General features: G+C 44.5%; 2 protein-coding genes across 6 annotated transcripts in view; both read right to left on the minus strand.

The window, feature by feature from the left end:
- Positions 1–414: 414 nt before the first annotated feature.
- Positions 415–88,996, minus strand: PRTFDC1 (phosphoribosyl transferase domain containing 1). 3 transcript variants are annotated; one of them, XM_084781941.1, is made up of 9 exons: positions 87,563–88,216; positions 77,291–77,397; positions 71,787–71,970; positions 17,304–17,369; positions 8,346–8,363; positions 6,766–6,848; positions 6,354–6,400; positions 2,578–2,654; positions 415–1,304 (listed from the first exon to the last, which is right to left on the minus strand). In XM_084781941.1, exons 1-9 carry the CDS (start codon positions 87,923–87,925, stop codon positions 1,257–1,259), a joined length of 993 nt encoding a protein of 330 aa, XP_084638067.1. In that variant the 5' UTR covers positions 87,926–88,216; the 3' UTR covers positions 415–1,256. The 3 variants fall into 3 exon arrangements, with proteins under 3 accessions (XP_084638067.1, XP_084638066.1, XP_084638068.1); XM_084781940.1 differs by lacking the exons at positions 415–1,304; positions 2,578–2,654 and adding an exon at positions 2,665–3,393 and having other exon boundaries at positions 87,563–88,996; XM_084781942.1 differs by lacking the exons at positions 415–1,304; positions 2,578–2,654; positions 87,563–88,216 and adding exons at positions 2,665–3,393; positions 86,795–87,123.
- A 29,604-nt stretch (positions 88,997–118,600) lies between these two features.
- Positions 118,601–124,602, minus strand: part of ENKUR (enkurin, TRPC channel interacting protein) — a 24,619-nt gene continuing 18,617 nt past the window's right edge. For all 3 annotated transcript variants that reach the window (XM_084781625.1, XM_084781626.1, XM_084781627.1), the window contains exon 5: positions 118,601–119,075. In XM_084781625.1, coding sequence (XP_084637751.1) covers positions 118,902–119,075 — 174 coding nt within the window. In that variant the 3' untranslated portion in view covers positions 118,601–118,901. The remainder of the gene's footprint in view (positions 119,076–124,602) is intronic.

Below are 124,602 nucleotides of genomic sequence, written 5' to 3' on the forward strand. Positions count from 1 at the left end.
TCTTGAGCTTATTTTTAATTAAAACCTCTACAAATTAGGAAATGCCACACATAGTGGTGATAGTGTATATGTGTGTTATGTACAAAAACTTCCTTATGCGTGCTTCCTATGTCACCCTGGATTGTGTGAAGTCATATAAGGACACTTAGCTAAGTAATTCAACCTCTGTTCATGTTTAGGACAATATCTAACTGTTTTATCCTTCCATGCAAATAGGAGGAAAAATTTACACTTGCTTAGTACTGATTTTCGAACCCCCCCTTCCCTGACACCCCACCTCTCCAGCCCACCATTTGCCCACCAATGTCCCACATGAATAAACAAACTCAGCTCAGGAGGGCAGCCTTGCTGCCATTGTGTGTGTGTGTGTGTGTGGTTTTTTTTTCTAATTAAAATGCAGAGTATTATACACAGTTGAGTACATCCATGCACACGTGATATGCTGTCATCACACACAGGAAGCGAAGCACAAGAGCACGCGGTGAAGGCTCATTTCATAACATCATTAAGATTCATCATACCCGCACTTTTCAAAGGCTTTGTCAAAGCAGATAATAATGTCCTGTCAGAACTGGGCAAACAGACGCTCACGTGAAGCCGTCCTTTTGCTCCTGTTTTAGCAAGGGAGCCGAGCTGCATCCTTATTGTACAGGCTCAGGGTGGATGCTAAGGGGCTGCCGGTTCTTATTACCCTGTATTGTTACTTAAAAAACATAGCACTAAAAGAGTTAGATGAACAGTATGTGAGTCACCAGGTGGGTGTATTCCTGTCACGAGTGTAAGACTGTACTACATCTGCAGGCGTAGTCAGGGGCATGACAGTAGGTGGAATTGAGAGGATCAGAAGTTTAATTTGTAATGAGTCAAGGGAAAGCACAGTCTTCTTTTCCTGAAGACCCTTTGGAATTAACATTCTAATCTCTGGAAAAAGAGAGCTCATTTCTTTTGGGGGGGGGCAGAGCAGGGAACGGGGTTTTGAGACAGGGTTTCTCTGTGTAGTCCTGGCTGTCCTGGACTCGCTTTGTAGACCAGGCTGGCCTCGAACTCACAGTGATCCACCTGCCTCTGCCTCCCCCAATGCTGGGATTACAGGTGTGCACCACCCCACCCGGCCAAAAGCTCATTTCTTAAGTAGTTAGTCTCTTATACCCTGTTGAGTAAAGATGGCTATGGAGACAGACTTCACACTCCAGCTTCCTGAGTAGAGCAGAAGAACCGTGTTATCTGGGAAAGAGACGTTGGCGACTCTGGCTTCCTTATATTCGATATTTTTCTTTACCATGTTCATTGATCACACATATGTGCTGAAACAATAGAGGGTTAAAAAGGTATCAGGTTTCTCCTTTTAGTTTAAAAATCCACATAAAATACATTAGGTGCTTTGGTGACATTTTCAAGAAGTGTGTTTTGTGGTACCCCTCTCTCCATCACCATCAGCTGGACAACAAGACACAAGGCACAGAAAGCGTGATGGGGTAAGAGCAGCCTGACTTGTGACTGGTTACTGTTCACTTAAACACTTGTGTGCTTATCCGGCTGTACGCAAACTACAGTCCCATTCAATGCCTGACAAACGTTCTCTGGTGATTCAGCTTTGAGTCCTGGTTAGGATCTGGTTCCCAGGCCTCCCAAAAGTAGAAATGTCTGTCTCTGGTGGACAAAGTTTTCCACAAGTGAGATGACAACTGTTTCACTGAAAGGAGAATAAAAAATACTGGGAAATACAATCTCTACTCTGAACCTGATTTTAGATAGCAAGAAATGTGTTCGGACCATGAAAGACCTGAGCAGGGAAGCAATCTCTCTCCCTCTGTCTCTCTCTGTGTCTCTCTCTGTGTCTCTGTCTGTCTCTGTCTCTGTCTCTGTCTCTGTCTCTCTCTCTCTCTGTCTCTCTCTGTCTCTCTCTCTCTCTCTCTCTCTCTCTCTCTCTCTCTCTCTCTCTCTCAGACAGGGTTTCTACATGTAGCCCTGGCTGTCCTGGAACTTACTCTGTAGGCCACATTGGCCTCAAACTCACAGAGATCCTCCAGCTTCTGCCTTCTGAGTGCTAGGATTACAGGCATGCACCCCCCACCCCCACTCCAGGTTTTCTAATATCTAATAGTGAGACATTGGTTAAACACTTTGGGTAAGATGTTTTCCTCCAGATCACTTAGGGTCGATCAGGGCCACATCATTGGGTACCATGCTGAAGGTCTGTTTCTGTGTGCTGAGACAGCTCCCCCAAATTAACTCTCCAGTGTCACTGGAGTCCCAAGCACCTAGGTATCAGATACAGACATGAACCGGCTTATGGAACATTGGCTGCTTATGGTATTGGCTGGGCATCGCCAATGACGATGGAGAAAAATGAGTGTAGGTCATTGTTCTGCTTCCTGATTCTCCGAACAAAATGCTGGCAAGCACCACACGTCTCCATCACGCTGCGACCCACCTTGTAGGATACAGAGTGTCCACCATACCCCCATCACAAAGAACACCTAGTCATTTCACTACTGTTTTTAGTCATTTGTTAGATTGATGCCAGTACAACTATTTTCATACCAAGAGGATTAGGGTTTTATATGCAACACTTACATTCAGGTCTCGAAAGTATTCATTGTAGTCTAATGCGTAGCCCACCACAAAGACATCTGGGATTTCAAATCCAGCATCTTAGCGGAAAGAGACAAGGAAGAATGTTTAGAGCACGCAAGCATGCTATCGCCGTGTGCTGCTGTGGCACTTTAAGTGGTGAGGCAGAAGTGAGGGTAGTGTGTAAGACAAGCACAGAGGGTGCCTGGGCCGGAAGGATGACTTGGGAACAAGCAGCAAACAAGCAAGCATGCATGAGGAAACCGACCTCTAGCATACAGAGCTGAGGAAGGGTTCAGGAGGCCCTGTGGATGATGAGACGTGTGTAGATGCTAACTAGCCACCATGCCTTGTTCAAAGCGAGCAGCGCGTAATGTCATAATGCCTAAGGAGATACACTTCAAAGCACAGGGGAGCATTCAAACAGAAAGCACCATGGCGTGGCACGGCCATACATAACCCGGAAGCAGTTCTCCCGCCGCGTCACTGTCCTCAGCTGGGAGACAAGGTGAAAGGGAAGGGGCATGATGCTCAGCTTGACGGAGAGCACGCAGAAGGTTGTCTCCATGCTGACCTCTGCATCACCGATGCGGGGATCCTAACTAGCTCTTTATCTCCAGCGAGGGTAGAATGAGAGGAGATGGCTGTAAATGCAGCACAAGGTCCTTGGCTCACAGAGGGCGGCTACTGAGACGAAGAAGATGTTTACTAAGAAAGAGATACTGGTTCTCTTCCAGAGCTCTTCAGGCAGAATAAATGTGTGTGGCCCCGTGGTTTTCAAACTTGCTTCAGTATGCTGGACTCTTGTAAGTTCAATTACTATAATACAATAGAAGAGACATGTACGTCTAGTTATATGAAACTGTCCTTGGTACAGCCTGTGGGCTAGGAGCATGGACAATGTTCTTCATGGTCACTACCATTTTGTTTGTTTGTTTCCTGTTTGTTTGTTTGTTTGTTTGTTTCCAAGATAGTGTTTCTCTACATAGTCCTTGGCTATCCAGGAACTCCCTCTGTAGACCAGGCTGGCCTTGAACTTGGAGATCTGCCTGCCTCTGTCTCCGGAGTGCTGGGATTAAAGTCTTGCACAACCACTGCCCTGCCCATCATCTTGATCTCTATGACCCAATATGCTTTCCCATGGAGGAGCCAAGGTCCAAATTATAGAAAGTGCTAGAAGTAAAGGATCAGTTTTCTAGGGGCCTGTATTATGGGGTCACTAGGTAGGTAGCCTGATTGATTCCTAAAACTTGCTGTTTCTTGGAAAAATAATCGAAGAGGAACTAAGGACAGTGGCATGTGTCTGTAGTCTCAGTCCTCGGGAAACTGAGGCAGGAGACTTTTAAGATGAGTGCTAGCCTGGGCTACACAGAGAGACCCTGTTTAAACAAAGAGAAACAAGTTCAAAAAGGAGAAGCAAGGGCAGAAGAAAAGACCTTCGCTCTTGAGCACATAACAAGGAGTCAAAGACACAAACGCACTCCGAAAAGAAAGGAGAAGTGGATTCTGAGCCAGCTAACAGAAGAGGATTAAATTCCGGGAAGTGCTATTTTACCAGTAACAGGTATGGTAGTTCAGACTGTGAAAACTGAAGTCCAGGGCTGTGTAGAATATTGGCTGAATATTGTGACACTAGGGCATGAGAAGATGGCAAGGAGTCAGCGGGGCTGTCAGGAATCAGACAGAGGAGCCGTTGGCGCACTGACGAGGGCGGCTCCTGCAGCGTCTGTAAATGCTGTGACCGGAAGCAGCCTGCCTGGGCTCATTACTGACCCTCTTCATTCGAGTATGTGACCCTGGCATTTTTAAGAAGTTTATTTGAGCTTCTTGGGTTCCATTTCCTCATCCGTTAAATGGGCGTGACAATAGCAGCTGCCTCTAGAGAGCTGTTGTGAAGACTAAATTCAATAACCCCTATTTGCCTGTAGGAACCTGGCCTGGCACATCATAACCACTTACAATGTTGGTTGCTAGTACCCAAAAGTGTGCGTGTGTGTTTGTGTGTGTTTCTATCTCAAAAGTGTATGCTTGCATGTGTGTGTGTGTGTGTATGTGCATGTACACACTGTTCTACTACTGAGTCACATCCCCAGCCCCAGCTGTTCTTATTTTATGTTGTTGTTGTTAAAAAAATGACACAAAAGATTCATAACTAGTTGAATTTGGTTTTGTTATGTCTTCTTGAGATGAGGTCTCAGTATGTAGTAGCCCAGGCTGGCCTTGAACTCATCGTCTTTTTGTAGCCTCCTGAATGGGATTACAGGCATACGGCATCAGGCCTGCCCTTAACTGGATATGTTTTATTTTTTAAGATGTTATGTTTATCATATTCTCTCTCTCTCTCTCTCTCTCTCTCTGTGTGTGTGTGTGTGTGTGTGCGTGTGTGTGTGCGTGCGCGCGCAAGTGGCTGTGGAGGCCAGACATATCACACCCTGGAAAATGGACTGAGAGGTGGCTGTGAGCTGCTCACGTAGATGTTGGAAGCAGAACCTGGATCCTCTGAAGGGCAGTATGTTTTTAACTGCTGGGCCATCTCTCCAGCCCTATGTCTTCAATGTCGTTTAATACAATTTCCTCACAGAAGTTCTGCTTAATAACCTCATATAATGACAGTGACATACAGACCAGATCCCAAGGCCAGTAACTGACAGGAACAGGCCATAGCGCTCTCTCTCTCTCTCTCTCTCTCTCTCTCTCTCTCTCTCTCTCTCTCTCTCTCTCTGCCCTGAAGTGCGATTAGGGACCTAGCAGAGGAGACCTGGGTTTAGAGTGACGAGGCCCTGGCTCATAACCCCTTCATACTATTCTCCTCTGCTAATGTTTTTTCAGCTTGCTGATGAGAACCAGAGCCAACTTATTCTATGGGCTTTAGAGCAAATGTAAGTAGAGAATTTTAGCTGAAGTCTGCCTTATGCAAATAAAAAAAATCACCTGTTGTTAAGAATAATAAATAATTCAGTGGCTTATTTATCCCTCCTGGCAACAGAGTGGAAGAAAGAAAAGTGCCTTGGACAAGGGAAGTCCCCCAGAGCACATGCCTGAAGTCAAGTATGAGCATGGTACCCAGAAGGGCCTGCTTGCTTGTGTTCTGTGTCCCTGAATTTTTGTTGGTGGTAGCAGGGAGATGCCTCTCTAAATGTGCGGGGTGTGGGAGGGATGGGGAGAATTCTTCTAAAGCTTTGTAGTACCTCTTTGGTGAAAATAATTGGTCTAGGGGAGGAAGTCTACTCTACCCCAAAACTGATCAACTGCATAAAATGTAACAATAGAAGTGTCCAGTGCACCAGGGCGTGGTGCATGCCTGTAATCCCAGAACTCAGAAAGCTGAGAGGGGAGAAGCCTGTTTGGGGCCAGCCCGGGCTACATAGCTGAGTTGTATAGTAGCCTGGACTGGATCACGTACCAGTGAGGTTTCTTAAAATACAACAAAACAAAACAAAACAAAAATCCTATATCTAGAATGGGGTTGTTATGAAAGATGCTAAACAAAAAAGTGGGCCCTCAGCCGGGCGCGGTGGTGCACACCGGCAATCCCAGCACTCAGGGATGCAGAGGCAGGTGGAGCTCTGTGAGTTTGAGGCCAGCCTGGTCTACCAAGTGAGTCCAGGACAGCCAAAGCTATACAGAGAAACCCTGTCTCGAGGGAAAAGAAAAATGGGCCTTCAAAGAGCCCTTCACAAGGAGATGGAGACAAAGGATTCATAGCATTATCAGTCTCACATGAAATGCCAAAATAAAACACCAGGGGCAGAAAACCACCCAAACTCTGCAGCACTTACAGTCAGGTCGAAAACTGTCACTTCGGGCTGTTCTTTTCACCAACAAGCTGCCATTAAAGAAAGGAAATTACTTCAGTCACTCCAATAGATTAAGAGAATTAACCACCATTGGGCTATGTACTCCTCTCAAGCCTGTGGGGCATCACCATGGCCTGCTCACTCCCGCCTCTGCTGCTGCAGCTTGGCATCGCTGTGCTGGCTAAAAGGAAGAGTGCTGAGCATGCGGAGAAGGGCTTCTGCCAAAGGCCTTCCTCTAGCCCTTCTCTCTAAGGCTTGCAATCTGAGCTATTTGTCAGGGTGGTTGAACTGCAGCATCCCAGGTACGGGGCCAATGGCAGAGCAGCACTCGGTAAGAGGAGCCCTCTTAGTCCCATGTTAAAGGACAGCGTGTGTGCTATGGTGTCCGACTCACCTGGCTACCTTAACCATGTTGGGCTTGTACTTCTCGATGTTGCTGAGCAGTGCCTTCATGGTCCTCCCGGTTCCAACAACATCCTTTGCAAAAAGCAGACAAGGTCAACAAAGCAGTGCGCACAGCATAATGCACTTTATAGTTGCAGAGCGATTCCTTATTAATAAAATGCACGTTAATTTCAAATGCCAGATGACAGGAGTCGACACAGGAAGCAAAATCAGTTATGTTTTCATGGGCACTTCCTTTTGGAAGCTAGAGACTATGCTGGCAAATCTTCTGCCCCTGCCTCCTTCAGCTGTGAGGAAGGATTCTGTTCAGCCTCTGGAGAGCCTCATTGAGTGCACCTAGACTTCTGCATGCGCAGTCAGGGACTAAATTTGGCCCGGAGGATACATTTCACAATGGAAGAGGCACATGAATTTTCATGGACATGGGCTGTACATCTGAATACATTGAAAGGATAAACACCTCCTCGGCCTCCCTACTCCTTAGGGGATACTATGGCTGGGCAACTAAATGTGTCTGGGAGGCAGCTGGTGACAGCCAGGAGGTCCGAGCTCCTCAGCTGCGGTGAGTGAGCACGGGGTCTCCATTGCTGAGCCATGGATGCACAGTTACACCGCATTAGCTGCTGTGATTTATCGTCCTCCTGACAGAACTCAGCTGTCAGGGGCTGAGGATGAACACCACAGGACGGAGTCTAGACAGGGTCCAGCCACTCATCTGGCTGGAGGGTCTGCTTGTGAGATGTGTGAAGCCAGAACTGCACACACAGAAGGCCACACTGGCAAATGTCAAACAAAAGCCCAAGGACAAAAAGACCCTTTGAATTTCTGGCGACGGATAAGTAGGGTGTGCTCTGGAGGGAGCATGGCCATTTACTATGGGAGTCTACTGTGGTCACAAGACAGCCTTTCTGTTTCTTTCTTAACAGAACAACAACAAAACAAAAGACCTACCATTACCCAAACCCCATAGGTTTCCCTTGGGTAGCTATATCAATTGATTGAACTTAAGATTTCTTTTTTCACCAGAGACAGGGTTTCTCTGGGTAGCCTTGGCTGTCCTAAACTCACTTTGTAGATCAGGCTGGCCTCGAACTCACAGCGATCTACCTGTCTCTGCTTCCCAAGTGCTGGGATTAAAGGCATGCGCCACCACAGAATGTAAGATTTTTGAGGCTTGAGAATGGATTAAAAGCATTAGAGGTCATTAGGTGAGGAGGGTTATAGCCTTGGTTCACCTGTTAAATAAATAACAGTAAATGTATTGACTGGTTCTACAAGCCAGTTTACTCTCTTTACAACTGTCTGGCTCATAAATCCATGTAAGAATGGGTTGAGACGTATGTGAGATTTGATATAAGACAGTACCACCTACCAACTAGTCAGTGTAAAGTGTTGATTCGGAGTCATCTGAAGCCAGAGCCTATCGTTGGCTTCTGTTCAATACATTTGAAGAGTCACACAGAGTGGGGACTCAGTATGTGGCCAGTTTGATAACCGAGGCCAGTATTTTAAAACTCACCATTAGAGTCTTGGAACTTCCAAATACAGAAAAGGAAAAGGCCGGCTTACCTCAACAATGAGGACATTCTGGAGGGAAATAAAAAACCAAAACAACATTTCAGAATACGACTTAAAAAAAAAAAAGCGTCTGGGTCACAGTACAAATGCAAGTTTTGCTTTCAGTTAGCATTTCAGTGTGCTGAATAGGCCTCCCCATCCTACAAGTCCGAACAATTAGTGTAGTGGCTCTCAACGTGTGGGTCGCAACCCCGTTTGTCCTTTTTACAGACCACCTGTATATCAGATGTTTACATTACGATCCATAACAGTAGCGAAATTACAGTTATGGAGTAGCAATGTCTGAGATTCATTTTAGCAGTCCCATGGAATCACGTGGTATTGCAATTTTATCGTCTATATTCAGGTTAGTTAGCAGCAGGCTCATGTCAGATCTTGTTGCCGATTTGAAGTGAGTATCCATAAAATTATGACATCTGAACAGTACCCCATCCCTCTGTCTCCTATCTTTGGGATTACAAGGCCACCAGGAAAGCCAGCCTACACAAACTACATCATTATACTAGAGTGACAGCCCTATTCTCAAGTGACTCTGAGAATTCCCAGTGAATCTACCCTGGGATTTTCAACCCTGAGGAAACAGGGAGCTGTGAGGGCCCTGCTGCAGCTCTTTTTTTCTTTTTCTTTTTAACAGATGTGAGATCCCTTGCTAAATGTTCACAAAGTATCCATCTACTTTGGCCTATGAACACAAATTACATCCAATTTCACCAGGCATGGTGGCGCACGCCTTTAATCCAAGCATTTGGGAGGCAGAGGCAAGTGGATCACTGTGAGTTCAAGGACAGCCTGGTCTACAAAGTGAGTCCAGGACAGCCAAGGCTACACAGAAAAATGCTGTCTTGAAGAACAAACAAACCAAAACAAAACAAAACAAAAAAATTACATCCAGTTTCTTGTTAGATAGCTTCTTCACCCACTAGACTCTAAACTTCACACAGCAGGGGATTGTATTTGTCTTATGCACTGCTGTGTTCCTCCTGTCCTACTGTACTGGCTGCTTGCAGAAGCAACAATTGTCTTTTAAAAGAAGAAGGACTAAAAAAAAAAAAGAGAGAGAGAGAGAGAGACAGAAAAAAAAAAAGAATAACGACTATTAAGCTTATTAACAAATTAAAATCAACCAATTAATTGAATGAGTAATAATATGCCCATGCTATCCTATCAAATTATGGGTATGTTAATACACCATTCCACTAGCTGGGGAGAATATTCCTTGAAAGTAATGCGGTTTCATTTTATGCTTTTAAACTTTTTAAAATTAATTAATTAATTTTATGCAGGCACACGTGCACATTCGAAGGCCAGAAGACAATTAAGAGTGGATTATCTTCTCAGATCATGTGTGTTCTGGGCACTGAACTCAGGCTTGGGGACAAGTGCTTTAACCCGTGGGGCCTCTTGCCATCTCTCTCATCTTTTCATCCATCCTCAGTTAAGCAACACTGTAATGTCAGACCGAACTATAGATTCCTTATTTATATCTGACACAAAAGAGAGTTAAAGAATAAAAGTGCTAACAGGAAATCCACCTATACAAGAACCATGGCAAGGTTGTTATTTCCATGTCAAACATGTAGGCAAGCTTTTCCAGAACAGCTTTTCTCCTAAGGATGGCATTCTTTTTAAACCCATTCATTAAGAATATTAGTTTTATAATCAAGATGAAAGGCTATACTGTCTACACTCCATGCCACTGCATGTTAACATCATATGTGAATGTCAGCCCATTGTGTCCCTTAAGACTCACACTGACAGGAGTCCCTTTAGCATTTTCAACATGGTTCCTTCTGGCCTTTGCCCTCAATCCACAGCACTTAACCTGCCTGTGTACTTTCAGTTTGACTGAGGCTGGACTAAACTTACGAGCTACCCAGGATGCTCGGGGAAGGCTGTGGTTAGTTGGATTTCCTTGTTCACAATCCGTTTTTGGTTCAGTTATGTAAACAAAAATTTCTTTCCAAAATATGTTGGTATGCATTCTTGCCTAATTAAGTAGGAAGCCCTGGAAGAATTCCCCCCCCCCCCTCTCTCTCTCTCTCTTTCTCTCTCTCTCTCTCTCTTTCCATCTCCCTGCTCTCCAAAGTCATCTTTGAAAAGATTAGCCACAGTTCTCAGACTGTAGGCAGGAAGTGGGACTTGGATATGTATTGATCCTGAGATATATTGTTAAAGTTATTTCAACATATTTTAAGCTTGAAAAGTTGTAAGGAAAAATGCCGCCTCTCCCTACATGTGGCTTTAAGAGAGCAGTCACTTTGAACTCTGCCCTGTCTTCCTGGCTGGTAAGACTGTGGTTCTCATATGTACAGGTACTATGTAGTTCTAAAACTGCATATATTAAAAAAAAAACCACCTCATTTTTTGTTTGTTTTGTTTTGTTTTTTGCAAGGCTGAGATTGAATGCTGGATCTCCTGCATGCTAGGCAAGTGTTCTGGCCTCAGCCTCCTATATTTACTAACATGTTTTATATAGCTAATTTCCTTTTTAAATGTATTCAAAATATATTAAATATATATTTTATGTAGTACTTTACAAAAGGGTTAAATTTACCATAACATTCTCTACTTTATTTAACCAAAAATCTTAGATCTATCAAAAATGGTAAATTGTTAGTATCACATAAAGCCAACCACACATTTAATATTTCCCAACTGTCCTTTAAAAGGCCTTTTAAAATTTGTCTGGTCAATCTAAGACCACACACTGGGCTCTGCTGTGCTTTGAATGTATTCTCTGGCATTTCTGCACTAGAAAGTTCTTCACTAGTAAATACTAAGACAGGGCCTAATAAAAGGTGACCCAACCATGTGTTCTGCCCTCACTAACAGAATGCTACCATCACTGCAAAAATGACTTAGTTGCCTTAACAGCAGATTGTCCTAAAAGTGAGGCAGGCCCCTTTCAGGCTCTCATAGCTCCTCCTTGTCTTTCCACTTTCCACCATGGGGTGAGTCAGTGTGAAGGACCAAGGTATAGAAGATGTAATTGTAGAGTTTGCATTAGTATTGAAGGTAACCAAGCCTAGTGTTTCCATACTCCAACTTAAGATTCAAGGAGTAAGAGACGAACAGTAAGCTCATCATCAGACGGTCTGCACAGAATGCAAGAAAAGGAGGTCCAGCTATCGCGGTGCGCACGTAGGCATAGCGCCCAAGCAGCAGAGGCAGGAAGATCCGGAGTTCCAGCTTAGCCTGGGTTATATAGCAAGACTCTGAAAGGCAGGCAGGCAGGCAGGCAGGCAAGAAGGAAGGAAGGAAGGAAGGAAGGAAGGAAGAAAGGAAGGAAGGAAGGAAGGAAGGAAGGAAGGAAGGAAGGAGATGGGGAAGAAAAAAAAAAGGAAGAGCTTTGTGTGACAAATGAATAATTTTGGCCCATTTCTTTCACTTTCTGTAGCTCATTTTCCTTAGGAGACATCATCACCCCCCACCTGTCTTTGATGGTCCGCAGCTCTTCCCTACTCAACCTTTAGTTGTCATGTACTGCTTTTAATTTGCACAGAGCAGCGGTCTACGAAGGTTACCACTTTCCGAGTGGGCAACGCTGGGGATTCTTTTGAGAACACTCTGTGCCTCCAGGACGCGTCCCATCTGATAACCGCCATCGCTGAATCTGAGACGTTTGCCAATTACTGTCTTAGTAATCCTATCACACCTAGCTCACTTCCTCAGAGGGAGCCAGTAAAAGCCTGCGGGGGCTGCAGGCAAACATTCTGCAAAAGACTCCAGCGGGTTGTTTCGCTGCCATCCTGAGGATCGAGCAAAGCCTACCACACTGAGTTTTCCTAATGAAGAGGGAAGCAAGAACGCCGAGAGGAATCACACAACGAACGGACCGATTTCCTCCTCCTCGAGTTGGCTAGTCCCACTTTTAACCTTTGAGGGCACAGCACGATCAGCGCACCCCGCTGTCTCAACAGCAGCAACAGGGGTTTGTGGGTGTGGTCACCCTCAGAGGGATTGGCACGGCAGGAAGACGGACTGGATGGTAGCTGCTGACTGTGAGGAGGAGTGCGAATACAAATCCCACAGAGAAAGGAATGTCGCTCAGCATTTCATTTTATGTGATAACTCACAAAACTGCCGGAGTCATCCATCAGTGGGCAGTTTCACTATTGTTTTCAGCCTAGTCAGGGGCAATAAAAAGGAATGATTTAAGCAGTTAAGGAGGGGATTGGGGGGAGGGTCGGTGGATTTTGGCAAAATTCATAGCTTCATTCTGGTATTTGATTAGAAACTTATTTGGGGGTGGGGCGCCTGTCCCCCGAAACCCTGCACCATCCCTGCACAGCTGTGTGCCTGCAGTGCCAGATCTGGGCCCGCTCGCTTCCCTGCCTTTGGTTTTATTTCTCTTGAACATGAACTCAATCTTACTGCTTTAACAGAGCCATACAAATTTCTGAAGTGCCAGGATTAAATCAACCTGGGAAGAGAATCACAGAGGGAGAGAGTGTGGTGCGCAGACAGCTTAAACACACTGGACAAATGCTTTTAAGTATGAGAGCTGATTGAACAGGACCGGTGAGGGCTCATTGTATTCAGCAGCACTGGCCTATTTAGAGCCATGACTCAGACCGCCCCCTCCCCCACCCTCTAAAGAGAGAGAAGGCAGTGGAAAAGATACAGAGGGAGAGAGAAAGATGAAATGCGTTCTCTTATTTGAATTCCAACATCTTTAGAGGACCCCAGAGGTTCCAGAGCTGTTGGTGACACACATGGCGCAGCTGATGGGGGAAAGCTCTTTCAGAAACAAACTTAAGAACCATTTCTATGCCTCTTTCTTGATTTTTGCCGCATTCCTTGTCCTGCAGCTTTGCATCACTAGGCCCTGGCAGTCCTGTCCCCTGCACTTCCTTCTACTATGTGTCAGGTTCACTCTTTTTAAAAAAAAATTCATATTAAGTAAATATGTTAGTTAAGTTCATAACTAGTTGATTGGTAGAACTTTCTATGATATACCACGAGTATATTATTTTCCACTTAGAGAGCTCCATGATGTCACCTCAGGCCAAATCCAGCAAGTTCACCTCTTTATTGCAACAACCAGTCTACGCCATTAAACCCAACCCGTCTCCATTTTCCCCTCTTTTATCGTTTCCTTGTTCTGACCCTGACTTGTTTCTTTAGTCACGCAGGTCCAGCCCCGCCCAGCTTTCCAGCTTTTCCTGTCCCTCCCAGTTGAAGTCTGATTCTCTTTTCTCTTTCTTCTTCTGTTACTTCCGCACCCCACCTTCTCCCTAAGATCATAGTAGCTCCAAGACTCTTTTCTTTATCTTCTTCTCCTTTTGCTTTTTCTTTCCCTCCATTCTTTTCTTTCTTTCTTTTTGTCCAAAGAAAGAGGATTTGTGGAAAGTCTCCGGAAGCTATTCTTGAGGTGCTCAGCCCTGAGTGAGAGGAGCCATGTTCACATTCCTGATAGGGTGATAACATGATAAATGTATTGACTGGACTGAGGGGATGGATATGCACGGTGAGGAAACGAGGAAGAGGAAATTAGTGGTGACCTGTGACAACCCTACTTCCTGATGCAGATATTTATGCCAGTTTTGGACTCTTCTGCAACCACTAAAACAAGGACCCATTAAGTGTTGAGTGCTTAATCCCTTCAGTTTGTTCCAGCCTAAACTAAATCAGCTAGTTTGATATGTCCTTTCTTTGCTACCCTCGTTAACTTTTGTTGCCCTCCAACCACTCTCTGTGAGTCATCCAGGGCAGCCTTAAAAATCCAGTTTGGATCTCATCATGTGACACCAGAAACCTTGCCAAATTGGCTTAGATATAACATTTCTCTCTGCCATGTCCTCACACGAAAGTAACTGAAACTGTCTTTCTGACTTCTCCGTAAGAAGAGGCACTCACTGACCATCCCATGTTTATTCTAACCTGTGATGGACCAGGGCTGTGTCCGATGCTAGAGATGCAGCGGTGAACATAGTGGTCCCTGCCCACTTTACATTGACTTCCTGGTAGGGAAAGGCAAAAACAAACAAACAAACAAACAAACAAACAAAACCAGGCTTCTAAGTAAGTGCTAAATTGTAAATTGTAGAAAGGGCTCTAAGGGAATTGGGCTTGCATAGATGCATACTGGGGCTGGGGGCTGGTAGCAGAGCAGACCAGGCCCTCTTTCCTGACAGCTATGCAGGGAAGCCACACTGTGTGGAGCTGACACTGGGAATGAGTCCTAAAGGAGAGGAAAGCGGGTCCCAGGAAGAAGGCACGGCTTGTACAAGGGGTTGGCAAGAAAAGCTGAGTGGTGAGGGTCCTGTGCCACAGGCCAATGAAGAATGACAATGTGGTCGGGAATGCGAGCCAGATCAAGGAACTGTGGCCAGGGATTTGCATCGTGTGTATAGAGCATTAGGGGGAGGCTTGCTAGGTAAAGCACGCACACCTACTTATATTTTAAGGCCAGGTAATCAATGAATAATTTTTTAGGGTAAGTATGTCTGAAATATCATGCAAGACTCAGTTATAGTAAATATACTGACTATTTATGTCTACTGAACAGCTATTCAATATTTGAAGTTCAAAATTGAGTGGGCTACGGGGTTTTTGTTTTAAGTCTGGCAACTGCTCCTTAAGAGGCCACTGAAAGGTTTCGGCTGGCAAGTGGCATAACCCGATGAGTATTTTAAGAAGATCCCCTTGGGTAGCTTTGTGGAGAAAGGTTTGAGGGCGAGCAAGAGTCAACCAAAGGCTGAAGTTCAGAGAAGAAAGTTGGGCTCAGAAGACAGTTCAGTGGTGTGTGTGTGTGTGTGTGTGTGTGTGTATGTGTGTGTGCGCACGCGCGCGCGCGCGCGCGCGTGTGTCCAGGGAAGCAAGGAGAGACCATCTAGGAGGTTGCAAAGGTGGCCTCTAACTCAGGATCTCTGCTGTGGCCCCTGAGACTCTGCATTTCTAATAAGGACCTGGGTTAATAAACCTTGGCCCCAGGCCACATCAAGCCTCATCCACCCCACCCCCCCTTTTTGTTGTTGTTGTAACATCCATTTGCTTTAGCCTCACATCTGGTTGCTCTCAGGCTACATAGAGTTGAATGGCTGCCACAGTGACTGTCAGTCCACCCTGTCTATAAAATATTTACACTTGACTCTGTAGAATAACTCGCCTGCCTGGATTATGCTTTGAGCAACAAGGGTCAAGACGTGGAAGACAGGCAGGGAGGGAAACGTGGCTAAATATCCAGACTAGCTGAAGGGACATGGGGGCTGGGAGATGGTCTGCCTGGCTCGCCTAGCCTCCCTGTCTGCTAGGAGCTAGGCACCTGAACATCAGTCTTCAAAATCAAGTCGGTTTGTCAGTGTCCAAGTGGCTACTCATTGTTGATTCGTTGTCGAAGTTCTTCGCTCAAGGGGTCCTACTTGGCATCAGTTTAAATCTATAGAAATGTGTCTCCACAAACAGCAGGGTATAGGCATGACTAGACAGCACAGGGCATCCTGAATGAAACTGTCTTACCAGCAGGAAGTGAATGCTAGTCATCCACCTTGTCCCCTGCGTGCACACCCACTGGCTCTCTCAGTCATTTACAGCAGGAGTCATCAAAGCTACGACCTGCCATGCCGTCTGCTGACTCCAACACTGGGAAGAAGCCACACATCCCTCCCCTGCCCGCCAGAAGCCAGGGCACACCTGTGCTTGCCTATGAGGGACGTACTTTGGAACAAAATGGGGGAGTCAGAGAGAGGGAGCCCAAATCTTTTAAGACTTGTCATTTTGACAGTCTTCTCAGCAAAAGTACAAACAAGATCTAGCCCTTACGTAGTAGTAACTATATGGAAAGAACTAAGCTAAAATGACTTAAAAACAAACAAACAAACAAATAAACAAACAAGAAACCAAAACCCTTCCAGGGTGTTAAAAGCTATGGATTTCAGGAAATTGCTTCGGGTATTTTAGCTTTTCTAGGCTATTTCCTGCTGTAGTGCAGTAACGTCAAATGATGCTAGCAATGTGTTAACGTTAATAAGGTCACTGCAGTTGTCATAGAACAAAATTTATGACTCCTGGAACCCACTGCTCTGTCTTTAGCAGCAGAAGAAACTGGTTTCTAGTCAGAGTCCATGCAGCTCAGTAGAGTTCCAAATATTATGCTACGTATTTTTATTAAATGTGGCTGCTGTTCTGTTTTTCCCCATCTGAGGATTGTGTAACGATAACAGCTGCCAAGGATGAGAGATTGAGCATGTGTAATAGAGGCTGACCCACTCTACTTAGAAAGCTGAGGTTGTTCGGGGGGTAAGGGGACAGGGCAATGATCAGGCTAGGTGAACGGGAACAATGTCTGCAGTTGCTTGCTGCTTTCACCAGTCCCAACAAATCTGCATGGCAAGTCCCACTCCACCAGGGTCATCCCTGGGAATCCCAGACCTGATGTTACGGCCAAACAGTCTTTTCACCTCATAATTAGTCCAGGGCAAGTTTAGAACTCCAAATTAAAAATAGGGTATTTCTCCCTGAAATCTAGTAGGCTTCATTCGTGTGTGTGTGGTGTTAGCCCTTAAGCAAAGAGCTAAAAATATGTGCTCTCAAGAAGTACCCCCGACACCACATTGTACATTTTAATAAACCTGTTTAAATGTCTTGCCACAGTGCCTGCTGCAACGCAACAGACACAGAAGAGCAGACAAAAGAGAAAGCTTGTTTTGGGGTGGGGGTGCCTCCGAGGCAAATAGAAAAGAAGCCCAGCAAGGGCCCCCGGGGTTTTGTTGTCTGAAATAATACTGGAGTTGTAAGCTGTGAGGATTTGGTCTGCAGCACATCCTAGCCGCTTTCTAGACATGATGCTTTGGACAGGAGAAACCATTAAAGGGGCTTTGCACATTTATTTGCATGAATTAGCAACCCGGGAACGCTTCTGAAATGCATTTGGAGCTCTGACCTGACACGAAGGTCACAGAGATGTCCCCAGAAGTGTATGCCCACCGAGAAGTTACATTAACAAACCTTTCCAGCCAAGGTTGAAAGATCCTCGCTTCCGATGATCTGCATTTCACCCATGGACTGATCATTCTACAGAAGGGGGGGGGGCGGTGAGGGGGAGAAAAAGAAAACAACAATTTTAGTGCACATGAAAACCTTCAAAGCACATTTTCCTATCTCCTTGGTTAATGGCTAGACTATGCCTTGCAAATACAGTGTGCATAGCTAGCAAGGGCTCATGGTTGCCCATGGTTACCAAGAGCCACTTTCCTGCAAGCTCTTGAGACAAAGCCAGCTAATGACTGGCTGGCGGGGGAAAGGCTGTGGAGGGGGATGGACATCTGGAGAGAGAATAGACAGACTTAATATACCATAGATGGTACCTGTCCCGAGGCAGACAAATAGGGAAAGACAATCATTCCTGGACTTCCCTGAAGTGAGGGGGCTGGGGAGCCCCAGCAGTGACTTCCAATAAGCCCTAGCCATAGGTTGCGCTGAACAATCAAATTCCCCTAGAACTAGAGCCCTAATCTTTTTTTTTTTTTCTGGTCTCTGTAAACTGGGCCCTTCACTAATGGCAAGACCAATCCAATAGGCCATAGGTCAAGGAAGATTTGGTCTTCTGAATGCGTGACTAAACCTTAGAACCCTTCTGTTGTTTCAAGAATATGAGAACCAGGGAGGTTTGTTTGTTTGTTTGTTTGTTTGTTTATCTAAATCTTCTAAGAGTGAGTTTATCATTCATTTTTTTTTCAGTGTTTAAGTATCAAACATTACAGTTTCTTTTCTTTTTTTTTTTTTTGGTGGGTTTTCAAGACTGGGTTTCTCTGTTACATAGATCCCTGGATGTCCTGGACTCACTTCTTAGACCGGGCTGGCCCGGAACTCAGAGATTTGCCTGTCTCTGCCTCCCCAGTGCTGGGATTAAAGGCGTGGTCCACCACCACTGCTCAGCTTCCATTCCAGTTTCTTAAGAGAACCTGTCAAAGCAAGCAAGCAAGCAAGCAAGCAAGCAAACTGGCAGATACTTGTTCTCAAAGTGTACAAGAATCACTTGAGGGGAAAAATGGAAATGGATCTTGTCCTCTGCCTCTGCCTCACGACAAGCATACATCAGGGGAGCTCAAGCACACAGACTCAGCCAGCCTGCTTCGTGACCAGAGCAGGAGTCTGGTGATGCTGCAACACCTTGATCCAGATAAACCAGAGAAGACAACTGGGTGTGGGGTCCTGGAGCAGGAGAGGTCCTCAGTCACCAAGGCCTAGCCTAGCCTAGCAGATCCTTGTCTTGAAAAGGTCTGCCCTCTTCCAGGAAGAGCTCATCCCACAGGGTCAGGCAGGCCCAGGCCTTAGCAGTGTAGAGAAAGCAGCTATGCTGGAGGTGACTTCCAGCCCTGGAGTTTCCAGTCACTCAAGCTAGTTCCTGGAAGAATCTCCTTGAGCTGGGTTGAGTTAGACTTTGGGGCCCACGGGTTGGAATCGCTATTAGGTTACAGAAGTACTTTGTCAGGGGATTGCTTGTCCTCGGAAGGGGAAAATAGCCTAAACACCAACATGACAGTTCTGCCAGTGAAGTATCCTTTTTTTTTTTTTTAATTTTATTTTTTTAGTGAAGTACCTTTGACCAAAAATGAATGAGGGAATGACTGAATAACTGAATAAATAAATAAATAAATAAATAAGCATCAAAAGTGGAGAGAATAAAAACCCTTAAAAGTGTTCCCTTCAGCAAGGCGTGGTAGCACATGCCTGTAATCCCAGAATTTGGGAGGCAGAGGCAATCGGATTGCTGTGAGTTTGAGGCCAGCCCGGTCTACAAAGCGAGTCCAGGACAGCCAAGGCTACACAGAGAGATCCTGTCTCAAAAATCTAAAAAAAAAAAAAAAAAAAAAAAAAGTGTTCCCTTCTACAGGGTGGTGGCACACACCTTTAATCCCAGCACTTAGGAGGTAGAGGAAGGTGGACCTCTGTGAGTTTGAGGCCAGCCTGGTCTACATAGTAAGTTCCAGAACAGTCAGAGCTACCTAGAAAGACCCTGTCTTGAAAAACCAAAATAATAAATAAATAAATAAATAAATAAATAAATAAATAAACAAACAAACGGTCATTTCTACTTGCTAAAGCATTTCTTCTTAGTGTAGCATTGAAGGGAATGTCTGAAAGGGGGTCATTAAATTAGATGACATCAGTAGTCTGATCCTTGAAAGGGAAGAATCACCAGAGATCCAGAATTCTAGGCTTTTTTTTTTAAACTGGTAAATATAGTCACATTCACAAGCAATTATGGTAGTATCTAAGAACTTTGAAGAAAAAAATGTCAGAGGAGGGCTGAGGAGGCAACTCAGTGGTTAATCACTTTTGGTACCTAAGTTCTGTTCCCAGATCACACATCCAGAAGCTCCCATTAGCAGTTCCAGGGGATCCGATGCCCTCTTGTGGCCTCCAGGGGCACTTGCACTCATGTGGCATACACACAAACACACATACATAAGTCAAACTTTTAAACAATCTTTACGTGTCAAGAGAGAATGCTTTCTTATTATCCCTAAGGTCACTGAGATTCAGGATTCAGCATTGGAAGATCTGTTTGTCAGAGTCAGCTATGCTGTAACCAGCTTCAGGAAAATCACAATTTCAGGACAGGGATATGCATAGCTAAATGCAACTGCCAAACCACAAAGCACCATATAACAAGTGAGATGGATAGATCAGAGTACATTTTGAAATAATTCAGTTATTACACATACAAACACACACACACACACACACACACACACACACACACACACACACATACACACTGTTGTTTATCTCTATCCTGCTGATTTTATATTTGTTTGTTAAAAGCAAACAAACAACAACAAAGCGTAAGCCACCAGAAAACTAAACACTGTGCTCAAAGTCACCCAGCGTGCTGCCAAGAGAGTCTCATTTACAAAAGCCTTTCTTAGGCCAAGTTCCCAAACATGTTTTTAATATTAGATTTGTCCTTAACCCATCTGGAAGTTGTTTCTTCCAAGTGTGTATATAGCCAATTATCTTAACACCCTTTACTGAATTGTTTCTTTTCCCCCTATGGACTAGAGATACCAATTTTTAAAAATCATATTCTTTATCTTCATATAGAAAGATCATTTTCTACATTTTTCTAATCTAACATGCCTATTCTAGTATTAATAGTATTATTAATTCTAGTAATAATAGTAAAATTAATTAATTTTATTTTTATAATTTTCACAGTTCTTAATATCTAGTAGAGTTTTTTTTTTCTTTCTGATTTATGTCTTGGTTGTTTTGTTTTTTCTCTTTCTCCTTCCAGCGGGTGGTTTTAAAGATCAAATGAATAGGTTGATGTGGAACACTGGGAACAGAGAATGGCATGTGGCCAGCCTTTGGCCCATCAGACACTTAAAGTTACTGCTTGGATGGCAAGCATCCCAACAGTGCCATCATGTTGACAGTTTGGCCTCCACCTTGGCAGCACTGGGAGATAGAACCTTCAAGGGGTGGGGCTTAGCAGAAGGACAACCTGTCCCTGTGGCTTGTCCTTGACAGTGCTGCTGGTACTCTGACTCTTTGCCCTACTCCCTGTCTCTCCTTTCCTGGTCCCAGGCCCAGTGGCTTTGCCCCCATGCTCCCTCCATAATGTGCCGCCTCTCCACAGGTCCAAAGGCAATGGAGCCAACAGTCATGGATTGAAGCCTCCAGAAAAACACAGCCCCCTTTCTCTTTATGAGTTGGTCTTCTTGGGTATTTGTTACAACAGTGGGAAGCTAGTGAAAATGTAAACTTCCATTGTCACTCTTTCCTTTTTCATCCACTAGGAAATGGCCTTTTCCCAGGCATAGCAGGGTCTACAGCTCCCCTGGTTTAGTGACTATAAAAATAAGTGGCTTTCGCCTTTTTTTTTTTTTTTTTGGTTTCCTTCTGAGACAGAAAAGAGAACTGAGAGATTCAAGTTCTCCATCTGTAGGCTGTGACCAACCTTGCTGTGCTCATTCCATTTGGCTCTTACTCCAGCTTTTAAGAAGGTGGTGACAGACTGCTGAGCCTTTGGTGGGGGGGGGGAATGGAGGGAAAGGGGAAGAGGTGGCGAGAAACACTGTGGCACCTCAGCTCCTCACCTGCCGCTGACATTTCTCTCCATAGACCACTTTCTCTGTCCTGCAGCGTCAGTGAGCTTTATCAAGCTGTCCACTTTCTGAAGCTTAAATGCTGACCTCCGCTGACCTCGGAGGAACGTCTCTTTCCTTCAGTCCTCGCAGACATACGTTCTATTCCTCTGAGCTCATTCTGTTAGTGTAGAAAAGAATCTCCTGGTCAAAAGACTCTCTGGCCTGAGTGGAGACCTAACATTCCAATCAGCTGGGTCACTTGCTTGGCAAAGGGACCACACCTAGGAAAGTGAGTGCACTGGGCAGAATAATTAGTCCTTTAATGAGATGTTGTATTTTTCCTTCCTATCAGCTGTATCCCCTACTGCAACAACTCACAAGATCCCAGTCTTTCCTTCTCTTCCCTGAGCATGCTTTCCTGAATGCTTTGAGTTTCTCCGCCATTTTGGGCTTCCTTTTTCTTTTCCTAAAGTTTTCTATTCCTCCCTGTGGCCGCTTGTCAGCCATGGGTCAGACCTTCTAGCATAAACTACCTGGCCTTTTTTCTCCTACTTGTCTCCATTCTCTTCTTCCAGGCATCATCATCATCATCATCATCATCATCATCATCATCATCATCATCATATCATCATCATCACCATCACCATCATCGTCACCACCACCACCATCAGCAGCAGCAGCAGCAGCAACAACAGTTTATAGATGACCTGCCTTGGCTTTCTTTTAAATTCTAACAGAATTGTCCCTAGACTTCTGCTTGAGTCTGCTCTTATATTCTTTTACTGATGAGACTGCAAACCCAAAGAAGGGGTCATGATTTCCTCTCTACCAATTCTACCAAAGCTTCATGACGGGATAAAGTTAAAATTTGTACATGTCCAGTCCACCGTCTTCAACCACGACCTAAATCTAATGGCTCCCAACTATCACATTCAAACTGTCATACGGAATGAGGAGAGGTGTTTGTTGTAAGCATTGCTTCATCTGACTGGGCTGGGGTGGCTTGTTGCTCGGTCTTTAAGGCAGAGTTGGGCTAGCCTCATAAGCTAAGCTGGGTGTTCCCCTCCCCCCAAACATTTTGAATGAATAGGTTTATCTGACTCACTAAGGTGCTGTGGAGCTCCACCTCCCGTCTGTCTAGCACTAGCAGACCTGGCCTACCCCTCCCTAGCATTCTTAGAAGCCAGAAGCACATAGTGAGTTTGAGAGCCACTTGGGAAAGGAGTGAAGTAAGATGTAACGGCTGAAATGGCCAAGAGAGATAACATCACGGTATAAATGCTGATGATGGAGGAAGTGTGGACAGACTAAAACACTAAAGGAGATCTCTGAAAACCATCTCGGCCACCCTTAGAAGAAATATTTGGAAAGTTAGAGTGACCTGCCTTCCAGGTACCACTACACACAGCAGGTCCAGACAGGCCAGCAGGTGATGTGATTCTGTGTACAGAACTGGACTGCTTACAGATCACTTAGTGGAAAACAAACTGAGGAAGAATAATGACTAAAAATATTCTGTCCTACCGAAGAACCGGAAGAGGAAAGCCAAGAACATAAATAAACGAAAGAGCTATTCTCTAAGCCGTTCATGTCCCAAGTCAGAGAGCAATTTGCTTTGAAACCTCTACGCCTCGAGCATCCCCAGCACCCTCCCCGCTGCAGACGCCTCCACGTGCTGCCTGCTCAGGTTAGCTGAGGATGCTCCAGGGAATGGACCACGATGCACAACAGAACATGAAAATTTAACCACCACAGCGGAAAACTTCTAGTTAAGATGTTGCACAGGGCTCACATCGAGTCCTTTCTTTTTAGGATATTTAATGCCAAGTCAGATAATGAGGATGAGTGAGGTGGTTCCAAGCATGGGCAGAGTGAGGTAGGACATGACTCTTAATTGGGTCCCTCAGTTCTTTAAGCTCCATGAGATGGCGCAGCACAGCAAGAACACAACACAGAGCCTCATGCATCGTCTGCTGCTATGCGTGCTTCCATATGCCCTCTCACTGGTGTCACTTACTGGATTCTAGAGAAGAGGTGGGGGACAAAGTGCTGCCACTAAACCCAAAAGGCTGAAAATGACAGTGCTAACATTACCCCCCACCAGGTCTCAGTCACAGCCCTCTCTTTTCTGAGTCAGAGTTTCTCTGTGTTGCCCTGTCTGCCCTGGACCTTGCTCTCTAGACCAGGCCGGGCTCTAACTCAGAGATCCACCTGCCTCTGGGATTAAAGGCGTGTGTCACCACCTCCTGGCCACAGGTTCCCTTTCAATACTATATGAACTTGAGATATAACGTGCAGTTTTCCTGTGCATAAAGAATGCATTCATGTTGTTTTAACCTCAAAGGCTTATCAGGAGGTGTAGACACATTTGTGTGCCCTGGGCACTGAGAAAAGTACCTGGCATGCTGCAGTCAACATCACTTGCAGGATGCACTCTCTTCTTGCTGTCTACCTGTGGTCTGAGGCAACAGGTGCACCTGGGTTTGTGATTTAAGTCTTTGTTCAAGCTACTCAATACAGTGAATACGTGTAAACTGCGTGCTAAGTGGTTGTGGCCTACTGCCGATGACTGACGGCAAGCCAGGGGCCATGTGCTTAAGAATGGTGTGCTTCCAGTGCCACTCTGTCCGGGTCATGGTCACCACTCTCTGAGACAAGTTCACCTGTGAGTTTCTCAGTGACTCTCCAGTGCCTAAGTCACAGTGCTGGGCTTTACGATGGCCCCCTTGGCAGGCTCTTTTTATCCCCTTTGCTGTTTCCATCAACAGAAGCACCGAGGGATCGTGCTTTGAGAATCGTGTTGGATTCTTGTTGGTTTTTCTGCCCAGCCTTGGATAGAGCAGTTGGTGTGGGGCTGACCTTAGAAGCACTCTGAAGATGGGGGATACAGAGTGGGGAGGGAGGAGTCCAGTGTCGGGGTTCATGTGAGATGTGCATGAGCCCCTGGGTTGGTCTCCAGCACATTGAAAACACGATGATAGGAAATCTAGGTGGGATCTAGGCCAGATGGCTAAGTTTCTGATTGTCCTACATTGGACTACATTATCACCTTGGGATCATGAAAGTTGTTTAGATAGCTTTGCCTACTTGTTAACAGAAGAACAGGACAATTCAGTATTCACAAATTCAACAAGTATTGAGTGCTCTGTGAGCTAATTCACCACCGCTGATGGATGCCACTGGCTGCAGCGGACCCTGAGTGTGTCAGCCATTCACCACAGCCTTTGTCCTCCAAGTCACGGCTCATGCTTGCTCATGCCACATCCTGCCATCTTTCTTCACACAGGTAATTATTATTATTTTTTGTTGCATGCACCTGTGTGTGGTACCTGCGTGGGTTCACATGTGTATGCCTATGTGTACACATGTGTGTTCACATGTCAGGTGTCTTTTTTGATAAAGACCTTGAGGCAAAGTCTTCACTTGATTCTAAAGCTAGGTGATTCAGTTAGTCTAGCTAGCCAGCCTGCCTTTTGAGTGCTGGAGTTACAGGCAAGCTGCCACGCCTGCCTGGCATTTACGTGGGTACTGAACTATCTCTTTAGACTGATCTGTCTTCGTTCATTTGTTCATTCATTTGTTCCTTCTTTCTTTCCTTCCTTTCTTTTTTCAAGACAAGGTTTCTTTGCATAGTCCTGGCTGTCCTAGAAATCGCTCTGTACACCAGGCTGGCCTTGAACTCAGAGATCCACCTGCCTCTGCCTCCCAAGTGCTAGGATTAGAGGTGTTGCTTGGTAATTCTTAATTCAACTGCCTGGATTTGACTTCTCTGTGTCCCAACAACGTTCTCCCAATATCTGGATGTTAGCAAACAAAGACAGCATACTACAGAGATTGACACTGTCAGGGAATAAAGTCTGCAGCCCAGCCCAGCCCATCTGTGCCACTGTGTCCGACTCTTGGCAGCATCCAGTGTTTGCTGAGGCACCAGAATCATGCAGGTGCAGACACTTCGCTTGTATTTTAATACTCCCCCACGCAGCTCATTTTAGACAAGAAGCATTTACAGGTAGCACCTGCCTGTTGCTCTCTCTCTCTCTCTCTCCCTCTCTCTGCCTCCCTACCGCTCTCCTTCTTTCTTTCTGGCTCTTTTCTTGCTCCTCCTCTAGATTCCTGAAGGAGCTCATTCTCAAAGGGAATAAGATTAAAAAAAAAAAAAAACAACAAACCAGACTGATAAACAAATGCATATGAAATGACTTGGCCTGGGACCCCATGGGTGGGGGTGGGGAGACTAGGAACACAGCCCCACCGTGTACATTTCCTTGTTCTTATTACTACTATTGACTCTCTCACCTCCCAGTCTCCTCAGTGTTCTTAAAAAGCTCAAATGCAAAACACCATGTGGATTCTGAGCATTGAAATGAAAGTTACTGCTTTTTATTGCCAACAGTTTACCTATTAAGTAGTAAAAGATCCATTAAAAGTGTTGAAGTAGTGCGGCACACGCCTATAATCTCAGCCCTCGGCGAGGCAGAGGCAGGCGGATCTTTGTGAGTACGAGGAAAACCTGGCCTACAAAGTGAGTCCAGGATAGCCAGACTACACAGAAAAACCCTGCATCAAAAAACAAACAATCAAACAAACAAATAAAATGCTAAAATAGTGATTGCAATCAGAAGTGTGTGTATGTGTGTGTGTGTGTGTGTGTTATATGCACAACTGAGTTCTCTTTGCATTCCCTGAATTGAACGTTCCTAACTCCATAAACACGGTGTGACTTTCTTCTACATCTGGGTGGTTTTCCGTTTAAGGACAATGATTCACTTTTCCTCTCTGATTGGTACTCTCTCTACCTCATCTACATGAGGTGTACTGCCTAGCTAAAAGCAATCTCCACTCAACAGAGCAAAAAATTTTTTTTAAAGGTTTATTTGTTTATAATGTATACAGTGTTCTGCCTGCATGTACACTTGCACGACAGAAGAGGACACCAGATTACAGATGGTTGTGAACTCAGGACCTTTGGAAGAACAGCCAGTGTGTGCTCTTAACCTCTGAGCCATCTCTCCAGCCCAAACAAAGTCCTTTTTGAGATATAAAGGAATGTTGGGTCAGAAAAAGTGACCACAATGGTGTGAAGAAACTACAGACCAATGGGAATAGTGAAGGGTCACTGAGAAAACAGAGAAGGATGAGAGCAGAAGTGGCCTCACTTCCACTGGTTCTAGAAGATTCCAGGAAAAAGGAAACTGAGTTTCCAAAGAGATCCAACCACGCTGTGTTTTCTGTGAACCTTGTCTCAAGCCTTGGTGCAGGGCAGGAAATCCTTCTGTTTTGAACCATAGTATGGACTTCTTGTTTTGATTTAGCTTATGCTTTAAAACCATGGAGCAGGACAAACAAGCTGAGCCTCTTGACATATCTGACCCCTCTACCCCCTCCTCCCCCCCTCCCCCAGACTGTGGTATAGTGTTTCTTAACACGTGCATGGCCACATCCCAGTGGTGACTAGCTCTTAAAACACAGTTTTCCTGAAGCTCACTTCCTGTGCTTTAAATAATCCAGGAAAGACTTATAACTATACCTTTACGAAACAGCTACATGACCCCGTCTGGGAGCTCACAGACTGCACGGTGAGCACAGCACTGTTATTTGGCTAACTGGCCACAGCATCAAACTGTCTTCTTGCTGTGGTTCCTGCCTGCTCCTCCTGCAGCTCCTGGCCCTCATCAGAGAAGGTTCCCTGGACAGTGCATGGTGAGTAATGCATCCACTCACCACAGGCCAACGTGTAGAGCAGAAGAGATTGTGGGGTGCTTAGTCACAAGTGGGACATCTACTTTACATCCCCTCCCCAGGGTCCAGGGACCGTGGCAGAATAGGGGTAGGGGTGGAGAGATTGGAAAAGCTTGAGGTTGGGAAGGGCCAGACCAAAGCAGTATTTTCTGGATGTGACAGGACCATCTCGCTCAAGAACTCATAGCAGCTGTGGTCACCTGCAAAGGTCCTGCACAGGATCAGTCAGCCAGCATCCTAGAGAGGGAGCAAGGAGGATCTTCAGAGGAGGGAGAGCGAGAGTCCCCTTTCTGTAAGGGAGTGGCCCTTGGTAGGTCGGCTATGCTCCAATAGATGTCCCACACGTAAGGGACAGCACACCTTGGAGTCTATGGACTATTAAATCATAGTTTTAAAGAGGATACAATGTTGGGGTATGGAGGAGGGGATACGTCTGGGAAGAGTTAAGGAGAGGCCCTAGGGGTGAATATGTATACAGCGATAACATGCTCAAAAAATGGGCAACATTAAAAAACATCCCATAAGAAGACCATCAAGGCTGGCAGACCTGGACCCAGGAGGGGCTGCACAAACACTTGTACCCAAAAGGACAATGCAAGCAGTAAACCTAGACCTGCTATTCAGATCTAGCCAATGGACAACTCATTCTCCATGGGTGTCTCTGATGTGAACTCGGGTGTCTCTGATGTGAACTCTGGTGCTCCCCATTTGACCTCTTTCCCTTGGTGGGGAGGCCTGGTGACATTCAGAGGAAGGGGAAGCAGGCTATCCGGATGAGACCTGATAGGCTGTGATCATATGGTGGGGGAGGGAGTCCCCTTCTGTCATAGGTCTAGGGGAGGGGAATAGGGCAAAAGAGGTAGGGGAGGGGGGAATGGGAAGATACAAGTGAGGGGATAACAATCGGGGTATAATCTGAATAAATTATTTAAAAAATAAAAATTTTAAAAAATAGGGGGAAAAAAAATGCCAGATGAACACTGTTCCAATCTTACAGCAGCTCATATGCTTGTGTTAGGATTGCTAGGCATGGCAGGGCTAAGAAAGGTTAAAGGAGAACGCTGGAGACAGATGCCTTGTTGGGAAGTGTCTAGAGCATTCAAGCTCCTCTGGCCATCAGACTGGATCTTTCTTCAACTCCCACGCGCTTCCTGTGGATTCGCAGCTGTGTCCCTGCTCATCTGAAGCTGTTTCTAGGATGCCACGCCTGCAGAGTGAAGTCCCGTTTTGCCTCACCTTGTCATACAGATGGTGACGCTACAGTGAGAGGATATCGTAAGAACCAGAACACAAAGACATTGGTTTTTATTCCTTTTGGTCTTCCAAGGTTTGTTTGTTTTTTGAGACAGAGTTTCTCTGTGTAGCCTTGGTCGTCTTGGAACTTGCTCTGTCGACCAGAGCTGCCCTGAACTCAGAAATCTGCCTGCTTCTGCCTCCCACGTGCTGGGATTAAAGGCTCACTCACGCCATCACTGCTTGGCTCCTCTGAAAGCTGTCGGAGTTGTGCAAGACGGACTTGATTGGAAATGAGCCTCTTCCCCTCCCTGCGGGGCTGTTTGCTTTGAGGGTGGGGATGGAGGAAGAGCTGTGCACCTGGAGGAATGAAATGGTCCTGTGTTTTCCAACTGGACAACCTAAATCACCAGGCCTGGCTGCCTGGGTAACAGTGTTCCTTCCTGCCTCTAGGCTCGGAGATAGCACCTGGGTTCCGGCAAGGACAGTCCCCACTCAGCAGACCCCATCTCCAGATGCTGCTGTACTATGTCCAGGGTCTTTGGGGCTTGCACCAGGTGATGAGCCTGGACTCTTTAGCCCAGCCCTGACAAAACTGCCTTATCTGTTTTTTTTTGGTATTTGGACCATCAGCTACCCTTGCCTAGGGCAAGCCTGATGGTCAGAACCCTTAGGTGAGAATTTCCCAAGTGTTAGCTGGATTGCTGAGCACCCAGCTGTCATGAATCCTGAGACCTATGTAATATGATCTAGCAATTATGGTATTTACCTACGTGAGTTAAAAAACATTTCTGCATAGAAGCCTGCACACAGCAGCTTTACTCACAACTGTTAAAAAAGCAGGGATGCCCAAGTGTAGGCAGTGGAAGAAATGCACATCTAGATAGTGGAGTTAGTAATCTGGTCCTAAGCAGAAGTGAGCTATAGAGACATGAAAATACATGAAAAAAATTTAAATGCACATTTTTCAGTGAAAGAAGTCACCCTGTATCACTCCAGATATATGATATTTCGGACAAGACAAACTATGGGCATAGTTTTCAGAAGTCTAGGAGAGAAAAAGCAAGTAGGCAGAGCTCAGGATTTTCAGGGCGGAAACCATTCTGTATTGGCACTTCAACGGTATCGATAGGTATAGGCCATTGTACAATTGGTCAAACCCATAGAATGTCAAATACAAAAGAATGAGCCCCAAGCCAGGCACGGTGGCGCACACCTTTAATTCCAGCACTTGGGAGGCAGAGGCAGAAGGATCTCTGTGAGTTCAAAGCCAGCCTGGTCTGCATCGCAAGTTCTAGGCCAGCCAGGGATATGCAGCGGCACCCTGTCTCATTAACTGTGAAGTGCGGAGGCTAGATGCTGCTGCTATGTGGTTGGGGCTCCCTGACTGTCATCAATGTCCTGCACTAGTGCGGGATGGTGAGTCACATGAGTGGCGGGCCGGGCTCCGCGCACCTTCTGAGCAACTTTGCAGGAACCTACAACTGCCCTAAAAGTAAGAGAAACAAGTGTAGACACAGACATGAAGGCATGGGCAGAGTCATAGACAGAGAATAGAAGATTTTTATGTGAAGGGTTTAAGTTTTCCCTCTCCGGCTTGCTCTGAAGCCTCTCCCTTGGGCTGACCACACTCTACCTGTCTGTGTGACCCTCATTCTCCACAGTTCCTTCCCAGCATGCACGTGTCACTTGCCAGAGCGGTGGTGGTGCATCTCTTCTCTCCTCCCCTTTCCTCGTCTTTCATCTCTATTTCTTACTCTCTCCACTTTTATCTCCTTCCCCCCCCCCACCTCCCCTACTCCCTTCCTCCTTGCCTTCCCACCACCTATTTCTTACTTACTTTTCTTTTTCCAAGACAAGAGTCTATGTAACCTCAGACAAGCTCCTTCTGTCTCACCTTCCAGATGCTGGGCTGCCTGGAGTGATGCCCCATGCCTGGCTAGTAGGCAGTGTTCCTAAGGAGCTTCCAGGGAAACAGAGATGCTACAGGATCCTAGGCCCGCCTCTGAGCAGCCATGGTGCATGTTCCACTTACGCCGACCTACTGGCTAAGCCGAGTGCACGCCCTGCGCTTTATTTGATGCCTGCTGGTGCACTCTCTGCACAGACTTTCTTGCTGCAACATCTCTGCCTGTTAAAACCACCACCAACCACCCAGCACTGAAGTCGGCTTCACTATGAACTGAGTTCACCTCTCCCATCAGCCCGCTTCCTTTCACTCAGCACCAGTTCAGGAAGCACCGTTGATTCCTTCTTGTGCCAGCTGCTCCTCAGTCAATGTAGCTGCACCTGTTCACCTCTGCTGCTTTGAAAGCAACCTGAGACATTATGCCCATGTTCCCTATAGGTTTCTTACCACCAAGAAAGCCTGGCTCACCTACCACTCACTACTATGCCCATCTTTTTCCCTTTTCTGGATAATAAAAGAAGAACATTCAATCCAGCAGATATACATCAAAGTATAGTAGGTAGAGTACTTTACATGCGACATTTAAATTTGACATTTAAATTAGACATCATGATGACACAAAAGGAGAGATGTTACCCCCACTTTATAGAGAGCTGATGTAAGGACCACAGAAAAGTCAGAGCCCATCTTCTACTCCTACACTATGTTGTCTTCTGCATACAAGAAACCAGTGTATCCCTACTTCCTGGGATACTCAAGGGTAATAAAGCATGTTTAGGGACACTGGAGAGATGGCTCAGAGGTTAAGAGCACCGAATGCACTTCCACAAGACCTGGGTTCGACTCCCAGCACCCACATGGCCACTCAACTATTCGTAACTCCTCTTCTAGGGGATCTGACACCCTCATACAGACACACAAGCAGGCAAAACACCAATGCACGTACAATAAAAAAATATATAAATCATGTTTAATATGCACTTATCATATTATAATCTCAATGGTATGTTTATAAAACTCAAGTCAATCAAATTTAAAATGAGATGATGATTTCTAGATACAATATGATGAGGTGAAAACAGTTCATGACAACTAGTGGTAATGACTGACAGCCTTTACCAAATCACTTGCTTTCTCCTGCGCTGTGACCTGCCCGCTGTGGTCTGAGTGTTCGAACTACCCCTCCACTGACTGGATGAAATAGAATCACGTATAGAGGAATACTGAGAAGTGGGGCCATGCAGCTGAAGAGGGAGTTCAGTGGTTAAGAGCACTTACTGCTCTTGCAGAGGACCAGGGTTCAATTCTCAGCATCCACATAGTGGCTCACAACCATCCTTAACTTTAGTTCCTGGGGGTCGAGTGCCTTTTCCAACCTCCACAGGCACTACATGGTAGACAGATACACACGCAGGCAAAAGCACTCATACACATAAAATCTTTTTAAAAAAAAAATTTAAAGAAGCCAGGCATAGTGGTGCATGCCTTTAATCCCAGTACTTGAGAGGCAGAGGTAGGTGGATCTCTGTGAGTTTGAGACCAGCCTGGTGTACAAAGCGAGTGCAGGACAGCCAGGACTACACAGAGAAACCCTGTCTCAAAACCAAAAACAAACAAACAAAACAAAACAAAACAAACAAACAAACATGTAAAGAAGATTTTTATCTTTTGGTCTTTTGAAAGTGGGTCTCTTTATGTAGCCCTGGCTGGTCTAGAATTTACTTTGTAGACCAGGCTGGCCTCAAACCCAAAGAGATTCTCCTGTCTCTGCTGCCCCAGAGATGGGATTAAAGGCACACCTCAAGTAGTCCTTCTGAAATAAATAGACTTGGTATTCTTATAAAAGTGATACTGACAGTGACCAGGTCCTTTCGGCCATGTGAGAGCACAGGTGTGTCATAACTGAACTGGGATGCAATCTTCCATTGTCTCCATCTGGGACCTCCCAGTCTGCAAAACTATGAGAAATAAACTTCCTTGTTCTTAAGCCTCTTGGCTTTCGGCGTTTTGTTATAGCAGCCTAAACAAATTGTGACAGGGCTTTAGCTGCTTCTCAAAGCTAATGTTAAGAAGCAAGTTACCAATGTATTTACACACTGAAAAAAAAAAACCTAACCAATTTTCCATGGGCAAAAATCTTTAGCAGTAACTTTATGCATAATACAGCATGAAGAAGGAAAGACAATTTATGTGAGATATTCGTAGAACAGGAGACTGGGGCAAAGCCAAATACCACGTGCTTCCTCTTCTGTTATTAGTTTTTTTAGATTTATGACCTTTGTTCAAACTTCTCCGAGTATCTAGTGAGACATGAACAACATACGAGAGGGTCACACAGCAGAATGCTTCTAAGAGACACTCATCATTAAAAAAAAAAAAAAAAAAAAGGAAAGTATAAGACAAGATGGCTTATTTGACGTGGGCGTGTTGATCGGCAGTGCAGGCTTGCGAATACTTTCAGCATTAAGTCATGTCTTCAGAACTGGGTGGGGCGTTGAGTTGTTGCATTTTCTCTTTTCCTCTGGAGGCTGGCGCTTGGAAAGCCGGACACGACATGTGAAATGAGTTGGGTGGTCTTGGGAAAATTCTGTGTAAACATCGTTGCTCCTCTGGAAGCAGCAGCAAACACAGTGCATGTGTCTCTCCATGTCATCCCAGGGAGAGCGGGACTCCAGTGATGTGCTGCAGGGATGCATTCCTCCCTAGTAACCACAGTGAGAAGACAGCTCCAGGGGGGCAAAGAAGAGGTTTCGGGGAGGGTGGAGGGGAGAATGAGGCGGGTTTCTCCGTGTGCAGGCAGGAACCTGGAAGGTGAGTCGTCAAGGAAGAGGACTTCTGCTGTGCCTGGATGAGAAGGGCTGAGCTTTCTGGAGAAACGGAGAAAGGAGGGTCTTGGGTAATCAGTTCCTAGAAAGAGGTCTTATCCTAAGTTGCCAAGGAGGAAGGCAAGGGGCCTGGAGAGGTCCATCTTTGCTTTTTCTGTCTGTGGTGTGGTCATCTCGATGGGTATTCATCAGGGTAGTGTCCAGGCTGAACCACCTCTGTGATCTGTAGGTCAGGTATGCCCAAGTGATGATGCAGCAGGAAAGAGTCGGCAGCCATGAAACAGAGATCTTGGGGCTCGGTGGTTTCCTCCCAAGTATTACTAGCAGTAAAACACCTAGTCTTTCCCTTCGCTTGCCATGTACTTACTGTCATTGGTTGGGGAACACAAGGCCCCTTGCTGCATGGGCAGGGGATGAGCCTGGGGTGGGGAGAAGTAATAACAGGAGGCTGAGCTCAACCCCGAAAATAATTCCATCGATGGATTGCTTTCAACATCTGTCACAAGAATACTGATGCAGGCCTAGGGATTCTGAAGTCAACAGAAGATGAGGTAGGAGGGATTCTGGGAATTAGGAAAATCAAACCATAAACACATCCTATGGTCTTGGGAGTAGAAAAAGGTGCCACGTAGTGGTCTTGATCCTTCTGTAGCCCTGCTGGGCCTCATGATGGCAGCGTCTTAGGCCTGGGCACCTTGCTTGGGCCTCATTATGGCTTAATTGATGTTTCCATGCACAGGCTGATGTCTTGAATACTTCTCCAGCTGGTGTGGGAGAAAGGACACTTTGGGAGTTGGGGCCTCCCTGGTAGAAATACACAGGAGGGGTGGGCATTTAAGGTGACACCTGACCCCTGTTTCCTTTCCTACTCTGATTCCTGACCCACTGTGATGTGAACTACACGTTACACGGCCCTGTCATCATGAACTAAGCTGCCTGTCAGGCTTTGGAGGGAGGCAGCCCAGGCTCAGGACTACACAGCACCGAGGCTAGAGATGTCACATGAGGGTGTCTACCCTAGCCATTAGGGCAGCAGCTCTGGCATGCCAGGACACACAGGTGGGTTTTCATCATTGCCACGGAAGAGACATGGAAGAGACATAGGAGGGACTGGTTCAGCATCTCTTGGCTGTGAATGGGCCCCTGTCTGTTCTGGTTGTGCTCAGCATCACGGGTAGGAAGAAACAGTACTGCATGATTCCATTTGCATAACTTCTTAAAGTAGATGAACTCATAGAAAGGAAAGCAGAATGGTGACCTCCAGAATCCAGGCTTGCTCAATAGATAAAGAGTTTCCATTTTGTAAGATCAGAAAGTTCTAGAGATGTGCCAAATGACAAAAGTGTGCATGTATATATATATATACATGCTACTACTGCACTATAGTCTGACAAATAGTTAAAACAGAAAATGTTATGTTACTTGGTCTTTTGTTTGCTTTGAGACAGGTTTCTCTGTCTAATAGCCTTGGCTGTCCTGGACTTGCTTTGTAGAGTAGGCTGGCCTTGAACTCACAAGGGTCCACTTGCTTTCACGCCGCCCCCCCCCCCCCAAGTGCTGGGATTAAAGGCGTGTGCCACCATGCCTGGCAATATACAGTCTTTTTAAAACTACAGTTCGACATGATTTTAAAATGCTATTCCACATTAAAGTACTTTATAATTTTTGACATCTGGTAAGAGATTACTAGGCACAGAGGCAAGAAAGGGTTGAGAATAATTCACTCATTAAGATCACCCAGGAACTGACCCAGACGTTAGAACTAGAAATCAAAGTAATTGCAGCAGTTATCAGATTGGGATTCTGTGTGTTCCAGCAGCCACGTTGTCTCCTACCGTGTCATGGAGAGTGCCATGTGGCAGGAATGGGGGTGGGATGGGGAGCAGCCCACAGCTGACAGCACGCAGGAAAGCATGGCTTCAGACAAAGAGCCTCAAGAAAACAAATTCTGCCAAGAACCCGAAGGGACTTGGAAGCAAACACTTTTGCTAATTGAGCGTATTTGGACGCAGCCTGGTACCTTGATTTCTGCCTCGCGAGATCCTGAGCAGAGGCCCCAGCATTGCCAGGCCAGACTCCTGACCATGGAAACTGTGAGATAAGAAGAGATTTCTGTTTTAAGATCTGAAAACTGTGGTAATTGGCTATGAAGTTAAAAAAAAAAAAACCTATACAACCGGACAGGACTGATTATAGACTAGATACTGCAGAAGAGCTGTATGGGAGCTAGATGTCAGAAATAGAAAGTGTGAAACTCGGTGTGGGGCACACACACGCCAGTAATCCTAGCACTAGGGAGCCTAAGTCGGGAGGACTTCAAGTTCAAGGCTGGTCTGGGCTACACAGTGAGACTCTGTCTTAAAAACAAAACAGAACAGAACACTATTGCCACCCACTTCTGGCTAAAAACAATGCCAGTGAAAAAGCAGTGGACTGACACACTCAAAGTACACACGGGAGACTGTCAACACAGAAGACACACCCAGCAAAAACAGAGGTCAAAACTGAAGGTGAGAGGAGGGAGGGGCCTTCCAGGTGAGAGGTGCAGTATGTTCTTCAGCAAGAGATCGTGACTGCGGAATGTGTCATAGGAACGGCTCAGGCAAAAGGAAAATGATTTTAGAGGGAAGCAGTTATGTGCAAAGAAAAGAACAACATCAGAAATGATAATTTTGCATACGATTCTCCAGTCATTGAAATCTACTAAAAAGCAACTATAAAAAAAAAAAATAGTTTTAGATTTAGAAAAGCTTCAAAGCTTTGACCGTGAATTCCTGTATAGTCACCACTCAATTTTCTGTGGCTTAAATGTCTTACAGAACTATGGTATATTTTTCCCACGAATATCGATGCATTTAGTGAGCCTATTCATCTCTAGTTAGACGTACTACTTTACAAAGACATCCACTGTATGATCAGAGTTTAAATGGATTGATTAACTATGTTCCCGAATCTAACATATTTAAGAAAGAAAAAAAAATCACTGAAAAATTAAAACACAATTGAGAAGGAAAGTTAAAGAAAAGAAAAAGGGCTCGTGGGCCCATCTTTGCATAATAGGTAACAATGCATGCTCACAAGGTATCAATGGATCCTTTCCATTCTCCTACAGGTTAAAAAAAAACCCTAAGCTCATTCACTTAAAACAGTAATCAATAATAATAGCTAAATTGGGGTGAGTTTTATTCATATAATCTCATTTTCTAGATGAGAAAACAAAATCCTTAACTTTTTTTATTTTATTGTTGTTGCTGTGTGTGTGTGCGTGCGCATGCGCCATGAAGCACATATGGAAGTCAGATAGCAACTTTGTGGGGTGGTCCTCTCCTCTCACCAGGACTCAGATCATTAAGCTTGTGTGGCAAATTCTTTTCCTTAGTGAGCCACCTCACCAATTCTAAAAATGGCGTGTTAGACAGCTAGCCCGGACCCATCCAATATCTGGCAGAAGCAGAACGCAGACTGACACTTGTCCCACAGTACAGCCCTCACGTTTGTCTCTGATGTGTACCTTGAAGTTAATAAAACAAATCACTGTGAATCAACTGGGCAATGCTGGTGGTGTTGATGCTCAAAAATGGGTTGTGAAGGGCCCCCGCCTTTTCATGTCTGTTTGGAAGTGTGACCAGGTAAAGCAGAGGCTGCATGGCACCTGGCAACATTATGCCCCTGTGGTCCTCAGAGGAAGACACCGCTGCTGTCTGACTGCCGACACTGACGCTCACACTATGAGTCACGGTCTAGTGTCTCTGTTTCTCATGTGGGGTCTGAGCATTTCATCATCAGGCAGACACTGGGCAGGAGACAAGGTAAGTGTTGCTCTGCAGTGGCTTTTCTTCAAGCACAGCTTGAGGCTCTAGAATAGCTGGAGGCAAACCTAGGCTTGTGGATGGGACATGTGGCTGACACTCAGGTTCCAACTTAACTATACCCAGTGATGCTCAATTTATCTATCTGTCTGTCTGTCTATCTATCTATCTATCTATCTATCTATCTATCTATCTGAGATGTTAGGAAATTTCAAAATTTCAGGGTTGAAATAGCTTGAAAACTGCCAGCCTACTAGGAGATGTCACAAGCTTGACATCTTGGGTTCAAATCCAGGCTGTGCAACTAATAGGTAGAGTTGCCTCTGACCAATTAACCCCTTTGAGCCCCTAACACCCTGGGCTTGGTGTAGGCCTCCAGGAAAGGGAGTGATCAGTGTTACAGTTGGGATCCATGAATGGGGGGCATGAGCCAGAGGGGCCAGGTTCAAATTCAGGGGCTGGGGGTAAAGGAGGCACAAGGGGCCAGGCGAGGAGGGATCCTACTCCTCAGATGGACTGGACATTAACCTGTGCCTCAACCTCCAACATCTCCTAAGGTTACAAAGCTGAGCGTCACCTTAGTGAAAGGACAGCCCTCCTGTTATTGTAAGTGTGAAAGGCGGGTCTGGGGAGTTTATGTCTCGTCTGTGTTGACAGACGCTGCCTGTTCCCTCTTGTTAACAGGATGCAAACATCCTCTCTTGTTTTCTTCTGCGGGCCCCTGACTTCCTTATTCTAGTAAATAAAGCAGCTGCACGCTTCAGTGGGAGGATGCGGGCATGGCACCCACCACTCCTGGGGTTTCCTTCACTTCTATTCTACTGTGACCACAGTGTCCCAAATACACGCCAGGCTGTCCTAACACTTGGGTGCACACATAGAAAGCCACCATACTTTAATAGGTTAGTTTACACATTTCACATGTATACATAGAAATGTAAACACAACACACGTATACACACATGTAGTGAAAGAACGCTTCAAAAGCAAAAGCAGCAGCGAAGTTTTAACTCACCGGAAACAATGGTAACATTGTTATCAACTCTAGTATACTAAACTTCCTCTCACATAATTTTCAGACCTCTAGGATATGTCATTTATATTCAATCTAAAGATAAAACGAAAATAGTTCTCCTCCTTGCCTTTCTTCTACTGCTCTGAAGTCTGTAACCTTGGCATGCACTGCAATATTTGCACAAGATAAGGAACTCCTGGTGGGCAGCAGCGGTGCTGCAGCAGAGGCAGCCTTCCTCTGTTCCCAGCCTCCTGGGGGGAGCCTGCACGCAGTAAGGTCAACTTCCAACACCGTCCTGCTCATTTCAGTCCGCTCCCGATGAGAGTGAGAAAAAGAAAGTACTCTGCAGAAGAGACGTGTGGGAGCTAGATGCCAGAAAAAGAAAGTAGGAAACTGGGTGTGAGACACGAACACGCCTTTAACCCCAGCTCCCAGGAGATAGAGGCAGGTTGGTCTCTGTGTTCAAGGCCAGCCTGGTCTACAGAGTGAGTTTCAGAATAGCCAGAGCCACACAAAGAAACCCTGTCTCAAAAAAGTAAAATTAAAAAAAAAAAAAAAAAAAAAAAAGAAGAAGAAAAGAAAGAAAGAAAGAAAGAAAGAAAAGAAAATCCATCTATTGCTCAAGTGGCCACTCCAGATTCTTGTTTCTTTTTTCGTGTGGCGCCGATCGGGCCAAGAGCAAGTCAGCATGTTGCAAGAAAGAAATGGAGTAGGTGTTTCTCTGTTGGCATCGCGTCAGCAGTTAAAGGAGGAAAGGGAAGCAGCCAGCCGATTGTGTTGCAATTGAGGCTAAAAAGGAGAAGTTGCAGACAGAAGGATGCGTCCCAAAGAAAAGACCACCAGGGCCCCGGTGCACTGATTCACTGTGTTGTTGTTTTAAGAGGAAGTGGAACATCGTTTCCGTGTTGTGCACTGGCAGGATCTGCAGTGGTAGCATTCAGTCCCTTTGCGTTTGCGGAGTTTTTCTTCCTGAGCGTGGATTGGACACCCATGTCCCCAGCACAGGGCTTCAAGGCAGAGTCCTCTCATAGGTCTCGCCCTCAGGCCAGGCATTTCATCAGGAATCTCCCTACCGTTCCTGCTCAGTTATCTGTGGTATGTGTGGCTGTTCGGAGGAGGCCGAGAGCAGAGCAAGAGGGCTCTGTACCAATTCGTCCCCTCTCGACACAGCTGGCACTGCCACCGGCAATGAAAGCTATGGCACAGGGGCGAGAAAAGAAAGCTGATGGCTCAGCAATGGACGGTCACTCATCAAAGCTGCCCGTGGACCTGCATGGCGATGGGACCAGACTGCCCAGGATTTTCCCCCCTTAATCTTTAATTTGCTCTTTTGGAAAGCAATGGTTCACATTCTCGTTAGGCGTTAATCCCTGCCCGGCTTGATTGGCCAACTCTTCAGGCTGTGGCTCAATGCCAACGGCCCTCTGTTGCAGGGTGGGGGGGCGGTGAGAAGAGGGGGACCCGGGTTATTTTGATCTGCTTCGTGGCCACAGACTGTACCCTGAACTGTAGCAGGACATCTTTTTTTTTTTTTTTTCAATGAGTGTCATCAGAACCTCAGAGTGGGAATAGATGCCGGGGGTTGTGAGTCTTCACCTTCGGCAAGTGAGACCTAATTGGTTGTGACATCAGAGGCTAGAACCGTAAACGCCTATCCTGTGCAAATTGTGTCTGGGGAAAGGGAGTTTTGCCTAGATGGTCCATGGGAAGTTGATCTCTACATTTTCTTCACACTTGGACCAAATAAAAACAACACCTGGCTTAGAAACATTCTTCTCTCACCAACAGTGTTAAGGTCGTAAGAATCAGGACTAAGAGTTAAAGGGAGCAAAGATGAGCTGGGAGGCAGAGGCAGGTGGATCGCTGGGAGTTCCAGGCCAGCCTGGTCTACAAAACGAGTCCAGGACAGCCAAGGCTACACAGAGAAACCCCGTCTCAAAAAACAAACAAACAAACAAACAAACAAAAAAGCCAAACCAGCAAACAAACAAAGGGATCAAAGATCATTCTAACAACGGTAGTGTACACTCCTCCTCCTTCGCTCTCTTGGACATGTAGTGTAGCTATTCATTCATTTACTCTTGCAACAAACAACTTATGATGTAAAGATGACTCTAACAGATGACTCAGCACAAATTATCCCATATAAATGGAATAACAAGGTCTAGAGATATTTGAGGGCAAAGACGATTACCTTTTCCTCACTAAATTATTTAGTATCCCCTTTAAGTGGAAGACCAATACAGCAGACACTTGTTAATGTTCTCCTTCCTTCCTTCCTTCCTTCCTTCCTTCCTTCCTTCCTTCCTTTCTTCCCTCCCTCCTTCTCCTTCCCCCTCACTATCACTGTGTAGTTTCTGCTGGCTCCAAACTTCCTATGCAGCTCAGCTGGATTTAAATTTGCCATCCTCCTGTTTCTGCTTCCTGAAAGCTGGGGTTACAGGCATGAGTCACCACATCTAAACAGTCACTGGAGTGCAGGCTTATGGTTAGTGTACTGTTCTGCATGTCACATGTCAATAGAAAATTTATTAGTCATGCAAACAACTGGCCCAATTCCAGTACTCAAGGAGTGAGTGCACCCACATAGTAGCTCCCAACTGTCTGTAACTCCAAGATCTGACACCCTCACACAGACATACATGCAGGCAAAACACCAATGCACATAAAAAATGTTAGAAAATAAAATTACAAGCTGAACTATTAAACTCTTATAATTAGTAGAGGTACCTCAGCTTAGTAACAAAAGGAATTACCTCAGCATTGTGAGTAAGCTATGTGCTCACAATAATACCATATTCTCTCTCTCTCTCTCTCTCTCTCTCTCTCTCTCTCTCTCTCTCTCGTTGACAAAAGCTAGTGCTGTGAAAAGTAACCACTTTTCTTTCTTCAATACTGGATGGATGCATCTGAAGGCCACCTTCATCCTAGGCAGAGGCTCTCGCAGCTAAGCTCTGGGAAGACAAGTCATATCAGCATGTATCTTCATTGTGACGGCTCTTTTCAGATGTCTGTAAACCAACAGTGACCTTCTACCAAGGGCATGTACACCAAAGAGCTCCCTGGAGGTTCTGGGGCAACGTTGCCACAGCACATTAGGGAGGAGCTCTAGCCGGCTACATGAAGGCTGGGACACATCAGGATCGTAGCTCTGTAACTATGTTGTCTCTTGGATCACCTTCTGACTTTAATAGTTCATAGCCTTTAAAAAATATTATTTATTATTGTTATGCTTGTGCTCATGTGTCATCACTGTATGTGTGGAGGTCAGAGGACAACTTTGCGGAGTCAGCTCTCTCCTTCTACCTATATATGGTTCTGGAAATGGTCCTCAAGTTGCCAGGCTAGAGTGGCAAGTGCTACCTGCTAAGCCATCTCATCTTCTCCCCCCTGACCCCATTGCTCCATCTAACCTTCTTACCCGGAAACACCCAAGGACACACCAGGACTTCTATGGGCCTCCAGTGATCTCAGAAGTATCTATAGAAACCTAAATCATACTTTATGGAGAAGTCCTCTGCTGTGTCCTTTCTGGGGTGGAGCCCTCTTCTTCAGCCTATATGTGGAAATGATGTAAAATCTTGAGTAACACACTGAGCCACTCTGGTCCATAGTATCGCTTTCTCCCTGTATGCCGGTGACTGTTTATTTCCATCTGTTACTAGGGTATCTCTATAGGACTGAGGTTTATCCTTGTAAATGCCTACTAGGAATGTCACGTGAGCAGCCACAGGCTCCTTCGAAGTTGTGTAGAACCATCTGATTTTTCCTGCTACAGTGTTTCTTCTCCTGTGTTTTTTATCTCATTAAGGGCTCATTAGGTATCAGGTGCCTCAATCAGAAGAAAGGAGCCAGAAGAAAGCCATCACCATGGAGACTATGAGGCCTTCTTTGAAAATTTGAGAAAATAATGTAGTTCATGCCTTTTTAGGCTTGAGGTAGCACCTAATTCAAAGGACGCAGAAGCCCAGGCAAAGCCATGGTATGAGCATCTTGAGAAATAAGCCGCCTTCACACTCACACTTAAAACTTAGAAAAATTACTTTGGCTTCAAAAGAAATAGGCTTAATGTTGAAATAATAGGCTAGTCAGTGTTTTCAGATGCAAACAATCAAGGTGAATATATAATTAAAATGCGAACATTACACAAGGAAAATGGGAAATGAAGCCAAAGACTTAAGATGATCTCATAGATTAGTATTGTCATTTTGTGTACTTTAAACATGGAGGCATTAAAGGATGGGGGAGAGAGGGAAAGAGGGAGAAAGACATTTCAAAATTGTCTCATTACATAAACATGTACCTCTCTGAGGTGGTGTTGTTGTCATTGTAGGTTATGTTTACCATGTGTTAAACACATGATATATATGATATATAATACACATGTAACACACACACACATGATATGTGTGATATATACAATGTGATATATATCAAATATATGTGACACACATATGTATACATTCATACATATATTACATATATATTTTATAAAGTCTTCTAGACTTAATAATATAGCCTTTCATTGAACAGTCAGTGATAAAAGTACCAAAATAGATGACGTTCCACATGAGAAGCATTAGATGCAGCAATGGATTCTTTCTTAACCACATGGTGATGACGTGCTTCCAAGGCCCTGGCCACAGTGGAATGCACACGGAATGCCACTGATGATGTCTGACAGTGGGACACACACGGAATGCCACTGATGATGTCTGACAGTGGGACACACACAGAATGCCACTGATGATGTCTGACAGTGGGATGCACATGGAATGCCACTGACGATGTCTGACCTTTCTGACCTTTCTGTTTCAGTTTAGGGAGACTGTGTGAATACAATGAACCAAGCAAAAGGAATCATTATTTTGATTTCATCAGAGCAAAGGTATCAAGAGAAAGGAACAACTTTTGAAATACTTTTTTTTTAGTACCTTTTGAAGACTCCATACGGACAAGAAATAAGGTCCAAATCACTGTCCAAAAGATGAACATATTGTATTTTAGTCCCATGCTACTTTATTTCAAAAGCAAACACTGTAACTTCATCCCGTCTTCTGTTCATACTCTACAAAAGCCAACATATAGCAAAACATGGCTTTGCTTACTATGATGCAAACATGTAGCAAACACTCTTAGGGTCTGGGGACAGGACACTGCAGTGATAAAACAGAGTGCCCATCTCATGGACTCATAGTCAGGAGAGGCCACAAATACATACAGGGAAACTATATCAATGATACATTCTGAAGAAAATAACACCGGATGAAAGGGACCAAGGATGGAGAATACTACTTGAGATGAGGTCCAACAGGTGACATTTGGGAAGAGATATGAAGGAAGTGAGAGAACAGACATCTCATTTCACCCTGGTTAGAATCTTTGAGGAAGTGCCATTATAAAGATTTCACATACAATAAAATTGAGGTTTGGAGGATTAAACCATTTGTCCGACCAGCTTCAAATATTTTCACAAAGTTTCTGCTAAGCCTATATGGTCTGCTTTCCCTCCGCCTTTATCTTAGAGCATCCTCTGCCTAACCTTTGTATCCTTAGTTCTTCCGCCTCCAGAGGTCTACATCAGGTTATCAACACTCAACTTCCTGCCTTTGCTTCCGGCCCTCTAAGCCTACAGGGTCCCAACCAGTCCCTCAGAAACATGTGAGGGGCATCCTGTCACGTCCTAGGCACGTATTTCTCCCTCCATCCCAGTTTCAGGTCTCCTCCTGTTTCTGAAGCTGTTGACTTCGAGGTAAACCCTACGATGTTACCTCTGCCAATCATGGCTCAGCCAATGACTCTTCCTTGTGCCCCTCCCATCACCTGCTCCTGTGCTTTAGTTGTGGCCTCATCCTGGTACCAACTGCACCGTGACTGAAGGCATTCTCTGACGTCAGCAGAGGCCAGGTCCTCTCACCATAGGAGACTCTTGATACACTATGAAGAACAGCTGAGAACTACCGGAGTGTAGAGTCGTCAGAAACCTCACATAGCATGCCCGTGCACGCACGTTTCTTCACATAGATGGATCAGGCTACTTTTGGTACTTTTGTGAATAAGTGATAGTCCCCTTAGACAGACAGAATACAGATGCCACAAAAATGTATGAGCCTTGGGATTTCAGACCAGTTAATGCACATTTTTAATTTGTTGGGGGAAATAAAAAAAAGGAGGTTGCTAACAAGACTCATTTCACCGGTCAGCCATAAAGCCTACATGTTGAAGAGTCTCCCCCTGGCTTGAGGCCTATGTACTGCTTACTCCCATCTGAGCATGACTGGCCTTGGCTCTGAGTGAAGACATGGAACTGTCAGAGATCCTGACACTCCTCTCGGCTTTGCCCCTAGTTCTACGTTCTTTATGTTTGGAACATAGTTAGATATATGTACCCACTTAAGATATGAGGAGGCCTACTTATTTTTTTTTCTGAAATGAATACACTTTAAAAAGGGGGGGCACACTCAGAGGAAGGATAGCAGACTACCAAGAAGAAACTTGATACCCTAGCATCATATTCTAGGGGAGGAGGTCCCCCTCAGTCACAGTCATAGGGAAGGGAAATGGGGTGAAAGCAGGAGGGAGGGAGGAACAGGAGGATGCACGGGATGGGATAGCAATTGAGATGTAATATGAATGATTTTATTTTTCAATAAAAAAAAAAGAAAAAAAAGGGGGGCATAGTATAGCTGAGTATAAAAATGGAAAACTTCCCAGAATTATTGAAATATAATAAGTTGTATAAATTATCATTTCTGCAGGATAAAGGTATAAAATCAAGACCAGTTCCACAAAAGAGATAATTTCTATAAAAATGCAAAATAACTGTTTAAAAAGAAAAGATTTACTTATTTATTATGTTTTGCCTGTATGTACACCAGGAGAGGGCACCAGATCTCATTACAGATGGCTGTGAGCTACCATGTGGTGCTGGGAATTGAACTCAGGACCTCTGAAAGAGCAAGCAGTGCTCTTAACCTTTGAGCCATCTCTCCTGCCCCACATAATTGGTTTTGATTATTTTCTTTTACTTGATTTGGCTATCTTGGGCAGCTTCATCAATGTTAGGGAAGAAGTCACATCCTTCCAAATGCAATATCTAACAATAAAAAATATTTAGAGTAACTACTTTCTTCATTTTTTTTGTCCTTTTTTATTTTTAAAGGACAACTCAAATCATTTCAAAGCAAAGTTTTCTAACACAGTATAAATAGAAAATACAGAATAAAAGATCATTTCATTCTAGTGTCAGGCAACAAAATGTCACGACCTTTGTCCTAGGAGTTTGACTTTCAGTCAAATTTCTTCATAGACTTTTCTAGCAGTCAAGTGTTTGGAACATTAAATGTGGGAAAATTTTACTTGAGGACAGCATTGCTTTCTAGGATATGATCCAAGACATTTGAAATGAATACTGAAAGGGGCCTTTTATTAAAAAAAAAAAAAAGTGTATCCAGTATTGCTAGATCCACAGCAAATGCCTCAGGGCCCAGAGTTTCATTACATCCTTGAAGCCCACCACTGAGTGACACTCTTCAATGTATTTTGGTACTTAGTCAAACACCAGTGGACTACCACACTGCATTTCCAATTCCATTTTTATGAAAAGAATGCTTATTACTTTGATGGTTTTCACAATCTCATTCAAGTAGAAATAAACCACCTGCTCTAGCGTTCTCCTGAGTGTAGCTAGTGTGGGCAGGACTTGAGGGGCTGAGCACTGGGATCTTCCATGTATCACCGAGGGCGTCATTGGATTTGAGACCCACTTCTCCTCTGACCCTGTACAACTGGGATTGTAGGAGACAGGGAAACAACATGGCCTCTTCAAAATAACCTCTTTGATTCCAGCTAATGTGGAAAAGATGAGAGAGAGAGAGAGAGAGAGAGAGAGAGAGAGAGAAAGGTTTTGCTGGGGTCAGTATGAGGGAAAGAGGAAGACTGTCTTTAAACTGTTTTTAAATTACATCTTATTTATTTGTGTGTGTGTGTGTGTGTGTGTGTGTGTGTGTGTGTGTGTTGTATATCAGATGGCAATCTGTAGATCTCTCTCCTCTTCCATTGTGTGCGGTTTTGGGGATCAAACTTAGGTCATCATGCAGCAGGGGCCTTTTTCCACTCAGCCATTTCTCTGACCCCTAAACATAAACTTCTATTTCTATCCTGGGAGGCCAACCAAGGGCAAAGTGCCTGACCTTCTGGCCTCAGTACCTCACTAAGTAAAAAGTGGATTATCTACCTTGCTTTGGCAGAGCATTTTCTCAGGAAAAAAAAAAAAAAAGTCTAGCTAGCCTTGAACTTGGGTCTCCTCGCCTCAGCCTCCACAGGACGTACCTCACTGTGCTCGGCAGACCTGCCTCTTTATTACAAGAGTGCCCATCACTCTTATGTCAGGGTGCAGGATGCTGTTGTTTGCGTTTTAGTTTGCCTTTCTTTCTGAGGCCCATCAACTGAGAGTGATTTATTTTCCCCTGAATTCCCAGGGTCTACCAGAATCACTTAAAGACTCTCAGCAGATGCTAGGGAAATGGATACATTTTAGAATCCCGCGTTTCTTAATTCTTTCAGCTTTGCACCAAAAAGATTCCCATGCTGGCCAGGTTTATGTCAACTTGACACAGGCTAGGGTCATCTGAAAGGAGGGAGCATCAACTGAGGAAATGCGTCTGTGAGATCCAGCTGCAGGACGTTTTCCTTAGTTAGTGATTTGTGTGTGCTGTAGGCTGAGCGAGCCATGGGGTGCAAGCCAGTAGGCAGCACCCCACCATGGCCTCTGCATCAGCTCCTGCCTCCACATTCCTGCCCTCTTTGGGTTCCTCTCTTGATTTCTTTCAAAGATGAACCTGGGTGTGGAAGTGTAAACCCAAAAAGTCCTTTCCTCCTCAGCTTGCTTTTAGTCATGTTTTTATCACAATAGTGACCCTGACTAAAACAAGCCCCTTTCATCTAGTAGCCAAAGGCTAGCACTAAATTTTGATTTCACACATCCTCAAAACAAACAAACAAACAAAAACAACAACAACAACAACAACAACAACAACAACAACAACAAAAACCCTTTGTGTCCTCTTGTTTCTTGTTCCAAGTCTGCCGAGCTCTTAGCTCCTTTGTGAAGCTCTTCCTTAGTGCCTACAGCCAGAAACTACCTGCAATGTTGGCTTGTCTCTGAAATTTAGGAAATACGTGACCTTGTCCAGTGAGCTGAAAAACAGCTGAGGATTCACAGACTGTGAAAAATCACAATCTTGACAATGCTCATGTTCAAGGGGCAGGGTAGCGGGGGGTGGGGGGTGGGGGGGGTGGGGGGGGGAGTGCTGGGGTCTGACTCAAGAGTCTTCCGGATGCTTGGCAAATGCTTTGTTCCCTGAGCTACACCCCAGCGGTGGAGCTGGAGAGGGCTCGAGGAAACCAGAGTGCTTTGAAAGCCTGGTAACCGAAGTCGTAATTTTCATTTTACAAGTCGGCCGACCACAGTCAAGTCGGTAAACAGTTCATGTGTTTTAAACTCTATTCTGTGTACAGTGGAGAAAATGATCCCCATGTCAAGGGTCTGGTGGCAATTACGATAATGCATACATGAAAACACAGTAAGTACTGTCATCATCGTGAGCGGCGTGTGAGGCAACTGAAAGCCTCAAATGTCTGGCTGTCAGTATGGGATAGAGCCCTGCCCTCTAATTACATATCCACCAGCTTTGCTAAAACTGACTACTGCAGGCAAAATGATAAGCCTACAAAGTACTTCAATCCCACTTAAAGTTTATAAAGAATATAAAGCAAACCACCACTGGATCGCGCTAAATAAAAGCTGAACTGTCCCAGAGTGGTGGTGCACCCCTTTAATCCCAGCACTCAGGAGGCAGAGGCAGGTGGATCTTTGAGTTCGAGGCCAGCCAGGGCTGTACAAAGAAACTCTGTCTTGAAAAACCAAAAAAACAAAACAAAATAGTTACAAAAAAAAAGCTGAATTGAAAGTAGATAATATTCAAAACAATTAACACAAATCATTAGTATACATGGCTTTTTGTATTTAAAGAACAAAAACAAAAATCCAACCCAAGTCAGCAACTATGATTTGTACTTTAAAGCTAAGGAGGCAGATACCTAGAGAGTTTATATATATATATATACACACACACACACACACACACATATATATGTATGTATATGTATATATGTGTGTATAATGTATATATAAATATAAATATAAATATATATATATATTTGTCTCACAAGATTGCTTAAGCATGTTAACACCTGCTTATATCTTTATCAAATCTCAGTTAAAACAGGCTGATTCAAATACAAAATGCCGTGATACTTAGAATTATGTTTTACAAAAAAAAAAAAAATCAGCTCCTTTGAGGCAAAATTTACACACATTAATACTGGTATTTCATCTAGTCAGGTATGACTAGTGCATTCGGCCCTGAGCCCTTCATCACAACCCGGACATGGCAGACTATGTCACCCCACCCTGTTCCTGGCGTCTCTTCTGTCACTGTGTCTTTGCTCTCTGCTGTTGCCTCTCACAAACGTTGCTCTGCTTTCTGCTCTGTTTTTTCCCCCTAGAGTTTCATTTAAATGTGGTCATTAGTTCGATCATAATGAGTGAGCTAACCCAGAAGCAGAAAGAGTCAAATGGTATATACTCACTTATTACCGGACACTAGCCCAAGGGACAGGTCCCATGAAAGTCTGCACCTACCAGGAAACGGGGATAGAGGTGAGGACATCCTATTGAGAATCTAGATGAGGAAAATATAGAGGATAGGCAAGTAGGGGGACCCAGAGGGTCCTAGAAACCTACAAGAAGAACATTATGATGGCTAGATCTGAGCCCAGGGATTCTGCTTGATCTAAGGCACCAACCATGGACAAAACGGGCAGTCATCATCAAACCCCTACCCAGATCTAGCCAAGGGACAGAACATTCTCCACAGCTAAGTGGAGACTGGGGACTGACTTTCACAGGATTTCTGGGGCCCCATATTTGGCCATGTCCCTTTGTGGGGGAGGCCCAATGGCACTCGGAAGAAGGATAGAGGACTACCAAGAAAAGACTTGATACCCTAGCACCATATTCAGGGGGAGGAGGTCCCCCACAGCCACAGTCATAGGGAAGGGGGATTGGGGTGAAAGTGGGAGGGAGGGAGGATTGGGAGGATGCATGGGATGGGATAGAAAATGAGATGTAATAGGAATTATTTTTAATTTTCAATTAAAAAAAAACAAAAAAAAAAAAAAGAAAAAAGAAAAAAGAAAAGACAAAAAAAAAAATGTGGTCATTAGCTTTTTGAATCCAGCTTTTACCAAATCTAATTTATCTGAGGCCCTTTATGCCGCACCACGGCGACCCTCATCCCTTGCACGCAATGTATTTCTTTTGAATTGCTGAGTGGTGTGAAGCTCATGGGTGTACCTCCATTTCCCTACCCCTTCAACGGTCTTGGATATTTGGGGGAGTCTAGTTTAGATTATTTTAAATACAGTAGTTATGAACATTTGCAGACCAGCCTTGTTGGAAAAAAAAATGTCTTCATTTCATCTGGATAAATGCCTGAGGGGAAGGGTTGTGGGTCATGCTAATTGTGTGTTTACTTTATAAGAACCTGCCAAAGCGATTTTCAAGCTGGCCGGAGCATTTTACAATCTCATTCTCATCAGCGGCTTCCAGTTTCTCCACGCACCAACAACGAGTTCTATTCCCTTCTGGACTGTGGGCAACATGGTAGGTGTGAAGGATGTGGCCTCCCGAGTTTGCTTTGTCCCCCCCCACCTCCAGGTCTAATGATGCTGACCATCTTTCTACTTCCTCGTTTACTGCTTAGCTGTCGTTGCTTGGTAGAGGGCTTAGTCAACTCTTTGACCAAGAAAAAAAAGAAAATCAGTTACTTGTCCTCTTGTGAATGAGTTATAAGCACATTACTTAGACACATGACTTTTATTGGATCTTTTTAGTAATAATTTTGTCCAATTTGTGCCTGTTGCCCAAAGTATGAAGTTGCTCTTGACGCCTTGCACTGTTTCACCAAGTCCTGGCTCTTGGCTGACACTGTACACAGCCTGGCTCTCACAGGTCTCAGCCCGCACAGCCCTTCCCCACTGGCTCAGCAGCTCTCACCCAGCTCTCTCTGGCAACCTTGTATTAGTCTGTCAGATTCTGCCCCACTGTCCATTCCATTCTAAATGCAGGATCCCTGTCACCCTCTGCGACCACAAACCAAATCCTGCTGCTCTTCCATTTGTCTCGAAGGCCTCTTGTTACCATCTTCCATGCTATGGGGTGGTTACAGCAGTGTGGACTCCATTTACTAGGTTTAAAAAGCTGATTTTGACAGTACAGTATAACACAGCCTTTATGCTAAGTAAAATATAAACAGGGCTTCTAAATGTTTCCTCCCATTTATCATCAAAGTGCACAGAGCATTTTATGGAGGAAACAATACAGTTTAAAGGGCTGCCCAGCTTTCGAGGCAGAGTCCCCGAGCAGAGCAACTGCGGAAACAGATAAGCCAATAGTTAGCTTCCCTGGGTGGCTCTGGCGCAGCTTAGCTTAGAAACAAGAGGGCGGCACAGTCAGGGAGTACTGGGCTACTGCTCCTCTTCACTTGCTCCCTTAGATAACTGCACACGCATTGATTAGGCTTCTTAGATGATCAAAGTGACTTTCAATTATTACAAAGTCCTCTGTTGGGTACTATTATTGTTACTATGACTCCAAGTCCTTTAACTATGTCAAGTCTAAGCTCATAGGTCTTTATGCACAGAAGACAGGTTAAATATAATTCCCCAATGATCACAACAACCAAGAGATTAGAACCAAGCCAGGCATTAAGACCTCTTATCCGAGGTCTTATCCAAAATGGCCCTTCCAAGGCTGCCCAAGTGATTTAGCATGCCTCTATTTGAGCATATCATCACTTTCAGTTAAACCCTTGGGACAGTGATTCCAACACAAATTTCAGAATCTTTCTTTAACACAGGGCCTGGAGTTCACCTCCTGAAGGTCAGCAAGCTGAACCGCTGGTTCAGGAAGCATAGACAGGTCTTCCCCGAGTCCCGCATCAGAAACAGGATTTCCATGGTTATTTTTTTTAAAAGGGCTAGGAGATTTTTAACTTCAGAGACTAATGAAATTTTATGTTTCCCCTGGGGGAAACCATTAGACTTCTGGGAAATATCCATGTGCCTTGAATTTTTTTTTATTTTATTTTTAATGTTGATAAATTGAATGACCATGAGCTGAAATACAAAAACTGAAATTCAAAACCCACACTGTTCTTTGAATGTCTCAGCTCAAGGGCTCTAAAGCTATAAAAGTTTCAAGCCAGACAGACAAAAATAAATCATAAGTTCAGGACTCAAAAATCACATATTTAAATAAGAAAATGAAGTTAACAATAGCCCAGAGTAAACGTTTTAGGACACTGGGCCCACTTGCTAAAGTTTTAAATATTTTCTTCATGAGTGAGGAATGTGACTGTTTCTACTGAAAGATTCCAATTTGGTCTCAGTTTCTGTGAAAATAAAGTGAAAGTCATGATGGCTCTCAAGAAAACTGTATTCCTTAGGCGTTTGCTATCTGCTTTGTATTTTATGAGCCAGAGAGAACAAAAGCAGCGCCCTATGGACACTGAAAATAAACGAGATCAAGAGCAAACACAGAACAAAGGTGAGCCTGAGGCCACTCAGCCTGGCAGCCACGTTCCTCTTGACCTGGAACACCCTCCAGCTACAAGGTGTTCACTGGCCCCTAGCCTCCCATGGGTACAAGAGTATCCTAACCTTACAAATCCAAGGGCTTGTTTAAAGGGAGGAGCTTCAGAGAAGTCAGTGACATTTATTTTGGAATGTAACAAGAAAATATGACCCCAAGACCTGCTCTGTTTCATATATGGTCCAGCCCATGGAAATGCCTTTTAGGAAAATTTATTTTATTTTATTTTGGTTGTTTGAGACAGGGTTTCTCTGTGTAGCCTTGGCTATCCTGGACTCACTTTGTAGACCAAGCTGACCTTGAACTCACAATGATCCATCAGCCTCTGCCTCCTGGGTACAGTACAGGCATGCGCCACCATGCCCGGCACTCAGGGAATTTTATAAAACTGTAACTACGTCAAGGCAAATAACGCTATATCAGGCCCAACTCTGAGATAGTAGCATGATATAGCACCCGGGCTCTTCCATGTGGCATCCATTTTACTACTCATAAGTCATCTTCTTGTGAGATTCTTTTACCAGATTGCCCTTATTTTACCAAGGAGAAGAACAGTGCAATCAGAAACATCTAATAACGTCGTACCAAACACAGTATGCTATACTGAAATCTGTACCAATTACATCTCTCTTTTTCTTAAACAAAACAAAACCCTACATTTGTTTTTGTTTATTTGTGTGCATGCTGCAGAATGCATGCGGAGGCCAGGGACAACTTGTGGGGGTCAGCTCTCTTCTTTCACTATGTGCGCTCCGGACACCATAGGACTCAGGTTGGCAGGCCTAGTGACAAACACTTTTATCAGCTGGGTTATCACACTGTGCTCACAAACACGAACACACACACACACACACACACACACACACACACACACACATACACACACACACACACACACTTGGTGTTGCTACTCAATGTAGGCTGGTCTTGAACCCTAGAGCTGCTGGCCCAGCATGCGGCCCAGATATATCTCTATTACATCTCTATTCTTTATGATGCTCTATTTGCATCTTGCTTTGTGTCCTGCTTGCTTTTCTTCAAAGGCTTCTGACATTTGGAAAGGGGAATCAATCTGGCTTCTGTTGCCATGGTCTCTACACAGACAAACCCTTCATGGACCACACCTACTCAGGGCAAATCACTACAGCAGAGCTTCCCATTTTCCTTTCAGTGACCCTGTCAGGGTTTGAATGAAAATGGCCCCATAGGCCCATAGGATGTGGCCCAATTAGGATGTGTGTCTTTGTTGGAGGAGGTGTGGCTTTGTTAGAGGAAGTGTGGCTTTGTTGAAGGAAGTGTGGCTTTGTTGAAGGAAGTGTGGCTTTGTTGGAAGAAGTGTGGCTTTGTTGGAAGAAGCATGGCTTTGTTGGAGGAGGTATGGCTTTGTTGGAGGAAATGTGGCTTTGTTGGAGGAAGTGTGGCTTTGTTGGAGGGGGTGTGGCTTTGTTGGAGGAGGTCTGTCACTAGGGCGTGGGTTTTGAGGTTTCAGAAGCTCAGGCCAGTTCACTTCCTGAGGCCTACAGATCAGCTCCTTCTCCAGCACTGTGTCCACCCACACACTGCCATGCTTCCCGTCATGACCATAGCAGACTGAACCTCTGAAACCGTGAGCCAGCCCCAATGAAATGCTTTCCTTTATGAGAGTGGCTGTGGTCATGGTGTCTCTTCACAGCAATAAAAACGTAAGATAGATCCTTTCCCAGATTAGGTTTCCATGATTCCACTGGCAAGGTAAGAGTTTCACAGGCTGTCCAGCTCTGGAGTTACTTTCCAGTTTGACTCCACTCACTTTGACTCATGGGAAGAGTTGGTTTCCCTAGCGCATCATGGTTTAACAGTGTCAGCAACGTGTTCATCTTGATAAGTTTGGTTTGGATTTCAATTTTCTTTTCTTGGTTTTCTTTTTTACTTTTTAAAAAAAATCTATTTTGAGATAGAGTTTTGTTATATAATCCATGCTGACCTCAAAACTTGCTATCCCCCTGTCTCTGCATCCCAAGTGCTGAAGGGACAGGTAAGGCTTCAGGCTTCCTGGCTGGTACATCAATTGCACCTACCTGGTGGCAGAACAGCCTGTCTCTACTTGACTCCCAGGGCATGGGCCCCTGTGGCAGGCCCTGCTCCTACTTCTTCATTGGTTTTATTCTGTCCTCTTAGTTTGCAAATACTGGGACGCCCCAGTCTCAGCCTCCAAGCATGTCCGTCTATGTAGAGCTCTTCCCTATGTACGCTCATTTCCTGGGTGACCCATTCTTTATCAAGACTTGACGTCTTTTTAGAACGGTAACCTCACTTAGCCTTCTGACTTATACCCAACTTGGATATCAAAGAACAAATAGGCCAAAATCAAAACTCCTAGTTCTCTCCTCCCCTTGTTAGTGAACGACAACCCAGTTCATATTTTTGCTCAAGCCCAACCCTGGAGCCCACCAGTATCGAATATCCTCAATAACAGCTTTGTCTTTCCAAGATCTAGCTATAATCCAAATGCTTTTCACCAGGCCTTCTGTCAGGGTTCTGGCTCAAGCTACCACTGTCTCTCACTGCAATGGATTTCTAAACACCTCTCTGCTTTGAACTTTGACTTCATGCTTAAAACATGAGTCAGATCATGCCACTGTAGTCAAATCCCAAGAAAACCTTCCCACCTTTACAGAGCAGAGGGCTAAGCCATGGCCTGCCAGACTCAACAGTATTTTACCCCTGTCTATGTCTCTTAGTCATCTAATATCTCCAACTGACTTTTCTTTGGCTGTCTTTGCTTTTCTTCAAATGTACCAAATACATCCCCACCTAGGGGCTCTGCCCTTGGTTGTCTCTGCTTTCTAGAACTCACTTCCCTGTCCATATGACTTGCACTCTTTTCTTCCGATCACTGTTTCAAATGCCTGCAGTTAGCAGCTAGCTGCCCTGACCTCTAGCCTCACTTCCTTCACTTCCATCGTATCTCTCTGGTCCACTTTAGCTTTCTTCATAGTATTCTCCCTGACATATTTCATATCTTTCCTTTTATTTCCAATTCTTGTGTGTTCTGCCAAGAAATGTAAAATCCCAAATGTCAAGGAGTCCACTTTGTTTACTCCCTAAAACCTTGCCACGCAGAATAGGGTCACATACTCAGTGTAACTATTTGTGGACAGGAAGGGTTCCACACTGCTGTGCCCACTGGAACCCTGGCAGCAGCATCTCCCTTTCCTGCAAAACTCTTTTTGCCATTTAAGTGTCTTCCCTTATGGACCACATCCCATATATTTGCATTTTCCCATTAGCCAACAGCACCTTGGCTCATTGGTGCCATTGAAAACCCAAGCTCTATCCTTTTCCTCCCTGCTATCTTCACTTAGTACCCAAGCCTTCTTACTGGCCATCTCATGGTCTCAAGAAAGTCACCATAGCTGCAGGGTTCATATAAAATAATGTCCTTCTTCACACAGAGATTTCTACCATTTGGGTATTTTTTTTTTTAAACTAGAGAAGCAAACTCTTTCCTCAGCAAGTCTTCCTCTCCCTTGACGAAGGCCCATCTTTGTGCAAAAGACACTAGGAAAGCAAGGTGCTGGTGTGGGCTGTCTCTGTGATGGAGGCAGGGAAGTTTGGTGGGGAGTAGGGACAGCTGTTGGGTAGGAGATCAAGAGCAGCTACTGAAGTGCATGCGCTTTTAGTTGCAGAAGCAAATCCTTCTGTTTGTGTTCTCTTGCCGTGTCACAGTCTTGATTTTGCCTGATGGATATCAGCTACTTATTCTGTCTCCATGGAAATAGCATCTGGACATTTTCTTCTGTTTCTATTGTGCTCTACAAATAGGAGTCCATTAGTGTCTTCAGAATGTGCTCAAGGACTAATGGGTTTTGTAAATCACTTAAGGTAGTACTTGGGTATAATAGCCTCTGAAGCAATACTTATAAATCTGGGTCAATCTACCTGAACTTTTAACCAACTCAATATGATCATACTGAAAAATATCTATCAGTCTGTCTGTCTGTCTGTCTGTCTGTCTGTCTGTCTGTCTATCCATCAGTCACAGTTCTAGGGCTCAACTCAGGGAGTTGAATATGCTCAGCAAGCTTTCTGTGACTAATGTCTCAGCCCTTGGTGTTACAAGCTGTGTCATTATATAGCTTAAGATGTCTTGAATTCACAATCCCCCTGCCTCTGCCTCCTACGTGTTGGTATTCCAGGTACCACAGGTCTCTTACTCTAAGAAATGCTAGATTGTGAAAGGAAACCTCTAATTTTTGGAAGATGTTATTTCATCTTTAAGTGACTTCCCAGATCACAAGGTGGCAAGCAAAACTAAGGGATTTCTTTTCGTGAGCATCCCTTTCTGGTTGTTGTTTTTATTTTGTTTTGTTGTGTGGTGTTTTTCCTCACCTGCCTTTTCATACTTTAACACAAGCTACCAGCGTAGCCTACTGGAAAGGGATGTGTGTCCACTGGGGAGCAGAGGGTGATATGTACTAGGAGGTTGTTATAGGAGAGATGTCCTTTTCAGCTGTGGAATTCCAGTGTCATATATAGAAGTCTTTTTTTTTTTTCCCAAATCCATTCAGTTTCTGCAAAGAACACCTACTGTCCAATGCCAGTGCCAGTGTGGGCAGAGAGTGATCAGAGAGTGATAATATGTCTGGTTGATGGGGAAGACACCTGGGCTTTTAGAACCTCATGCAGAGAGGGCAATCAAAGCTGTCCAGACTTCCGCTTTACTTAATAGCCATACTTTAGACATTCTTTTTTTTTTTTTTCCCTGAAAGATCAGTCTTCAGTCTCCCTCAGCAGTGGGTGACTAGATGTGAGGGGAGGCAAGTATGTACCAATAGAAGTGACATCAGTGACCAAGATGTAAAAATGGTTTGTACCATGACAGTGCCCTGTCTGCTGTGCCTGCTGTCTTTAGAGTGCCAAGTCTCTCAAGGCCAGCACTGCTCTTCTCTTGGGCTTTTTTGCCCAGACACTGTGGTCACACTTAACCTCCAACGCCATTAGGCTCATTATTTCTGGCATTGTCATGTCCCGCCTGTTCAGCTTGCCATCTGAGGCTTTATGTACATATTCATGTCATTTTAAAGGAGAATGCAAGGCAAATATTAAGGGGGCAACCAGCCATTTTCATAGGACATGTGAGGACTTTAAAGATGACACAAACTAAAATCTGTCAGGGAATTAAGGGAGCTTGAAGGCCAGCCTCATTGATTCCCAAAATAAGAGAAATCCCAGAAAAAAAGAAAGGTTCTTCCTACAGTGAGCCAAGGTCACAGGAAGCCGAATGGAAAGGTACTAGGCTTCGAGTCTGGGTCAAACAGCTTAATTTTGCATCTTGGTTTTTTTCCCAACAGACTTGTAATAATGAGGCATTTTAACTTATTTATTTTAACACAGTAGCTGTTTTAATAGGTATGGCCCCCATAGATTCATATGTTTGAATGCTTGGCTAGGGAGTGACACTATTAGGAGGTGTGGCCTTATTAGAGGAAGTGTGGCCTTGTTAGAGGAAGTTTATCACCAGGGAGGTTGGGCTTTGAGGTCTGAAATGCTCAAACTACACTCAGTGTGAAACACATCCAGTCCCCTCCTGGCTGCCTTCCAATCAAGATCTAGAACTCTCGGCTCCTCCAGCCCCATGTCTGCCTGCATGCTGCTGTGCTTCTCGCCATGATGATCATGGACTAAACCTCTAAGACTGTGAGCCATTCCCAAATAAATGTTAGCCTTTATAAGAGTTGCTTTGGCCATGGTGTCTCTTCACAGCAATGGAAACCTTAACTAAGATAAACACCTGGACTCGTTTTCCTCCTTTGTAAGATGGGAGTAATGCCTAAATCATCAGACTGAGACCCATGCCTAGGAATTAATATTCATAAAACACTTGAGGTAGTACACTTTTAGATAGAAATAAATTATTATCTTAGATACATTTAGCTCAATTATTAGAAGACTACCTTTCATCTTATTATTTATGAGTGTTTTGCTTACGTCTGCATACCACATGCATGCCTGGTGCCCACAGAGGCCAGGAAAAGGTGTCAGTCCCTTGAGACTGTGGTTCCATATGGTTGTAAGTCGTCATGTGGGTGCTGGGAATTAAAGGCAGGCCCTCTGAAAAATCATCAAGTGCTCTTAACTGCTGAGCCATCTCTCCAGCCCTAGAGGGCTACCTTAAGAAACATAGGAGATAATTTTCTTTGTAGATCTGTTCTGCATATGACAACTAAGTCGCTGCTGATGAGAGTGGATACTTCCAGAGAAGCCTGGGCTTACCCACCTCTGACATGAGCTTCTTTGCATCCAATAAAAGCCCCCAGTGCTGGATGGTCCAAGTTTTCAAAGCCTGTAGGCTAATCTTCTGAAATGATTAACACTTCCAACTTTTAATGCTACAAAGTTTAGAATGCTACAAAGTTTCATTGTTTGCTAGTTCAAACTGATCTGTACTAAAGGGCTCTGGATGTGGCTCTCCTGGTTGTTGCAGCAACTTGACACAGAGTCATCAGGGTAGAATTCAATCGAGAACTACCTCTATCAGATGACCCGTGGGAGGGCTTTGGTAAGGTTCTCAATTAGCACAGATGTGGGGTCCAGATCACTGTGGGCAGTGACACCTGGGAAAGGTGGGCTTATATACTACTGAAAGAAAGCATCCTGAGCAGTCCACTGGGAACAAGCCATTAAGCAGCACCCCTCCGTGGCTCTGTTTCAGCTCTGAGCCCCCAGGTTAATGCCCTGGCTTCCCTCAGTGGTGTGGAAAGCCGGAAGATGAAATAAACCCTTTCCACCCCAGGTTGTTTTCAGCCACAGTATTTACCACAGGAATAAAAGGCCTGCTATTTGCCTGGCAGGTACTGGGCCCAGAGTTAAATCCTTAGATTTGTAGAAAGTTGAAACAAAGCTACCTTTTGGGAAATTGATTTGCCCAGCAAGTGGGCAAATCTGCCTTAATCAGGCAGATGTATTTCTTGTGCCATCAAGCATTTCCCTGCCGGCAGTATAACATTTAACAGCTGACTAAAAGAAACAACAGGAAGACTGTCACTTCTTCCTAAGAGGTCCCAGCAGGGGTTCCAGCTCAGTGATACAGTGCCTGACTTGCTGGCTCTGCTTTGGACTGGCAGAACTAACACAGATTAATTACTTAAGTCATCTAAAGATAAATTTTAATCTAAAAAATTATGAGGAGAGATAACATCATACATTTTAGTTTTTTAAGAGTTCATTGCTGGCTGCTTTGATTTTGAGGGCCTAGGGGATGCTGGGAATCTACCGAGGCCCTTATATGTGCTTTGGGAGCGTAGCCTCTTGGCTGTCCTAACTACAACACAGTCTCCATTCAGCCAGACATAGGCTTAAAGGTCAGGAAAGCCTACTACAGTTCTTTTTCTTTGGTTGTTTTGTTTTTCGAGACAGGGCTTCTCCGTGTAGCACTGGCTGTCCTAGAACTCACTCTACAGACCAGGCTGGCCTTGAACTCAAAGATCCTCCTGCCTCTGCCTCCCAAGTGCTGGGATTAAAGGCACTGCCTGGCCCACTCCAGCTTTTCAGCAGGGACCCTCTGAGTGTCACATGCCAAACACTTCCCTTTAGACCACTGGTTCTCAACCTTTCTAATGTTACAATCTTTTAATACAGTTTCTCATGTTGTAGTGACCCCAACCATAGAATTATTTTTGTTGCTATATCATAACTGTAATTTTGCTACTGTTATGAATTGTAATGTAAGTATTTTTGGAGGTAGAGGTTTGCTGAGAGTGGTTCACCCACAGGTTCAGAACCACCGCTCTGGACTGTAGCAAGTTTGTCAGTGAAGGCCTTGAACTCACAGAGATCTGCCTGCCTCTGCCTCCTCAGTGCTGGGATTAAAGGTGTATGCCACCGTGTCTGGTTTTGCACTGTATTCTTTAAGCACCCACATGATGGCTCACAACCATCTGTAACTCCAAGTCCAGGGGATTCAATGCCTTCTTCGGGCCTCCACAGTCACCAGGCACACATGTGGTATACTGACATACATGTAGACAAAATACCCATACATGTAAAATAAGAGACTAAACAAGTTAAAGGAAACAATGGCATTAAATCCAAACTGTTTGGAGCATTTTCTAGGCCATTTTATTATATATACTATTGTGTTTTTATTTTCCCCTTCCAAACATAATTATTTCGGTAAAAACTGCTAACAAAGACCCCAGTATTCTCATAAAATACATAATGGAACATATAAATTTATAATGCCTGCCAAGATCTTCAACATTGGTTACCAAACACTGGTAAGAACAGCCCAAATTGTAAAGGAAAATTTGTTTATTGCCTGCAATTATTTTTGTGCAGGAAATTAGATGTTATGTTGTTGGAACAAATTACCACATTGTTATAACCCTTTTGAGACAAGTCAGATACAAATAAGTAAGAGCAAATTAACATGCTCAGTATATTTATAAGATCCATGGGACCAGCGTGCTTTTGCACCACAAACGCGGAGTGCAGGTGCATGAAATGTGCTGAATCCCAGAGGCAGGTGATGGGACCAGCCTGCGGCACACACACTGCCTGGTGGGTAAGGCCCTATCTGATTCCCAGGTTCCGCAGCCATCTCCTAATAATTAAGGTGCTCCATTCCTACTCCATCTTCTCACCCAATGCTACAGAATAGCTAAGAAAAAAGCCGACCTTAGGTGGGGCTGGGTCATAGCACTTGCTAGACAAGCAAAGCAAAACCCAGTACAAGGTGCTAATATTGTGCCTCTGTGGTTTGGCTTTGGCCTTTCTGCCTGGTTCTCAGGAATGAGTTCCCACTGTAAGCTTTGCTTTGTGCTATGTCCTACGTCCTACTTCCTGTGTCTGGGTCCCGTAGTTCAAGTTCACACAGCACACCTGAGAGTGCGCAGAGAAAGCCTCTTACTCTTGCCTACGTCTCAGGGGATGGAGTCTTCTTCCTCTCCCACGGCCTCAAGATGAAGCCAAGCTGTGACTACAAGCTGTGGGTCTGGGATGAAGCAGAACGCCACTTTCCAGCAGCAGCGAGTCCTTGGGAATACAACTATTCCAACTGACCCCAACAGCATTGCCTGTAAATGAACTAAGTGTCCCTGATTTCACAAGGGTGAGGGTCGGGTAGGGTGGGGGGGGTGCATGATCTGTGCGGGTTGAACGAGTTAACACACACATACCACTCAGAACTGTAGTCTCCCATAAATGCTCAGTGAATTGGGTTGATGAAGGGTTAACACTCACCTGAGCTGACACTGTGCCTGCCTGCTTCCCAGGACTGTGGCCTGGATTCAGCTAGTTTCTACAGCCATGATGCCCCCTCCAAAGCCATGTCTTCTACCTCTCCCGGTTCCACTTAACCTCAGTGACCAGGTTCCACTTGGTGAGTTAGGCATAACTCCATCCTCAGAAGGATTTCACAAGACTTGGTTTCCTATGTAATTTAGTACTCTTCCTACATTTTCTTTTTCTCTCTCTTTTAAAAGATTTATTTATTATGTATATAGTGCTTTGCCTGCATGTACGCCTGCACACCAGAAGAGGGCATTAGATCACATTTTAGATGGTTGTGAGCCACCATGTGGTTGTTGGGAATTGAACTCAGGTCCTCTGGAAGAGCAGCCAGTGTGCTTAACCTCTGAGCCATCTCTCCCCATCTCTCCAGCCCTACATTTTCTCTTATTTGCCATCTTACTTTCTATTTTTCATCAGGGAATTCAAAATCTTAACAAATATTTCTATAGAAAACTAAACTTGAATGTAAAGAATGCACATTAACAGTGCAGAAGAGATGGCTCTGCTAGTAAGGGCACCTGTCGCCAAGCCTGAAGTCTTTGGTTCAATTCCCAGAACCTACATGGTGGAAGGAGAGAAGTGACTCCTGAAGGTTGTCCTCTGACTTCCACTCATATACACAGATACACACACCCACACCCACACACCCCATACACACAGACACAGACACACACATACCCACACCTGCACATACCCTATACACACAGACACACAGATAGACAGACAGACACCTATACATACCTCATACACACAGACACACCAGACATAGATACAGACACACACAGACACACACACCTGCACATACCCCATACACACAGACACACAGACACACAGACACACAGACACACACACACACACCTCCCTATAAATACACCCACACCTTCACACACACCCCTCCACATACCCTATACAAACAGACACACAGACACAGAAACACAGACACACAGACACACCCCTATAAATACACATACCCCTTCACATACACACACATACACTCACACACACACACATCCTTCCACATACCCCATACACACAGGCACGCACAGACACACAGACACACATGACACATACACATATATACACACACACAGACACACACCCCTACACATACACACACACACACACATGATAAATAAAAATACAGTAAAAAAAATCTAAAAAGATTGTACATTAATAAAATCCTCAAGTATTTATTAAAAGAGCATAAGGAGCAATAACCTAAACTGTTAAAATTAACATGTATTGCACAGGTTGGGTTTTGTTTTAAAGAAAACAACAAAAACCTTTGACTTGATAGAAATCTCAAAGCAGCCACGCCTACAGTGATGCCGGGGACCTTTCTTTAGGCCAAACTAGGTATGTGCTGCACCAAAGGTTCTTCAGCCATGCATGCTGAAATCCAGTAGTAAACATATCTCATGATCTAGAAGTCGGGCCTGGAGAGATGGCTGCTCAGCAGTTGAGAGCACTGGCTGCTCTTCGAGAGGACCCAAGTTTTATTACCCAGAATGCATTAGTACTTCACAGCTACCTGTAACTCCAGGTCCAGGGGATCCAACACCCTTTTCTGGTCTCTACAGGCACTAGATCCATGTGGTGACATACACACACGGAGAAAAAAACATACATGCACATTAAAAAAAAGTTCTTGGAACAACAACAGAACGAGAAGGTAAAGAAAAAAGTGGGGCAGGTGGTCTGCACTCAGCGCTCAGGATGCACCCGGAGCAGAGCCACAGCTCTGCATCTCTGTCCAGAGGTCAGATGACATGTGGCTTTCACATCTACATTTACATCACATCACATCCACATCACGTTTCCTATCAACAACGCTAAGGCCTTCCTGTGGATGGAGTCAAGCCAGGCCTATTCGTGGGTCGTTCTCTGTGAGATAGGTCTTACATCCCTGTTACAGGACCCAAGATCTGAGACGAATCAGAGTAAAGACAATGTTTTTCGGAGTATTTCAGCTAGTCAAATACTTGCTAAAGAGGTAGGGGAGAAAACGACTATATTTAAAAAAAATCAATTCCAGGTTACATCCCCCCCCCACACACACACATTTTACTATCTCCAAAATCAGGATATATTTCAACAATCCATGTCATGTGACTTAATTTGTAATAGCTTTATTTTTTTTTTCTTGATGGAACATAGAGAGAGGTGTAATTTACAGCCATGATGTCTTAGATTTAATAAAATGTTTTAGACTTTTTCTCTTATTGATACTTTTGTTTTGTTATTTTTCTCATCCTATAATTTAACTCTCTCTGTCTCTGTCTCTTTCTCCTCCTCCCTCTCCCCTTCTCTCTCTCTCTCTTTCTCTCTCTCTCTCTCTCTCTCTGTGTGTGTGACTACACATCAACTCTGAAAAGATCCAACATCCATCCTTAAGAGCTATGGAATTCCTCTGCAAAGAAGAGAATATCTAAGTTACTGGGGTCTCTTTTCTCACTCTAAGACCAAGATGAGACAACAGGAAGGACATAAAAAAATGAAGAATTTAGTGTAGACGAGCCCAGCCTGGTCTACAAAGTGAGTCCAGGACAGCCAAGGCTACACAGAGAAACACTGTCTCAAAAAACCAAAAATAAATAAATAAAAATAAAAAATAAAACAAAAATTAACTAATTAATTAATTTTGGAGCTGGATGAGATCCCCCTCTAGTAAACCAGTGTCCTCAGCGATGCATGTGTATCCTTGACAAAAAGCCCACCTCACAATAGCAGGAGACCCTGGGGTGAGGGCAGCAGAGTGAAATTTCTCTGCATAGTATGTTGGTCTGTGTGGTGCTGAGGATCACACCCCAGTTCTCACAGATGTTAGGCAAGTACTACAGCACACAGCCAGCCTCCAGTGCCATTCTTTTTTTTTTTTCCTTTATTAATTTATTCTTGTTACATCTCAATGGTTATCCCATCCCTTGTATCCTCCCATTCTTCCCTCCCTCCCATTTCCCCCTTATTCCCCTCCCCTATGACTGTTCCTGAGGGGGATTACCTCCCCCTGTATATGCTCATAGGGTATCAAGTCTCTTCTTGGTAACCTGCTGTCCTTCCTCTGAGTGCCACCAGGTCTCCCCCACCAGGGGACATGGTCAAAGGTGAGGCACCAGAGTATGTGAGAAAGTAATATCCCACTCTCCACTCTACTGTGGAGAGTGTTCTGTCCATTGTCTAGATCTGGGTAGGGGTTTAAAGTTTACCGCCTGTATTGTCCTTGGCTGGTGCCTTAGTTTGAGCGGGACCCCTGGGCCCAAATCTGCCTATCATAATGTTCTACTTGTAGGTTTCTAGGACCCTCTGGATCCTTCTACTTTGCCATTCTCCCATACTTCTCTCATCTAGAGTCCCACTAGAATGTCCTCCCCTCTGTCTCAGTTTCCTGGTAAGTGAAGGCTTTCGTGGGACATGCCCCTTGGGCTAATATGCAGATATAAGTGAGTATATACCATTTGAGTCTTTCTGCTTCTGACATTTTAGCTTGGCTCATCTCTGTAGTTTGGGGAACCTCATTCTAAGACCTGGATTTTTTGTTTGTTTGTTTGTTTCAAGACAGGGTTTCTCTGTGTAGCACTGGCTGTCCTGGACTAGCTTTATGGACCAGGCTGGCCTCAAACTCACATCAATCCGCCTGCCTCTGCCTCCCGAGTGCTGGCATTACAGAAGACCTGGATTTTAAACTTGATCTCAGGCCATGATGTTTTCCTACATGAGGGCTCTGTGTGTGTGTGTGTGTGTGTGTGTGTGTGTGTGTGTGTGAGAGAGAGAGAGAGAGAGAGAGAGAGAGAGAGAGAGAGAGAGAGAGAGAGAAAGAGAGAGAGACAGACAGACAGACAGACAGAGAAAGGGAGACAAACAGACAGAAACAGAGGAAGAGAGACAGAAACAAAGAGAATGAACAAAGTATATAGGTAGAAAAATGTCACAATGAAATTTTGTGCAACTAACGGACTCATAAAAAGACGGAAGAAAGGCAGTTTAGCAAAAAAGGCCTGGTTTAGGACAATGTGAGGATTACTAACACTGAGATGCTGGGATGCTGGCTCTGATTTCTCCAACCTGCCTATTGCTTACCAGCATGGATCGCCAAAGACTGATTTAAACCTTTGTTTTCTGCTGTTAGGAAAAGAGAGGGGGAAACAGATGTCAGCATTTTTCTACCTTCCTGGGAACAGTTCTGTGGCCAGCCTTCAGCTTTACTGTCCCACTTTCATACTGCTGCCAGCTTCCCGGGACCCCGCATCCCTGCTGGGCTGATCTCACAGACCCTACTGTGGTTCTGTCCTGCATTCTGTTTTACCTCCCATTTTTTTTTCCTTCCTCTTGATGTTGCCTTCACACAAGAATTATGAATTAATACAAAGCACAACAGACTCAAAGAACTGGCAGAGGAGGGGGCTGTGAATGTGGGGGGATGGAGGGGGGCAACTCCAGCCTGTTTAAAATAGCATGTCTCTTAGAGCTGTAAAGCCCTGAAGCTTCAGTATTTCCTGTGCTCACGGGTCAGCTAATCAAATCAGTGAGAAAGCAACCTACTAGAGTGTTACACTTTCACACTGGCTTCTATGTAAATTGATGACCCTTTAAATTAAGAAGAAAGAGAAAAGTTTGGCAAATACCAAGTCCTCATGCAAAAGGGCAAGAAAATCCATTTTCTGGCACTGAACAACACTCGTCTGCCAGTGCTCCTGAATCTATTTGGCCTCTGTAAGCCCTTAGGACAGGTACTACCAAAGGCTACCCACCCATAGCCTGCATGGATCTTAGAGTTTATTCTAACAATCTCCTTAGATTGAGCTATTCCTTGCAGAGAGGTTTTGGACTAGCTTTTAATCAGGCAACGCGAAGACATCATGGCCTGAGATCCAATTTAAAATCCAGGTCTTAGAATGAGGTTCCTCGAACTACAGAGGTGAGCTAAGCTAAAATGTCAGGCTGTGTGGTGCAGATTCCTGTTGAAGAATGGCACTGGAGGCTGACTGTGCGCTGCAGCGCTTGCCTAACATCTGTGAGAACTGGGGCTTGATCCCCAGCACCACACAGACCGACATACTGTGTGGAGAAATTTCACTCTGCTGCCCTTACTCCAGGGTCTCCTGCTATTGTGAGGTGGGCTTTTTGTCAAGGATACACATGCATCACTAAGGACATTGGTTTACTAGAGGGGGATCTCATCCAGCTCCCAAATTAATTAATTAGTTAAATAATAATAATAATAATAATAATAATAATAATAATAATAATAATAATAATACTCCTGTTTTTTGAGACAGGAGTTCTCTGTGTAGCCTTGGCTGTCCTGGACTCACTTTGTAGACCAGGCTGGCCTCGAACTCACAGAGATCCACCTGCCTCTACCTGCCAAGGGCTGGGATTAAAGGTGTGTGCCACCACCTCATGGCCCAATTTTTTTTAACTTACTTATTTTTAAATTTTATTTTATTTTTATGTACATTGGTGTTTTACCTGCATGTACGTCTGTATGAGAGCATCAGATCCCCTGGAACAGCAGTTATGGACAGTTGTGAGCTGCCATGTGGGTGCTGGGAACTGAACCCAAGTCCACTCTGAGAATGGCTTGTGCTCTTAACCACTGAACCATCTTTCCAGCCTTTCCCAAGACCTTTTCATCTGCCTCTGCATGAGCATTAAAACCAGACTGCCAAAACTGACGCCCTTCTCCTCCAGCTTGCTTCTGCCCCAGCCTAACATTCTGATGTCATACATTTCATTTTGGCCCCTGAATATTCCTAGCCTTTTTGGGAGTACCGCTTAATGCTTACAGGGCTCTTCAGGGTCCAAGGAAAATAAAATACTTTAACATTTTAACTATGTAAAGCAGTAGAGGAAAATAGTCACAAGTTAGCAAACACATCTATATCTTATAAAACAGTGAGGTTTTCTGGGAAAACCCTAGGGGAATTCTGTGGGAAATACTTGCATGCTACAAGGGACACAGGCTTGAGAGACAGTTGGGGCTACTGTTTCCTGGCTTGTGATGTCATGTGACTTAACTAACCTCCTGGACGAAAGGAGTGAGAGAGCCCCAGCCAGATCACAGAAAGGGTTAAATGAGATATGACTGCTAGCCAGTGATGACAGAGGAAGGATTGGAGGGAAAATGGAAGGGCTGGAGGAAGGGAGGGAGGGAGGGAGGAATGGAGGGAGGGAGGAAGAAGGGAGGGAGGAAGGAAGGGAGGGAGGGAGGAAGGGAGGAGGACTCAAAGTGTCAGGGAATGCTGGATGCTAGGGTCCCTGCTTGCATTAGAGAACAGAAATGTTCAGCATGCCTGCGACACATCAGTCTCACGTTAATTTCTAAGCCATTCGTCTCTAGACGGCTGCCATTCATGCAAATCCCTTCCATGTCTTCTGTAACGTTTAACACAAGAACAAAGACAAGTCAGACAGCCTAGAGCTCTGAGATGTTCAGAGCCTGTCCCCACAGGGAGGCCCAATGAGACAAGAGTACCCTTGACATAACCAAGGGAGGCTGAGGGCTGCGATAAGGTAAAACACAACCCTGAGAGAAACGTGCTTCCCTCCTGTTATCCTCAGCATCGTATCATTGTATGGTGGAAATGGCTTCTACCCAGGGCTCTGGATGGGGAGAAAGGCAAGGGTACCAACCATCCCTGTTATTCAGTCTCACACATAACTTATCCCAGTTTTTATCGACACCAGGATAGAAGGTGTGATGGTTGGTCTTAATTTTCAACTTCCCAAGATATAGAATCACCTAAGAGACATCTTTGGGAGTGTATGTGAGAACAGTTTCTGAGAGAGTAACACAGTGGGGGTTGTTATCATTGACCACAGTACTTGACAGAAACATAGGCAGCTGGATATATTATGGCCCACAGTTTCAGTCCCCAAGACACGGAGGGGCAGATCTGCCGGAGCATGTGGTACAGGCTGCTCTCATCACAGCAAACCAGGAAGCAAACCAGAGAGAGCAAGACAGGAGCTCGGCCCAGACTATAATCTTCAAACCCTGAGCTGTAAAAGCGCATGTCAGAATCAAGTTATCACAGAGCCGATTTCATGAGGTGTGAGCCCTGTGAATAGGTGTGGAGGAATGAGGACATACCAGAGATGCTCTCAGAGAAAAGTGACATAGTCCCCTCCTCCTCATTTGGCAGAGTTTCTTAGGGGTTTGTTTTGGTTTGGTTTTTATTGGCCTCTGCCCTCAGGTGTGGTGAAGGAGCCTGGTTTGGTAAAGGGATGACCAGTTCCAGCCTGACCTAACAGCTGAGGCATCTCTGAATAGGGACAGCATATATACCAAGGATGGAGAATTGCTCATGCCATAGGCCAGACTATGACGACGGGGTTCCCATCCATTTTGGATGCTATGTAATTAGAAGGCTGTCCTGCCTGAGTGAGCAGGCAGACTGTCACATGAGATAATTGCTCGGGAGATGATTTGTGTTACCTTGGTGATAGACGAGAGGAGAAATATTTGGCTAGAAGAGCAGAGACATCACAATTGAGCTCGAAAGGACTTCAGGTGCTGGGCGGAAACAGACACACAATGAGCGAGACTGGATGACAGCATTGAAGAGATGATGTCAGTTGCTGCCTTCCTTCTCCCTAGGAGCCCTGGGTAAGAACCACAGCATCCCCATCCCCCAGAAATACTGTGGTCATTTAAAATTGTCTGCCTGGATGCACTGCTAATGAACACAATACTGGTTTTAGAAATGAACACATTTTCCCTGTGCTGGTGGCATATAAGGGTGGCTTAGCATGGCATTTAAGTGTTAGAATATGTGCCTCTAGGCGAGAGCCTGGGAAACATAGAGGATGTTTAGAGAGCTAGACCATGAAAAGGCTCCAAAATGTTAGAAAAAGCCCAGCATTGTTTAACATGACATGGAGTATAATGCTGTTGGTTTCAGCAAGACAGTAGACCAAGCCTCAAATAATTCAAATGGGAAGAAGAAAAAGAAGTTAAAGGAGAAAAGAGAAAGAGGAAGTGACAACCAAAACTAGAAAAAGGTCTAAACATCAATGTAGCATATCAAAGTCTATGAGATGCAGCTAAAACTAGTCTTAAGGGAAAGTTCATATCATCACGTTGTTTACTGTAGACAGCAAGAAAGATCTCCAAGCTATGAGCTAAATCCATCTTATGAAACTAGGGGAAAAAAAAAACAGACAGACGGAAACAAAACCCACAAAGGCATAGACAGATGTAAATCAAAAAAATAAGATAATAAAGTCAAGGCGTTGCTAACAACTACCTTTGGAAAAAATAATTTGTGGGCTGGGGAGATGGTTCAGAAGTTAAGAGCACTGGCTGCTCTTCCAGAGGTCCTGAGTTCAATTCCCAGCAACCACATGGTAGTACATGCAGATACATTATATACATAATAAATAAATAAATAAATAATTTTTAAAAAGAAGAAAATAATAATTTGTAAAAGGTACACAGGTCTAGGTTCATATCAAGTTGAAAACAAAAACCCACATGAAAGTGCTGGAAATAGAACTCTCAGAAGAGAGAGAATAGTGTAGCTCCCAGGGTCCTGGGATTTGGGAGAGAGCTTTAGCACAAAGAACAAAAGGAACTTCATGGGTGGCAGATTCCAACCTGGGGAGCGGGTGGGAGGTGTTGTGGAAATTTAGGAGAACTGCAAATTAAAAGAGAATGCAAGCTGGGCCTGGTGGCACACACCTTTAATCCCAGCACTCAGGAGGCAGAGGCAGGTGGGTCGCTGTGAGTTCGAGGGTAGCCTCGGCTACAAAGGGAGTCTAGGACAGCCAAGGCTATACAGAGAGACCCTGTCTGGAAAAACAAAACAAAGAAACCAAAAAGCCAAAAGCAAAAAGAACCGAATGCTTCTGCTTATAAGTTGACTTGCAGTAAACCTCACTTTCATTCTTAAAATATTTTAGAAAGGATTTTCTTTTTCAAGAGAACACAGAACCCATCAGCCAAGTGAGGATGCCCCATGAAAACAATAGTGTCTCCACTGTATTCTGGGAGATTCAGGAACTCAGAAGATGCATCTGAAGAAATGACAACTGGACTGCAGCTGCCCTAGCCCTGAGGCAACTGGAAAAGGGTCATATGAAAACTCCAGGCAGAATTCCACCCATGTCCTCAAGATGGCTGTGCTGGCTATTTTTATGTCAACTTGACCCAATCTAGAGTCTTTTGGGAAGAGAGACTGAGAAAACGTCTTTGTATGACTGGCCTATAGGCAAGTCTGTAAAGCATGATTTTGTTTTGTTTTGTTTTGATACTTGATGTGGGAGAGTCCAGCTTGCTATGGGGCAGTGCCACCACAGCCAGGTCAAGACCAGTCAGCAGCATTCTTGCATGGCTTTGATTAAGTTCCAACCTCCATTTTCCTACCTCAGTTCCTGCCCTCCCTTCCCTCTGTGATGGAGCATGACCTGAGAATGGTGAGCGAAATAAAGGCTTTTTCTCGCCAGTTGCTTCAGGTCATGGTGTTTTATCACAACACTATAAACCTTAACTGACAAGGCAGATCGTCCTCTACACATATCCTGAGCAATCCTCCTCACGTGGAGGGTGAATGAAGTTGAAGATGTGGCCAGCGTTCCTTCCTGAGGGTAGATGCCCAGTCAGCTAACTGGGTGGAACAAGACCTAAATACTTGAGTTTCGAAGAAGGGAGTGCTCCTTCCTGAGTGGAGAGCCTCCCAGCTGGTGTGAGGAAGGAAACCTTCAACTCTATCATGAACTGACCTTGGAGGAGCCCTTGGGCAAAGACTTGAGGGCTGGAGGAATGGAAGTCAAGCCCAGCACACCTTCAGTAAGATGGAAACTGACTTAGGACCACCTTTTTCTTGGAAAAGTGTTAGGTACTAAGTCTCAGCTCATCAAAGTACAGCTAGTCAAGACTGAGAACTACCCAGTAAACACATTCAAATTTCTAACCCAAGCAACTGTCCATGAATGAACCTGTGTTGGTTTCTGCCCTTAAGTCGGTGATGGTGTGAGTACATACCAATGGGAAACCAATTAAGACCAACTATAAAACTCCAATGTGCTAAGGTAGTTTGGTCAATGAGTACAGCTGTGATTTTGACCAGAGGAGTTTCTTAATGAACAGTATGGTAGTTTTTTAAATAGATTGGCCATTAAATTAAAAATATCACACAAGTTAACATTATGGCGAGAAGAGAAGCCAAGTGAAGGATGTGTCTGGGAAACCACTGGAATTGATACCATCTAGATGTGGCCAGGAAGCCATCATAGGCTGGAGAGGGGCTTCTGTGGAAGATCCTGGCCTGGTCTCCTCACAATGACATCCCATCCAGGCTTCCTTTCTCCACCACAGATGATGGCCACAGAGAACTGGGTCTCCCCACAGAACTCCTGAATCCAAGAATAACACTGGGCACAAAGCACATCGGCCTCCGTTGGGCTTTCTTCACTGACCACACTTATCAGCTTTATTCATCTGAAGAGATGCAGGAGTCATTCCCAAAGAGTCTTTCCACATATGCGAAAATAGAAGATTATTATTTAAATTCTTATGATTGCCGTTGTATTCTTGTACATAAAAATATATATACTCAAGCTGGGCGTAGTGGAGCACACCTTTAATCTCAGCACTTAGGAGGCAGAGACAGGAGGATCTTTGTGAGTTCAAGGCCAGCCTGGTCTACAAAGTGAGTTCAAAGACAGCCAGGGCTACAGAGAAACTTAAAAAACAACAACAACAGCAACAACAACAAAACCCCACAAAAAAAACAAAACAAAACAAATATGCTCTTCATTTTCATTTCAGTGTTTAGACACAAGATTCATCATTTTCATAACTTTATTAGTTCCTAAGGACCTGTGCATTCTAATACATATGCAACGAAAACAAAACATGTAATGACTTACCTTGTAACTTTTTAGTCTGATGAAGTCAACCTTCATAGAGACGAACTGATCTGAATTTCGGCTGATGTTCTTGAGGTGCTCCACAAGATCAGCACAGAATTTGTAACCTCCTTTCAGCACACACAGGACCAGGATATCATGGTAGCCTATGTCTTTCATTATATCCTTTGCCAGCCGCTCAACTCTGGAAGAAGTAAGAAACGAAAGCTACGTTGACATACAACTAATAAACAGTATGACGCTATATACAGATTAGCTCATTCAGGCGGATATGGAGAAAAGCTGGGGGAAACAGAAAACTTCTGGCCGGAAAGTTCTGTTGAGGTGGAAACACAGTGTTCAAAGCATACTTCTAGCAGCGACACCACAGCTCCTGTGTGTCGTACGCAGTGAGGTGTTAGAGACTGTGCATGCTACCTTCTATTCTATCCTTACAGTACCTGCTTGTTAAACTCTAAGACGTTTCAATAGTATTCAGTGATATCCTCATTTTATGTCAAAGAAAAGTGGAAACACAGAGAAGTGATGATTTTTTTTTTTGTCAACTTGGCACACATAGAGATTTATGTGGGAAGAGGGACTCTTGAGACAATGCCTCCTTAAGAGTGGCCTGTAGGCAAGTTCGTGTGGTATAGTCGGACGGCCCAGATCACTGGGTAGCGCCATCCCTGGGATAGGGGTCCTGGGTTGTATAAGAAAACAAGCTCTCAGCAGTGGTAGCACACATCTTTAATCCCAGCACTCGGGAGGCAGAGGCAGGCAGATCTCTGTGAGTTTGAGGCCAGGCTTGTCTACAAAGTGAGTCCAGGACAGCTAAGGCTACACAGGGAAACCCTGTTTTGAGAAACAAAACAAAAACAAAACAAAACACCAAAAAACCAAACCAAACCAAACCAAAACAAACAAACAAACAAACAAAAAACAAAAAGAAAAGAAAAAACAAGAAAACAAGCTTTCCTCTATAGCCCCAGCTTCATTCAGTTCCTGCTGTGGTTGAGCTGGAGCTACTATGTTGTATTCAAGTGTTAATTATTTGCTTCCCCCTTTCCCCCAGATCTTTACAGTTCTAGCAGCACAGCACGGTCTCAGGCATACCACATAATGCTGTGTAACATTGCCTCCCAAATTATCCCTGATGAGCCAATAAAGTTGCCTGGACCTCAGCTAGACAGAAGAGAGGTAGGCAGAGCTAAGGTTCGTGGGCGTCAAGGGTTGCAGAGGGATGATGGGAGAGAGGATTGTGGGAGAGGAAGGAGAGAGGAAGAGAGGGGCGTGTCAACGTGGGTAAGCGTAAAGAAGCACCTGGCTGGGAGGAGCTTGCGGCGAGGCTTGGCGTGATGGAGAAAAGCGGCGCGGATGGAAAACATGTGCAAGTGTTTATGAGGATTTTGGCTAGGGAATAGACAAGACAGCTTAGAAGGTTAAGATCTGCCCAGCCCCAGGGCTTAAAGGTTATTTAAAAATCTCACAAGTGCCGTGTCTTTATTTACATATGGCAGGTTAAGAACTAATGGCTGCTAAATTAGTAATATGAGTCAATATTAAATATTAATGTAATAATCCTTCTCCACATTCCTATATCCAAGTTCCCACACTACTTAAGCTTGTGTTCTGGCTTCTCTCAGTGATGGCCTGTTACCTGGGAGTGTATTGCTTCTGGTGTTTTATCACAGCAACAGGAACCCTAAGACAGGGAGGGCCTCACTCACCTTACATTGGAAGAAAAGTCAAGCTCAGAGTAACTTTTAAAAAAAAAGTCATATATTCACCAAAGGCAGCACATATGAAAGATGCTCCTGAGTGCAATGGCAGGAGATGGCAATACAGTGTGGACTCCAATGTGGAGGACGCTCCCTGGATGAAACAAGCAGCAGCGGCCTGCCTCTGACCGCCCTCTGGCACCATCTGCACATGTTTCTACTCAGGCCAGTCTACAAGAGAGTAGGTACTCCTCCCACAAGACTAAAACCTTAAACAGAAGCAGGATCTCAAAGTGTGCACCTTAAAAAGAAAATCTCCACTGGCATTTAAAATTGAATTAGATCAAAACAGACAAGCTGAATTATGTATGCATTCATATATAATTTAATAATGTCTGTAGTCTACATATATGATTGGAGTCTTTATATTCTATACATTCATATATATATGAACACTTTGTGAGTGTTTATGTGCACACACACACACACATGTAAAATGTTAGCTATGTTTTCAAGAAGTGTTTGTCCAAATATGATTACCTAAAGATTGCACATCAGAGTATCTGGCTTGTTTTTACAAAGATGCATTTGAGCTCATAAATTTTTATTACCTTTATTCATTTAGTGTATGTGCCACAGTGTGTGTTTGTGTGTGTACAGATGCATGCTACGTGGGGATGCTTATATGCATATATATGCAAGTGCCTGTACATACGGAGGCCAGGGGCTACCTAAGGTATCATATCTTGGGCGCTGTCCATCACATGTTTGAGACAGGGTTGCTCAGTGGGTCTTAGAGCTCACCAATTAGGAAAAGCTTGCTGCCCTGCAAGCCCCAGGATCTGCCTGCCTCTGCCTCCCCAGAGCTGGGATGATAGGCCCAGGTTTCCACACCAGTCTTTTCACGTTGGTTCTGGGATCAATCTCAGATCCGCATGGTTGCACAAGACACACTTTCCCAAGTGAGCATCTCCTCAGCCCCCCAAATCCCACTTTAAACATAAAGACTCACATTAAAGTGGAGGGACAGAGAAGGACACATCATGCTAATGCCAATGAAAAGCAAGCCAAAGAAACTGTCTTATTTTCAGTCAGGCTGTAGATATCGGGACTAAAGAGAGTCATTACATCTTCCTAGATCTCTGTCTGTTCCTGAAGACAACAACAACCTCAATGCATATTTTTCTGGGGTGCCAGATGAATGACCGAACAGCAAGGAGAAACAGACACATCCACCACTGCACTTTAGAGACTTCTACACTCCCTCTACCAGGCACGGACAGATACAGCAGATGGAAAGTCAGTAAGAATGAAGCTGAACTGAACAACCCACCAATAAACCGGATCTAGCTGGTATGTATAGAACACTCCACCGAAGAACAGAATATACATTATTCTCAAAATAGTCCAAGAAGAAAAGGACAAAACCAGACAGACTGGAAAAAATGTTTGCAAATCATAATCTGATAAAGGATTCGTATCTAATCTCTCTCTCTCTTTATATATGTATGTATGTGTATATGTATGAATGTTGGTTTTCCAAGACAGAGATTCACTGTACAGCCCCGGCTGTCTTAGAACTCACTTGGTAGACCAGGCTGGCTTTGAACACTCAGAGATCTGTCTGCCTCTGACTCCTGAGTGCTGGGGTTAAAGGTGTGCGCCACCACCAACTGGCTAATATATTTATATAATTTATATGGTTCTAATTATAGTGGTACATATATTTAAAACCTTTTTATGACTCAACAGGATGACAAACAACTAAATAAAAAATTGGCAAAGGGCCCATAGAAAAAGAATATGAGTATACAATAAGCACACTAATGTTTCAGAAAGCATAAGTTCAGATCACAGGGAGATATCATTAAAAATATACTAGAATGACTGTGACCCAAAGGAGAGACAATACAAAATGCCAGCAAGTATGTGAGGAGAACTGGGGTCCTGCTCAAATACTTGTAAGGCTAGCTAAAGTCACAGCCACTTTGGGAAACAACCTGTAGTTGTTGCAACTCACCAGAAAGCCCATAATTTCACCCCAAGGGCTTAATTGACGAAAAATGAAAAGATACATCCAGACCAAGAATTGTACATGTTCTGTTTACAAGTCCAAATTAGAAGTCCAAAGGTTCTCTGGCTGTTGGATCAGTGATTAGATATTTTATGACTTTATTTCCATGACACACCCAGAGAAGTTTCCAGGGAAAGAACACTGATTAATAACTGCCTGGCAGTAGATTAATGAAACCAAAAGACCGGATTATGGAGATGGAGCCCAAGCATAAAAATGTGCTGAATAATTCCCCATAACAGGTGAATTCTGTTTTAAAAAAATATGTTTAATGTCTGTTTTAAAGCTGAGGGTTGAGCAGGGCGTGGCGGTGCACACCTCTAATCCCAGCGCTGAGGAGGCAGAGGCAGGAGGATCTCTGTGAATTCAAGGCCAACATGGTCTACATAGAGCCCAGGTCATCCAGGGCTACATAGAGACACTCTGCCTGGGGCGGGGGGGGGGGGGGGGGGTACAGGGGATGGGGATAAGGACTGAATTCCTGGGCCCCTCCCTGGACCACTGATGGAGAAATTTTAGACATAAAGGATGACTATACACACTGTAACAAGCTCACTGGGTGGCTCCACTGTGGAGGGAAAGGACTAAGGCTCTTTCGTGCAGATTCAATCATGTTTTCAATTAGGGCCCAATTAACCAAACCCACAAAACTCAAGTGGGAAAAGCAAGAGTGTGTTTGTAACCACGGGGCCTCCCAAACTGTTATTAAGGGAAGCAGCTTATAAGATATATGAAAATGGGAATAAATGAGGTTTCTTTTTGCACAAATAAGGTTGACATAACTGTTTCAGTATGACAACTTTTTTTTGGGGGGGGGCAAAAATTCCCAATCTTTAGTATGCATTTTGGGAAACCGCAACATTTCCTAAATTTATTCGACAGAAATTCTTTCCCTTAAGGATCAAATTACTTTGCCATGGGAAATTCATCTTAGGCCATGATAAACTCCAAACTAGAACTTATTTTTATGGTACTCTATGGGCTGAGGCAGCAAACAGCATACAAGTCTTAAGCAGTAGAAATCTTACATAGAAATTGTATGAAGGGCAGTTCTGCCGAAGGGCCACACCCACAGGTCCAGAGCCACGGTAGTGAGTAAAGAGTAAGCAGAAGTGTCTAAGACTAAGACCTAGAACAGGAGAGAAGGCATCCGTGCTTCCGGCAGATAGCGTGAAGTAGAACACTCTCATTCTCCAAACATTACCAGTGACAGATACAATCAAACACGCGCTGACCTGTGACACACTATGTGTTCTAAAGGGAATGAAAGTTGTGGGGAAAGTCAGGGGTTTTAAGAGAGTGCCGTGTGAAGGTAAAGTTCATCTCCTAATCTGCCCCTGGTTAACCCGAAGTCTGTGAAAAGCCATGAGACAAAGATTTCCTGGTGGAAAGGCGTGCTTTCAGGTCCCCATCTCCATGGTGTGTGTAGGGCATTGCTTTGAGGGTGTGTGTGTGTGTTTTATAATAGCTTACATGTGTCTGCCCTTCCTACCAATCGTTCTGAGTAAATGCTCACATGCACCATTCCATGAAGGCACACGCCCCACCCCTTGATTCAAATTTGCTGCCCTATGGAAGTTCTCCCAAGCATTAAAGAGAGAGAGAGAGAGAGAGAGAGAGAGAGAGAGAGAGAGAGAGAGAGAGAGAGAGAGAGAGAATCCTTAACAGAACTGTAAGAGTCACAGGAGAGGCCAGCCCAGCGAAATGCTGATACAGGCTGCAGGACTCACCTGTCCACTATGATGCCATGAGGGATGAACACGCTCTCCAGATCGCCATAGTAGTGCTGTGGGTACGTGAACAAATCCAAATCATATCCTGGCCAATTATCTGTAATCTGTAAATCAAAGTAGTTTGGTTATGGCATTTTTCATTAATAATTTAATTTTTCCAATGTAAATAACAAGAAAAAAAATCTGTCACTTGAAAATAGAATAGAATAATGTTGAACACAGAGATTAGATCTACTCATCTCAATAAATTAATATATTCCCTGTGAAATATATTAAACTGTGAAAAGCTTAGTTGAGCAAGGTTATTGTTTATGCAATAAACAACAAGTGAACAGTATATCAGCAATGTGCCCTACTTCTAACTATTGGCAATATACAGTAAAAATGTGAACCTGATGCTTGTTTGTTTTTCGAGACAGGGGCTCTCTGTGTAACAACCCTTGGCTGTCCTGGACTCACTTTGTAGACCGGCTGGCCTCAAACTCACAGAGACCCACCTGCCTCTGCTTCCCGAGTGCTAAGATTAAACGCATGTGCTGCCATGCCCGACAATTTTGCCATCTTTATTTATGTGTACTACATGCACGCATGCAGGCGCCCTCAAAGGCCAAGTAGGAGGCCAGAGAGTATCAGATCTCTTGGAAATGGAGCTAGAGGTAATTGTTAACCATTTGGTGTAGGTGCTGGGAACCGAACCTGGGCCCTCAGCAAGAGCAGTAAGTGTTCTTAACTACGCAGCTGTCTCTCCAGCATGTAAGCTCAACATCTTATACCAAACCTGATAGAACTGTACAGAAAACCACGTTTATGAAAGCACTATAAGGTGCATCTCAAGAATAGAGTGGCCAGAATGTGTGAAGCCCCAAGCTCAGTCTTTGGTATTATTAAAAAAGGTATGTGAGTGTAAGCATATATTTGTATCCCTATTATAAAAATATTGACTACATGTACACACTCATAATTGTATATTATATAGTATTGTGATATATTCTACATTTCTATTTACTGTAACTGCCTCATCTGCCTGGGAAGTTAACCTATGAAAAAATATATCCCGAGATTATGGTATACCCAGACTTCTGGGTGCTCCCAACTGTGCAGTAAAGACTGAAAATGCATTTCCTTTTTAAGGAACTTCAGCCAGTCTAAGTTAGGATGTGGTGGTCCAAGAAAACTGGCCTAGTCACAGGACTGATAGCAAGGTAGCAAGCCTTGCTCTTGTTTAAGCCTTAGAGACCAGTGTTCTGGTTAGAATAGTAAGATGTGGAAGAAAATAAAGGTAAAGGTTACTTTCCACATTAACAAGAGAGATGCAGCAGTGAAAATGTTATACATGAAAACCTCTCAGTAGCTAATTTAGCTCACCTCCTTGAATCATTTTCCCACAACTTCCGGACTACTCTGCCCAGCTTTGAACTGTGGAGGGCTTTTAAAGTATAGACCCAGCCTGATTTTCTAGCTCATGTAATCCTGCCCTTAGATTGCTTTCCAGTCTAGGCATGATTCTGCATATGTCTATGCATACATATAATATTTCATTAAGTCTTTGGGCATTTCATACATGCATACAGTGTATTTCGGTCATATTCTCCGTAACTCCTCTTCCTAGCTTCTCCCGGACTGACTCCCTATCTACCATCCCTTCCAATTCCACATCCTTTTTTTTTTTTTTTAACCCATCAAGGTCATTCTCCATGGTTGTGGGGGGAGCGGGACTGCCTCTGACATGAACTCTGGCACCCCCAATTTGATTACTTCTCCTTGGTGAAGAGGCAGCACACAGAGGAAGGGGAAGCAGGCTATCTGGATGAGACCTGATAGGCTGTGGTCATATGGTGGGGCAGAAGGTCCCCTTCTGTCGGAAGTCTAGGGTAATAGGGCGGAAGGGTGGGGGTGGGGTGGGAATGGGAAGATACAAGTGAAGGGATAACAGTCAGGATATAATCTGAATAAATTATAATAATTAAAATTAAAAAACTCATCAAGTCCAATTTGTGATGCCCCTATACTAATGGGCATTGGCTCATCACTCATTGGAACATGGTAAATCTACCTGATGCCACACCCTTAGAAAAAACTCCTCCAGAAGCCACCAGTGGCCACTAGTTCTTTAACTATGGGTGGGGGCTCAGGAACCCCTTCTTCCCCAAAGACTGCCTTGATGTTGTGTAGGTCTTGTGCCGGCAACCACAGTTCATGACAGCAGTGGTCCTGTCTTGTACAAAAGAGTGTTGTCCTCTGGTCCTCCTTGATCTCTGACTCATAACGTTTGGGGTTTTTTAAATTTTGTTTTGTTTTTTGCCTATTTTGAGATGGTTCCTGAGCCTTAGGGGGAAGGGGTGTGATACAGATGTTCTCTTTGTGGATGAGTACTCCAGGGCCACCTAGTCTCTCTGTACTTTGGGCATCCAGTGCACAAAAACCTTCTCTGATGAGGCCCGAGAGCCACACTGATCTATGGACAGAAAGAGATGAATTTACAGGGCAGTTTGATACTATGTCCATTTAGGAAAATATTGTAAAAGTTTCGCTACTGTGGTCTGTGAGCTCCCCAGCCATAGGACTTGGGGCCCATATTTGTAGTACCAGGCATGTGTTTCTGTGGTGTGGGCCTTACATCCAACCAGACAATGGTGGTTGCTCCCATGACACTTACTACCTAGGGTACCTATAGGTGTATCTTGTCGTCATGCCAACCATTCTAGCTCACAGGGCATAGCATCTTCCAGAACTATGAAAACTAGCTAACAGGAAGGAAGCTTCTCTGTACCAACTTGACTTTCCCATGCCCCATGATCAAAGTGTGTGAGATTTTCAGCAATAGGTTCTTACCATCAGGTTTTGGCGGACACCCAAGAGCCATGGCCAGAGCCTGTGTTTTTTTTGGGGGGGGGCTCCCCAGGACACCTAGTTCTCCGCAGCTCCGAGTTCATTCTTTTGTCTTATATACTGCCCTTGCTTCCTCCTGCTCCCTCTGTCTCTATGTCAAAGTTCACCTCCTTCTCGGAAGCTCAGGTCAGTCCTGCTTCTTCCTGGAAGCCTTGCTGACTGCTCTCCCGTGGTCATCCCCTCTACCCCAGTCCCCCGGGGTTCCCTGCAGCTGTTTCAGCAGCAGCGGCTTCACCTCAGGCTCTTTGGGAACATTTCCACACCTCCCGTTTGCACGCTCTGTTGTATTTGTTTGCTTGTGGTTTAGAGTCCGTCCATTCCTGGCCGCTCCATCTTGTACTGAGACATTCCCCACCCGACTCCCATTCTCCTCTGCAGAAGGGCCTCAAAATCAGCCCCCTTTGACTCAGGCTTTAGAAATGAGGTTTTAAGTTAGTGCCCACGCCACTCTTATCCTAAGTTTGGTCTGTAGGCCGACCAAGCCTTTCCCTCCGAACATATCCCTCCACATCTCAGCAATAGGGGCAACATGTTGTTGTATTTCTCCAGCCTAAACCCTTGGCAATGCATTTATCCCTTCCTTTAATCTTTGTGCCACATAGTAGTTCATCTTCTCTCTGGTTCCCTCCCGGTGTGAGCAGAACCACGCCCGAGCACCCTCCACAGCTCCCTCTCCATCCTGATCTGGGTCTACGCTGCTATCACTTCATCCTGGACTACTGCAGAAACGGCTAAGCCTGCCTTTACTTCCCCCAACATGGCACCTTTGAAGTGCATGCTTCACATCAGGACAGCTGATGCTCACATCTCCTCCTCCTCATTTCACGCTGAGTTAAACGGAGTCCTCACCGTGGCCCACAAGGATCTCCCTCTTTTGGTTGCCTGGTACTCTCTCCTTCACTCTGCTCTAGCCACTTTCCCCTCAGTGACTGAATCTGCTGAAAGCTGTTTAGAGTTCAGCTAAAATTTCTTCAGCCCATAATACTCTTTCTGCAGATGACTACAGGGTTTGAATATTTTCTGACCACAAATATTAGCTGGCACTACCCTCCCCTTCCCACCCACTTCTGTATCCTTCATATCTAACCTTATTTTCCTTCATAGCATCTATTATTATTAAATGTATGGGTCTGTGTGCACGTGTGTGTGTGCGCGTGCGTGTGTGTGCGTGCGTGTGTGTGTGTGTGTGTGTGTGTGTGTGTGTGTGTGTGTGTGTAAGCTGACTTCTCTCATTCCACTGGAATGTGAGCTACTTCTGGCAAGGATTTCATCTTACTCTTTGTTCAATTCCTCATGCCCTGACCACTGACCTGAGATCTGGTAAGTACTAAAAAGCCTTCAACAATCAAAGAAATGAGAACTCCAACCTCGACCCTCAATTTGTCTTCTTGTGATAGAAAAAAAATCTACTTTCCAAAGCTCTGGTGAGTGATAGCTGTCCCACTGGCCAAAGAGTGTATACCATCTGCATCCTCAGAAGTGTCGTATCCACTGCACCTCTCCCAGCAAGCTGGCTGGCATGACTGGTGAGCCTATGCAGGGCAACTCTGGCTCCCACTCTGTAAATCCAGGAGCTTGCTGGTACCTCTAGCGCCAGAGTGGTCAGTGCCAAGCAGCTGCACCTGTGTGGCACTGAACCCCTGTGATGGCTCCTGGCACAATAAAGTCCATCCGGGGAAGTCATCCAGGCACTTATTCTGGCTTTCTGTCAGGACCACACGATGCTACCCACTCGACTTCCTGGAGCTTACTCACTCACAGCCCTGGTAGCCAGTGGTCTCCTGAGCCTATTCCCCTCCCTATGGCAAATCCTTACAGCTCTTTGCTTTGAATCACAGAGACCACTCTCTATGTCAAGGTCATGTTCCACTTTCATTTTTACTGCCATGAGATCAGGACACCCAGTTTTCCCTTTTCTTTCTTTAGTTCTTGAGACAGGACCTCACTATGCAGCCACTATGGAACTAGCTATGCAGACCAGGCTGGGTCTTAAATTCACAGAGATCCACCTGCTGCTACCTCTGTCTTCTGAGTGTTGGGATTACAGGGGTGTGCCACTGTGCCCAGTCTTGACTCCCTTTTCTCTAAATAATATACGATAAAACCTGAGTGGATAACACCAAATAATAAGTGCAATAATTAGTGCACAACAGATACTGAAAAATCTGAGCACACACACATACACACATGCACGCGCGTGCACACACACACACACACACACACACGAATGACAAAGAAAAGGAAAAGATGATAGGAAAATTATGAAACAAAGCTATACATGAAAACAGAGCAATCAGTAGCTCAGAGTAACGTGCATAACAGCAGATATCAAAGTCTAAGACTCCTTTGGGGCACACTTGTCATCTATAGGACCTTGGACATATTAATGTCTCTAAAGTAAAGTCAATACTTGGCTTATATGGCTGTTGCGAAGGTTAAATAAGGCAGGTAATGAATATAAGTCACACTAGCATGTAATCTATAATGCGTATGCAATGACATTAGCCATGTAACTATACCGAAGCACCAGTTGTCGATGTAACTCAGTTATCAATTATATAAATATGTTTTAACTCATTTAAATGAAAACTTCAGTTATTTGACAGAGTCTTACTACCCCAGATCAAGCAGTAAATTTAAGTCTGGCAGGAGTACATGTCTCACAGTAAATAAATAAATAAATAAAATAAAAAAGAAGTACATTTCTCTAAAAACTGTTCTGACATGACAAGTGGCCATTATTTCCAGTTACTCTGAAATGGTGCTTTCACGTCGGAGATAAAACACAGTCAGTGTCAAGACTCCAGGTCTGTTTTGCTGTCTTTGCACACAAAGTATTGTGTATGAGTGAGTCTACCCCTGGAGAGGGATGCAGCGACCTTAGGTCATGGCTTCACTCGCTTTAAAACAAAAAAAAAAAAAAAAGAAAAACAAAGACTTGTTGGACCATTCCAGGATTACAGATAACATGCTCTAAGTTTATTGCATACAATGCTTGCTCTGTTCAAAGTGGCAAAACATCTCCAAGCTGTAGAGGAGACAAACACAGTAACTGAGTCATTTCATACCACTTCCAAATCCAGAAACCATCGACTCTGCTGTTCACACTTAAAGCTACACTGACAACCTTCTAAGTCATTGGGTTTGTTGTTGTTGTTGTTGTTTTGGTTTTGTTTTTCCCCTTAGACAATTTCATGGGGGGGGGGAGGAGGGGCAGGGGAAGGGGGGGCAGCTCAGACACATGGCACAGCTCAAATCTGTTTCTGCCCGGCTCTGAGCTCCACACACTTAGCCCTCCTCTCCTTGCAGACAGACTACTGTCATTGGTTCTCGGCATCTGTGCCTGCCCCTCCAGCAGCACACAGTGCTAGACAGCAACATCAGCAGGCCCAGATCCCAACTCAACAGCGTTAGAACAATGGACACAAGTGTTAAAAGAAAGGCGCTGGTAGCCTTGGGTCCCCGTGCCTTCCCTCTTCCTTCTCTGATATTGCCGCCCCATCCCCATAGGAATGAGGTTGGACATAAGGGAAGGAGAGAGTCAACCATACTAGAAACTCAGCAGTAACTGATTTTTCCTCATCTTTTACAGGACTCACTTGTGTAGGTACTAACTATGGGTCCTTTGACAACACGTTTCATAAAACACAAACAGGAAACACAAAGGTTTCTGCCCAAAGCCAGATGGGCGGAGAAGGCCTATCTCCATGAGAAATAACCACAGAGTGTCAATATATATATATCTGGAGACTTTACTAGTTTCAAAGCCAGGGACTTTGAGCAAGATCTCTGAACTTTGTCTCCATCCTTTCATTTGGCAATTGTTGTATACTTCTATTTATTCTTCCTAATACATTAATGGCCCTCCTACCCAATTCAACTGAAAGTCGTTTTGTTGATAAGACCCACCATAATTTTTTTTATTAGTAAATTGTTCTTTCACATTCTGGGCCCGCCCTCCTCCCACCTTTCTCCGGCTCCTTTCAGCAACCCCTCCTCTGTATAACCGCCTTTCCCCTCTTAGTTTTGGGTTTTGTTTAGTGGCCCATTATCCATGGTCCTCTGTGTGATCATCAGTTTGGAACTAACTCATCAGAGCCTAGTGGGCTCAACAGTGCTCTCCCCTCCCAGAATCTGTGAGTTGCCAACAGATCACTAGCATGAAATAAAGACCTGTGGGTCCCTTTCCTCTCCACAACTGGCTGTTAAGATGGCCTGATCTCTGGGGACCCATTGTCAGTGTGCCCACCTGCCGGGAGTCCATGGTTGGCATCCTTATACCCTGTTCCCCATTGTGAGGCTCTTACACTCCTTCTGCCCTCTCTTCCACAATGTTCCCTGAGCCTTAAGGAGATCACATCACTGTCTTGTCTGGGACTGATATCTCAGCCAGCCTTTATTTTTGCAATTTAGAGCAGCCATGGGTCTTTGCCTTTATTTCTGTTCCCCAGAAGCAGAGACTTCATTGTTTAGGTATCTTTTGTCTGGTAAAGGCTATGACTTTAAACTTAATAGTCCGTTCACTCGGCTCCTTTTCTCTAACCATCTTTGCCACCACAGCTCTCCTGTCTCAGGTTTTTCCTTCATTGTTAAACACATTGGTTGCTTTACCCTAAGCTTTACAGTCTAAAGCCCGCCTTCCCAACTAACTGTTCCATCTTGCGGCTCTTTCAATTCTCACACATGATTATTTTATCCTAATTCTACATTAGCAGTACATTCCCACACACCCACCAGTCCTCCAGAGCAGCCCTGCCTCTGGAGTTACAGCCTTTGATGTAGAGCAGTGTTTGAAAGCTCATTCAGATTCTGCTTCTGCTACCTGCTTCCTGTGTGCCCACAACAACTACGTAACCCCAGGCTCTCCGTGGCCTCTCAGAGCCATCAGTTTTGCTTCTGCAAAATGGAGAGTGTGTGGCACCTTAGAGATTTATTTGTACAAGTCTTTGCAAAAACACAAAAGAAGTGCCCAGTAAACCCCCAGTATTATTTTCCTACTAGTACTTTTATTGTTATAACTTCCTTTTGGTTTTTTCACTCTATCTTTAAGGGCTCAGTATTTTGCCAGCATACTTATCTTCCCTAGCTTTCCCAACCCTTTCCTTTCTTCAGCACCCAATCCTCTGAACTTTACACTAATTTATGGGACTATTATATTTACACTGTACTTTCGTTTGCTTTTTAGACTTTAGTAATCTCCCCATCCTATGAGTACCATAGGCTTATCTCCTTTAGATTTTGAATACTCTGTGGTGCTAGAAATGGATTTTTTTTTCAAGACAGGTTTTATCTGTGTAGCCTTGGCTGTCCTGGACTCGCTCTGTAGACCAGGCTGGCCTTGAACTCACAATGATCCACCTCCCTCTGCCTCCCGAGTGCTGGGATTAAAGGTGTGGGATATCATGCTTAGAGGTGGGTTTTGATCAAGGCAAATGTGCTGCCACTGACCTACCCCTACAAGCTGAATCATGCTACTCTTTAGAAGCATCTAATATTTATGATACAGTGGCGCTCTAACCATCCCACAGTGGTACCCTAAGCACTCTAGCAATGGGTGGCTACTTGAAAGATGCTCCTCACTAATGGCCTCTTGCCCTTCCCCATACAACCTGCTATTCTGGCAGCATCTGACACCCTTGATGATCTCATGATCCTGGCAAATGTGCTTCCACCAAACTGTTCTCCAGGCGCCTACTACTCTCTGCTTTCTCCCACACAAGCTCTTCATTCTTGGTCTCTTCATCTGGCTTTGTACTCATGGTGTGCCTCTCACTTTTTTGGGGGGGGTGGGGGTGCTTGCCAGGCATGTGTTCTTAACAGTTGTTTTATTTCTTCCATTTTCTACATCATTCTTCATTTATCCCCCTGCTGATCTCTACCCTATCACAATCTGGAGTTTCAAGTATGAATTTCAAATCATCGCCTACGGGGCATCCTGACCTGTGAGCCTTAGACTTAGTATGGGAGTTAGTTTAGTGATTTCTTCTTTCATATTTTCATGGCCCTCCCAGCTGGCCTATCAAGCCCACAGTGACTGGAGTGCTTAAGCTGTGAAAGTAATCTCTTCTTCGCCCTTGACATGTGTCTCTGTACCACGGGTCCCCCCATGGTTACCTTCGGTTTGAGTAAGCTTCAGATCTTGGGTGAAATGTCACTGCAGACCCTTTTGATCACATGGGTAAAGACACTGCTACCCACCCCACTCCCACTAACTGTTTCTTCCCCTCCTTCCTGTTGTACACCTGGGTGCCTGAACTATCTTGACGGTGTGCTTTCACACCGCCTGCCGGCCCCCTCCCCCCCACCCCCCCAAGAATAAAAGTTCCAGGAAGAAACTGTCTTAGTTCCCAATTGTAGGAGCAGAACCTGGCAGGGCCAGCTAAAGGCATTGTTCCCTGAAGAAAGGCGGGTCCTGCTGTTTAATTAAGAGCTGAGCCCCCACATTTCAACCCGAACAGTTCTATTTAACTGAGAGGTGTTTCCTTTCCGAGCCACCCATTCTAATTCAATCCATTCATTTCCATAAACAGATTAGCTGTGAATTACAGGCTGCGCTGAGGAATGAGAATCTTAATGGCAAATCAGCGCCCCCCACCCCCAGCCCCCTCACACCTTTTCACTCCATCCTGCTAGTCCTGTACCACCACTCGACTCACGAAGAGCTTGATTCCAAGAATCTAGGACGTGGTGGGTACGCTCTGGTTGACACCTGAACGATCCCCAGAATCGAAAAGGTTTGGATCTGCCCCTCCCCACCCCCAACCCCCGATCCTTCCATCTTTGACACATTAGTAGATATTTCACACATCTTCCTTCACAGACCAGTCACAGGGCAACTCCGGCTGCGGGCTCCTGCCCAGCCGCGCCCCAGATCCAAAGCTCCGAGTCCATTCACTTTGCGCTACTTTGTATCTAGGCTGCCCAGTAGAGTTCTCAATAGGTGTTTTGAAAACAAAACTCGAAAGTTCATTGAAGTGAGGAGGCAGAGCTGATAGGAGGGCCGCTAGAGCTGCACGCTGGGGTCTTCTCAAACCTCAGCTCGCAGGCTAGGCTCCTCGTGACTAGCAGAAGCGGAGACCCGGTAGGACGCAAGATTCCAGGCCGGGAAGCCGAGGGAGGGAGGGAGGGAAGGGAGGAGTTACTAAGGAACTCGGGATGAACAAGCGACTTTAGTAGGGGTTTCGTCAGACAGGGTGGAGAGGGGAGGCCTGGATGCGAGGAAGCCAGCGATCTCCGCCCTGAAGAGGAACAAAGCCTTAGCCGGTTCTCACGCGAACGCATTTCAGCTAACCCGGGAAAGGAGAGGGCGGGGGAGGGGTATCATGAAAGGAGGGGAGGGGAGCGAGCTAAGGGAGCCCGGGGTCCGGAGTTTGCATTTACCACGACGCCTCGCCCGGAGTCTGGCGCCTTCTCACTGCTCCCGGCCATGTCTCTCGTGGGGAACGCGGGACGGACAGACGCCCGGAGGATGTGGGAGGCCGGGGCTGCGCTGGGGGATGGGGCGTGGGGGGTGTAGTTGGGGCCGCCCCGCCCCCAGCCTGCGGGCGGGAAAGCCACGACCTCAGCTGAGCTCCATTCCCGCGGCGCGCGGGAGCAGCTGTGGAGCTGGGCCTGATGCACCTGAGCGCGCTCCGAGGAGCTTCCCTGGAGGCCAGCCGCCTGTCCCTTTGCCGGCTCCGTACCCCGCAGGGATATAGGACAGGCCTGCGACGGTTCAGAAGCGTGAACAGTTCCCCTTGTCATTTGCCTTCCCAAAGCCCATCGCTGCAGCCCCCAGGCCAGCAATCTTCAAGACTCCTCCCTGCCAGGTTTTAAATACACATTTTTTCCCCAAGTCAATGCATTAAAGAGAGGCAGTGCAGCGAGTTCTGGGGCGTTGGAAGTGGGCTGGAGTATCCCGGAGGACTTCAGATCTTGGCGACCTGCCAGGAGTTGGAAAGCACCACAAGCAGGCATTTCCTCCGATCAACCCTTAGTGATTCGATGGGCCTAGGGCAGGGACTTTCTACAAAATACTGTATCTGATTTACCACTTGACTATAATTGTTTCAGGTTGTAGCTGAAGGCAATTGCGCTACTCCAATTAGCAAGCCTTATTTTATGAATCTGTTGTTAAACCCAGGCCCTAATCCCAGCTTTCTTCTAGCCCAGCGCCCGATTTCTTTGTTCTTTTCTCCAAGGTCCTGCTTTCTGTTGATGTGTCCTTGGTCTGCCACATCTTGCCAGAGCCTGCACAGGGCCTACTTTGGGTTTAAAAGGCCCCACATTGGGAATAGTTCTCTTGACTCAGTCTTCTCCAAAAAGACTTTTTGGGAGTGTAGCTCAGTGATAGAATGTTTGCCCTAGATTGGAATAATTGCGTATTGATGTGTGCTGGGCTAGGCGTGCTCAGCACTGTGGCTATTAATGTCTAAATGCCAGAACTGGAAAAAGACGGGGATGCAGGCTGTGCTTGGTGACTGGCGGCATCAGTGGGTGATGTGATAGCCACAGGTCAACAGTTTCACTTAGAGCCATTGTTATAGCCGCCTCTCGCCTCTTTTCCATTTTCATTCTTTAATACTGGGCCCAGGAGATAGTTATAAACAATATTATTGAAATTTGCTGGAATCAGGTTGGAGAGTTGGCTCAGTGGACAAGAACACTTTCTTCTCTTACAGAGGACCAGGGTTCAGTTGTCAACAGGCAGGCAGTGGCTTATAACCATCCACAACTCCAGTTCCAGGGGACCTGACACTCTCGTTTAACCTCTGTGGGTATAAGACATGCACGTGTTGCATACATGCAAGCAAAACACTCACACACATGAAATAAATCTTTTAAGAAAGAGAGAGACATTTCCAGGAACTGGAAAGTGCTGTTGTTATGGCAACAGCCAAACTCTAGTGTCCAGGGAGCAAGTCAATACAGCTCACAGGCCACACTCTTCTTCCCACTGGGCGTGGTACAGATCTAGGGTGGGGTTGTGGGTGGTTCAGAAACCACACTGGAAGATACATCACTTGAATGTCCCAACTGCTTCAATGTCAAACTCAGCCACAAGAATTTCATTGTGACGACAGGGCCTTCAAACAATATGGCAAGGCAGAACACTTGTCTCAGCAGCAGAGCATGTGTTTAGGATGCTCGCTGACTGGGAAATGGCAGATAGGCTCTTTTCAAAAGACATCTGCTTTTTGATTTCACAATGAAAACAGCTTGATTGAAGGACAACAACAATCCTAGGAATTTATGTTTCAGAACATTCTATATATATATACCCTTGTAGGACATTCTATTAAGAACGATGAATAAACTGTTTAAAATATCAAGTTTATTTTACTTCCTACCATTATATTTTGTGTTTGTTGGACTATACTTGATGCTCTGGGACCACATAGAATGTAATATAATATTAAATTATATTTGAATGAACAGGATAGGAGAGGAACAATGAATCGAGCCAGACTTTATTGCTAACCTTACATTAGGAGGATTTAGAAGGATTTTTAAAATTTCTGTAATAAAGGTTGTAAAATAGTTTTGGATAGAAATTTCAATTATAGGATGGCCTGTATGTCTTTAACACATGAGACTAAACTAGTAAGATAAATGTGCTATGGTTCAGTTCTCTCCTCTGTAAAAGGGAGGAAGAGCAAAGCATTTCTGTACTGCATATGATAATGAAGTTATAAAGATGCTGAAAAATGTAATATTATCAATTTGAGATGCCATGAAAAAAAATTCCATGAGCAAAGAAAGGTTTTTGACTGCTGAGAGAAGGAGAAATGGTCTCTCCCAGGGATGAGTCCCCTAATTAGTTATCTATTTGTGCATACATGCAAACATATATGCATATAAATGTATGCAGCAATAATAAGCTATCAGTTTGGAGAGGAGCAAGGAGGAGGTTGGAGGGACAGGACCTGGGATGGGATAAAAGAAGGAATGGGAAAGACCTATGTGATGTGATTCTATTTTAATTAAACATGTATAAAATAATAAAAAGATAAAAAGATTTATAAAATTACCCATGTAAAAGTGTGTGTGTGTGTGTGTGTGTGTGTGTGTGTATGTATGTGTATGTGTGTGTGCATGTGTGTACATACCTGAAGGCTAGAATAGCACACAGGATATCTTAGTATCCTGGTCTTCACTTTCCAGCCTTTTTCCTTTGAAATAGGCTCTCTCACTGAGCCCACAGCCTGTCTTGGTAGCCAGCAAGCCCCGACAATCTTCTTGGCTCCTCCCCAGACAATGCTGAGGTTATAATTGTTCATGGTTATACACAGTTATTTTTATATTTTTTTATTTTAATTTTTATATGTGTGTGCAGGGATTTGGACTCAAGTCCTCACTGGGCCTTCTTTCCAAACTCTAGGAATTGCTCTTGAGAACTGACATAAGGGGCTGGGAAGGAAGCTCAGGAGAAGAAAGCACTTGCTTCTCTTGTAGAGGGCTTGGGTGTGGTTCCCAGCACCCACGTGGCAGTTTACAACCATCCAGACCTGTACCAGGGATCCAACGCCCTCTTCTGACCTCCATGGGCACCAGGCGTGCACACAGTAAGTACACTTAAAAGCATGAAGGCAAAGCATTCATACACATAAAATGGAAATAAATAAATCCTTTTAAAGAATTGACATAAGATTCAGAGACACTTATAGTCTATAGACAACCTGGGACTGATGACAAAAGACACAGAAAACAGGAAAATATAATTAAAGCAATGAATTTTTTTCTATTAAAAAGTGGTATGCTAGGCCAGACCGTCCACTAATAGTTTGTTGGAGGAGCTACAAGAACAAACATGCATCTTTGCCATGTGAATAACTAGCAAGTGCCCTGCATTTTCTGCGCCTTCACTGTTCCGTATTTTCACTGATTGTTCTTCTTTTAAACTCATTCTGCTACCATGGTAGAAACACAAATATTTATCATTAACTGAATCTCCTTCGTAATCTTTTGACATCTTGGAGACTCTTGGCCCTTCATCCCTGAAGCAGCAGTTTCATCTGCCTGCCCTGTGACAGTAGATCGGAAACTTAGAAGGACGTTAGGGTCCTGAAACAACAAAATAAATAAGAGCCCTGCTAGCCTGGGAATTGTGTTGAAATACATAACATCTGAAACGCGGTGACTCAGATGTTAGTCAGAGTTACTGGCCAGAATCTGGAGCAAAGTCGCTGTGGAAGGACAGTGATAATGATGATGGTATTTTGCTTTTCCATCACGCTGAGCAAAACACTTTACAAAAAAGAAAACAAAACATTTCTCATCTAGTCCAAGTAAAAACTTGCAACCTCTGAGGGTCGTGTGCCCCCCACCCTCACCCCCAGCCTCTGCAGTAGAGAGAACAGTAACTGTTAATGGCGGAAGAGGAAGGGAGGGTGAGAATTAGAAGGAGAGGAAGGAGGGGGCTGGCACCAGGGTGTAAAGTGAATATATAAATACTTTTTAAAAAAGAGATAAAAAATCAACTTAAACTAAAAGCCTCATTTGTTTTCCGTGAGCACAGAAACCCATCTGTCTGGCCTCGCAGTGCAGTCAGGACACTGTGCGAAGTCCTTGAGTGAAGAAAACAGTTCCTCACAAGTAAGGCCAGAAGCTGCCTGGGTTAGCTTTTACAGTATTGCACCTTCGTTAGTGATTGGCTGAGGGTAGATGGAAGCCCATTCCCTCTCAGCAGTGTCACACATAGGTGGTGGCCTCGGCAGCAAGCTGCTAGGATGCTTCATAACATTCTCCGCCTATCTCCCCATCTGACCGGAAGAGGCATTGGATAGCTTCGGAGAAAAAGAATAATGTGTCCATGTGTTCTTCCAGATTCCAAGTGCTGGCAGCCAACCTCAACTCTCCTGGCCACCATAAAGCAGTCAGTGACAGGACACAGCTGCAGCAACTCTGACCTGAGCACTAAATACACCCAGGGGACGGGAGGCAAGAGTTCTTTCGTACCTGACCCTAACGCAGCAGTGTGGGTTTGAATGAATGGATTAGCATCCGATGATGCTGTGGCAGCTGACCCAAAATTAACTAGTGCCTCAGCCAGTGCTAATGGAAAGGTCTCTAATTCAAATAATCGCAACAAATCCACGTAGAAACCAAACAAAAGTCCTAAAGCCTGCCACGTTGGCCAGCACCCTAAGAAGACTGCTGGCCAATGGGGCTGGGAACAGCTGTTGATTCTACTGAGCTGTGACTTGATGGGCCACAGCCACTGGCCAGGAGGGGATGCTGGGTTCTGGGTTGCATTTTACAGTTGAAGTTGGCGAAGCTTGTGAGAGAGGTTCATAGTTGTGACTTAAGGATGGAAAAGGTTGAGAGAGTCTCAAAAAAGTTCTAAGAAGCTTTTTAAAATTCTCACCATAAAAGACTTAAATTTATGGTCTTAGTGCTATCCCCAAGTAAGAAATTAGATATGGTTTCAAAGAAACACAAAAATGAATAGGTACTATATGTTGTTAGTTTTTGTTTTAAAGACTAGGCAGTAAGAAGATTATGGCTAAGATATGTGTCAACTCCTTGAGATTTTCCAGTGTAGGTCATGTTTCAAGTTGACATGAATCTTTACTTTTTAAATTTACTTTTCATTTTTTTATGTTTTTATGTGTATGGGTCTTTTGCCTGTATATATGACTGTCTTTGTACCACATTCATGTATGGCCTACAGAGTCCAGAAGAAGACATTGGATGCCTTTGGACATGCAGTTACAGATAGTTGTGCGTACTAGGAATAGAACCTGGGCCCTCTGAGGAAGAGCAGTCAGTACTTTTTTTTTTTTCTTTTTTCGAGACAGTTTTCTCTATGTAGCCTGGGCTGTCCTGGACTCACTTTGTAGACTAGGCTGGCCTCGAACTCACAGAGATCCGCCTGCCCCTGCCTCCCAAGAGCTGGGATTACAGGGGTGTGCCACCATGCCCTGCTAGTAGTCATATTTTTAATCACTGAGCCACCTTCCCTGTTCCAAATCTTTATATATGTCATGGTAGACCAGGATCTTCTTTCTCCCCGCCCCGCTCCCCAGGTGTGAATAATATGAGCCTTCTAAGCAGCAGCAGAGATGAAAGGCACCCCTGTCATTTCCTCTTGGCTCTCAGTGACTTGTAAAGACCATTGTTTTTAAACATTGCCACCTTATAGAGCAACTCCTGAACCAGGAAGCAAAGTTGCAATGTGGTATCACAAGCCACCACTCAGGGTGTTGGCGTGCTAAGCTCTGGGCTATTTCTAAAGAGCTATCTTCAGGATAGTGGGCACAAGTGCAACAACACATTAATAGTTCCACGGCTTGTGAACGAAAACCCACAGTGTTGTGTTTCTAGCCAGGGAGGTTGGCTACACTGACTCCTTCAGGACTGCTGTGGGAGTGTTTTCAGGTTGAACCTAGCACAGAAGATTGAACCAGCTGAGGTTCAGCCATTATGTTTATAGCTTTAAAAGGAAGTTTAGAAGGAAGTTTTCTGTTTCATACCAGCATGTGAAAATCAATTGCCCACCATACACAAGGCCACAGATTCTGACCCCTTACATCCTCTAAAAAGGAAGAAGAAGAAGAAGAAGAAGAAGAAGAAGAAGAAGAAGAAGAAGAAGAAGAAGAAGAAACAAAGACAAAGAAGAAAAGAAAGGAAGGAAGAAAGAAAAAAGGTGTAAAGCTCAAAGGTATTTACAACATGGGTTGATATTTTTAGGTTGTAACATGGGAAGTTCATCTTACACAGCTGCTGTTAAACCTGAAGGATTTGAGGAGAAAGACCCGACCAGGATTGTCCAATCAAAGCCAGCTTTATTATTAAATAGTGGTCAGGAAAGTGAACACTGGCAAGGACCATACACGGGATTCCCAGAGAAATGGCACTGACTTAGGTCAGTCAGGAGTCTAGAAGGGCCAAGCCACAAGGCTGCATACTTTCTGCTTTCGTCCAGTCGGGGGCAAGCATACATCCGATGTATGTCCTACTTCTGTACCTCTGTGAGATCAAGCACATCCTGTGCAGTTGGGGTAACCAACTTTGTCCACTGAAGCGGAAACATGTGACGTGTTATCTTACATGAACAGCAGCACCCTCGGCATTCTGGGAAGTTGTCTGTCCTTGGTCAAAGTGGGGCTTACAGGTTAACTAAAGCCCTTGTGACAAAAACGTGTTCTCCATCGTATGCCCTTTTCTGCTTCATACCCCGAGTAAGATGAAAAGAAAACATGAGTATTTCCCCATGTTATGATACATTAGCATGTCTTTTGGAATACCAGGGCAGTCATTTACTGAACCATTACTTTATGCATTTAAGTTACTCACAAATTTCAGTTTATAAATTGATATAAATAAATGTTTGTAACAAAATATGTGCATTTTAACTACTTCTAGAGGATAAGAATTTCTAAGTGGGGAGAAATAGGTATTTTAAGGCATTTGATGTGCACTGCTAAATGTAATGAGCAATATTAACCAAAAATAGTGAATCCTGCAGGTTGTCTTAAAAATCAAGTAAAATATTATGAGACTATTTTGAGGTGTGAAGGGAAAGCCTATTTTTTTTTTAGCTGACATATGCAAAAGCTTGGTATTTGGAACTAATAAGAACAATCAGTTTGCATGTGTGGTTAACTCTCCTCTATCGACTGCTTTAGAACAGTGTGGTTTAGCATAAAGATACACCTGGACCAATGAAAAATTTATGGCTCTCCATCCCAGGCTTTGGCTCCAAGTTATGGTTCTCTGTTTGAGCATCAGTTTTGAAACCAGACTCCATTTTCTATCCCCTGACCTGGGCAATGAAGACAGTTCGAGCTTCGGCTTGTTACAGGCCTGTACAGAGGGCTCCAGCAGGTGACAGCGCTGGCTGCTCTTCCCAAGGACAGAAGTTTGATTCCTGGCACCCGCGTGGCAGCTCACAATTGTCTGTAATTCCAGTTCCGGGGAATCTGAGGCCTGTGGCCTCCCTTGGACTCTGCACTCATGTGCACATAAGCACACACGCGCGCGCACACACACACACACACACACACACACATGATTAAAAATAACAAAAATCAATCTTTTTTTAAAAAGGCACTATAAAATAATATACTCAGGGACTAGGTGTATAAGTCAGTGGTAGAACACTTGCCTAGCACATACAAGACCCCAAGTTTAACCATTGGTGTCACGGTAAAAACACTGTCCACTACTGGCATCAACTACCGGAATGAGGCTTAATACATTCATTCAGTGTTTACATTGGACTTTTAAAAACAGAATTACTGATCAGTTAGGATTTCTGCATTAAGGGGCTGAAGAGATGAGGCATCAGTTAAGAGCACTTGCTGCTCTTCCCAATGGCCCAGGTTCTATTCCCAGCACCACGTGGTAGCACAGCCAGGAAATCTGGCCTCTGTGAGCACCAGGCACACATGTGGAACACAGAGATCCATTCAGGCAAAGCACTCATCCACATTAAAAAAAAAATCTTAAAAATGAATGTATACATTCATGTATACATTCAACTGAATGTATTAACAAATAAATTAATTGAATTATAATAAAAAAAATAAACCTGAAAATGGTTCTTTATGCAAGTGAAATAAAAATTTCCCATGGACTTGAGCTTATTTTTTCCTCTGTAGAATGCTATAAATGTGTAAAACATAAAACAAAAATGTACAAGAAAGTCCTCATCAGTCTAAATTGAGGCCTAGGTTTCAAACCATTGTCTTCTTGTTTATTTTATATTATAAGGAAAATAGCCTGGTTTAATGCTCCTAATGTTTGCATTATGAAGGACAACAAAAAAACTTAGCTGCAAAATTAATGGATACACTTCAAATAAACTCCATATCATATATAAGAACACAACTAATCTCAATATTTATAACTTATCTGTAAGAAAATTATTAAGTGGATTAAGTAAAAAGTCTGAGTTAAAAACTGAGTTATAATATGTTCCCAAGTGTCTCTGTAAGGAAGAGCTGGGAAGGAAACTATACATACTGAAAGTTGTCTCGGTGTTGAGGAGCTCCTGGCCTACTTTGGCTTCTGTTGCTATGGCCAATGCAGAAACAGCGCTCACCTCAAAAAGAATAAGAGGGTTGGTTATTTATTTATTTATTTATTTATTTATTTATTTATTTATTTATTTTTGGAGCCAAATTTCAGTGATCATGGCCCAGAAATACAGATTTAGGATATCGCAAATTCCATGTTCCAATGTGAGAGCAGACTCATGAAGTTTTACAGTAGCAGAACAAAGAGAGTCCTCGATCCTGGTGAGCCCGCGATCCTGGCACTTTTTGAGTACATTGGTGGGGACATTAATTAGGTGGTTACAGCAAAGGGGCGAAATCTTAGCTATGCCTGAGATGTTATCTGATGACTCTTAGGCCTTCCAGTTGGTGGAAAATTGGAGTTTTCTTAACATATTCCATACATTTTTATCTGTGGTCAGGACTGCAGTTCCTGTAGAGAAGTAGCAAACAGGACGTGGCTATTCTATGGGCTAAGATAGCTCGAGATAAGCTGTAATTAGGCTCTGGACCCGCAGCGTCACAAGCTCTCCACAGTCATGGGTCCATCAGCCAGACCCCCCGTGCAGGCATGGCGCTCCCGCATCAATCAACAATCAAGAAACGCCACAGAGGCATGCTTGCTGGCCAGCCTGACAGTCATTTTCCCCAGTGAAGTTCCCTCCTCCCGAACTCTAGCTTGGGTCAAGTTGACAAAGCCTAACCACTGCAGACCTCCAAATTGGTTTTAAGGTGGAGCAGCTTTCAGCTTCCACAGGCCATCTGAGACACAGTGTGGTCGCTGTGGTCCGGGCTTCTTTTTGTTTGTTTGTTTGTTCCCCGCCATGCACCTTGACTTAGTTTTTTTTGGGGGGGCGGGGGTCGGTCTCTTTCTGAACTCCACTCTTATGCCAGCGTGGTCAGTTCCTGACTGCTAGAAAAAGTTCCTTCTTGGTTCCTTTAGTTCCTATCAATCTCACAAGTAGGAAACCATCTAATAACAGACGTCACACAAGTGAGAACATTGCAATATACTTTAAATGAAACTGATCCAAAGGAATAGGAGACAAGAAAAAAATCTCTTTTACACATTAAAGCGCGACCACCCTACACTGTCTTCCTGCCTCCAAGACGGCTTTTTATTCCTGGGTTTCTCAGCACAACCAGCCCCAGGACAGGTACCTTGGTGACCTTTGACAGAGAATAGAGACATGACACATGGCTGAGTCAGTCTTCCTGGCAGGTCTGAGGACTACTGAAGCTCAGGAAAGACGGCTTCAAAAGTCGTCTGTAAGCCGTTGTTTTTCTCTACACAGTCAGGCCATGCTACGTTTCTCTTCCCTGTTGTGGGACTTGAACCCTGGGCCATGCGCATGCGCAGTGAGTGCTCTGTAGTACCGCATTTCTGGCTCCGTGTTACATTTCATATTGAGGTTTTGGAGTGTCGGGGCTGTCTGTGAGGTTTATGCGTTCTTCTTCAACGTGTTTTCTGAAATCTTAAAACAGGTTTGCGTTTTTGAGTTCTCACATTAGGCACGCTTCCTGCCGTAAATCTAGTTGTCTAATCAACTGTGTTGAATTTTTAAAGTAACCCACATATGGTATAGGGGTGTAGCTTGGTAGTGGAATGAATGCTTAGCAGGTGTGTGAAGTCCAGAATTAAATTCCTAGTATCCAAATAATGGAAAAAATAAAGTAGCGAGCTTGAACATGATAAATACTGAGAGTGGTCGCCTAAGTTACCATTTGAATGGCTGTCCAGGAGCTGTTCTGTATTTAGAAACAGACATTTTTTTTTAAGAGACAGGGTTTCTCTGTGTAGCCTTGACTGGCCTAGGCTTGCTTTGTAGACCAGGCTGGCCTCGAACTCACAGTGATCCTGCCTCTGCCTCCCAAGTGCTGGGATTAAAGGCAGGCGCCACCACCGCCCAGCTACAGAAAAAAATCTAAAGGGAATCATGAAAACTTATATAAAATGACAATCAAAATTTCCCCAAAGCCCAGTCTACATTTTTATAGAAAGAATACAGAAGGTTGTGAAGTGATGACCACAGACAAAGCCCTTCCTTCCACAGGGCACAGCCCTGACACCCTGCAGCCCAAAGGGGAACACAGCTGTGTGCTGTAGGCAGTGGCACACCACTCTGCGGGAGCTCTGGGGGCACACTGTGGGAGACTGTGTCCTTGGGCATGTCCAGGCATGCAAACTCCATGGGTTTCTCCTGGCTTGAAGTCAGGATCCTCCACATCTGCAACGTGGACAAGTTGAGCTTCTGTAATCCTTGTCATGGGACGTCTTCTACTTTGTGGACTAGTTAGCATCATCCCTGGCCGGATACTCCCAGTTGTGACACTCAAAAAGAGCAATGCGACTTGAAATACACAACATTGAAAGCAAGGTTGCAAAGTAGCTTTCCCTCTTACACGTCTTTTTTAACATATTGTCGAACATGCTAAGCTGAGCAAGCCATTGTACTGGCTACTGGCCAGCTTGCATGGCAAAACCTTAAAGTAAGGACTTCTGCTGTGACCTGTCTCTGTGACTTAGTGTACGATCTTTAGAGTTAGTCCTGAAATTCAGTTTCTCCATGGGAAGAATGAGGCACCCTAACTGAGTCATGTGATCATGACCTTTATGGCTACATTTGTATCATTAGCACAGTAGCTCATCATGTTCACTTCCCCTCCCCTTTTCTCTACTTGTGTCTGTCTCTTATATGTAAACACACACACACAAACATAGCACACACAGCACATACATAGCACACGCACAAGATGTAAAGGTTGTTTTCACTTCTCCAGATAAGGGGATAAGATGAGAACCATCCTAAGCCTTTCTAGCTCTTTCTGAACTCTTGCTGCCTGGTTCAGCTCAACTGTTCTGGCCCAAACTCTGCTCCAAGCTGACTGATTCAAATGGGCTTCTCTGGGCTTCTGAGTGAATTGCTCTGCCTGGCTTCAAACTAATTTTGGAAATATGTTTTAATCATTTTGCTCATTCTGTCTTAACCTGTATCTACTGTTCTCTCTGCAACCTGTCTTTGTAGAGCTGTCCTGGTTTAAAAACAAATAACAACTCTTGGTAAAAAACAAACAAACAAACAAAAAAACAAAACAAAACAAAACAAACCTCTATTGTCTCTCTCCCTGTGCTGCTCTTACATAGCCTCTTTTCCTTGTCCTGTTCTCACGTGAGTTGGGAGTATCCTATCTCTGACTCATTCTGTCAAATCTTTCTCTGATTGTCATTTTGTCTGCCCCTCAATTAGAAGAAGTCACTTTCAAACAAGGCTCCTTCCTTCTGTAAACCAACCTTACTTTCCAGGAAGTGTCTGTATTCCAGTCAGAGCACATAGACCTAGAAGGTCTTTGGGTGTAATCCCTTGCCAGAGTAGCCACATTGCTGGATTAAAATTCCTCTCACACAAAGAAAAGCTAATTCCTTTGGCATGCAACCTTCTGAACCATTGTATCATAATTAATGGGCTACTTTACCTGGAAGGGCACATAATTATCTGGACTATAACCCTTCTATTAAGAAACTGCCACTGAGTATGCATTCTAAAACTTCAGAATAAGATCCAATTGTCTGAGAAAACAGTTATATTTGACTTGGCCTGTGATGTGACTTTGGTTTGAAATAGTCCCCACAGACCTACATGTTAAAAGCTGGTCACCAGTTTGTAATGGTATTGGTCCTGATGGAACATTTAGGAGGGGCCTAGTGGGAGGGACATTGATTCAGTGTGGAGTGTCTTTGAAGAGGACATTACGACCTTTCTTTCTCCACTTAGCAGAAGTCTGAGGTGAGCAAGCTCTGATGTGCTTGCTATGTTGCCACAGGACCAAGGGACCGTAGACCTCTAGAACCATGAGCCAAAATGAAGATTTCCTCCCCTTAAATTGCTTATTTTAGGTATCTTGTCACAGTGACAGAAAACTGACAAATACAGCCTGTAACCCACTAACAGATGTTCTGTTTAAGAATACCTCATGAGAATACTTCCAGATGTGGTTCTTTCTGACAGAAGAACATGTGTTAAAAAATACTCCGATGAGAACATGAGTTGGATGCTGCAGTCTGCTTTTGGGGCATTTATGCCAGCTGCAGAGTTAGAGAAAGTAAGTGAAATTTGTGCAAATCTTTTTGTGTTAATTATTTTTTTCTCATCATTGGGATAAAACACTCCAAAGAAGCATCTTAAACTCACGGTTTGAGGGACCACAGTTCATTATGTAGGGAAAGGAATGGTGGCAGAGGCTCCTCAGTGCTGCGAGCATGCAGCTAGGACGCCTCATCCTCTCACATCTTGGTGTAGTAGAAACTCAGGATAGACTTTAGGCCTCAGCCAACAGCCTCCAGAGAGTCTGTTCCTTCTTCAGTGAGGCTCTACCTCCCAAAGGTCCCACAATCTCCCAACAGAAAATCTCCAGCTGTTCAAAAACAAGAGTGTGTGAAAGAAATTTTACATCTAAACCGTAACATTCTATGCAACTCCCCAGAGGCTCATGGCTATCTCATAATGCAAGATATAGTCAGTCTAACTTCAAGAATCCTTGTAGTGTTACTGTTGGCATATAAGTGGCTGTTTCTAGGTTGCTTAGCAACCTATGACATCATTGCCTGTCTCAGCCAGGTGTGCCAGACTATAAAAGAGCCGGCCTGCCCCCTTGTCTCTCTCTTACTTTGTCTCTTACTCTTGTACTTTTCTCTCTTGCAATTTCTCTAAAGGTCTCTCTCTCTCTCTCTCTCTCTCTCTCTCTCTCTCTCTCTCTCTCTCTCTCTCTCTCTGTGTGTGTGTGTGTGTGTGTCTGTCTGTCTGTCTCTCCCTACCCTCATGGCCCACTCAGGGCCAAACTCCTCTCCATTTACCTTCTCCCCAAATAAAATCTCTCCATATTATATCTGCTGCTGCGTGCCATCTTGTTTTTAATGATAACACTTACAGTTCCAACCAACAATGCTCAAAAGTCCAAGGTCTGGTCTGAGACTAGACAAACCTGTAACTAGAAAGCTTTGTGACATAAAAGAAAAATAAAAGACCTTCAACATATAATGGCACAGAGTAAATGTTCCCACTACAAGGAGGAGGAGTGGGAGCACAGCAAGGAACCATTGCAGGAGCAATGGCTCAGCAGTTGAGAGCATGTAAGGCTTTTATAGAACACCCAAGTTTGGCTCACAGCTGCCTGTAACTCCAGGTCCAGGGAGATCCAACTTCCTCTTCTGGCCTTTGCAGGCACTGAACTGACATGCACAAACCCCAGCACAAACATACAAACATATCCATATAGTTCAACATAAATCTTAAAAAATAAAAGAGAAAGAAATAAAAGATTGGCTCAGAGAGTAAGACCAAAACACAGCATGACAAACAGCATCCCTGCATGCTCAGCATCTGGGTTTGTAATGGCGTCATCTGGGCTCCACATGGCCCAGGCAACCTCTCAGCGACAGTGCCTGTGGCACATATGGCCTCTCTTTGGAGCCAGCTCCACTCAGTGCCTGTAGCTCTCCTTAGTGAGGATCCCATGTTTCTGTCGTCACCAATATCCTAGGGTCTCCACCACAATGTGGCTTCCCTGTCACAGGTTGACAGGCAGCTTGCTCAGGAGCTCCAATGTGGGGAATCTGACCCTGCTACAGATAACTTGACCCCAGTGGGTTTCGGGAACCTTGCTACAAGTCTTGGTAAACTCCTCACTCTTTTATTTTGCTTGCCTGAAAAAACCCAGCACCTTGCCAAGTTCCATCACCAACTCACAATAAAGCCTGTCCTTCCCTCCTCAGACCACAGCAGCAGTTATCTGTGAGCTCATGGCTGAATCTGGGAAAACAGTTGCCTAGGCCCCCTTTTCAGCCTGAAGGCTCTCTCCCCTCAACTCGCAGGCATTTTCCTCTCCATGGATTTTCATTGCTAAACTCGGGAGCTCTAGATAGCTGAGCCTGTTCTTATTGTCCCAGAGCAAAGCACGTATGTAGCTTCTCAGTGGTGCTGATCTCTTTAACAACGACAGGCTCTTTGTATGCACATGCAGACAAGCCTTATTGTGCTATTAGTCCTTGTGGCTCCTTTCCTCACTGAACCACACACTTCCTACACCTTTTAGCACCACTTGCTGGTCTTTCTCAATGAGGCTTGGCTAAGAGCTGTGGGTAACAGCCGTGGCACAGCCTGAATGCTGTGCTGTCTTGAGTTTTCTTCTGCCAAATCAACGAGGCCATTATTTGTGTTTTGAGAAGCTCTCATGTAATTCAGGCTGTGTATGTAGCTGAGCTTCACCTTGAACTCCTGATCTTCCTGCCTCCATCTCTCAAATGCTGGGATCACCAGCATGTACCATTATGCTCAGCTTAGTCTACCTTTTAAAAATCCATCCTCACTCAAATGTTCAGGACATAAGCAGAATGCAGCCTTTTATTTTGCTAAAATATAACATAATTGTCTTCTGACCCAGCTCCTGGTCCTCTCTGGAACCTCACTGTCTCTGAAAGCCTTCACTGTCTGCGTTTCTACTGGCATTCTAGTCTTGCCTACTCCTACTCAAATGACCAATTAAACTCTGACTATAGGATCCTAGAACTATAGACCAAACTTTTTCTGCAAACTAGTCACAAGGCCAAAGACCCAACAGTCAGGTTTCTCACAACAGTGTTTTTAATTTCCAATGCCATCTTTCTTTTTCTTTCTTTCTTTTTTCTTTTTTTTTTTTTAGCACAAGAATTGCCACACAAACCACTCAACACCTATCTCAGTGAGCTATCGGTGGTTTATTGAGTGAACGCACACCTTGAGACAAGGCTGATTGCAATCACGGCCATAGAAAGGACTCAGAGGCCTAACTGTGACACCAGCCTGTTTCTAGGGAAGGCCTTTTATAAGAAAAAAAAAAAATGTAACTACGTAATAACCAGGTAAGCAGGTGGGAAGCAAGGGTAGGGCAGCATTACCTCATTTTCACTAGCTAAATACAAGATGAATCAATTTTGTTCTGAGTACATTGCATCCTGGTGACTAGAAAAAGCAGTTTAAGCTGGGGGTTGGGGATTTAGCTCAGTGGTAGAGCGCTTGCCTAGCAAGCGCAAGGCCCTGGGTTCGGTCCTCAGCTCTGGAAAAAGAAAAAAAAAAGCAGTTTAAGCTGATTGATTAGGAATATAGGCTTAAGGACTTTCAAGTCTCCACTATTACAGGAGTAAGGAACATAGCTGGGTATTGTGGTTTTGTTTAAGTAAAACATATGTCGTTAATTCAAGCAGAACTTCAACAAGTATTGGATTATAAGTAAAAGACTAGTCAAGCTCCCAGGCAGGTAGAGGCTGAGAACATGAACTTAATTTCATCTTAGGATCAAAATGGGGACTTACAAAATGGCTACAATTATGCTATGCTGAAGGCTGAAACAGGTCTCAAGCCTTTGACATTATTGCTGTGATACTTCCGAAGCACACGATGTAGCTGGCTTGCAGTTTGAGGCACTGAAGTCAGCCATGGTGAAGAAGGCCCGTTGGCAGGCACCACTATGGCAGTGAGCATATGTTTCAGGGACTGCACATCTTGGCAGAACTGGAAGCAAAAAGTGCAGGAAGTGGGGCCAGGCCATCAACCTTAAGTCTCACTCCTCAGATAGGATGCTTGTTTCTTCCTGCTAGGTTCCGCTCCCCCAAGGCTTCACAGTCTCCTCAGTCCTTATGACCAGAGGGAAGCCATGTGGTCAGACATGGTCAGTAAATTTATATGTAAAGCACAATGGCCCGAAGAGTCAGGTGACCAACAATCAAGAGGTCCTGTATGAAGTTCTGATCAGCTTTGAAAGCAATGACATCTCTCTCTTGAAGTATAACCTCATCCAGGTTTCTTCAGTTCTTGTTCCCAGTGGGCCTATTTCTGGACATCAAAACACCTTCCCTCTGAGCTACTTCTCAGCACTCCCTGAGCAGCCTGGGCTGTCAACCCCATTTCTCACACCCTTTCCTTCTTTGTCTGGGAACCTCGCTCGGTTAAAATATACTGCTCTACAAATGGAGGAATTAGTATGCATGGACTGTGGGGCAGGAAACCTTAGGACGGGGTCCTTAGGTCCCCTAAAGCAGCTTGAGTATGTTTACTTAAGGGGCATTGATACTCTTTATCAGCATTATACAGCTAAGCATTAATGACGTGATCCTGAACAATCCCCTAATCTCTCTGAGCCTCAGTTTCCCTGTCAGTAACATAGAAGAATGCTACACTTGCATAAGAGACTGTGAGGGTTGAGTTAATTTAGGTTGAGCCCTTTGTGATGCAGCACCTACAGGGACACAGCCCTTTCAGTGACACAGCTTTTCCACAATATAGCTCTCTTTATTGGGGGAGTAGGGGCTATATAAACCTTGGGGAAGTGAGTGGGTTTTTTTGGGGGTGGGTGGGTGCACATCATTGGCTGGGGCTGAGGTGCTGGAAATGCTTCATTTGCATGGAGAGGGATTCCAGGTGCTAGCCGGACATGTCCTGATCACCAGGCTACACAACAACCTTGAGGATGGTGGAGCTGGCGGTCGCAAGAGGATGTGTACTGGGCACGTAGGCACGGAACAGGGAGGGAGCGGTCCTTACTCCTGCTAATCTCAAGATAGAGATTTTCAGGGTTTGGATATGTCTCAACCTCACGCTTGCTCCAGGCTGGTTTCCCTGGTTGCACAGTTCATGTGCCATGTGTGTATGTGTGTGTGTGTGTGTGTGTGTGTGTGTATACATGTGCATGTATATATGTGTATCTTGTAAGTATATATATTTTTTGGCCTATATGTATGTATGTGCATATATTTGTGTGTATTGTGTATAACTCTGTGTGTTTATGTAGTATATATATATATGTATCTGTATGTTTCTTGTGTGTATGTGCGTGTCTCTGTATGTATGTCAATGGGTCTGTGCTTATGAGTATACATGTATATATATGTATCTGTGAATGTCTTTATGTGTGTGCGAATATATATTTATCTGTATGTCTCTGTGTGTATATGTATCTATGGGTGTGTGTGTGTGTGTGTGTGTGTGTGTGTGTGTGTGTGTGTGTCTTCCTCTCTCTCTGTATATTTGACTCTATGTGCTGTGCACGTTAAAACATGAGTGTCAGTGATGGGTCCAGCTGGTCTGGACTGCTCATTCCTCTTGTCATTACTTGCATAATGAAGCTGTGTGAGCTCTTTCATCGTGTGCAGCTGGTACCACCTGGACTGACCCAAATAGTTGCCATGCCAAGAAATGATGAAAAGCCTGGTATTGTCCTCTGGGAAAACAACCTTTCAAATAAGCTGAGAACTTGATGTGGAGGTAGGGTTTGAAAGATTATGACTTTTCTTTCATTAAGTCCACTCTTTCTCATCGTATTACTTTTGACTTAATTCTATATTCTGCAATAGATTTTTTCTGTAGTCATGTGAATCCGTCTTATGTAGACACAGATATAATATAGCCACTGCTGTAACTTGGTCAAATAATTTTAGCTCAACATACCTCAAACTTAAAGAGATTTGCTACCGCCTAAAGACATAGCAACAAAGCCGAAAGGAATATATTAAAGTTCTTTTGAGCAGATTCCTTTAGACAGGGAGCCTGGCAACCTTGCCCATCATAGGGGAGCTGCAAGGAATGAAAAATGCTGGTGGAAATTACTGTAGGTTAAAAAACCACAGATTTGTTTGTTTCATTTTATCTGCGTGAGTGCTTTGTTTACATGTTATATGTATGCGCAACACCTGTGTGCTTGGTACTCATGGACGTGAGAAGGTGTCAAACCCTCTGGAACTGAGGTTACAGATGGTTATGTGCCACCGTACGGGTGCTGGAGACCAAACCCGGCTCCTCTGCAAGAGACACAAGTGATTTTTTTTTTTTTTTAGATTTGTTTATTATGTACGCAGCATTCGGCCTGCATGTACATCTGCACACCAGAAGAGGGCACCAAATCTCATTATAGATGGCTGTCTGCCACCATGTGATCCCTGGGAATTGAACTCAGGACCTTTGGAAGATCAGCCAGTGCTCTTCACCTCTGAGCCACCTCTCCAGCTCCTGTTGCAGGTTTTAAAAGATTATCTGAAAGGAAGGTCTTGGGCTCTTCCTGCTTCTGATACAGGGGGCAGATTTTCCCAAGACGAGACAGTGAACACCTTCTGTGGCCCTCTTCCCTCATTTCTGCATGAATTCTTTTCAGGGCTGGTAGAGGAAAAACAGAGTGGAAGTCACTCTGTTCTGAGATGCTCCTGCCTATGAGGTCTGAAAAGACAGGGAGGAGTGTGCTGTGCTGTGGAAGGGCCAAATTAGGAAGCAAGAAAATCCCTCCATGCTTGCAGCCACTCCTCTTCTTGCAGAAGCGGAGGCCCCTTGTCAGCAAGGGGCCAGTGTCTCCTTGGTTACCTTTTGTTGTCTTAAGATCCCCTCATGGTATCGTACACCTGCTGCACCCAATGCTACTGTGTATCTGTGACTTGTCAGTCTCTTACATGGTCTCTGCTCTTTTATTAGTCTCTGACTCTATCTGGGGCCCATCAGCCCACATAGATAAGAGAATTCAGCGGTACTTCATGAAGTTTGATTATGGGATGCTCATCACTGTAGTGAGGCATACCACCTGAGTGTCCCGTACTTGGGACTCCTGCAGACAGTTGCTAATAACCACCTTCACAGGTACAGACGTGAAATCATAAATGACCTCTCTCTCTCTCTCTCTCTCTCTCTCTCTCTCTCTCTCTCTCTCTCTCTCTGTGTGTGTGTGTGTGTGTGTATCTTACTTTATCACTTCCTTATACCTTTGAAAGGAAGTTTCTCATTGAATCTGGAGCTAGTATGATGTCCAGCTGACTAGCAAGTCCCAGTGATGGACCTGTCCCCACTCCTCCAGAGTGCCAGGGTCACAGGGCTACATAGGGCACGCTCTGTCTTTTCATCAGGTTCTTATGCTTGCACAGTCAGTGCTCTACCCACCAAGCCATCCTTCCACCCTCACTCCAGTTCTCACGTCACCTCGTGCTGTCTCCGTGGACCGTGTTTGCTGAGGATACAACGAACACATCTCCACCTCCCCTCAAACGGGGGTATCAAGGACCTAGAGCACCCACGCATCTCTACTAGTAAACCTGGAGGAAGAAAACCCATGTGCGAATGCATGATAAAGTGAAAAGCGAAGCCACAATACTTTAAACATAAATATCACGAGTTGTACTCTTAGTTTCATTGTTTCATTGCTTTAATATGGTTTTCAATGTGACTTGCAAAGGAAGTAGCCTGGGGAGGCTATGAGTTGGAAGAAAAAAAAATGAAGAAGGTCTTTGTTGGTCATAATCCAAGTGAGAGCAGTTTTTTGACAATGCTGTTTAAGTGGTGTCAATAGCTGCAAAGCTGCTGGCATGGCGAACTTTGTCATGTGGAATGACAATTTAGGCCTTCATCCTTTCTTATCATGAGCATTCCTCCACCATTCCCCAAGGAACTCTAAAACTGTTCTAAGAAATGTTTGTATCATCCTAAACTTGCATCTGTTCAGTTCTTGATTGCCTCAGGAAAAAAAAAAAAGATCTACTCTTTTATAGCGTTTTGCATAGCAACGTCCCAAACACAGCAAACACGAGGATGTTTGGAAATACAGAGTCTAGGAGAAATACAGCTATGCAGAGGCTGGGCACATGTTCCCAGAAACCACTTGAGGACCAAGTAGCTACTCTCCCATGACAGCTGCAAAGGGCCGAGTCATTCATGGCTCTCATTTCCTGAAACCCTTCCTTAGCAATTCTTACAAAGTTTTATTTTATTCTGAAATCAGGTGAAAAGGATTTAAAAGAGGAATCGATGTTTATTGAAAGGCAAAAAAAAAGTCCTTTCAGGATGATGTGTACTCCCATAAGGATAAGCTGCATACTTTAGAAGTATAGTAAGCATGTAAGGATACACCGGTGTAGAACAGTTGCCATAGAAACAAAACGTTCCCTCATCGAATAGAAGGATAATCGTTGTAGCAAATTTCCATACAACTATCTAAGCTACACAAATTACACACTGGTTGGGAGTCAAGTCTATCGGAGTGTGTATTTGAGCACTTTCTGAAATAATCAGGCGTTAGCTGTCAGGGAGAAGGAAGACACTTCCCTTCACAAGGGCCCCAAATCCAAAGTTCACATAAGAAAGCACCTAAGCCAGCACTAAAGGAGCCTCGGCCCGCTATGGGTTGGATTGTTTTATCCAGTCCTAACTTCCCGTGTCACCCCAGTTCCCAGAGCCCTCTCTATCTCTTACCCTGCACAGCACGCGCAATGTACGGCATGGTGCGTGGGGAGGACGCTCTGTGAACGGGTCAAGGTGTCAAAAAGAGTTTCGCTTCGGAAGGCTTCAAGGAGCTGTATTGTTTGAATTTGAGTAACACGTTTTCACGTTTGTTTTTGAATTTTTGAGGCAGAGTCTCATGCTGTAGGCTGGCCTGGAACTTGTAGTGAGCCTCCTGCATCACCTTCCTGAATGCTGGGTTTACAGATGGGCCCTGCCATAACCAGTTTTGAGCGAAGTTTCCATGTCTCTAAAGATGTACAACCTCAGTGGAGCCTGGTGGTGCAGGCCTGGAATCCCAGCTACTTGGGATGCTTATACAAGAGGGCTGCAAGTTCAAGAAAAGCTGGGTGTCTGTGGCGCACTCCTGTAGTCCCAGCACTTGGGGAGGCAGAGGCAGGCGGCTCTCTTCGAGTTCGAGGCCAGCCTTGTCTACAGAGTGAGTCGAGGATAGCCAAGGCTACACAGAGAAATCCTGTCTCAAAAAACCAAACAGCAAACCAAAAAAGCTGGGTGACTTAGTAAATTCTGTCTCAAAATGAGAAGTACCAAACTTGGAGGAAAGAGAAGAAAAAAAGCTGGGCATTAATCTTAGTGATAGGATGCTCAATGTCTTGGACTCAACCTTATCAAATAAAACAAACAAACAAACAAACAAATAAGTAAATAGAAAACACACAGACCTCTTACTTCAATATGTATGAAGTAAAGCTACTTTAGTTTTTTTTGTTTTGTTTTGTTTTTGTTTTGTTTTTGTTTTTTTGATTTTTCAAGACAGTGTTTCTCTGTGTAGCCATGGCTGTCCTGGACTCTGTAGACCAGGCTGGCCTCGAACTCACAGCAATCCACCTGCCTCTGCCTCCCAAGTGCTGGGTTTAAAGGCGTGCACCACCATGCCCGGCTGCTACTTTAGGTTTGACCATGTCTCAAATCCATACGGAGTCCTTGTCAAGACAGCAGCTAGGTGGTATGTGCCCTTGGTTGCACATGAGTGAACTTGGTCACTGTTCCTTTGGCTGCCTCTATGCACACTGAACTTGGCTGACATTTAAAACGTTATACGCAAGGCTGTACCACTACTCATCTTTGAGATGGAATTTTCTCAGCTACAGAGTTTGATTTTAGTTGAAGGAAGTGGTTGCTGAAAGTTGAACTCCCAGTATCTTCAAATTGCAGAGCTTGGGGGGGGGGTGGATCACAACAATGATACTGGAGCCTTTGATGTGGCGAGCTGCGTCACCAACATGCTGGCTGACAGAGATCGTGTGCTGAAATACTGACACTGATGTTTCTGAGGAGTACGGTGATAAAGGTACAGCCATTGTTGATATAAGGCATATTAGGATCACTTAACCGTGTAAACCCACTCAATAATATAGGAAGACAAGCTGTCTTGCGCTGAAAAGAGCATTTTCCACAAATATAAAGTGAAAACTCGAAGAGCTAAGAAAGCATCGTGATGTTTTGCTAGAACATTCTCCCTCTGTGGCGTGTGAAATAGCTGTTAACTTTTTACAATAATGACATTTCAGAATTAATGGTGTACATACGCACACAAAGAAGACTGAGAGACAAGGAGGAATACTTCAGGCCTGTGACAGAAAAGTAAACCGAACTTAGTACAGGGGCCTGGCAGAACCCAACCTCCCTAAGATCCCCTCCAAATAATAGTAAATACACTATCTTTAAAACCCGTTTTCTATGAAATGGATGAATAAACCAGAACACTCGAATTCTGGTGCGAGCTTTAGAATAGGACATTAGCACTTTAATAATAGTTAAAACTTGCTTTTAAGGAAATTAGCCTTGATGTATACACTATGAGGATTGTTTAATGACTCGTTACAGTTGCATTCTATGTGGGTGAAAAATGCTTTCATTTTAATAAAGAAAGAAACCCAGTGAGGGGGGAACGAGGAAGGGGGAAAGGAAGGAAGGAAAATGCCAGATGAAAACTCAATAGCAGGTACAGCTCAAGCTCCAGAGTTGATACAGGGACCATAAGGGAATCACACAAGGTGCCTTTTACAATTCAGATTAAGTTAAAAAAAAAAGGGGGGGAGCTTGGATTAAATTTTTAATTTTTTTCAGAACTTTTTCAAAAGGTTTTAAATATTTTTTAAATATAATGGTCAATTGGCACTCATTTATTTTTGCTTATGCTGAAATAAGTGGAAAATGTGAAGATTAAGAACCTTGGCACATTTTTCTCTGTAGTTTTTCAGTTATAAAATATATATATATATATATATATATATATATATATATATATATATATATATAGGAAAAGAGCCTTTTAGGATTTACTACTGTGTTTTAATACTCTACAGGGTGTATCAAAGCAATTTAAAAAATTATCTGGGTGAGTTACAGAGGAACAAGGGCAGTGTGGTGGTCCAGTGAAGTGGCCATCCAAATTGTGAGAGTGTTGTAATTTGAGGGCCAACTTACCAGGCTCATGGTTTACCATCAATACCTCCAGGGTTCCTGTGTTAGCCAGCACCGGACATGATCTTTCTATGTGGGTGGCAGCTGCCTGTCAGCTCCATAATCCTGAAGGAAAGCCAGGAATTTGTTTCAAAGCATTTGTCCAGAGTAAACCACACGTGGCCTCCAGGGAGCTCTGGGCCTCAAGCCTGCTGGCTGCGTGGAGCCACCGAGCTTATCCAGGAAAAAGATGGACTGTTTTCTCAAAGCCAATAAGATAAAAGAAACCTTCCATAGTCCAAAACAGCATGGCTCATGGGTGGGAATTGCACAAGATTAAGGTTTGTCCTTTTTGCTGGCCTCAGAAAAGCAGAGAAATAGGAAGAAAAGCAGACTGCTGCAGGGTCCTCTGTCTCATGTTGTTTGTTTGACTTGCTTAAAGGGAACATCGAATGAGACTTTGTGTTGGTGACTCCGTTGGCCGCCGGGAGGCCTTGAGCACTCAACAGCAGACTTCTATTGTCCTGTCACTCCAGGTCACATGCACACATCACATCACTGAAATAGAGTCCTACTGAAGTCAAGGTTTCTGTATCTTAGAGGAGTATGTTCTTTTAATGGTCATTGACTACGGCAGTATACAGGAAAGAGCTGAGAGTAGACGGGAAAGCTGCTCGCCTTCGTTATCCTGTGCCAAGTCTGCAACAGAAGGCCTCCGTGTACCTGTCTACCCTTCCAAGGGAACTGGTGTGACGACACAGAACCCTGGAGCGGCTGCTTCTTGTTGCTTTTATCAAAATTACATGAAAGGGAAAGGCTCAAACAAGGAGTGTACAGCTTGCATGGAGAGACGGAAGTGAATGTGTGAGATTTCTATTGTGTCTTCTCTGCAGATGGGCTGAAATTAAAAAGAGTAGCCTCCTAATAGTGGGGAAGACAATTGAGAAAGAGAAACAGATAGAAAGTAGTTGACATGTTGATGCCCATTTCAGATGGTTGCAAAAAATCTAAACAGAACGTTCAACACAGTAGGACCCGGGCAGTACAGGTTTGCAAGTTCACAGCTTTTCTTCTATCCACAGTGAAAACATCAGCACAGTGAAACCTAATGAAACCATTATTTCATAATGACATGGCTTACCTATTTTTCTATCTATCTATCTATCTATCTATCTATCTATCTATCTATCTATCTACTATCTGTCTATCTATCTATCTACAATGAATCTATAATTCATTATATGCATATATATTAAATTGAAGTCCATCATTTATAGTGCATAACACATATACACTATGTTTTATACATATATGTAATAGAATACATTATAGCATATTATATAGTAAAAAATAACATGACACATGGACTATAGCTCCTAAAGAATTTATCAGGAAGCTTAAACTAATGGATGACCATCTGTTGGCATGTCTTCTGATCCTCTAGGCCAGTAATTCTCAACTTTTCTAACACTGTGACCTTTTAATACAGTTCCTTGTAGTGGAAGTTGTGGCTTCTCAGTTATATTGTATAAATATGTTTTTGTTTTAATCCCCAGTGTGGTTCAGAGAGTGGTGTGGTCTTTGCCAGCTGGAGATAGTTTAATTCTGAAGACTTAGAGAGGCTATAAATATAAGAACACACACACACACACACACACACACACACACACACACACACACACACACAGAGAGAGAGAGAGAGAGAGAGAGAGAGAGAGAGAGAGAGAGACAGACAGACAGACAGACAGACAGACAGACAGACAGAGAAAGAGACACAGAGACACAGAGACACAGAGACAGACAGAGACACAGAGAGAGAGAGGCGAGAGGGCTTCAGGGAGATGGACAGAAGAGAGTGAAAGCTGCTGTTGATCCTGCTGCATTTGCCATGAGCTGTTGCTGGACTGATAGATAGATACCCTGACGACTGAGATTGGTATTTTCCCAAAGAACCTGATGACCCTGCATTGTAATTAATAAGTCTACGTGTGCATCTATATGTATTTGTGAGTCCACGTGTGAATCTATATATATATTTGTGTGTCCATGTATGCGTATATAAGTGTTTGCTCTTACAAGATGAGAACACTGGATGTCTTAGGAAACAAGAACTTGGCAGCAGCATTTTAGGAGTGGGACGGAGACATTTTTGTTAGATTTCCCAGATATTTCCCATGCCAGCACTGTCATTTAGGTAAGTTTTATATTCTTCTGTCATGGGCCACACTCATTTAGTAATAATGTTACATTACTTAACAATTTTATTCACTTAGTGTGTGTGTGTATGTGTGTGTATGTGCGTGTGTGTATGTCTCTGTGTGTGGTGTGTGTGTATGTTTCTGTGTGTGGTGTGTGTGTATGTATGTCTCTCTGTGAAGTGTCTGTGTGTGTGTGTGTGTGTGTGTGTGTGTGTGTATTTACAGGACACTGCAACAGGCAGAGACTGAGGGATGCAGGGAGAACCTGGTGGCCAGGTCTGCTTTGATATGCTAATGTCCCTGGTTTGAAACCTAACAAACACCATTACCCCAGCCCAACTGGCTTACTTGTGTTTCTAAGACTACTGAGAACCACAATTTGATATGTTCAGATGCTTTGCTTTAGATTCCAGCTTGAGTGTTTGAAATACTGCCCTCCACTGTAATGAATAATCCTTGTGGTGGTTTGAATAGGAACGGCCCCCATAGGCTCACAGATTTGAATGCTTGGCCATCAGGGAGTGGCACTAGTTGGCAGAGATTAGGAGGTGTGGCTTTGTTGGAGGGCATTTATCACAGGGTTCGGGGTGTATGGGGTGAGGGTGGAATGGGGGAGTGGAGGTTGGAGCTTTGAGATTTCAAAAGCTCAAGCCAGGCCCAGTGTCTTTCTCTTCATGCTGCCTGTGGATCCCGGATCCAAATGGGGAGTTCTCAGCTACTTCTCTGCACCATGTCTGCCTGCATGCTGCCATGCTCCCAGCCATGATGACAATGGACTAAATTCAAACTGTAAGCCAGTCCTAATTAAATGCTTTAATCCCAGCACTTGGGAGGCAGAGGCAGGTGGATCAATGTGAGTTTGAGGCCAGCCTGGTCTACAAAGTGAGTCCAGGACAGCCAAGGCTACACAGAGAAACCCTGTCTCGAAAAACTAAAATACAAAAAACAAACAAACAAACAAAAAATTAAATGCTTTCTTTTGTAAGAGTTGTCATGGTCATGGTGTCTCCTCACAGCAACAGGACACTGACTAAGACAGTCCTCCTCTCATATCTGCAAGTATGGTCCCTTCTTATTGCCTCTAAGTCTGTTTTTGTGAAATCCTTAGAACCTGTTAAGGCACTGATCATCCTGTATTCTAAGATTCTGGATATGTGTCCATTTCCCATGAAACTGGAGCCTTCTGCAGGGAAAGAGGCTGTGTCTTTTCATCTTCATTAAAAAAAATTTTATTTTTTAGAATCTAAAGATAGTTACTAAACAGAAGCTTCTCAAAATTCTTTATTGAGGGCCAATGGGTTGGCTCAGTTTAAAGACATGTGCAGCCAAGGCTGATGACTTGAGTTCAATCCCCAGGACCCACAAGATGGGAGAACTAACTCCTGTTGTTTTCTGATCTCCATATGCACATCATGGCATGTGCATGTATGCATGTACACACTCTCTTACAAACAAAATAAATTATAAAATGCACGAATTATTCTGTATATATTAATAACTAGTACAGCAGCAGTTATTCTGGAACCAGCTATTTTCCAAATAAAAGACACAGAAACTTATCTGATTTATAATAAGCCTTAAAACACTAGCTCTGGGCAGACATCAACCCTCTTAGATATCTTGTCTGCTTCCAATCCAAAATCCCAAACACTTGCACATCTTCCATGTGGGCTCTTCTGCTTCATCAGGACCATCCACAGAGCAAGCTGTTCTTGGCTACCTGCTCCTGCTTTATGGTTACCCCATGGTGACCTGGGTCCTCTCCTCCTCCTTCCTCTCTCTTGCTACATCATCTTTCTCCTCCTCTTGCCTCATGGTCTCCTGACCCCAAGCCAGGTAACCTAAACTCGGCCTATCTCTCTTCTGCCCAACCCAGGCTGTCAGCAACTTTATTAACCAATAAGGGATAATTGGGGAGCACTCTTTACATCACATGGATACAGGAGATGGTTCAACATACATAGCAATGCCTGTGTCATGCCAGTAACCAGATCTCAGGGCACTGAAATCAGCATCTGAAAACACAGTGTGCAAGTTTTTGGTTTTTTTCAAGACAGAGTTTCTCTGTTATCTTAGCTGTCCTAGACTCGCTTTGTAGACCAGGCTGGCCTCGAACTCACAGTGATCCACCTGCCTCTGCCTCCCAAGTGCTGGGATTAAAGGCATGAGCCACCACACCCAGCTATAAATTCTTTACTGATAAATTCATGAGTAATATTACATGTATTTTGGCGATCTATTGGCTTTATTCCTACGGCCTGACTCAGACTCAGGGAATAAGGGGTTTTTTTTCCTTTTAATTGCTACTAAATAAATTAGTTGATACACAAGCAGGGTTTCACATAGTGCTGAAGTGTCCAGGATCTGGTGTCAGGCAGATGCATGTCTGCAGCTAAGTTCGTCCTGTCCCCTGGATGTGCTCTGAAGCCCGTCAAAGCCACGTTTGCCTTCTCTGTAAACTGGGAGCAATAGCCCAGACCAATAAACCACTCTGCTTTGCAGAGTCATGGCTAGCATGAAGGAAATAAAATGTGATAGCATGATTCCTGTCCTGTGAATAGAGAGAACTCCTGCTGTGAGTTCTTGGAACCATCTGTCAGTTCTATGTTGCTTTTGTCCAGCTGGTGCTGAGTCCATCACAGAACTTCCCAGGACAGGAAGAAGTGCTTGCAGAGACCCAACTGGAGAGCTGAGACGTCCTAAGATCAGCCCAGACTGGGTAATCTCCCAAGTGCCACTTGTGGATGATAAGGATTCTTTAATAACTTGCCAGTGTTTGGCAAAACTCTCTAAGTTACTCAGTGTAGACATTCCAAAAACCTCAAGTCAATAATGGTGCCAAACAGATGCTGAACTGGAAGGTCTGCAGGTTTGTCTGCAATGAAGCCCATCCCACGGGCAGGCAAGATGGCTCTGTGGGCAAAACCACTTGCTGCAAGGCTGATGACATGAGTTCAATTCCTGGGACCCACGTAGTAGAGGAAGAGAACTGACTGCAGAAAGTTGTCCTCTGTCTTCTACAGGTGTGTCATGGCATAAGTGTGTGTGTGTGTGTGTGTGTGTGTGTGTGTGTGTGTGTGTGTGTGTGCATGTACGCCCCTGTTCCCTCGCCTAACTTCTCCATCCAAGGGGCTGGGCTTCCCTCACCTAGCTGCTCTTTCCTGTATAATGGAACTATTTTGGTTACCCGGCCCCTTTGTCTACTGTTTACCCTACTGTCCTCTTGGTCTGGCTCTCCCCTCCCCTTCCTCTTGCATGGCTTAGGGTCATGTCCACTCTGGACCCTCCCAGATGTCCCCGCCTCTGGCTATGCTCTCTCTTTTGCCTACATATAAACTTTCTCCTCCACCATGCCCAGGAACAATCATGTCATTTTAAAATTATTAATTTTTCATTTGGCGTCGGCATTTAAACAGGTGTGCACCCCTCAGAGCTCATAGTCTCTGAGTCTCTTAATTCCGAGTTAAGGACAAGAGCCTCACTACTCACTGGCCAGCCGCCTGAGGCAGGTGTCTGCCCCGCCTCAGGTTGGTAGCCTGGCCGGATTGCTTGTGGATGGACAGTGATTGCATTGGAGCCAAAGTCAAGAGGCTCTGGTGGGAAGGCCCTTCCTGACCATGACGGTGGGAGGCACTTCTGTAGGAAGGAAGGCAGTGGTACATGACAAGGTGACACATTCATCTGAGACAACCAACATTCTGGGAAATGGTGTCTATAAGTCTTAAATGAACAACTATGAAAATTAAGTAAAGCACTGGTTAAAAACTTTTTTTTTTTTTTTGGTCTTTTCAACATGTAAGACTGTCTCCATCATGACACTCCCACTCCCACTCATCTGACTCCAGAGCAAAACATTTTTAAGGCTGAAATCATTGGAGTTTTTTAAAAAATTGCTACTGATTTTGAAATATTTGAAAATAAATCTGCATGGTAAGTAGTTCAATTAACAAAATACTGACCCAAACATCTTAGTCTTAACCCTCGCAGAGAAGACTGGTGGTCACAGCTCTTCCTCCCTCGTACACACAAGCGAGATGCAAACGAGAGACACCTGTCTCTCTTTGATTAGGGTTGATTTGTTAAAGCACTTTGTAATTGGTGGCTCAGACAGCGTTGGTTGAAACACAACTCAACATTTGTAGGCTGACTAGTCCATGGATGGGACAGACCCTGCCCATTCCGTATGTCTGAGGTTCTGAGGGTGTGAAAAGCGTTCATATTGACCTGTTTACAGCACAGCAGAACCGTGGGGCCAGGACTGGGCTTCTGTTATGGTTATCAGTTCCTTTGGGGTTAATTCTTGCAGCTCTTAGCTGACAAGTGGTTATTTACCAGGTTGAATCTTTTGCATTTGTCATGCACTGTCCCTTGCTTTATATTTGTTCTCATTAAATAATCAGAAAACTCATAAGCAAACCTTAAGATGAATTTTCAAAACTAGTGACATATAAACATTCTCCTCTTAAGTAAGTATACGAGCTTTTTAAGGGCATCACAAATTCTGTGCATGTAAAATGTTTCCTGTGTGGGTTAAAAACTCAGTGAAGTCGGGTTTGATAGCTCACATCTGTAATCCCAGCATGCAGGGAGGCAGAGGCAGAGGCAGGCAGATCGCTGTGAGTTCTAGGCCAGCCTGCTCTACAAAGTGAGTTCGGGACAGCCAAGGCTACACAAAGAAACCCTGTCTCAAAAAAACAAAAAACAACAAACAAAAAAACTAAAAACCAAACCAAACCAAATTAAACAAACAGAAAACACAAAGCAAGCAAGCAAGCAAAACAATGAAAATAACATAAGCTATATTTCCTTGGTAGTTTTGCAGTACTGACACCTAACCAAATTTTCCTAATTTAAAAATTTCATATTTCTTTCTTAGTTATGTGTAGATTTGTTTGTTATCATGTAGATTTGAGTTGAAGACACCTGTTGCTTAATAAGCTGTGTAACCTTACAAAAATAACTTTGGGACTCACAAAATCGATGTGTACACAGGACCCAGGTGGAAACAGACCCAGCTGAGTGAAATATTCACAGTGAGCCATGAGCTAAGTCAGAGCACCGCAGGCTTTGAAATCAGGGGAGTGGGATTTCTCATTTCGTCTTGTTCTTGTTCGCTTCTGCTCCCTTTGTGTGGTGTGCTGGGACTCTGTTTCCTGTACCCTGTTGTTCTCTCCCCTACCCTACCACGATCTCTCAGGTCCCCCACTACTGCGTTACACGCCCGGCTTAAAGCGAGTCTGTCGGATACATGCATTGCCACTGGAGCCTTTTGTCAATTGGCTTCATAGTTCTCCCTTTAACTAAACCTTTTAACATGCATAGTGTGGTGGATAATGAAAAGATTTAGTTAGAAATAATTACAAATAGCACGGAACCCCCTAAGAATATTCGTCTCAAATCTCGGGAGTTTGGAAGCAACATAGAAGAAACACTTTAGAGCAGCAGGAAGTCACGTGATGGTGGTTTTCCGTTTTCTGCACTCTGTACAAGGAGTCACCTAGTGAAGGAAGAACCCGCCCCCCCTCAAAAAAAAACCCTCCAAAATGCTAAATGTTTTTATTTTTCAGGGCCAAAGCACACGCAGTGATACATTCTAGAATACAGACCTAGGGTCCAGCTTCCAATTTTAATGGTTCGTTTATAAGCAGCACTGTGACACCGGAGGAGACGCTTTTCTGTAGAACAAAGGAATAATTGCATTTTTTTCAACGTTGCCTACATTTTCAGTGAAAACTTTTTATGCTCTTCACAGCGCACGAGTGGCTTTGGTTTGGTGTCCTCCGTGGTGTCTTGGTTTCTCCTCCTCTAATTCTGTCTCTGCCCTGCCACAGAGCGCTCACTTGTTGGCGATATAGATGACCTTGTGCTTCGCGATGACGCTGATGTCGTGTTCCAGCTGCCTCATTTCTTCTTCCAGCTTCTGCTTTCGAATCTTCTTCGGTATGGAGTCGATGAAGACCGAGAGGGACTGGAACTCTTTGTGCGCCTCTTCCCAGTTCTTCTTCAGGCCCTGGAAATGGCAAAAGAGACCGTGAGACAGCATGGACACGGCAAGAGGAAATGCTAGCGAAACTAGCCAGAAGGAAGGCTGAGGGGGTGGGAACAGGCACGTTTAGAAAGGACCGCTCATCAGTCGGGACTTGGTCACCGCGACCGAGAACACTGTCCAGGAGCCAAGCCCTGCCCTCTGCGGGCTGCTCTGTCCCTGCTGGGCTGCTTACTTGCTTCATTGTCGGTGCGCCTGAAACTTGTTTGCAGCGTCTCATATGTAAATGCAGAATTATGAGCACTGTGGAACCACGCTTATAGCAAATGCTTTGGTAAAAAAAAATAAAAATAAAAAATAAAAATCCACAGTCTGAAAATTGATAGTCCTGGGTACAAGTTGGTTTTGGAAATATTTTTCATAAATTTATTAGAAAAGTATTTCTTTCTAATGCATATACATATATGGGTGTGCACATGTATATTTATTTGTGAGTGTGCATGGGCGTGTGTGTGCACAAGGCAGTGTGGAAGCTAGTATACAATCTCACACGTTATCTTCAGGACCGCCACCCTCTCCTTCGCAGGAGGGTCTCTTAGAGTTAGTCTTCTGGCCAGCACCCCCCCCCCACCTCCCACCCCAACCCCGACCTGCCTGTTTCTTCCTTACTACTGCTGGGATCACAACACAAGTCACCCAGCCTGGCATTCATATATGGTTCTGGGGATCAAGCTCCGGTCCCTGTTTACATCCTAAACACTTCATCAAACGAACCACCCCCACCCACAATTTCACCTCCTCCCCACACGGAATTTTGTTTTATTTTTATTCTTCACCACAGAAGTCATGTCAGAAGCCTGGATTTTGACTGGCATATTCATGTTTTATTTGATAAAATGTTATTGTAGAAAATATACCAAAATTCTGTTTTCCGGTGCCGTTTTCTGTATCTTTTCAATATATGACAAAGACTAAGTCAAGGAATCCACACTCCCTGTTAGTATATTCTAGATATGGCTGGAATATCATTAAACACAGAACACATGCCAATTTAATAATGTAGTTAATGTTTTATGGTCTCTAAAATTAACAAATTCAAAATTAAGGATCTCTTAGGAGCCCTAACTGGCTTTCCTATCTTTGCCTACTTACCTTTCTCATTACAATGCACCAGGGGGCTCCACTGACAACAAGGTCTTAAACTACTAATTGAGTTCATTCGGTGAAGACTTATAAATGAGAACTTTTAATTCACTGTGAGACCATAGATCATTTTATCTGCCCACGTCTGTAATTCAAGTCCTGGGCGTGAAGGTAAAGACAAGAAGATACACCGGGAGCTTGCACAGCAGCCAGCCTACTGAGTTGTTAAAGTCTAGAACACCTGGGTTCGGTGAGAGACCATTTCTCCAAAAATATGGTAGACATTGACAGAAGTCACTCCCCCCCCCACACACACACATTGACCTCTGATCTCCACTTATATGAGTTTGTGCAATTATGTGCATGCGCATGTGCATACGCATACGCATACACACACACACACACACACACACACACACACACACACACACACACACAGAAAAAGTAGATTGCATTTTAGAGAGAGAAAGAGCAAGCTCTGGAAATCTACAAAGGACGTAAAAAGAGCAGAGATAATAACAGTTGCCCCATGAGCAAGAAGAAAGCCAGGGTCATGTAGGATGAGAGGAAACAGATGCCATTTCTAAAAGGCAAGCCACACAGGAGACAGGCAGTCCCACCATCAGGACAAGGCCAAAGCAGCATCCCAAGCTGCTGGAATTCCAGCTGTGGATTTTGGTGAGACAGTGAGAAATCCCACGGTGTCACTCTGGGTGACTCAGAGCCGTCAACAGGCAGCATCTTGAGCAAGAGCCTATTAGAATCCAAGCTTCCTCGATGTGTGCGAACAGGCCTAGGGAGCTTCAGTTTGGCCTGCCACAGCCTTGGGGTCCGGGAAGGCTCCTGGAGACAGAAGCAGCAAGCAGCAGGCTTGCTGCTGACAAGCCCAGGCGGTAGGGACAGGGAGGGGGGCAGGGAAGTGCATGGAGAAGGGAGAAGGATAGTGTGAGTCTGGAGGTCGGGACTAGATCTCATGCACAAATAATACCCCTGCAGTGAGACAGCTCTTAGTCTGATCAACCTCTGGACCATGATTAATCACTTGCGCTACCACGCGGACCCCTGCCGTCCCAGGCATAGTCTAGACATCCAACAGCTGCATCCCTCTAGCACGGCAGTTAGTGCTTAAGAGTTCTTGCAAGTATAAAGAGAGTTTCTGCTTGGCCAGATCTCAGTGCTGTGGTTGCTTCTCACGCCCCCAAAGTGTTTGGGAGATATCCCCACATTTGGAAGACATCTTAAGCTAGAACATCAGCAGCCCCGGGGGTGCAATCCAGGATGGATCTGGAGGGTGGGACAGCTGTCCAGCCCACAGGCTGAAAAGCTACGTGTGGCCAGCAGAGATCCCTGATGAGAAGAGGAAAGCCACCAAAGTGAAGGCAGACCTGCTGAACACCTGGTTTTCAATATAGACTCGGCACCAGGGTCCAGCTGGGGAAGGAAAGGACTCCTTCAACTGCCTCTGCCTCCACCTCTAAACATAAAAGTGTCTGCTTCCAATTTTCAAGGGCCCCAAGTAGTCAAAACGATCCTTATCAGAAAGAGCGATGCTGGAAGAATCTCAATATGTGATCTCAGATTATGTTACAGAACCGTAGTAACACAAACAGTATGGTACCGGGTCAAAAGCAGGTATATGCAGATTGATGGACTAGAAAGAATACTCAGAAATAAACCCACAGAGATATAACCACCTAATTCTTGACAAAGATGTCAAAAGAAAAGGAGACATTAAAAAAGAGACAGCCTCTTCAACTTATGATGCTGAGAAAATGTAATTTCTGCGTGTGGAAGAATGAAACTACTCAAGCCAATTCAAAATGACTCAAAGGGATATTAGCGTAGGATCTGAGGCTCTGAAAGGGCTGGAGGAAAACAGAGGGGATACCTGAAAACATCAGTATAGGACTTTTCTGTGAAGAACAGTGATAGCACGGGGAATGACCCCCAAAATTGACAAACGGGATTATCTGAAATTAAAGGGCTTTTTCAGGATCTGGAGGGAGGGCTCGGAGGTTCGGAGCACTCACATCACGGGCTGTGTCACGTGCAGCTCATAGCTATCTGTAACTCAGTTGCAGATGATCTGACCCCCTCTTCTGGTCTCCGCAGGCACCTGGCATGTGTGTGGTGCACACACATATATGCAGGCAAGACACCCATACATGTAAGACAAAGTTAAAATGTGTGAAAGGCTTCTTCATAGCAAAGGAAGCAAATAGTGAAGGGACGGCTGTCAGAACAGGGAAAAAGACCAGCCACAAGTCACCCCAGCTGCGACGCTGGCTAAGAGACTGAACAGATAGTTCTCAAAAGAAGAAATACAAGAACTGGCTAATGAGTACCTGAGGGAAAAAAAAAGTTCAATATCCTCAGCCATCGATGAAATTCAAATTAAAACCGCTTTGAAATCCCACCTCACCCCTGGTAGAATGGCTGTCATCAAAAACATAACGACGACAAACACTGGTGAGGGTGTGAAGGGAGGACGTGTTTTATAAGCTGCTGGCAGGACTATGAACTGGTCCAGCCACTGTGGACATCACCACAGGAGGGTCTCTACAAATATAAACACTTGTGACCCAGCTACGTCACCGCTGTTTAGGTACTAGCAGAACTCCTAGCCAGCACACTACAGAGATCCTTGTACGTCCACGCCTACTGCTCCAGAATTCAAACAGCTAAGAAAGGGAACGGGCCCAAACGTCTGTCAGCAGATGAATGGCTAAGGAAAAGGGTGCGTGTGCACAGTATGTGTGTTTTCAGCCTGACAGGAAAAAATCATGATGTTTTCAGGAAAAGTAAGTGTAGTAAGAGAAATAAGGCAGATTTTAAAGGGAAGAATATCACCCCCCTCCCCATAGTGTATGTATGTGTGTGTGTGTGTGTGTGTGTGTGTGTGTGTGTGTGTGTGTGTGTGTGTGTAACTCATACAAACCAGAGGAGTCTTAAGAGGGCAGAGGGGAGGAGGAGGAGGAGAGAACTTAAGCAACTATGTGACATGAAAGCCAAAGGGGAACTATTTGTGGAGAAAGGGACTAGCCAGAGCAGGTCAGGGAGGATGGAACAGCCAATAGGGGAGGAGGAACCAACTGGAATGAGTATGAGGCCACATGTGTATGAAATGCCTACTGAATCCCATGCCATCACTATGGATGCTAACTTTAAACGTTGCTAACAAAAAGATGACGAAATAGAAAGAAGGGAGATCAGGAGGATGGGGGAGAGACATGAGAAGGCGATGAAGGGACGAATATGATCAGAGCGCATTAAGTGCAGGCATGAAAAATGTCACAGGGACACCTAGTAATTTGTATAAGTTGCTAAACAAAACAAATAGAGGGGGAGGATTAGAAGTAGCTTATATAATGATGACATCACAGGAAGTAGAAACCTTTGGTGGACGAGGGGGTTTAGGTGCTTTCACTCTGTATTCAGGCAATGCAATGAGAAGCTAGGATACACTAAATAAGATGGGGGCAGGTGACGTGGCCTCGTACTGAGTCAGATTAAAGCAAAGATCTGGGATGGTGAGAGGTAGAAACCACAACCACCCAGGTTTAACCCTCTCTAGAGGGAGATGGGTCAGCGTAGCTTTTAACAGCGTGTGAGATGTGTCCTGAAGAGACGTCCTCAAAGGGACCCTGCTCCCCCTTGGCCCTTCATTATGAAGCCTGTGTTCCCACAGTGCGCCACAGGGGTGCCTACCACAGAGAGAAAATGTATACATTTATAACTTTCAAATATCAAAGGGCTTTCAAGCGAGTTGGGGAATATTTTCATATTGCTTGCGGTCCCAGAAGCACATTTTTCCCCCTGTGGATTTCTTTTTGAAGGGTGGTTTTCTTTTAACTTCTAGAATGTTCAACAGTGTTTGGATCAAAGCTAAGGACAGAAACGCGACATAATTTGTGTCATGTTGACGCAGCCTCTGCTGCTTTTAAACGTTTTATTTTTATTTACTTTATCTTATAAAATGGTCCGTTGGAGCAATAGACATTTCTCCTCTTTGTCTTTTTCGTTTTTCTTTCTCCTGTATTTGTACTGAAATAATGTTGCTCGTGATGTAAAACAGCGAGACGTGATCCGCAAGAGATGCCTTTCATTTCCAGTGCCTGGATCCACAGGCTCCTGCACGCTCACACGCCTTCCTGTGCCGCCTTCTAGCACAGCTAGAGTGCTGCTGACCCTGCGGGCTCTCCAGCTTTCTGTCCCTCTGTCCTCTGGCTTTAAAGCAGCTCTGGTGGGAGGGGACGAGAGGCTGCACCTCTGCCCTTCTGTACTCGCAGACACATCTCCAGCTGTGTTTATCTCTGCTGTGAGGAGTCCAGTGCATTAAGAACAGAGAACACTGACAGCCCTTTGTCCCCATCCGTCACAATCCTTCATGCCTACAGACGCGGCTGCA

Source organism: Acomys minous (assembly GCF_964271855.1).
Source record: "Acomys minous genome assembly, chromosome: 5".
NCBI classification, from domain to species: domain Eukaryota; kingdom Metazoa; phylum Chordata; class Mammalia; order Rodentia; family Muridae; genus Acomys; species Acomys minous.

Excerpts from the sequence above, each read along its gene's own strand:
- PRTFDC1 (XM_084781940.1), bottom strand. The coding sequence starts at position 87,925 with ATGACAAGGGGAACTGTTCACGCTTCTGAACCGTCGCAGGCCTGTCCT. Across the intron at positions 77,398-87,562 it reads ACTCCGGGCGAGGCGTCGTG|ATTACAGATAATTGGCCAGG; the intron begins GTAAATGCAAAC and ends TTTGATTTACAG. Across the intron at positions 3,394-6,353 it reads TGACAGTTTTCGACCTGACT|TAATTGAACTTACAAGAGTC; the intron begins GTAAGTGCTGCA and ends ATTGTATTATAG.